This window comes from Coturnix japonica, chromosome 11 (assembly GCF_054131305.1).
Source record: "Coturnix japonica strain WE chromosome 11, WE-NBRP24, whole genome shotgun sequence".
In the NCBI taxonomy this organism is placed as follows: Eukaryota; Metazoa; Chordata; class Aves; order Galliformes; family Phasianidae; genus Coturnix; species Coturnix japonica.
This window is the reverse complement of record NC_140673.1, coordinates 3,322,983-3,446,252: the sequence shown is the minus strand read 5'-3', so window position 1 is coordinate 3,446,252 and position 123,270 is coordinate 3,322,983. Positions and strand designations below refer to the sequence as shown.

The 123,270-nt window shown below is 41.0% G+C and overlaps 3 protein-coding genes and 2 long non-coding RNA genes across 14 annotated transcripts; 3 read left to right on the top strand and 2 right to left on the bottom strand.

Moving 5' to 3' along the window:
* Positions 1-1,766: 1,766 nt before the first annotated feature.
* On the top strand, positions 1,767-4,115 carry LOC146758957 (uncharacterized). The gene has a single exon (XM_085511985.1). The coding sequence runs from the start codon at positions 2,174-2,176 to the stop codon at positions 4,082-4,084; it is 1,911 nt and encodes a 636-aa protein (XP_085368111.1). The 5' UTR covers positions 1,767-2,173; the 3' UTR covers positions 4,085-4,115.
* Positions 4,116-20,752: 16,637 nt separating this feature from the next.
* LOC146758956 (endogenous retrovirus group PABLB member 1 Env polyprotein-like) lies at positions 20,753-21,515 on the bottom strand. The gene has a single exon (XM_085511990.1). It carries the CDS (start codon positions 21,386-21,388, stop codon positions 20,753-20,755), a length of 636 nt encoding a protein of 211 aa, XP_085368116.1. The 5' UTR covers positions 21,389-21,515.
* LOC107317314 (uncharacterized) lies at positions 21,515-115,696 on the bottom strand. Of its 10 annotated transcripts, none has more exons than XR_014932940.1 (14): positions 101,191-110,339; positions 100,955-101,076; positions 67,248-67,322; positions 66,940-67,038; positions 63,966-66,495; positions 57,355-57,551; positions 55,902-56,096; positions 55,507-55,787; positions 53,238-53,424; positions 51,655-51,778; positions 45,456-45,588; positions 40,951-41,032; positions 34,569-38,294; positions 30,193-32,474 (listed from the first exon to the last, which is right to left on the bottom strand). It is a non-coding gene; the product is annotated as an uncharacterized LOC107317314 (long non-coding RNA). The 10 variants fall into 10 exon arrangements; XR_014932938.1 differs by having other exon boundaries at positions 63,966-64,038; XR_014932936.1 differs by lacking the exons at positions 100,955-101,076; positions 101,191-110,339 and adding an exon at positions 70,867-76,694.
* Positions 65,654-77,996, top strand: LOC116653767 (uncharacterized). The gene is made up of 3 exons (XR_004308189.2): positions 65,654-65,766; positions 76,425-76,515; positions 76,694-77,996. It is a non-coding gene; the product is annotated as an uncharacterized LOC116653767 (long non-coding RNA).
* LOC146758955 (uncharacterized) lies at positions 85,001-90,202 on the top strand. Its single transcript, XM_085511988.1, has one exon. It carries the CDS (start codon positions 86,499-86,501, stop codon positions 87,969-87,971), a length of 1,473 nt encoding a protein of 490 aa, XP_085368114.1. The 5' UTR covers positions 85,001-86,498; the 3' UTR covers positions 87,972-90,202.
* Positions 115,697-123,270: the final 7,574 nt, after the last annotated feature.

Sequence of the window (123,270 nt, the reverse complement as noted above, 5' to 3'; positions counted from 1 at the left end):
GTGCAAGCCACTAATGCTGGTAAGATCCCCATGGCTTGGACAGACGCTCGGGAGGGCACCCGAGGCACTGGTGCAGCCTCTACACCACGTTCCCCATCTGCAAAGAAGGGCTCAGAAGGGGAGGCACGTCATGGCAAAGAGCAAACAAGGAGACTCTGTCCCATCTGTGCCTGAAGATGTGGAAAATTCAGCTTCTTCCAAGGCTGCACTTATTCCAAAGAGACAAGATCCCAGAGAAATCACCAGGATGGCCTGTGGATATTCTGCCACGATCCCAGCAATCCGCAGAATTCGTGATGAGGAGAAAAAGGACCAGATGTTGTCCAGATGGAATGTGTCCTGGCCAAACAGCGTGAAAGGGCCAGGGCACTGGAGATCCCAAGCAGCAGATGATGATGCCAACACTTCCGGCACTGCTCAGGGCACGCTTGGCATCTCTACCACAACAGCGAATGCTGAGGGCCAGTTTCTGGTATCTGGTGATTCCCAGACCTCAGACATAAGCGTGCAGGCTGTGCAGCAAGAGCTGGAAGAGCCCACTGAGGGAGAAACTGCAGGACAGTTTCTGGTGATTTGTTGTTGCACAGGTCTTGCCCCATCTGAAGAGGCAGAAACAGCGCGTTCAGCTTCTCTTCTGGACTCAGGCCCAGGGCCTGCAGGGCAACTTGAGTCTGTCTGCCTCAGTCACCAGAGGTGCAAAACACTCAACTTCTCCCAAGACTGCACACTGTCCAGAGGAGGCTAGAGCGCCGACAGCATGTGAGGGAGGGGGAAGAGAACAAACAGCTGTGGCCATGTCTGGGTTCTCCATACAAGCTCTGGGAGAACCACAAACGCTGTGAGATCCCAGAGAGATCTACTGGGAGGCCTATGGATATCTTCCAGTTCACCCAGCAAACTGGGGATCCGTGATGGGGCAAGGAAGGAACAGATGTTGTCCTGCTGGAATGGGTCCAGGGCATACAGAACGAGCAAGCCCAGGCTTCTTAGCCCCAAGCAGCTGATGATGGTGCCAGTGCTGCCAACACTGCTCAGGGCATGCAAGGTATCTCCATCACAACAGCGAGGGCTGATGGCCAGTTTCCTGCCTCTGGTCCTTCCCGTACTCGGTATATTAAGAGTGCACGATGCGCAGGGACAGACCACAGATGACAGACCAAGATGCCAATGCTGCTGGCACAGATCACAGCCAACTGGATGCCAGAGACACTGCACTGACAGCTGCCCTTACCCTGTAGTTTTTACTCTAATAAACTCTATACTTGCAGGCTGTAGAGGAAGAAAGACAATCTCAAGATGCTGCTGAAGCAGTCAGTGTCCCACCAAGCATATCAGATGCTTCATCTGCTGAGGCAAAGACCGTGCCTTCAGCTTCCCCTCTGGTTGCACATCTCAGACCGGAGGAACATTCATCTGCACGTAAAAGAGCGTAAAAGGCCATCAGCACGAGGTGAGAAATATCCATGTGGTCAGTACCAGGTGTGAAATGAAGGCACAGACTCCAGGAGCTACGCTGGAGTGTGCACTGTGAGGAGATGCCTGGTCATATCTACTTTCCATCCAGTTCCATGCACAAAGGTGGACATCCTCTCCATAACACTTGGCTTGCCTTCATGTGAAGGGCATGTCTGACAAGCCAGAAGATAACATGGAACTTGTGGAGTGTTGCTGGCCAGGAACCTACAGAGCTGTGGATTTGCTCTTGCCTCACAGGTTTCTGCAGAGTCCACAGGAGGAGCACAGAACGTCAGGAGATGGCCCAGATATGTCCACAACTGGGTGGAGAGACATCACAGAAAGGAACAACTGAGTTCAACTAGCTGTGGTGGCGGGGAGCATGCAAGGCATTGCCCAGTGCTTGCCCTGTCCCTTGCCTATAGCCATCTGTCCCCGACATGCTGCCACTCACCGCTCGTGGCCCGTCATCAGGACCACGCTGAGTCACAGGCAGCCGGCTGCCAGGCACGTGCGGAGGGCTGTCACAGTGGGCTGTCGTAACCGCCAGGGCTTTGTGACGCGGGCCGGCATCGAACCCGAAGGCCGTTGTGACGCGGGGCTGCCTTGAGGGGTCAGCGTCCCCTGGAGGGAGTGCCGCTCACTCTCAGGACAGCGGCTCCGTGAGGAGGCAGCAGCTCCTGGGTGCTTCCCTGTGCCTCTGTGCGAGGACGCGGAGATGAGCGAGAAGCGCGAGAAGGACGACTCCCAGCCCAACGCAGGGCTGCCACGCGTGCAGGAACGCCGCCAGGTGAGGCAGGCGGAGAGCAGCGGGGCCGGGCTCGGCCGGGCCGCCGGTGGCGACCTGGCCACCTCCATCTCACGCCTCCTTCTCCCCACAGGTGGGCCGCACGGCGCCGCGAGCGGTGCCGCCGGGCAGCCGGAGCCCGGGCTCGTCCCTCCACGGCGTCCATCTGCCGCCGCTGCCCGGCCCGGAGAGCTCGCGGGCCTCCGGGAGCCGCCGCGCACAGGTAGGGAGCCCGAGGGAGGCGAGGCCGAACGTCTTCCCGCGTGGCGCGGGGACCGCCCACATGAGCGCTGCCCTCGGTGCTCCGTGGGGCGGGAGCGGGACGGACCGCGCTCACCTGGTGTTTCTCCTCGGCTTCTCTTGCAGGCGGGCGGGTGGCAGTTCACGCTGTCGGTGACCCGCAGCAGTGCCGGCGGGCAACGGAGACAGCCTCAGCCATCCTTGCTGCCTCACTTAAGGCGGCCAGGGATGCCGGCAGCTGCACCCCGGCGTTCTAATGTCTGTAAGCTGCCTGCTCTGCAAGCAGCAGCCTGCGCACCTGCTGCGCGAGGCAGAGAATGCACCAGCGGCATTAGAAGCGTCAGACTCCCAACACTTCCCCGAAGACCTCAGGTGTCCAGTCGCAACACCGGCTGGACAAACCCTGTGAGCGTGCCCAGGCTTCTCGTGCCCCGAGCGGCAGCAGACGGTGCCAGCGCTGCCGGCACTGCTCAGGGAAGACTGGGCGTATGCTCTGTGACATCCAGGGCTGAGGGACAGATTCCTGCCCCTGGTGGTTCCCGAACCAGGGATGTTGGAGTGCAGGTTGAGCTGCAGGAGCTGGAAGAGGCTGCTGAGAAGGAATCCACGGGACAGTCATCTGGCACCCTGCAGGTTGCATCTCTTGGCCCATCTGATGAGGCACACGCTGTGTGTTCAGCATCTCTCCTGGAGCCTCTGTCTGCATCAGATGTAGATACAGAAGAAGATTCAGAAAGCTCGCATTCTTCTGAGTCTGCATGCTCTGCGGTGGAGGCCAATGCAGCAGCACTCCTCTTGTCGGTGTCTGAGGGAGGAGAAAGAGAAGAACAAGCTGTGGCCATGCCTGAAGCTGTGGGAGTAGCAGGGAATTTCCAGGATCCCATAAAGTTCAACAGGAGGGCCTGTGGGTGCCCTCGTATGATCTCAGGACCCCGAAGAATTCTTGATGAGCAGCTGTTGTCACGCTGGAATATTTCCATGCCAAGGAGTGTGATGAGCACCAGGCAGCAAAGAGTGCAGGCAAGAGGTGATGCTTTCAACACTGCTGGCGCTGCTCAGGGCATGCCGGCCATGCGGCCCACAACATCACAGGCTCATGGCTCTTATCGTGACACTGGTGATTCCCGAGTGTGGGCTGGTAGACTGCCAGTGTTGTGGGAAGAGCCCAGTGAGGACAGCAGCACTTTTGCCAGCACTGCTGAGTCGTCACACGCCAGAGACGCTGCAGAGACAGATGAGGGCGTGCACCTGCCCTCCTGTCTTTGCCAGTCAACACCAGAGGCTGTGGAGGAAGAACTGGAGTGTGACTGTGAGGAAGATGCTGCAGCAGAGGCAGTCAGTGTCACACCCGGCACATCTGATAATTCATCTGGTGAGGTGGAGACCACATCTTCAGCATCATCTGTGGCTGCAGATCCCAGGCCTGAGGAGCAGGTGTCAGCATGTGTGGGAGCAGATGTGGGCCCTCAGCACGAGGTGAGCAAGGCGTGTGTGGTTGGTACCAGGCACGAAATTGAGGCAGAGGCAGGAGAGGTGCCTGGAGCTTTTGCTGTGTCCGAGATGCCTGGTGCTGTCTCCTTTCCAGCCAGCTCAATGCATTAGGGTGGAGAACCCTTCTGTTAGCCCTGCCTTGCCTTCAAGCAAAGGGGCCTGGAAAGGCAATCCCTTCCTTGGTCACCTGGCACCCACAGCAAAACAGGCAGTGACAGACAGGGTTGTGGTTTTCTGCTCTCCACACAGGTTTCTGCAGAGGCCGGAGAACGTGCACAGAGCTCCGTGTGCTTCAGAGATGCACCGGAGGATGGCCCAGGTACGTCCCCAGGCAGAAAGCCATGCCCACCAAGTGGCACGGAGGCCGGCAACGTTCCGTGCCCTGCCACATGCAGTGCAGTCCTCCCAGGGAAATTCCATGGTGGTGGGTGGCAGGCAGGGCCGTGCCTCTGCCTCTTGCCTACAGCTCTCTGTCCCCAACAGGTACCACTGACGCACCACATGCAGCGGCTCGCCGCCGGATGCCAACTGTCATCAGGATGGCGCTTCGGGCTCAGCGCAGAGTTTGCACCTGCAGCTGCATCAGGGGACAGGAAGAGGAAAGGCAGGAGGCTGCAAACACCAGGCAGCTCCCAGAGACAACAGACTAAATCACAGAATCAAAGAATGACCTGGGTTGGAAGGGACCTCAAGGATCATGAAGTTCCAACCCCCCTGCCTGGCAGGGCCACCAACCTTCCACAATTACTACATCAGGTTGCCCAGGGCCCCATCCAACCTGGCCTTGAACACCTCCAAGGACGGGGCATCCACAACCTCCCTGGGCCATCTGTTCCAGGGCCTCACAACGCTCCTAGTAAAGATCTTCCAACATCCAACCTAAATCTACCCTCTTTCAACTTAAATCCATTTCCCCTTGTCCTGTAGTTGTAGAATAGCTCCCAGAGATGAAACACTCAATCCTGTAGATGTAGAAATCTGATTAAACATTATCCCTTAACCCTAACCTGGCTGAGTGCTGTCTGGTCTGTGCACGTTTGGTCTCTGTGCAGCTACTGGGGTCAGAGAATGGAGCAGTGGATCTCCATGTCAGTGATGGCAGCAAGTGCAGACAGCGTGGGCGTGCAAGGCACGGTGATTTCTCGCTTGCCAAGTGTGAGCTGGCTGAGCTGGTGTGTGTGTGAGGTGGCCTGTGATGAAGGGCTTGAGGGTCTCTGAAGCCCTGGTGGGAGAGTGCTGGTGTGTCTGTAACCAGGCACCTGGCTAGAGGAGACCAAGAGTGTCCCAGCTGGATCGGGGCTCCTCAGGCGCCACACTGTGTAGTCTTGGGTATTCCCACAAAGACATCATTCCCCCATATGAGGATGTCATCAGCATACAGACAAACCCGGACACTGTGGTCCAACGTAACCTTCTCCATCCTCCGTGCCTATGCTCTGAGCTCCAGAGTGGGCGAGTGTTTGTACCCCTGGGGTAATCAGCTGAATGTGCATTGCAGTCCCTCCAAATAAGTGCAAATTGACTGTCCTCCGCCTTCCTCAAGGGGACCGTAAAAAACCTGTCTTCGACATCAACAGCAGCCAGAAAGGGGTGAGCATGTTCCTGTAGAGCGGCAATCAATTCTGAAACATTTGGGACAGCTGTTGCTGAAGGGGCAGTGTTGGCATCCAGGTGCCTGTAAGTCTCCCACTTTCCATTAGGCTTCCATACCAGGAGAAGTCCCTCGACATTTTCTGCATATGGTGCCCGCCCTGTCCCTTGCCCATAGCCATCTGTCCCCCAGAGGATCCGCTGCCACACCACGTGCAAGGCTTCTGCAGAGGTGGAGAGGAGCTGCACGGAGCTCCAGGTGCTTCAGAGACACACCGGAGGGTGGCCCAGCTCCGTCCCCAGGAAGAAAGCCATCCCAGTGCTTACCCACCCAGCTCAGGTGGCCCACCAGGTGGCATGGAGGCCGGCAGCACTGCGTGCCCTGCCATATCCAGGCCCACCCTCCTGCGGAAAACCTGAAGTGGTGGGTGGAGGCAGGGCCGTGCCACTGCCCCTTGCCTACAGCTCTCTGTCCCCCACAGTTACCGCTGCCGCACCACACGCAGCGGCTTGCTGCCAGTGGCCTGCTGTCAGCAGGATGAGACTTTAAGCTCTGCACAGGGCATTCACCTGTAGCTGCATCAGGGGACAGCAAGAGGAGAGGCACGAGGCTGTCAGCAGTAGTTTGAGACCGCACAAAATGGAACCAGAAACTTTAACGTTTTTCTTTTTTGATTCTCTCTCTCACCCCCCTGGGAGGTGGGATAGCCAGTAAGAGTAGTTTGCTGTGTAGCTGCCTGACTGGTTAAACCTCAACAACCACGCTTTTAATGTTCACTGCTTCAGTTTCTTGAAGAAAATAAACATCACATATGACCCCACAGTCTTCTGTCTGTGTCTAGGAGAACATTTTTAAAACTAAGGCAGGCTAAAGTAGGACCTTCCTATTGTCATCTATACTGCCGTTCCCCTCCAGAAATAATGTATTTGTGAGGGGAAAAAACAAACAAACAAAACCACAAAAACAAAACAAACATTTCTTCGCTTCTCTCTTTCTTCTTATTTGGAATTTTCCTTTTTTTTTTTTTGTTTCTGAATTAAAATGAAAACTTCAAGAAAGATCAATGCAATTGCACGACTGTGCACTGTTCGCTCAGAGTAGCCTTTTTTTCCCCCAAAAGGATGTCCTGACATTTGCAATCCAACAAAGCTTAACCAGAAATACAGAAACTAGGCAAAGTGCTCCCGGCGGCGGTTTGTTTCTTTTAAAAGCGGAAACAACAGAGGCGGTCTCTAAGCCTCCGCGGTCCGTTTCCGACACGGCACCACACAGGGTTCCTCTCACGGCCGCCATCTTTTCCGGACTGCTCCCTCGCGGGCTTCCCACAGGCTGCAGCTCTGCCAGCACTGCTCCGAAGCGGCTCCGTAGCCCGGGGTCCATCCTGCAGAAACCGCCTCACGGTTTCTCCACAGAGCAGCTCTCTGTGAGGAAGCTCCCCACAGAGCTCCACCACCGCACGCTCCTCTTCAAGAGCGGCAGCCCGCCCAGCCCTCCCGCCTCACTTCGGGCCCCTCTCCACGGCCGCAGCTCGGGCCCGGGGCTGCTCCTGCGGGCACAACGTGGCTGCCGCCTCCTGCGGGCCGCTCCTGTCTGCAAAGGAGATGTGCTTCGTGTGGTGCCCACGGGCTGCAGGGGACAGCCTGCTCCTCCGCGGGCTGCAGGGAGCTGCTGCTCCGTGCGTGGAGCACACCCTGCTTTCCTTCTGCACTCACTTGGGTGACTGCAGGGCAGTGCCTCTCTCACTCCTCACTCCCCTCTCCCAGCCGCTGTCCTTACATCTCCTCACCCAGAATCACAACTGCCATCACTCGTTGGCTGTTTTGTCTCGTGGTGGATCTCTCCTGCAGCTAGACAGAACGCACTTTGTTCTAACATGGGCCATCCGGTAGAGTCCTCTCACAGACTCTAACAGAGGTTGTCCCGGAATCCTATTCTTGCCCATCCCCTCCTCCTTTTGGGGATGACTTTTCCTCAAAAGCTGTGCCCGGGAAGGAGAAAAAGGATCGACCAGCAGGATCTACCTTCTCATCCCCATACCTTTTGCCTGCATCAGTAGGATCCTGGAGGTATCCCTACATTCTTGGCCTTTGCATGGGCTGAACCCTGTGCACTCAAAATCCCTGTGCTGGCAGTGTCCAGCAGTGGAGGACATGCTCATGTACTGACAGAAGTAGGGAGCTTCCAGCACTGCACATCACAGTTTTCACCTGTTAGATGTCTCCTGCTTTCCTCTTCCCTTGAAACAGTGTGAGGTATTTAACTAGACTCTCTTCATATCCTTGTTCATCTTCCCCGATGATCGCCACTTCCTACAGCTTCTTCACGTGATCCCTCTGCACCCTGACCACAGCATACCTCCCTGAGATGAGGCAGCCGCTGCTCCCAGTGAAACCACCCCAGGTACCCTTCAAACAACACCTGGACAACCACATCCTCTCTCGGGATGGTGCTTCTGGGTTAAAATCTACTATGTGCTAAGGGCATGCTGTTTCTCTGGCCCACGGTGGCCACAACGCATGGCACGTCTTCGTGCTATGTTGCTTTCAGTGGAGCTGCTGTACCCCTCCGCCCATGCTGCAAGCACTGCTGAAGGCTGCACACTGCCCTTCCTTGCTGAAATTAGTAAACAGCTGCATCACAGAAGCTGCAAACTTATGGAGATTTGTTCTTCTGAAGAACCTACCCTGAACATATACACTGAATCAGAGAAATATGGCCTTGTAACATTTCTTCCAGTATCTCATGTAAGCTTGCACTGGAACAAAGAGATACAGTTTTTCACAAGTATCTTTATTCAACCTCTCACGCCCCAGTGGTTATTCTGGATGTCAGAGGCTATTTTGCAGACAGCCGTACTACTGGAAATCACTAATCATTCCCAGTCTTACTGGTCATAGCAATAGCTGGGAAGTCAACAACTTCAGGCACTTAAGTCAATTGTAACTTTCTTGCTCAGGTATCTAACCAGTAACATCTTCATAATATTCTGTTCTAAATCGAGTGCCAGTCAGCATGACAATGTCTTACTTCTTGTACCGTTGCTAGAGATCTGTGCAAATCCATCATCTTCACATCACCCACAGTATGTAGACATTCTCTCCTCTTTGTAGGCCAGCTCACAGGATCCTCTCCAAACAGACTACACTAATTCTCAATTAGTGCTGTCTCAGTACCGCAACGTTATTTGCATGATAAAGCTACTTCATGTTTTCCTTCAACACGCTGCCTAATAATTTCATTTAATACTCCCTGTTCTACCAAGATAATCATTTATTCTCTGTTTTTCTTTTTCCGGCATGCAGCACCCCGGCGTGCAGCAGCGTCTCCTTGTGTCTGTAAGCTGCCTGCTCTGCAAGCAGCAGCCTGCGCACCTGCTGCGTGAGGCAGAGAATGGGCCATGGTCATTAGAGGCAGCAGAGTCCCAATACTTCCCCGAAGACCTTCTGCAAACACCATGCGTGTCCAGTCGCAACACCGGCTGGACAAACCCTGTGAGCGTGCCCAGGCTTCTCGTGCCCCGAGCGGCAGCAGTCGGTGCCAGCGCTGCCGGCACTGCTCAGGGAAGACTGGGCATATGCTCTGTGACATCCAGGGCTGAGGGACAGATTTTTGCCCCTGGTGGTTCAGGAACCAGCGATGCTGGAGAGCAGGTTGAGCTGCAGGAGCTAGAAGAGGCTGTTCAGAATGAACCCACAGGCAGTCATCTGGCAACCTATGCAGCGCATCTCTTGCCTCACCTGTTGAGGCAGACACTTCATGTGCAGCTTCTCTGGCTGCAGACCTTGAGCCTGAAGGACACCTCGAGCCCTTGCCCATAACCGGACCTGAAGATGGGGAGAACTCAACTTCTTTCAACACTGAGTGCTCCTCTGCCTCTGATGGTTCCCCAGCCAGGGATGTGTTAGTCCAGGATTTGCAGCAAGAACTGGAAAAGAGCGCTGGGAGAGAAACGGCAGGAGAGTCATCTGGCACCCTGCAGGTTGCATCTCTTGGCCCATCTGATGAGGCACACCCGTGTGTTCAGCGTCTCTTCTGGAGCCTCTGCCTGCATCACATGTAGATACAGGAGATTCAGAAAGCTCCTATTCTTCTGAGGCTGCATGCTCTGCGGTGGAGGCCAATGCAGCAGCACTCCTCTTGTCTGTGTCTGAGGGAGGAGAAAGAGAAGAACCAGCTGTGGCCATGCCTGAAGCTCTGGGAGAAGCTGGGAGTTTCCAGGATCCCATTGAGATCAACAGGAGGGCCTGTGGGTGCCCTCGTATGATCGGAGGACCCCAAAGATTTGTGGATGAGGGCAGAAATGAGCGGACATTGTCACACTGGAATATTTCCTGGCCAAGGAGTGTGATGAGGCCCGGGCAGGAAAGACTGTAGGCAAGATGTGATGGTTCCAAAACTGCTGGTGCTGCTCATGGCATGCCAGCCATCTGGCCCATAACATCATGGGCTCATGGCTTGTTTCTTGACTCTGGTGATTCCCAGATGTTGGCTGGTAGACTGCCAGTGCTGTGGGAAGAGCCCAGTGAGGACAGCAGCGCTTCTGCCAGCACTGCTGAGAGACACAGAGAATATAATGGAGACACAGAGAGAGGATGGTATTTGATGGCTACACTAGATATGTAGCCATTTGTGACAGTGCGTCAGGGCTCTGCTGTACAGAGAAATTCAGAAATATTAAGGGAAGGGAAGGGAAGGGAAGGGAAGGGAAGGGAAGGGAAGGGAAGGGAAGGGAAGGGAAGGGAAGGGAAGGGAAGGGAAGGGAAGGGAAGGGAAGGGAAGGGAAGGGAAGGGAAGGGAAGGGAAGGGAAGGGAAGGGAAGGGAAGGGAAGGGAAGGGAAGGGAAGGGAAGGGAAGGGAAGGGAAGGGAAGGGAAAGGAAAGGAAAGGAAAGGAAAGGAAAGGAAAGGAAAGGAAAGGAAAGGAAAGGAAAGGAAAGGAAAGGAAAGGAAAGGAAAGGAAAGGAAAGGAAAGGAAAGGAAAGGAAAGGAAAGGAAGCGAAAGCAACTGCATGTCTGAAACACTCACATTGTTTGCTGGTTCTGGGGAGGGAAGTAGGGAAGGGAAAGGTCACCTTTTGGCTCTGTCACTTAATCTACTGTGCTAACAAAACTGAGACTCATACATTGTTGCTGGTATGAGTGCCTGTATGTACTGCAGAAGTCCATTTGAGCTTAACCAGTACCCCTAGGTCTCACAATATTTCCTTTTCTTCTCAGACTCTGGTTGCGGCACAGCCTCTTTACTGCAAAGGAAACACAGACAAAGAGACACTAACCAGCCTTACAGCAAGAGGGTATGCAGCCACATGCTTAAACAGGCTGATGTCTCTTCAGAGATAAATCTACCTTGACAGAAAAATCAACGGAGCCTGAGGTTTTACTGATGTTAGGATTCAACTCTAGGAGTTGCTTCTTTATTGAAAAGGTAATCCGGCAGTTAAAACATTCATAAAATAGACTGACTAAGAGTTTCAGTACAGGCTATGTTATCTGAGCTATGGAGAGAGCAAAGGCTAAAAGTAGACAAGGCGAGCTCAGAATTTTAATGAAATGTGCTTGTACAGGTATGTGTGGAGGGGAGTAATTATCTTCATGCCATTTGTGTCATACTTACGTATGATTTTTTGCTTTTGGTCACCTTGTGTTTTGATTCTTAGTTGGAATTTGTTTTTTCAGCTGAGCTATGGGAAGGAACATTTGTTTACAGATTTGGTGAGATGTACTTTTCACAACAAACTTTTCTTTTCCAAAATCATTACTAAAAATCACAATACTGTGAACTGGTTCCTTGCAGAAAGAGAAGAAAAAAAAAAAAAAAAAAAGGTCAGATCAATGAAAATATTACATTTTTCTAAAGGCAGAAACTTCTAACTTAGATATGAGTTCCACACCAGGCTAATCTCATCAGTTAAAGGTGTACAGAGGCAATCTGAAGTGTGGCTAACAGATTGGTAGCTCATTCTTTCTACCTTGGTTTAAAATGAGTGTGATATTGCCTTTTTTCCAGTCGCCACGGACTTCAGTTACCGAGAGTGGCTTAGTGACTACATCATCCTTAGGACTCTGGGGTGCATCTCATCAGGACCTGAAGACTTAACGGATGCTCAGGTTCTTCAGGTGGTTGTGAACCATCAGATCCCACATTTTGCACCTTCCAAACCACCTGCTCGAGGGCTATGTGGATGGCACTCTCCGGTGAAGACTAAGACAAAAATATTGCTGAATACCTCAGCCTTCTCCTTGTCCTTATCACTACCTTGCCTATGTTTCTCACTCGGGACAGTACGCTCTCTTGGACTTCCCTTTTCTGGTTGATGTACCTGTAGAAGCCTTTCTTATTCTCCCTTCCGTCCCTTTCCAATTGGGCCTTGGCCTTCCTGACTCCATCCCTACGCAGCCCAGCAACATTCCGGTACTCCTCCCAGTTTACCAGTCCCTGCTTCCACTGCCTGTGCATTTTCTTCCTACTCTCTAGTTTGACCAGTAGGTCGCAGTTCAGCCATGCTGGTCTCTTGCATTCCTTTCCTGACTTCTCCACTTAGGCATGCAGAGCCTAATCCTAACCCTAACCCTAACCCTAAACTTCTCTTGTGCTCTTGTGCCCTAAACTGCCCGTCTTCTCATTTGCTTCTAGTCATAGGACTGATATGTGCTTTCATGAGCTGAGTATTTTCACAGGTCTAGGAAATTACCTACGTGGTACCTGAACAACTGTAGATACTCTTTATTTCTTCAAAGTGCTGTGTGCATATTATCTCCGTCTTGTTAGCATAGCCAACATGAAAAAGCAGCACTCATCTGCTGGTCAGATAGCAGTATAAGATACCATTTGACTTTCACAGAGGTTTTCCTGTATTGTGTGCTGCAGATATTTAGTCCATGCTCTGGAATATGTTATATCTGGTTATATCAATTGCAGGAGTATGCATACAGGAGATTCAGGAGGTATGTTACTAGCAGAAGGCTAGGCTAAAATCTCCCTTTCTCCTTGCGCAATAACTGAAGGAAGCAGAAGCTGAAGCTGATCACCTGAAGAGCTTTCAAAATGAGGAGAGCTCACACAAGTTTTAAGCAGTTTCTTTACTGATCTCCAATTACATACGGAGTTGGCAGAGGACAATCTAGAGAAGGTAGGAGATTTTTTAGGTCACTGTACTTACTTTTTTGTGCTGCAAATTTTCTTAAATGGTACGAAGGGTACAAAGACACGCATATTTTTGAGTTAAGCATATTAGGTCAGATATGCCCTTGGTGCTTTACAACAGTGGCAGCTTTATAATTGTTTTATTATTACTATCATTATTTTTTAACCAGGGGCCTCATAGCATCCTTCTGCTCCAGGGAGTCAGACTGTTGTGCACACAGTACAGGAGTATGGATTTTTTTCTGACTTTTCCTTTCTAGCTGCACTGGACCTCATCCCAGTCAGCTAAACCTCCAGGAGGTGTGAGCTGTGCTGCACGGAGTGCATTGGGTACCTTTCCCTTTATATTTAAAGGCCTTGCCTTCAAACAGTGACTATGTGTGTGCGTGAGTCCAGCTCAGCATACTGCATGCAACACTGCTTGTGTCCCTGAAATCTGTGTTTTCTTTCTCTCAGCACAACCTTGGCCTTAGATTAGAAGGACAGTCAGAAAGATAAGAGTATCACTTGCTTGAGGAATTCCCTCAGAAAATGTGTTTGGATGAGGAAATATCCAAATGGATTTCTACTGCCTCAATTAATCAGAAAAGTATCATGGATGCCTGTATAATTTGATGCAAAGCTGCCGTAACACGGGGTGATCTGTAAAGGGGTTCATAACCGTGTAAAAGAACAGCTCTTCAACTAGTTTTTGAACTTCAGTAGACTCATTGTTAGGACTCCAGCGTTAGCTGCATCCATGTAAAATTTCACCTCATTGCAAAGCCAACTCTGCAAAACATCCAACTAGAGGCTTTGTTATCTCCTATTTGAAAGCCTCGTTTTGTTGGTACAGATACAACAAAGCTCTTTTTTTTGTATCAATTTTTCCAGCTTTTCCACCTTGCCATAGACACTGTTAGATCATGTGGTTGGAGGGTCACCTCAATGAATACACAGCTTATTCATAGGCTTGCCTTGGACTCCTCTTTCGTGCTACCAAATGTGGCACATCCAACATACACAGTCCTTACACACCTTCCAGGCATTCTGCATGGGAAGGAAAGGGAAACACTGCAGAGGCGTGCTTTGTTTCTTTTGTCATAGAACACCATACTTATTCCATCATTAACTTTCTTTTACTGTACAAACGTGATTTTAAAGTACAACATATGTGCTATATGTGTGGCTTATAAACTCGCATCTCCACTATCTGTGCTACGTGTTTCTATTAAGAGAATAGAATATATTTGCAAACTGCCACACATACCAAAATAGAATAATTGAAATTAATTGATTAATTAAAACATCTTTTTATGCTTGGAATGAAGTGCTCTTGTTTTTTGGCCAGGCTGGCTGACCAGTGTTTCAGCAAGGATTTATGCATTTAAGATTATTGTATGTAAGACTCTAAGTATAAATACACCAGAAACTTGGGATTTTCAGACAGAAGAAATGCGAAAGCTCAAAAGAAATGCAAGCACAAATGGAGGTTAGTCTGTGCACAGAGCTGGCAACATGAAAACAAGGCTTTTTACAGTTACTTCTATCACACCGGAAAAAACGGACAAGGAATAAAAGACACTCATCTGTCACGAATGTTGCCTGAAACACCGAGAAACTACTTCAGGCTGCTTTAAGTAAGGTGGATCCAGATTCCCTGTGATGAAGATGGTGATTGCAGTAGAGTGGATGATGGGGATATTGTACAGCTACGGCAGGGTCAGCTGAGACCGGTCTGAGGTCAGAGGGACGGAGTGGACTATCATTCTTCCAATTCAGGATGAATAATTCAGGATGAGTGTGGAGGATTTCTGACACCATCTCAGTGCAAAGATTGCTTGATGCATTTGTGCAGCACAGCAGAGTGCTGGACAGGATCAAAGAACAGTTAAGGCCCGAAGGGAACTCTGGGTCCTTCCTGCCTAAACCCCCACAAGAAGGGATGCATAGAGCAAGTTGCCCAGGGGAACCACTACAATTAGCGGCCATACTTGAGTGTATATTTCAAACATGTACTAAATAAACATCCAGCATGTAGTTACGAGTAAAGACAGAGAAATCATGATGAGCTGTACAATGCAACATGCAACCGTTTTAACGCTAATTCAGATTTACTCACTAATGTTCAAAAATCAGGACCTGAAATTGAACTTAATGGAAATTACCAATGCAGTGGATTAATTTACAAGTCTGTCCTATCAGAAATGTGTGATTAAGAGCAAAGATAACCCTATAAACTCTTCTAGGAATAAGTGTCATAGATAAATGACATACATAAGTGAAACTCTTGTATGAGCAAGAACAGCTAATGATGTTGTCCTGATGCGTGGTGCACAGACAGCTCCTTTGCTCCTCCCAAAGTGCATCACCAGTGAAAAAATCACTTAAAGTATTGATTTGAGAATGTATAGAAATATAAGATCATTAAGTGTAACATCATTATGCCACTACATATAAAAGTATAATCTGTAAGACAGACACAACTGACAAAGAAACGAGGTTGAAAACAGAGTTATATGAAAGTGAAACGGTTTCTGACTACAGATATAACTATCGGGTAAAAAACTTAATAAACATCTTTGTCTTCCGAATCTCCACTAGATGACCGAGATCCTTGCTCCTCTTAATCCCTTTGATTTATTTCCTTTTTACTAGTGGAGATTCTACAATTCTTTATTCTAAGTAATGAATTCTTTTTTCTTTCTCTCTTTCTTTCTTTTCTGAGTTGCCTTCATTTCTTTTCCTTATGAATTTTGTCAGCTGAACTATTATAGGCAAAGGAGTCACCAAGTTTTGGGGGAGATTCTTTGATCTTTCTAGAAGATTACACAGACTATTCCCAGTAAATTTCATCTCATAAAGAAGAGTTTATTATTTACTTTCAACATAAATTACATTTTAGTTTCAGATAATAATCCTGAGTTAGGAGTAGGGAGAGGTATAAGGACGACGCTGAGTCACAGGCAGCCGGCTGCCAGGCACGTGCGGAGGGCTGTCACAGTGGGCTGTCGTAACCGCCAGGGCTTTGTGACGCGGGCCGGCATCGAACCCGAAGGCCGTTGTGACGCGGGGCTGCCTTGAGGGGTCAGCGTCCCCTGGAGGGAGTGCCGCTCACTCTCAGGACAGCGGCTCCGTGAGGAGGCAGCAGCTCCTGGGTGCTTCCCTGTGCCTCTGTGCGAGGACGCGGAGATGAGCGAGAAGCGCGAGAAGGACGACTCCCAGCCCAACGCAGGGCTGCCACGCGTGCAGGAACGCCGCCAGGTGAGGCAGGCGGAGAGCAGCGGGGCCGGGCTCGGCCGGGCCGCCGGTGGCGACCTGGCCACCTCCATCTCACGCCTCCTTCTCCCCACAGGTGGGCCGCACGGCGCCGCGAGCGGTGCCGCCGGGCAGCCGAAGCCCGGGCTCGTCCCTCCACGGCGTCCATCTGCCGCCGCTGCCCGGCCCGGAGAGCTCGCGGGCCTCCGGGAGCCGCCGCGCACAGGTAGGGAGCCCGAGGGAGGCGAGGCCGAACGTCTTCCCGCGTGGCGCGGGGACCGCCCACATGAGCGCTGCCCTCGGTGCTCCGTGGGGCGGGAGCGGGACGGACCGCGCTCACCTGGTGTTTCTCCTCGGCTTCTCTTGCAGGCGGGCGGGTGGCAGTTCACGCTGTCGGTGACCCGCAGCAGTGCCGGCGGGCAACGGAGACAGCCTCAGCCATCCTTGCTGCCTCACTTAAGGCGGCCAGGGATGCCGGCAGCTGCACCCCGGCGTTCTAATGTCTGTAAGCTGCCTGCTCTGCAAGCAGCAGCCTGCGCACCTGCTGCGCGAGGCAGAGAATGCACCAGCGGCATTAGAAGCGTCAGACTCCCAACACTTCCCCGAAGACCTCAGGTGTCCAGTCGCAACACCGGCTGGACAAACCCTGTGAGCGTGCCCAGGCTTCTCGTGCCCCGAGCGGCAGCAGACGGTGCCAGCGCTGCCAGCACTGCTCAGGGAAGACTGGGCGTATGCTCTGTGACATCCAGGGCTGAGGGACAGATTCCTGCCCCTGGTGGTTCCCGAACCAGGGATGTTGGAGTGCAGGTTGAGCTGCAGGAGCTGGAAGAGGCTGCTGAGAAGGAATCCACGGGACAGTCATCTGGCACCCTGCAGGTTGCATCTCTTGGCCCATCTGATGAGGCACACGCTGTGTGTTCAGCATCTCTCCTGGAGCCTCTGTCTGCATCAGATGTAGATACAGAAGAAGATTCAGAAAGCTCGCATTCTTCTGAGTCTGCATGCTCTGCGGTGGAGGCCAATGCAGCAGCACTCCTCTTGTCGGTGTCTGAGGGAGGAGAAAGAGAAGAACAAGCTGTGGCCATGCCTGAAGCTGTGGGAGTAGCAGGGAATTTCCAGGATCCCATAAAGTTCAACAGGAGGGCCTGTGGGTGCCCTCGTATGATCTCAGGACCCCGAAGAATTCTTGATGAGCAGCTGTTGTCATGCTGGAATATTTCCATGCCAAGGAGTGTGATGAGCACCAGGCAGCAAAGAGTGCAGGCAAGAGGTGATGCTTTCAACACTGCTGGCTCTGCTCAGGGCATGCCGGCCATGCGGCCCACAACATCACAGGCTCATGGCTCTTATCGTGACACTGGTGATTCCCGAATGTGGGCTGGTAGACTGCCAGTGTTGTGGGAAGAGCCCAGTGAGGACAGCAGCACTTTTGCCAGCACTGCTGAGTCGTCACACGCCAGAGACGCTGCAGAGACAGATGAGGGCGTGCACCTGCCCTCCTGTCTTTGCCAGTCAACACCAGAGGCTGTGGAGGAAGAACTGGAGTGTGACTGTGAGGAAGATGCTGCAGCAGAGGCAGTCAGTGTCACACCCGGCACATCTGATAATTCATCTGGTGAGGTGGAGAACACATCTTCAGAATCATCTGTGGCTGCAGATCCCAGGCCTGAGGAGCAGGTGTCAGCATGTGTGGGAGCAGATGTGGGCCCTCAGCACGAGGTGAGCAAGGCGTGTGTGGTTGGTACCAGGCATGAAATTGAGGCAGAGGCAGGAGAGGTGCCTGGAGCTTTTGCTGTGTCCGAGATGCCTGGTGCTGTCTCCTTTCCAGCCAGCTCAACGCATTAGGGTGGAGAACCCTTCTGTTAGCCCTGCCTTGCCTTCAAGCAAAGGGGCCTGGAAAGGCAATCCCTTCCTTGGTCGCCTGGCACCCACAGCAAAACAGGCAGTGACAGACAGGGTTGTGGTTTTCTGCTCTCCACACAGGTTTCTGCAGAGGCCGGAGAACGTGCACAGAGCTCCGTGTGCTTCAGAGATGCACCGGAGGATGGCCCAGGTACGTCCCCAGGCAGAAAGCCATGCCCACCAAGTGGCACGGAGGCCGGCAACGTTCCGTGCCCTGCCACATGCAGTGCAGTCCTCCCAGGGAAATTCCATGGTGGTGGGTGGCAGGCAGGGCCGTGCCTCTGCCCCTTGCCTACAGCTCTCTGTCCCCCACAGGTACCGCTGCCGCACCACACGCAGCGGCTCGCCGCCGGATGCCAGCTGTCATCAGGATGGCGCTTCGGGCTCTGCGCAGAGTTTGTACCTGCAGCTGCATCAGGGGACAGGAAGAGGAAAGGCAGGAGGCTGCAAACACCAGGCAGCTCCCAGAGACAACAGACTAAATCACAGAATCAAAGAATGACCTGGGTTGGAAGGGACCTCAAGGATCATGAAGTTCCAACCCCCCTGCCTGGCAGGGCCACCAACCTTCCACAATTACTACATCAGGTTGCCCAGGGCCCCATCCAACCTGGCCTTGAACACCTCCAAGGACGGGGCATCCACAACCTCCCTGGGCCATCTGTTCCAGGGCCTCACAACGCTCCTAGTAAAGAACTTCCCCCTAACATCCAACCTAAATCTACCCTCTTTCAACTTAAATCCATTTCCCCTTGTCCTGTAGTTGTAGAATAGCTCCCAGAGATGAAACACTCAATCCTGTAGATGTAGAAATCTGATTAAACATTATCCCTTAACCCTAACCTGGCTGAGTGCTGTCTGGTCTGTGCATGTTTGGTCTCTGTGCAGCTACTGGGATCAGAGAATGGAGCAGTGGGTCCCCGTGTCAGTGATGGCAGCAAGTGCAGAGAGCGTGGGCGTGCAAGGCACGGTGATTTCTCGCTTGCCAAGTGTGAGCTGGCTGAGCTGGTGTGTGTGTGAGGTGGCCTGCGATGAAGGGCTTGAGGGTCTCTGAAGCACTGGTGGGAGAGTGCTGGTGTGTCTGTAACCAGGCACCTGGCTAGAGGAGACCAAGAGTGTCCCAGCTGAATCGGGGCTCCTCAGGCGCCACACTGTGTAGTCTTGGGTATTCCCACAAAGACATCTGTCACGGTTTGAAGGAAAAATCCACCTGCGTCCGTGACAGGGGGCCGTGGGCCCCGCAGGGGCCCTTGGCCGAAAGGAAAAAGTTAATTAGGAAAAGAAAACAGCGGCAACGATCTAAGGAGGCACACTTATTTACTAAGTACTATATCGAAATACAGGATAACACAATATAATACAATATAATTGAAGAATAAACTAACGAATCAAGCAAAATAGGAGAGAGAATGAGTCCCGTAACCGAGAGGCCTACTGTGAAATCTAGGCGAAACGGCGAAGGCTGCCACACACTCCCCTGAACGCCGGAACTCGAAAGACGTCAGTCTAGCCTGCGAGCGAGTTAATATAATGTCCAGGTCTCGTGACCCATCGTGTTGTTCTCTGGGAGATGTAGTCTTCTTCTGTAAGTTGCAGATTCAGTAAAATTATTCATGCTTTATATGATGTTATGATGTGGAATACTGAGAGCAAAATTACAAAATTATTAAACCATGACAACATCATTCCCCCATATGAGGATGTCATCAGCATACAGACAAACCCGGACACTGTGGTCCAACGTAACCTTCTCCATCTTCCGTGCCTATGCTCTGAGCTCCAGAGTGGGCGAGTGTTTGTACCCCTGGGGTAATCTGCTGAATGTGCATTGCAGTCCCTCCTAGTAAATGCAAACTGACTGTCCTCTGCCTTCCTCAAGGGGACCATAAAATACCTGTCTTTGACATCAACAGCAGCCAGAAAGGGGTGAGCCTGTTCCTGTAGAGCGGCAATCAATTCTGAAACATTTGGGACAGCTGTTGCTGAAGGGGCAGTGTTGGCATCCAGGTGCCTGTAAGTCTCCCACTTTCCATTAGGCTTTCATACCAGGAGAAGTCCCTCGACATTTTCAGCATACGGTGCCCGTCCTGTCCCTTGCCTATGGCCATCTGTCCCCCACAGGTACCACATCTCTTGCCTCATCTGTTGAGGTAGACACTGTATGTTCAGCTTCTCTTCTGGCTGCAGACCCTGGGCTTGGAGGGCACCTTGAGCCTTTGCCAGAAACTGGACCTGAAGATGGGGAGAACTCAACTTCTTCCAAGGCTGAATGCTTTCCAGAGGAGGCCAATGCGGCGGCACCACTTCTCTGAAGAGCATCTGAGGGAGAACCAACTACCACCATGCCTGAATTCTCCAACCAATCTCTGGGAGTATCACAGAGATTACAAGATCCCAGAGAAGTGTATGGGGAGGCATATGGATGTCCTCCAGTTCACCCAGCAATCCAGAGAATCCGGGATGAGGCAAAGAAGGAACAGATGCTGTCCAGTTGGAACACATCCTGGGCAAATAGCATTCGCGTGCCCAGGCTGCTGAGGCATAGTGAAGATAGTGCCGATGCAGCTGACAGTGGTTTGGCTGTGCTGAGTGTCCTCAATTTGACATCGGGGTGTAGTTCTGAATTGTCCCGTGTTCATCCCTGACTATCCGCGGCTGATAAGAGAACACATGGCAAATGGCATTTTATTCAAGTTTACACATCCTTATATACCCTTGGCACAGAGCCTTCTGGGCAGTAGGCATGGCTTATGACACCCACATGCTTGCGTCACGCATATTAACTAGGGAGGTGGAACCTTTCCCGTAACAACCCGAAACCCCGCTTTTCGCCTAATACACTACATTTCCCCCTCCCTATGGTAAAATACCTGTGACAACCCGATCGCTTTTATTCTTCATGCTTCTTTAGAGCCTCTCATACATCCGTTCTTGCTCACGTCTCTCTTCGAAGATTCCTGTCACCATCCGTCTGATGCATCCTTGGAGGCACTGAATGATACACGGTATGCAGATCAGCAGTGTGAGAAATAGAATGAGCCCTATTACTAGCACCTTTAATAATTGCTTAATCCAAGGTCCAATACCTCCAAATATACTACTCAGCCAGTTCCCAAATGGATCATCCTGGATGCCAGTCTTCTTGGTATGATCTTGCAACCAAGCTAACTGCTTATGCATTGATTCACTATGATCACTCAGGTTAAAACAACACATCCCTTCGACATCTTGACAACCATGCCCTTGAGCCAGAAGCAAGAAATCTATAGCTGCTCTGTTCTGAAGTACAGCATGTCTAATGCCGCTTACGTCTACAAGCAGGTCCGAAAGGAGTTGAGAAGTAACATTAGCCTGTTTTGCAGTCCAACAAGCCAATCTTTCAATTTCCTTCAAAGCATGTGCAGCCGCTACCTCAGGGGCAAGGAACGAAGCAAAGATCCTTGCCGTGGGTCCCCACAATTTAACATCATCGCCACATTCAGAATCCAAGGCGTGAATGCCTCTCTTAGGTCGAGTGTGATTGAGTGCCTTATATACCTCCATAATGTTGGGTGATAAAATAGTTAACCTTCCTAGATAACAGGGTCCCCCTATTGCATTTCTTGGAATCCCTTGCCAAGTGCGATCCCCACAGATAAGGAAAATTCCTGGGGGTAAGGCTTTAGCGGTATTATTATTCCAGACGGAAATTGTATTTATGCCGGAGCCTTTGGGAAAGGAGGCAACGACGCAGCCATTGTACCTGGAATAATTCCCACAATATACCTCTCTAACCGATTCATCCGGTCTGCTAACATTAAAAGTCGTTGCTGGTGGAACTCAGGACCCATTCAATGGATTCAGTGGACTGTATGCCCTTGTTACGTTAGGAGTGAAACCGCAATATTCCCCATCTCCGTTAAAGGTCCGGCTATTCTGGGGATATACAAGAGTAAATGGAGCAGATTGGTCAGTTTTGTGATCCCAATAAGGGCCTTCATGCCCCAGGAATTGCAGCATATCTAGACGTTTCCTTTGTGTGCCAAAAAATAAGCATCAAGGGCTCAGCCACTGCAAACTATTGGTGTCCCAAGTGTCATTCTGCACTGCCTGAGAGTCAAGCAACTCCACACTTCCTTGGGGTCCCCTGGAAGAGTGACATTTAACCTACAGATAATACATGCCATCCTTTTTCCCAAATAATTCATGGTATCATTTCCTAACGCCCTTAAGGTAGATTTCAAGTTCATACAGTCACGGTAACAACGGTGATCCTGGTAATAAGGCGGGCCCTTCCCAAGATATCCCATAAACACCAAGTCATCCCATTCTGGAATCCCAATAAGGCACATTTGAAAGGGTGAGGCAGCTGATTGTAAAGCAAGGCAAAAATGCATATTCCCCATCTGATTAGCCCATGTAACCCAAAGGTTTCCTGGCTGTTTAAGCAGGTGAATGCCCCCCACTGGTGACCACAATAAACACATGAGGTATATAAATGTCAACACAGTAATTCTCGTAGGCAGCAAAGATTCTTTGTCAGGGGATTCACGTCCCTTCTTCTTTGGTATCAACAGGAGCGTCTTCCTGTGCTTCTTTTGTTCTGGGTTCTCCGGTCTCTTAGGGCATCCAATCGGCAAATCCTATGAAGAAACACTCAGCTCTTGTTACTTCCTTAGCCTTCTTGTTTTGTTTAGCCAATTCTGGTTTAACTAGATGCGAGGGTACCCATTGAATATCCCCAGTCTCATTGCTCTTTACTGCTGCAAACCCCCTGCCCCACACTAATACAGTCCATCCTGATTCCCAGGACCCGCTATCACCTTTAACTTTTACTGGTGGGCCCTCCTGAAGGACCCTTGGCACAGAGCCTTCTGGGCAGTAGGCATGGCTTATTACACCCACATGCTTGCGTCACGCGTATTAACTAGGGAGGTGGAACCTTTCCCGTAACAACCCGAAACCCCGCTTTTCACCTAATACACTACATCGGGGACTGGGGCTAGTTCTCTGTCTCTGATGATTCCCCAGCCAGGGATGTGTTAGTCCAGGATTTGCAGCAAGAACTGGAAGAGAGCATTGGGAGAGAAACGGCAGGAGAGTCATCTGGGACCCTGCAGGTTGCATCTCTTGGCCCATCTGATGAGGCACACACTGTGTGTTCAGCATCTCTCCTGGAGCCTCTGTCTGCATCAGATGTAGATACAGAAGAAGATTCAGAAAGCTCGTATTCTTCTGAGGCTGCATGCTCTGCGGTGGAGGCCAATGCAGCAGCACTCCTCTTGTCTGTGTCTGAGGGAGGAGAAAGAGAAGAACCAGCTGTGGCCATGACTGAAGCGCTGGGAGAAGCAGGGAGTTTCCAGGATCCCACTGAGATCAGCAGGAGGGCCTATGGGTGCCCTCGTATGATTGGAGGACCCCGAAGAATTCTTGATGAGCGGATGTTGTCACGCTGGAATATTTCCATGCCAAGGAGTGTGATGAGCACCAGACAGCAAAGAGTGCAGGCAAGAGGTGATGCTTTCAACACTGCTGGCACTGCTCATGGCATGCCGGCCATCCAGCCCACAACATCACGGCTCATGGCTCTTATCGTGACTCTGGTGATTCCCGAATGTGGGCTGGTAGACTGTCAGTTGTGCGGGAAGAGTCTGGTGATGACAGCAGCAGTTCTGCCAGCACTGCTGAGAGCATCTATAGCCATTTGTCCACCACAGGATCCGCTGCTACACCACATGCAAGGTTTCTGCAGAGGTGCAGAGGAGCTGCACGGAGCTAAATCCCCAGGAAGAAAGTCATCTGCGGATATGAGGTGTAGCATCTTCCAGCCTGCCAGAAGCAAGCTCTCACCCAGAGCAGTCACCAGGATCCTCTGAAGAAGACTGGTAACAGCTACAACAGTTGCTGTGGCTCTGTGTGTTGCTCCCTGTCTTAATAATCAGACTTCACGATCTTCCTAAAATACTGTGTTTGTAATGCCTCTGATATGAGTCAGTGTTTAACAAGGGCAAAAAGGGCTGCTTAGTGCAAGATAAATACTCACACAGAAAGTTTAGGCATTTGTTTAGCAAGCTTAATTAAACAGCTCTCCTTGGTGCCTTTTTGAGAATCTCAACACCTTGATAAAGAAATAAGCTGTTTTTCCAGTTATAACTTCCTTTTCTTTGTAAATGGTAAGTAGTTTCAAAGATGAAAAGGCAAATTCTTATATGGTATCTTAATTTAAAAGATATTTTAACATTCTGATAAGCACAGTTATGGAATGCTTCATTTTGTTTGCCTCACTAGTCAATGAACAAACTTAGGGTAATTAGCCAAAGTGATATTTCACAGTCAGTCTTTGCATTTAGATTGTGAATGTGTAAGTTCAACAGGAAAATCTACATACGCTAATGAATAAAATGTCTCTCTACTACATGATACAAAGGAAAGAAAGATACTGTACTAAACTTAGGTTTAGTCATGTAGAATTATGAGAATGGGAAGCATAAACAATAATCAAATGATGTTAAATTAAACTTCCCAGATTGTGCAGTGTTTGATAACATTTTCCTGTGTATCTACTAAAGTTGCTGAACTTTTCTGAACAAACTGGATTAGACTGGACTAAAATGTCTCAGTCCTTTTGACCTTCCAGTTCACAGCACTATGTATGTACAGTGTTTGTATAACTAGGAAGCATAAATTGATCTAAGCCAAGGATGTGACACACAAAAGAATTAAAACAGAAAAATCCCATTCATGCCATGTAAATGGCCTGTTCCTTGATGTCAGCTGACTCTTGATTTCAGGAATAAAGTGTTTGGAAATTAATGTACATGATAAATGGGGAAAATGTACTTAATATTAAAACTAAAAAGCTGTGGTTCAAATAATAAGACACATTAATGGAAGTTTTTGCCATGAGTTTACAGATTACAGACATTTTAAAAAACCTTTTCACATGACATAAGTGAAGTAAACTAAAAAACAAATCTTGAACTGTAAAGTATATGAATACAGCATTCGTGAAGGAAATTCTGCCTTTAAATTACAGCCACTGATATCACAATTACATTGCAATAAAATAATAAAGAACTGCATTAGTAATATGCAGTAATTTAAATCTGTATAAACATAAGATACTTCAGAATTATCAAGGGAACACTTAGATTGATTGGAGCTTCCTTTTTCCCACTGCTGCTTAATTAATTATTTCTATTTCAATTATGGAGTCTCAGTAGGGTGAGTTAAAAGGGGGAAAAATGCAAAAAAATCCCATGACCTTTGCATTTTTAATTTTTCTTGGAATAAATTTTCTTGGAAAATTAATTTAATTTGAGCATAATTAGTTTTATTTTCTTAGCTTAAGCTGTCAGTAGCATTTGGAGCTCACTTGTTTTCATTAGAAAAATACATTTATGAAGGTCATGTATTTGGCACGAGTCCATTCAATTAAAAATAATGCACACAAACTTCTGTTTGTCTTAATGTTGGAATAAAGTAACACGTGACACTTCACCTGTAGAAGACTGGAAGTTCCTCTCTAGCAAGCACTCCGTTATACTAGTCTTTGCTTGTGCTAAAAACTGACTACCCAAAGGACTTTATGATGGTTTGGTCAAATTCAGGTTACCCTAATGTTAAATAGCATCCTTATGAAATGTGAGAGAAAAAAAACAGGAACCTCACAGACTAATGCCTGGATCCAAATGGGATTGGAGACAGAATTTTCAACTTCTGTAGTGGACTTTGGACATTATCACAAGTGGGAAATGCTTCCTACAGTGTTATTACAGGAAAGTTTTAATATTTAATATTTTAAACCAGTGCTTAGAAGAGTATCCATTCAGCAGAATCTAAAGTCTTGAAGAGGGCTGTACACTAAATTAGTAAACAGCTGCATCACAGAAGCTGCAAACGCATGGAGATTTGTTCTTCTGAAGAACCTACACAGAACATATACGCTGAATCAGAGAAATATGGCCTTGTAACATTTCTTCCAGTATTTCTTGTAAGCTTGCACTGGAACAAAGAGATACAGTTTTTCACAAGTATCTTTATTCAACCTCTCACGCCCCAGTGGTTATTCTGGATGTCAGAGGCTATTTTGCAGACAGCCGTACTACTGGAAATCACTAATGATTCCCCGTCTTACTGGTCATAGCAATAGCTGGGAAGTCAACAACTTCAGGCACTTAAGTCAATTATAACTTTCTCGCTCAGGTATCTAACCAGTAACATCTTCATAATATTCTGTTCTAAATCAAGCGCCAGTCAGCATGACAGTGTCTTCTTGTACCATTGCTAGAGATCTGTGCAAATCCATCATCTTCACATCACCCACAGTATGTAGACATTCTCTCCTCTTTGTAGGCCAGCTCACAGGATCCTCTCCAAACAGGCTACACTAATTCTCAATTAGTGCTGTCTCAGTACTGCAACATTATTTGCATGATAAAGGTACTTGTTTTCCTTCAACACGCTGCTTAATAATTTCATTTAATACTCCCTATTCCTTTTCACCCGCTTTTATCCTACTGTATTCCTTCAGAATATTTCTTTTTGAGCTACAGAAGCTAGTTTCTTTCTGTGATATCATATGGATAACATTTAGTCAGCCATTTTCATTTCTCTTTCCTTGTTTTTCTACAGCTTCCCAAAAAGGAAAATCACTTTGTTTAGATTCATGTCTTAGTACAGTGGAATGACTGCATCGATAGGCAGGCAGATGAGCTGGCCCTGGCCCGAGTTTTAGCTCATTGAGTAGACCTTGAAAAACTACTGGATTTCACATGAAAAACCGTGGGCACAGAAAATAACAGAGAGAAAATCTCATAGGAGTTACAGAGAGCACTATTAAAGGATGAATGGATATCAAAGTGTTGCAGGAGCTAGCAGGTGCTGTAGCTGAACCCTACTAAAATTTACCAGAGGTCTGGAGACTCTGGGAACACCTCTGTTGACAGGGAGCAAGTCAGTCTTATTTCCAGCTCAAAGAACACCCAGAAAACTACAGTCCTGTAAGTCTAACCTCAGTGCCTGGAAAAGTTATGGTGAAGATTATGCTCGAGGATACTAAGAAGCAGTTATGGAACAAAATATTTATCATTCATAGTCAGCGTGTGTTCATCAAGGGAAAGTCCTGCCTTAGTAATTTGTTAAGGGAAAAGAAATCAAAGCTCTTCACTGAAAACATACAATTCAATAGACTGAATATAATGACACTGTTTTTATTCCAAAGAACTTTGTAGAGTATCAAACATGCACTCTTTCACAGCTTGTGGAATGTCTGGCTGCTACAGAACATTAAAATCATGAGCTAATAAAATTGTTCTGCAGTGGATCTTGGTGCCGTTGACATTATGAATCATCTGTAAAATCATTATTGCTTAGATTCTAGTTTTGCTGGTGAATAAAGCCCCAAAACAAGGACAAAAAGAATTAAAAACATCTTCAAATGTCACTGCACTGAAATGAGGCATTTTTCAGAATTTCCAAGTATGTATTTTAATTAAGAAGAATGAACACATACTCTTAGGCCACAACATCTATCTGAACTTATTTATTCGTACATGTTAAGAACTTCATAGAGTTGTCATAGAGTTTTATCCCAAATAGTACAATACTTCAAATATTCACAGAAACATCAAAAACCTATGTTAGCAAATCTGTGGAAGCACATTTAAAAGCAGTGCCAAAATGATAAGGATGAACTTCAGAATCCTGACTTTTCAGATGCATCAACTGCTGAGCACACACTAAAGCAGTGCAGTGATACTCTAATATTCCTCCCTACTCAACATAGCGGAGTCTGTTCTGTGATACATTTTCATCAGTAGGAAAACTGATGACACAGGGTTGTGTTTTGTTGTTGTTTGGTTTTGGTGGTGTTCTTTATTGCACAACAGCCACAATGCTAAAATACTACAGTACTGTATCCTTCCTCTCTCCACAATAGCAACCCCCAGAAGAAATGGCTGTTAGGACTGCCTTAAAATATTTCTGCTCTTAAATGTTGAGAGGAAAGTAGAATGTAGTGCTCCTGGGTGCCAAGGATTCCCACACAGCTGTGCTATGACTAGAGCTATGAGCATGTTATCTCCAAAGATTAGTAGAGTGGATTCTGCAGCTTTTAGTTTGGTTTCAGTACACACAATATGAATTCTGTTTCCTAAGTGATATTGCCTTAGCATTATATTACCTGGCCTTCTTTTACAGACAAAGACTATGAAAGAAAAACCAACATCCTGTTATCATTTTCATTGCAAATCAGATCCTTATCCCTAGAAAAGTTGGAGGGGGTTGTGCAGTAATCCATTAAGCACTGAAACTCATTTAATGTTCGTTGCAGGATTCGAAAGTTCTCTTGTAGCCTTGAAACAAGCATAATGCAAACACGGCATTTATTTCATGGCCTGAAATTAGACTCATCTTAGAAAGTTTTGTTAAAAGAAATTATGCATTACTATTTACAATACAGTTGTTAAGATTCCTGGGAATAACAGGTTGTCACTTAACAACGTTTTCCGAAAAGGAAAGGGCTCCAGAGCCCTTCACAAAGCCAAACATCTCTGCAGTTTGTACACATCAGTAGGGAAGGGAAATGAAATCTCTTCAGTTTACACAGAGTGCAGATCAGTTGCCCTGCCATGGCATTCTTTATTGGAAAATTCATATGTTTGTGTATATGGTCTTTATCCTTGCTTATGACCTGTATTATTTACTCACATTTTGGCAACTCTTTTGTCCCTTTTTTATTCTATTGCACAAAGGCCAAGCATTTTACTTGGATTATCAAACAATTTATCTTCAAGTAACACTATATGAGGAATAGATGTTAATCTCAGATAATGTTATTGCAAATACTAGTGCTAGCTAATAAAAGAATGTAATAAAACATGGATATCTGCAAGGAAGAACAATTTAAGTATCATTAAAACTTTTCATTTAAATACAATCCCTTTCATTAGTTTTTATTAGATTTTGAAAATAAGACTTATTGTTGTTATATTCTTACACTATCTAATGAACATAATCCAGACAGCCCAGGAACATATGTTCTTCAAATGGAATGCTTTGACCTTTTCCCTTTGTCCCTGAGCAGGGTCACTGAAACTGGTGCACTTTGTCCTGTTTTGGAGAAAAGCATACAAATTTAATAAACAGATAAATAAATAAATTGAAGCACTTTGACCAGCGCTCAGTCCTATCTGCATTCTACTATGACATCGTTAGCTCTTAAATTCACTGACATAAAACATGCAAACGTCATATGTGACTATTAGTGGGGGAAAAAAAATAGCAATTGCATTCTTTATCTTTGCTTCCATGAGTGCTTCTATATTACATATATTTTTCAGTTAGCGCCACAGAATGTTGTGGTGCAAATATGTTCATGCGTTGTGTGCGTTATCCATCCCTGGCATTGAGCACCTACTGCAGCCACAGAATTCTGGGGAAACTCATGGAATTTGTGCTCCTTTTGCACACCACAGCTAATACCAGCTTGTCATGATCCAGACCTGCTCCATTTTATTTCTGTATTTTTTAATTCATTTATTTTAAATTCATCTTTACTTCATCTTTTTATTTCATCAAAAAGAACAGCTAAAGCAATCAAGAACCCTGAAGGCAGAGAACTATGCGTAAATCACAACTAATTTCTGTTAATAATGGCTGAAAAAAACATTTGGAAACTTTCACATTGATGTTTTTAGACAAGTATGTATCGATACCCAATTTTCTTTGCAGACTGAGCATAAAGGTGATTTTTAAGCAGGAAAACATGTTAAAAATAAATGAAAGCATGCATATTTATGCTTATACATAAAAATAAATAAATGACAAACAATTATAAAGAAATATATAAAAATATAAGGATTTCACTAGATGATGAGCGTGCATCATTTTAATGCTACAATAATATCCTGTAGGCAAGAACCGCTCATCTCACAGCTGTTTCATCTGCTGAGTGGGCAAAATACCAGACAATGAAAAAATAACTACAAAGAAGTACCACAAAAGCCTTAAATAGCAAATAAAAGGCTTTTATTCCGCCTAATTAAAAAAAAAGAAGAAAAAAAGATTCCCCATGTTTCAGCATCTGTTAATGCCCAGTTAATCCAAGATAAGTGAATGCTAACATGCAGACAAAAGAGACCTTCTTGATACCACATTTGTGTCTCACGTTACCATGTGAAACATCTGAAGAATGTTTTTTGGATGGCCAACTACATCTTTCCTAATTACCTGTGCTTATAGGTTTCGATCCATCTGATTAGGACAGGATTTTGTATATCTGAATATATGTCTTGTATTCTTTATTAGTTTGTCTGTTGGGTACACAAACAGAAAATATGGATTTCTGGTCTAGACTATTTGTTTAAAAAAAAAAAAAACAACACCAAAAGTAGAGAGGCAAAACATTGAGGAAGATTGCTCTGTTGCTTTTAGGGGATGTATTCTGACATGCATGAAGTCTCTATAAGAAAGGGTGGTTACTTGCTATTCTCTTTGCATCCACATTCACCGTCACACTGTACAAGTGAATATGAAACCAGAGAAATTCTGGTACTTCTCTTGTGCCCTAAATGCCAAGAGGTACAGCCCATAACCAACTCCTTTTGCAGTATTATAGTAAGTAATTCACTACAAAATGGAGAGAGATTAGCGAGTGAGAGAAAAAAACCAACAGGTTGAATTGTAAATATGCATGTGGGCAGCCTTTCTTAAGAAATGTCACAGTACTGCTTTCATAGTTGAGTCACTGTCAAGGTAAAGCTTGTTAATCTCAGACTCTGCCTATCTGATGCTAAGCTGATGGATCTGTGCAGATGAAAATGTATTTCAGCTTCTCCTCCTTCTTGTTACTGACCTCTGAAATGAAACATTTTCCATGTATATATTCTCCCAGAAGAAGGGAAAAGCACCTGGCGAGTCTTTCCTAAAGGAAAACCCACAAAAATATGAGAATTTATGATCTTAATTGGGGAAGGCATGAGAAGCAGTAACAAAAAGAAAAGGGAAAAAAGATGGACCATGGAGAAAAAAGAACCAGCTCAGTCGTATGGCTGAAGACAGAACCATACAATTCACCCTTCACATTCCACAGAGAGCAGATAAGCGAGCCCCAGTGTATACTCTGGGAGAACATCTCTCTCAGGAGTAGCTACCTGGTCTGTGAATACAAACTGTAGTAGTTCCAGTACAATATTTAAGTATCTCTTATGCAAAAGAACTTTTGTGTTCAGATGTTTCTTTCCTTCATCCATTAACTGAGACGATTTCCTGTACGTGTAGGCAGATATACACATCAGGAAAAAGATATTAATAAGCATGTGATAATTACACTGCACTGTGCATAGCGTTGACAAGCACAAACATTTTAGTGCCCAGCTGTCCTCATCCATAGAAGGCTCGATCAATATTTCAGTTTTATGAAGAGATAAGTGAACTCTTCCAGGCAGAATCTCTTTACTGTACAAGGGCTATAATCAACATGTGCAGAAATGATTGTATGGATCTGGAGTGATAAAACGTTGTGGTTTAACCCAGCAGGTGGCTCAGCACTGCACCTCTGTTCACTCATTCCCCCCAGTTCACAGTGGAATGGGGGAGAGAACTAAAAGTACAACTTGTGGGTTGGGAGAAAACTATTTGAGAAAACAAAAAGCACGTTCCTTCCTCATGTTCGTGTCCCTAGGAATATGCTCCCTGCAAGAGGCAACAATAATGCTGGGAGCCACACAAAATTAAAACTTACAACTGGAAGTGAGAAGGAGAGCAGGAACTGATGTTGTCTATGAGGTTTTCTTTAAATAACACTGTTGGCCACAGGGCAGTGAGCACTGGGGACTGCTTCTCACAGAATCACAGAATCACAGAATTATCAAGGTTGGAAAAGACCTAGAAGATCATCCGGTCCAACCATTACCAATACTTCCCAGCTAAATCATATCCCTTAAAATCATATCCCTCAAACCAGAGGGACCATAAGACAGGCAGGTGCTTTGCTTGATTCATAACAGCAAAAAGACCTTTTCAGTTGGAGTTCAGCTGTAAATATTAGTGATGTACCAATCAGTCATTTGACCCTAAGCAGTTACAACAGCTACTTTGTACGCTATGAGGATTTAACTACACACAAAAAAATATGTCACCACCTGTACCTGTAAATAAATCTGCATCTAAAGATGCCTAGTGCTTGTCTACTACTATGAGGGATACTCCAAAAGTAATGCCTCCTATATGATGATGCTGCCTCACCATGTCAGAAGTGGATGCTGGTGGCATGGCAGCAGAGGTTGAACCTTCCCATCAATATCCTATTACACGTTGTTGCTGTGTGACAGATGGCAGCAGATGGGCAGTCTGGCAGAATGTATTATTAATACAACTAAATCTATATCATACTGTTTTACACAAAGTAAATAACTTTCTTCTACTTAAATTTCTTAAGGAGCTCAGGTACTCAGAACAGTGTCTCCAGACAGTTTGAAAAGACAGCTAAGGGACACTGGCTAACACTCAGATTTTGCTACTCCTTCTCCTGTGGTGCCTGGTGGGCAGTGGGAACAAGAAGGTGGTTCTCACAAGATTCAGTTCAGGTCTATAGTAAGTTCTTCTGTCTTCCTCTGCTTCCAGGATAGCTTGAGCCAGATCTCTGTTCCTGGTGAATGGAAAGAAGATAAGATTACCAGGGGGTCTCACAGAACAGGGATTTATATGAGATGCTTCATTGTGTGAAACTTACAGAGAAAAAAAAGAGGGGGAGAAAGGAAGAACAAGATTGGGAAAAGGAAAAATATTTCAGAAGGCAGGAAATGAAACAATTTCTTATGGAAAACACAAAGGTGTTTCCCAATCCCATTTCTGCCCCCTTTTTTGCAATTAGCAAGGTGCCTTCAAAGTTCAGCCTTATTCAATAGCAGACAGAGGTCGGGATCTGCTCTCATCCTGCAAACCTGCGGGTTTGGTTAGAAGAAGAACAAAGAGGAAATGGAAACATTGCCCAAGGATGGACTGTGAGCAGTCTCATCAAATATGTGTTTAACACCACTAAATGATGCAGCGTATTTCCTTTGCTGAATTATGTTGATTACATTTTGCTGCATGTTTCAAAGGGTTTAAGGTGAAAAAGAGTTGAACAATATAATTTAGATTTAATATACAGCAAAAATGCTTTTTAGAAAAATACTATCAATATATAATATTCTTCACAGCTGGGCTCGCAATGAAACAAAGATGACTTTTGCCAAAGAAAACTCAAAGCACTCAGACCTCATGGACTTTGAGCTACCACCATGGAATGCTTCTGTAATAATGTGGAAATTAAAATACACACAATGAAATGCATGCAAAATACATGCAGTAAAAGCTGTGAAATCTTCCATGCATTCGTGCAGTTGTTTTGTTCATTGCCATTACATTTCTCTATGAGTTTTAGAAGACAGTCTTCAATGAAAACATTTCCAGTGAGACTCGTGTTCATGAAAAGTGTTAACACTGTCATCAAAATAATTATATAAACGATGTGTTTAAAATGAGCTCCAGACTTCAGCCTGGATCATGTTCAGAATATTTTATGCTGTTTCAGGGCTACAGAATGACAGCCGTGAAACAACTGCAAAGCCCCAGAGTAACAGGGAAATGGGCTGAACTGCCCTGCTTGGCACAGGCAGCCTGGCCGCCAACACAGAATGAACATCCAAACTCAATAGGCACACATTTTGTAGGAACGATAAGGAAAAGCCCCAGCGTGCTACCCTAATAAGGCTGTATGTATCAGGGGGAAAAAAACAACAACAGCAAAAGGATAGATTCTGATTCATTTCACTTCATGAACTATTTCTGTACTCCAGAATAAGTTGTAAATACACAGGTTGAAGGAAATCCTAAGTAGCATCTCCTTGACCTTCCTGAAACTTAAGATCTGATTATGTAATTTAAGTGTCTGCGAGAACTACTGACACCTACTATTACGAGCTAAAGATGCAAAGCTGTTATTTTTTCTATTCTTCTAACTACTCCATTGAGTGGCAAGGACTGTATTTTTTTTTAATAATTTTCTGCTGCTGACAGATTGCTTACGGTTTGTTCGTAATTAGCCACTAATGACTCTGTAATCAGTGGCAAAGTTCAAAACTGCAGTAAGGGAGCCTTTTCTGAATGTATTTTTAAATTAATTCACTGTGGTTTGTTTTCAGTGCTAAACTTTGCACAAATGTAGAAAGCAAAGAGCTTCAGCATGCTTCTGAAGTTATAAAGTGTCAAATCACTGCAAGCCAACATTTAAAATGAAGAAATAGTGAAGTTTCTACATATTTATCTAATTTCTAAACACAGAAAATAAATATGAATGCTAATTATAAGCACTACTTAAACCAAACAGACTATTGCACCAGGGTCAGACTGTCACTAGGCTTCTGGAAGGTCTACGTATTCCTGTAGAGGAAAAGCATTCTTAGCTATAGGAGAGCCCTAGTGCTGTGGTATAATTGCTTTAAGAGGTGGGCTTATAACAAGCACTCTGTATGTCTGTGTGGTAAGTTGACCTCGTCTGGTCACTGGATGCCCAGCAAGCCACTCACTCACTCAGTCTCCTCATCAGGACAAGGTGAAAAAACCTACGGGTTGAGACATGGGCAGGGCGATTGCTCATCAGCTATTGCCTGGGAAAAAAAAAGTAAATCTGGGGAAGATTAATTCATTCTCAATTTAAAAGAGGATAGGATAGTAAGAAATATAATAAAACTTAATTCACCTTTCCTTATCCTCCTCCTTCCCAGGTTCAGCAACACTCCTGACTCCTCTACCCCCTTTCTGGTTGCTTAGGGAGAGCAGTCTGAGGTCAGTTCAAAATGCTTCAACTCTCCAGCTCCTTCTTCCTCACGTTGTTCCCCCACTCAAGCATGTGGCAGGTCTCCCTTTGACTCCATGCTAAATGATAATTAGTGTGTATTTTCTGTTCAGTACTTTGATGTAAAACGATAGTAACACACAGCAGTCTCGACAAACTCACAGCAAAATTCTCCATTATTCGCAGTGCTTTTATGCTGTCACTCTACTTTTCACCATCCCCATTCACACAGTACTTGTAAGATGTAACTCTCACTGTGCACTTTTTTCTCCTCCAGAATCCCAAGTCACACTTATCTGTTAACATCACAAATACCAGAAAGTGAATGGAGCATCACATTCTGAAGTTTCATATATATATAATAATAATAATTATTATTATTATTGTTATTGTTATTAATAATTTTGCTTAGGAAACTCTCCAGAGCTGGTATTGCCAGTGGCTGAGAAAACTTAAATTGCTCATGCATCCAAATGAGAATAACAGGGGTAAATATTAAAGGAATCTAAAGGTATTCTTTAGACAGATACCATCATAAATAATCTTAATAAAAATGAATGCACGTTTTGGGGTAAAAAAAAAAAAAAAAAAAAAAGGTGAGAGAAAAAAGACCAGTGTGTTAATAACAAGAATAGCCTTTGGCAAGGACAAGGTGTCTGAAACAACTCCATAACACAAGTAATGCAGTGTTTAATGAACCCTGTATTATTGTGATACATGGAAAATGTACAGCAGTGCTACATGGAGCTTGCTGCTGTCTTGCAGATTTTGCCAGTCTTCTGTTAATAAGGAACCTGAAGACTGAGGAGAAGGACAGCTAAAGAAAATGATCAAAAATGAAGTACACCATTTAAAACAAGTCAATAGTCAAACATCTGCCATCTCACGCTTCAGAGAACTGGTGGCTGACCGGCTTGTTTCCTGTGCTCACATCTAGAAAACACTGTAGAAAATGAAAAAAATGTCAATATTAGAAAGTGGGGTAATGCTGCATCATGCCTCACATGTTGTCACCCAGGAGTGCCAGCACTCAGCAAAGCTGTGGCCAGAGATGTTTTCCTGCTCTCTCCACAGTCTGACTGGCACAGATGACCACCTCCTTTCCACCTTCACACAGAACCACAGATGGCCGCAGCAGCTGAGCAGGACTGCGCTTTGCTCCTGGGTCACATATACCTGCACGGTGGTAATTCACCCCCACACTCACAGGGGTGGGTCTCTAAACCCCTAGAACTGACCCTAATTCTTTCCAGCATCCGTGGCCATATCAGATGGCCATATAAATTAACAAAAAAATTACTTCCTCTAACAAAATCACTTAGATGCAGGAAAAAAAATGAGTCTGTTATGTTCTGTATGAGTATTACAGAATCACACAGAATCACAGAATGACCCGGGTTGGAAAGGACCTCAAGGATCATGTAGTTCCAACCCCCCTGCCTGGCAGGGCCACCAAACATACACCTTTACTAGATCAGGTTGCCCAGAGCCCTGTCCAACCTGGTCTTGAACACCTCCAAGGACGGGGCATCCACAACCTCCCTGGGCAGCCTGTTCCAGGACCTAACCACTCTCCTAGTAAAGAACTTCCCCCTAATATCCAACCTAAATCTTCCTTCTTTTAACTTAAAACCATTTCCCCTAGTCCTGCTATTATCAGCCTTTTCGAAGAGTTTACTCCCCTCCTGGGAGTAAGTTCCCTTCAGGTATTGAAAGGCTGCAATGAGGTCACCCCGCAACCTTCTCTTCTCCAGGCTGAACAAACCCAACTCCCTCAGCCTGTCCTCACAGGGGAGGTGCTCCAGCCCTCTGATCATCTTTGTGGCCCTCCTCTGGACCCTTTCCAAAATCTCCATGTCTTTTTTGTACTGAGGGCTCCACACCTGGACACAGTACTCCAGATGGGGCCTCACAAGAGCAGAGTAGAGAGGGACAATCACCTCCCTATCCTTGCTGACCACCCCTCTCCTGATGGAGTCCAGGATCCCATTTGCTTTCCGGGCTGCCAGAACAGGACCCCTAGGTCTTTCTCTGCCGAGCTGCTCTCAAGGACAACTCCTCCCAGCCTGTACAGGTGCCTGGGGTTCTTCCGGCCCAAGTGCAAAACCTTGCACTTTGCCGTGTTGAACCTCATTAGGTTCACCCGAGCCCAGCTTTCCAGCCTGTCAAGGTCCCTCTGAATGGCATCCGTTCCCTCCACCGTATCGACTGCACCACTCAGCTTGGTGTCATCAGCAAACTTGCTGAGGGTGCACTCCATTCCCTCATCGATGTCATTTTTAAAGATATTAAAGAGCACCGGTCCCAAGAGAGACCCTTGAGGGACACCACTCATTACCGGCCTCCACCTGGACATAGAGCCATTGACCACCACCCTCTGTCTGCAGCCTTTCAACCAATTGCTTATCCATCTAGTTGTCCACCCATCAAATCCACTTCCCTCCAATTTGGAGATGAGGATGTGATGGGGGACCATGTCAAAGGCCTTGCTCAGGTCCAGGTAAATGACATTGGTCGCCTTCCCTTCGTCCACCAACGTTGTCACTCCATCATAGAAGGCCACAAGATTAGTTAAGCATGACCTTCCACTGGTGAAGCCATGCTGTCTGTCTAGGATCACGTGCTCGTTCTTTATGTGATCAAGCATGTGCTGTTTTCCTTTTCATCCATTCTCCAGCCCCAAATCTGAGTACTTCTTTGGTATCCTCCTCCATGTCAGCAAGTCCAGATGATTGAATTTTGCTAGCAAATCTGAGAAAAATACACGTTATACTCCAAATAGCTCTGTATATGATTAATCACATATCCTCATGAAACAGACGTCCTTGTATCCTGGTTACCCTCACTGTTACCAGTGGTCCCTATCACGCCAGGATTCAAGGGCTAAGCCTCCGCGAATCCGGCCTGGTCCAGCTGGGGCCCATTTAACTACACGTTCACACCAATATGGTGAATAGCTAAATGGCATTTTATTATGCGTGTTAGCAGTTTAAATAAGCCACTATCTACTTCGTCTACACCCCTTCTACATATGCATAACCCCTTCTACATATGCATAACCGAGCAGGGGAGGGCCTATCGCATTACATCCTGAGTGTTCGTGCACGCCTAATGCAACACCTCACGTTCCATATATCCTTACACAGTGTATTTGTCTGTGCTGACAACTTTCAGTTCAACAGTAGTATTCTTCCACTGCAGGCTCATCATGTTTAATGCATTACACCTGCTATTCATGAATATTTTATTATGTCATTTTTATGAGTAGTAAGCACTGTAAAGAAAGCCCAGAGGAAACCTGCAGCTGCAAAAATGCAAACTTCCTCTAACTGTTGTGGTTTTATACCTGTAACTCTGTGATAGAGATAATGTCTGGGTTAATCTTTGCATTCGTTCCTAAACCTTTCTGCCTACATTGCCTGCAAGGGTACTGTATCTGCTGGCAATCTTTAGAATAAAGGCCTTCCATTCCTTAAACAGTTATGCTCTTCAGATAAAAACAAAAGGATACAAAACAAAATGAAAGCAGTGTGGCCAGCAGGTTGAGGGAGGTGGTCCTGCTTCTCTGCTCTGCACTGTGAGGCCTCACCTGGAGCACTGCATCCACAGGAGTACAGGAGAGACACGGAGCTGTTGGAGCACAGAAATGATCCCAGGGTTGGAACACCTCCCTGTGAGGATGGGCTGGTGCTGTGTAGCATGGAAAAGAGAAGGCTCTGGCTTTTCGGAATCTAAAGGGGGTGTGTAAGAAGGAAGGGGACTCCATAGCAGGGCTTGTTGTGATAGGATGAGGGGAAAGGGTTTCAATCTAAATGAGGGGAGATTAGATTAGATGTAAGGAAGAAGTTGTATATAATAGAGGTGGTGAGGCACTGGCACAGGTTGCCCAGAGAGGTGGTGGGTGCCCCATCCCTGGAGGCACTCAAGGTCATGCTAGTTGGGCTCTGAGCACTGATGGAGCTGTGAGTGTCCCTGCTGGGGACATACAAAGCCAGGGGGTTGGACCAGACAGAACCTTCCAACTCAGACGGCTCTGTGATTCTCTTCGTTGAAAACACACAGACAGAAGGCACACCCTAACACATCCCTGACCAATGAAATGAGTGCACTGCCACTAAATCTAACAGAGGGATATGACTGAAAGTGGGAGACTTTTGAGGTAAGATTTGCCACTTATTAGAATAGGGGTGTTTTAAAATGTCTGTTACAATTCATTATTACACAACATTCCTCAAGGATGGGGCTTGCAGTTTGCTGCCCAAGGCTTCCTGTCCACTTCATCTAATCCCCGGTCACTATGTGCAGAAATCCCATTTCTACTTCTGAATGAAGTTTTTTTTGCTGTCAGTTTACATGTTCACATAGAATATAAGATTCACTTTATACAGAGGTTTCGTTTTGAGATTTGCATATCAGCAAATTTAGTGTGAAAATATTTTCTTCTACCAGCAAAGGTTAGATTGGAAAGATCCATGACACCATCAAATCAGAAGATTTGTTCAGAGAGAGCCTGGGTGTGCAGCGATTTTGCAATATTTACATATTTAAATTAGACTTAAAAAAATGATCCACAACATTCATCATCTCAACTTGCAAATATGGAAATAAACTTGAACACAGAAGCAAACCTCTTCTGCCTTTAAGGAGTTTTACATTTGCATCCCTAATATTCCACATATTTCTAGCAGAAAATCAAACCCCCATATCTGTACATTAAAAAGTGGAAATATAAATAAAAATAAATGTATGCATATATGTGTCTGTTTATATATGCATTAGTTAGAAACAGTTTTAACGACCTTCAGCAAGACAGTTTTTACACAGATATTTAAAGAGAGATGCAAAATGTGCCAGCATAAACATAATGCCGAGCTGCTTCACAGTTAATACTTGCATATAAATAATTGGATGGCTCTGAAACAGCATTTTCTTGGTACTTTTTAAGTGCAGTAATGTGTCCAGTAACATTAGACTCTGAAAATGGATCATGACAAACTAACTCAGATTTGGTCTCATTTCATGGCAAGTCTTCTCACCGTAATAACAGGATGATACTTCTGAGGGGGAAACCCATTAGAAATTTGAAACATGGTTTGAAAAGAACATAAACTTCCCCCCTATTGCACCCCCTTCGTCCTCATAAACAAAACAAATCAGAACAAACACACAAACTAGATAGATCAGCAATCTATACTTGTTGACATAAGTGAAAAAGATTGTTTTCCCTTCCTTCCATGAAGGTTATACCAGTTCATGCTAATCAAAACGACAGCATTTTAAACTCTGGCTTCTGCCAATATTTTATATCATTATGTAAACTCACTTGGTTGCTAGAAGCCCCCATTCTGCCACTGTGCTGACCCAGACTCTCAACCCTGAAGATACCTATGAACCTAGAAGAACTTAGATGCTGCATGTCACACTGCTTCTTGCTGAAAATACAACCCTAAAAAGAAAGTACTGAAAACTGAGGATAACCATCTTGTGTTTACATGGCACTGTAGGGAATCAGTCATCTAAACTATTAGACCCTCTGGCACAGAGTACAAGAGACGCTGCTAATTAACAGTAGTCGGATATTAATCACACTGTTCCCCTCTTCGTTCACTCCAATAAGTGCTTGAACTACAAGTGCTCTTCTTGGTTTGAGAAGAGCAGCTGCCTCTGCTTCTATGTATTCAATTAGGCAGATGTGAGAAGGACTTTGCAGTTCATGTATTAGTGTGAAAAATGGTCCTGTTATTACCATCTCTATCTTCAGACTGATGCTTTGTGAAAGTTGTCTGTCTGTCCTGGCACTACAACTAGAGCGTTCAACCACTCCCAAGCACAGCACGCTATAAATTAATTACATTTAAACATAAGTAATGTATATAAGAAGAAAAAAACATAAAATCAGGACTAGCTCTTAGCTGATCATTCAAGTGTATTAGGATTATGATAGGCAAGCCTTTAAAGAGGTTACCTCAATAGAGTGAAAACTCTAATTGAATGCTAGACAGGGAGGGAAGGTAGAAGAAAATAAAATATGTGAAGGATTGAAGCTAAGCATTGTGTGTATCTTAAGCTTTATCACAGACTTGTGTGCCCCGGTGGCGCAAGTGGTAGGAATGCTGTGTTGCAACACTGGAGGCCTTGAGTTCGAATCCCCCCTGTGGCGCAAGTGGTAGAAGTGCCGCTCTGCTACACAGGAGGCTCGAATCCCGGGGGGTTGGACTCGATGATCACTAAGGTCCCTTCCAACCCGCACGAGACTATGATACTATGATACTATGATATGACTCACAAAACTGCTGAGGTTGGAAGTCACCTCTGGAAATGATCCAGCCCAAACGCCTGCTCAGGAAGGGTCAGCAAGAGCACGTTGCCTAGGAGTGCAAAAATAAAGATATATTTTGTAAGATTAAATCATGTTATATGTAAATGAAAATTTCCTGCGTTTGTGTTTATGATGTCCATTCCTTCTTGTCCTGTCATTGGACAGCACTGAGGAGAATTTCTACTTCTGTCTCATCCATGAGGAGAAACTTCCAGTTCCTGAAGTTGGTTCTAAATGTGCCAGTGGGTAGACAGACCATTGGTTTCACCTTGCAAGGCCACTTCCGTGTTCATATGCCTCATGAAACAGATTGTAGCATTAGGGACAGTACTCAAGACCGGTTTTCCCTACTGCTGACATGCAGCAAATGATTGCTAGTCCACAGGAATGCCACTCAGCAGGTAAGGACTGGAACTGATGAATGGCCAATTAATTACAGCTAATAATCAGAATAAAAAGCACCTCCCAGATTACGTAGTTAATAAATTTTACATGTTATGTTACTGATCTCATTAAACTCAATAAGAGACAACTGTCTATGAAAATAGCAACTTTCAAATGTGTCATCTCCTTTCTTAGGATTAAGTTATTGTCTTAGTTTGTACGCAATGACTGCATGGGATGATTTGTTTAAGCTTCCCCTGCATAGACATATTACTGCTATGTGCTGTGTGCTCTTAATCCTAGAAGTGAGCATTATATAAGCTGGAAACTGACAGCAGCCACGAGCTTACTCCAGATAAGCAAATGGCAGAGCTGGAAATTAGTGAGTATGTGGCACGTGTCCATGACAACTCAACATGTGCTGCCACAGCACCACTGTGCTGAAGACAAACAGAAGGAAGTACACTAAGTCTTTCATAATCACAATGTAAAAATTGAATTCATGGTGCTTAAAATTTATCATATTCTTACTCATTCTTTCTTAGTTCCCTTCTCCTTCCTTTGTTTCGAAGGAACACAACTTTTTACTCTGTGTTTCTAGTTGGTGTATCAAAAGGAACTTTGTTTTGTTTTGTTTGACAAGTCTTCCCAATTCACTACAAAGTCTGTTAACATAAATCATGATGTTCTTTAACAAGGGAATCTATTTGATCTCTTGGCATGCTTTTTTCCCCCTTTTTTTCTAATCCACTTCCAGAGTAAAACAAGAATATTTCTCAGTTAAGAGTTTGGTACCTTCAAGATTTCCACCGGCACAGATCTACCTCTCAATTACTGATGCCAGTTAATATGTCCATTGAAGAATTCTTTGACCCTTCAAGAAAAGGACTCTGAAAGCTTTACCTGCTGCCACACAGAAGTGGAAAAGAAGAAGAAAAAAAAAAAGAACTGCGTGTGAAGCCACAAAAGTGATAAATACACTGCTGGTTTTCAAGGAAAGAAACTATTTCTTGTGATTTGAATATTAGGTTAACAATCAGTGGGAGCTAGGAGTGGTGGAGCACTGGTGAGTTAACTGCCTAGCAGTTCACAAGGAAGATCACAAACAGCAGGCCAACAGTTCTGCTCAGACCAGCACACTCATCTCAGCAATGGTTCTGTCACACTGTATAGGGCGGCCCCCAGCAACTGCTGGAGCAACCCCATCCACAAAACTGGAGGCCTTGACCAAGATAAAGGTCCAGAAGTAAGACAGTTCAGGGAGCCTCGTGCTTCAGGAATCACCTTGGATCTCCCTCCCTCTGCAACAAATTTTCTTCTAACTTGTATGAGATGTGCAGTTGTCCAGGGGCAGTCTTCCTGTGAGAAAGAGCTGCAAGAGCAGGACAGGAGATTGCACATCAGATCAAGCGGATATTCTTTGAAACCCTGCAGCCTAGTGATGTCAAACCTCCAGCTGAAGTGATGAGACAGGAATCATATTACAAAGTGGATTCCGACACAGCAAAGGCCAGAAGCCTGTGAGTTCTGGCACCAAAAGGAAGGCTATCGTTCCACCTGAAGGCTTGCAAGTGTGGGATAGCTTCACTGTCCTCACAGCTGAAACTGGGACAGCTGCTGAATGAAGCATCTCTGATAGCTGAATCTGAACCACTCAGGGGCACCAGGAGGAAGCAGCAAGTGGGCAAACTGGCAAGGAGAACTTTCAACTAGGAGCCTGAAAGTCAGCATAACTGGTTGTCACTCTAATGTGCCTATGCACTAATACATGCAGCACAAGGAGCAAACAGGAGGAATTAGTAGTCTGTGTGCAGTTATAGGGCTACAGTCTCTGGCATAATGGAGGAGTTGTGGAATAACTCACATTCCTGAAGCTCTGCAATGGATGCAGGCACATGGGCAAAGGGGTGCTACGCTCTCACCAAGAAGATGAGGGAATGAATGGAGCTCTTCCTTTGTATCAAGTAATGAGCCAGTGGAGATTATGGATCAGAATTTGTGAGCAGACATCAAGGGCAATGTTGTGGTAACTGTCTGCTACAGACTGCCTGAATGGGAAGATGTAGATGAGACCTTTGTTGGAGGAGAGGAGGCTTTGTATTTGTAGGAATTCCAATGGGAATCTTGTGAAATTCACCTGAATGAACCTGAGAGAAATACTAAAGTCCTGCCCCAAGAAAGAATAAAGCTACGCACCAGTGCATCCTAGGGACCACAAGACTAGAAGGTAGCAGCTAACAAGGACTTTCAGGTCCCAGTGGGCAGCAAGCAATGTGCCCGATGACCAAGAGCTTCTTGAGTTGCTTTAGGCAGAGCAGTGCCAGCAGGTAGAGGGACGCTCTCTTTCCCTTCTACACCACTGGTGAGTGCACATCTGGAGTGCTGTGTTCAGTGTTGGGCAAGACAGACGTGGTCTACTGGACGGAGTCCAGCAAAGGAGTTTATCTGATGCTGCTTTGAGGAAAAGGGATTGAATGAAATGAGGACCCTTCCAACATCAACTGCTCTACGGTTCTCTGACTTCAGAATGATCTCCTCTTGTCAAAGTAACTTCTTATGTGAAAAAAATAAATGGAGTGTGCAGAATTTTTATGGAAGTAGTAGCACCATCCACTTTCCTGTAAAGAGCCATAAAATGCTTGGTAGTGACTCTTGCATACATAAAGAATATGAGTTTTGAATATTTTGAGGAAAGCACCTGTGAGCATTCAGTGTTTCCATTAATATTAGTTCTTCAAAATTTGGTTAGTGGAAAGAATTACAAGGAAATAAACGTCAATGTGAATTTAAAAGTATGAGCACATTGACAACAGATGTTCTTTCAAGGTTGAGAGCTCCTGGCCCACAAATCATTAAATCAATGAAACCTTTAAGTGAAATTTAGGAATGACATCAGTTAAGCAGTGTCTACACCTGCAAAATATATTTCACATCCATCTCGTTAACTGTAAGACATCTATCACTGCTGAACCTTCTTGCCAACAAATTACAATAAAGCTAACTAAATCTTCCACCTTACACTACTGGTTCTCTTTCCACAGTTTCTGTTACTTATCTTAAGAATGTGTGAGACTGGGGTCTCATCTCAATCATTGTGGCAGAAAAATCTATATATTCTAATTCCAAATACTTTAAAATCCTTGAAGTCTATCAGTTCTTGAGTCCTTCCTTCCTTCCTTCCTTCCTTCCTTCCTTCCTTCCTTCCTTCCTTCCTTCCTTCCTTCCTTCCTTCCTTCCTTCCTTCCTTCCTTCCTTCCTTCCTTCCTTCCTTCCTTCCTTCCTTCCTTCCTTCCTTCCTTCCTTCCTTCCTTCCTTCCTTCCTTCCTTCCTTCCTTCCTTCCTTCCTTCCTTCCTTCCTTTTCCTTCTTTTCTTTCTTTTCTTCCAGATGGTGCTCAGAGCTAATAGGATAAATAATATTCAAACAATAATATTTAAAACTTCTGCAAACATATCACCCATGAATTTTTATTTCTGCATTTGCTTTCCAACTTATGTCAGCATAGTAAAAAGCAGAGACTAAGGCAAATCACAGAGTAAATTTATGAACAAGCTCATCGACTACTTTTGTAACAAAAGTCCTTCAGTGATTCATGGCTGCAAAGTACCAGCAAGGAAAAAAGTAAAAGTTAATTCTTAATTGCTGGTAAATTTAAGGAATAATTGTGAATTGGTAAAGAGGCTGCAATCATCTACAGATCTGTCTTTTTCTTTCTAGTATAAAATGCAAACAACTTGTCATGATAATTCACTTTGATGGTATTCACCATTTCCACAATGTATCTTTTAATAAAATATTGTTAAATTCAGCAGGAATGTTCAAATATTAAAATATGTCACAGAAAGATCTTCTACTGATACTTTTTACTTTATATTTTCAAGACAGAGAAACAAACAGAACAGACAGCAATTGTCCATCACCATGCTTTAAAATACTGATTTATGCTCTGCAGAAATGGGGGTAGGTTCACCTTGGCCAGCTGCAAGACCCCTATCCAGCCTTTCTCTGACTGTGCCTCCTCAAAAGAATAGGGGCTAAAAACGAGATTAAGAAGCTCACAAGTCAAGATAAAGCCAAGCAGTTGCTTACCATTTTTTGAAAGAAGAAAAGCAGACACCATGTTACACAGATCCTGAGGTGTACACATGAAAGGGAGCAGTAGAAAATGCTGAAAATGGCTTCAGGTCCAACACACCATATTTCTTTTGGTTATTATCTTTGCCTTAGATAAGAAGTAAAACCAAAAACAAACACAAGCAAAACAAGCAGAAATATTTAATGTTATATTCTACTGCTTCATTGATGATATTTTTAATGTACATCGAAGACACTAGAGACAGCAGTACTATAGAAGATAAATGAATATATTACATGTACTTGAATATATTCTATGTACTTGAAGATACTGCTGTGCAAGGTACTGAAGCCCCTAACGACAGTAATGAACACAGCAATGCAAACTGAACAATGTTTTCACAGTTCTCATTTCAGATCCAGAGTAAACCATTAATTTCTCTATACTTGAGACTGTTCAATGCTTTAAGCTTTATTCAGCTCAATCACAATGACTACTATTTTAATGAGGGTCAAAATCTCATTTCTCAAGGAGTATTAAATGATGCCTTTCATGATGGTCGATAGAACAACATCAGGAATGAGACAGAAAGAAGTGTAAAAACATGATGTATGAAAAGCCTGTCTTTTTTTGTGTTAGAGTTTTTATACCATGTCATAAGAATGTCACAGGAATTATGAGTTTATAACAAAGGCTAATAGTTCAGCACATTTCTGTGCACAACATCAAGGTATTTTCAAGAAAGCGTGGCTTTGAGAGAATGCCCCATTTTACTTCTAAATAAGTTGAGGAAAAGATAAACCAACAAAGAAATAAAAACAAAAAATAGGACACAAAAACACGCCACAACCCTGCAATGCGTTTAATGTACTGCAAACAGAAATTGTCCTTTGAGCTTTCTTATATTTAATATTTAAGCACAGCTTAGTTTGAATTGTTGGTTTTTTTTTTTCCCTTCCTTTATTTAGATTTTAATCACGGTGTAGAACCTGAAGGATGAACTAAAGATCTTCTCATATGAAAACAGAAACAGAAGTGACTTCCTATTTACCAAGGATAGCTAGTTTGTTATCTAAGAGTGAATATAAACATATTTTGCTATTATGGCTAACATAAAGAGACAATTTAAAAGTATAATAGCAGCTGCCCACAGAAATTGAACATGACACAGCAGGTTTTCATGTGAAGTAAATTTCTTTTCTGTAGCTTAGCTTGTGTATTTTCCTACTGAATTAAAGACACAAAGAGAAATATATTGAATATCAGTGGCAGGCATATTTCATCCCTGTGTTTCTGGATTAGATACCGACAATGAAAAGTACAAGACCGAGATATCAGGATACCAGGATCTCAGTTTCAGATGAAAATGCCATTAATATAATCTATTGTGAGACATTAAGAGTTTTCAGCATTAAAAACAAGTAAGAAAGCAAGTAAATAAATAAATGTCTGCTCCATGAAAAGTCTGTTTTGTGTAAGGATTTTTGATGTTGGTGCTACTTTGGTTTCAGCTTGTTTTTAATAATAAAAATAGGAAGTTAAAATAAGTTACATTATAAAAAATCTCCTTCAGTTTCCAGTTCTTTAATTTTACACCAGTAATGGAAACATAATGACTACCAGAATAGTTTATATGGAAGAAACATGCAAGGATGTCTGGATGCTTTCCCATGCAATCTACTGTAAGCGTTCTGCTTTAGCAGAGGGATAGGACTTGAAAAGCGAACAAACAACCTCTTCCAAAAACACCTCTTAGGTAATGTTACCTTCACCTTAAGATACGAAATTTAGTTTTAAATGTCCTTCAGAGGAAATAAGATTAGCATTCATTTAAGTAACCTCATTAGGTATATAATGTGATTACTTGCTCTGCTTCCACAAGCTAAGAAATTATGTCTGTCTTTTAAATATGCTGTATGAGATTTTGGTCGCAAAGCAAGTAGGAAGCAAAATGTAGATCTATCAACTACATAAATCTCGCTCTTGTACTATGGAGAAAAGAGAATCTGTAAATATCTTGATGTCAAAAGCAATTCAATTCACATAATTTTACCCTTTATTTATATTATTTATTAGCAAACCAACAGTGAAATTAATCTATGTATTTAAACAGATATTGATTTAGCAGATGTTTTCAGAAATAAAGAATGGATCAGAAAACAAATCCTAAACTAGAAGTACAACGGGAAAAACAAAATCAGTGTGTAACTCAGTTACTTACATACAAAATCCCCCCTATTTCTCACATTGGGGTATATGTCTTACTGAAGGGATCTTAATTCCAACTTGGAGAGTACTACTACAGTACAGTACTGCGGATGTGAATACAAAAGGTGTGAAAATTATTGATGCAGCAGCATTTTTTAAATGTGTGTTTGTTTTGGAAGTGTGAGCTTTGAATAGACTGACTTCAAAATGTAGGTGAGTTCTGTGAAATTAAAAAGCAACTTAGAAGTCTTATCTCTTAAAATACTATGCTCCAGCATAGTCAGAGGTTCAGTGTCATAATCAATGGCCTTTTATTTCATGAAGAACTTCTGTGCATATATATATATATATTTTTCTTCCAGAAAACTGCTTCTGTGTTTTAATACACATGAGAATGTTCTTGAGAAAACAAACAAGCATCAAGAGATTCCCACTAACCTAAAATGACCAGGCTGGGGAAAAGCAGACAGTTCAGCTCAGCAGCAAACTTCACCGTGTGTTTCTGTGAAGTGCATTAATCAGTACCTCATCCCTGTTTTTCAGTTCTGCTTTTCATAGCTCATGTGCTGCCTTTTATTTTTTTTAATCCATCTGTGTTCTTTTTTTCTTTGTTTGTTCATTTTATTTTTTTATGCATCTCTAGATAATAAAGAAGTGTGGATGGCAGGAGGGTGAACATCTTTTTTTTAGACTACACGGCTACGGCTGCTGCTCCCGGTTAACTACAGCACGCGGGCAGTTCATGAGAGATGTAAAGTTCAGGAGCCGTTGGTTAATTACAAGCTATTGCCTTTTTCCTTAGCTTTGAGGAACATTATTGAGAATCACAGCAGGTGGAATCCACAGAGGCCAGACTGCTAACAAGACCCCTCTGAGCTGGAAGACACCACTGCTGATATCTGGAACTGGAAGCACGGTTTTAAAAAGCAGAGAAATATCCCATTCAAACACTGAAGCATTAGGGACAATTACTTAATATTAGCTTCTAATGGTATCTACTGCAGTAATATCGGCTTGTTTTGAGCTTAATTCTACTAGCACAGTATTGCTAGTGAAGAATATCTAAGAATTTTTGTTAAGTGTTTCAGTAAAAATACCATTGCCTCTGCTAGGAAGGCCTCAGGTCTTCTATTAACTATGCTATCTGTGCTTGTCTCCTGTCCTGCTCTGTCAGGCTTGTTACCAACGTGCTGTATGAAACAGCTTGTTATCATGTCTCTTGTTACAGGGCTCAGCTTCACTGTGGGATAACAGCAAATGCCTTAAGAATATGGGCATAGGCTCAAAACAGAAGCCTGGAACTGTAAACCGGTTAGTTACTGAGTTGCATTAAGGATATGCAGCCTCAAGAAGTGGAAAAAAGTTGACTTTTAGCAAAATAAAAGAAGCAGCTAAAAGAAAAACAAAGCAAATCAAACATCAAATTAAAAACAAAACAAAACAAAAAAGCAGCACAGTAGGGCACCTGCCATGGACAAGGAAAATAACACTTCATCCCTGTGCAGTACAGAACTGGGGGAGCAGAAGTCAAGGGTTAAGAACTGTTCAAAGCCTGAATCATCTTGTGAAGGAGGTCATCTCAAACTGATAGAAAAGCGAGGAAAGAAGATGTTTGATTCAGTTTTGAATTCCGTCATCAAAGAGCCCAACTTCAGCAACTAGAACCACCCTGAACTGCAGCAGCCCTCGGTCAAGAAAAGCACAGCATCAGTCTTCATGTTCTCTTAACTAAGTGAGGAAAAGCTCCCTGTCTCCTCTGAATACACACTGATGAAAATGTGTAATGACAAAGAACTGAAGTCTTATTTTTCAGTTTAGATCTACTTTGATTTCTTTCTGAATATCCTCATCACAACAATCTCTAATTACCTAGTAGGTACATTTTATCTCTAAGCATAAGTATGTCCATATAAAACTTGTTTCAACAAATGAATGGATATGTTATATACAAATTTAGCTTTTAAACCTGGAGATAAATTTAATGTTCAACAGATTAGATCTCTTAAATTTTCATTTATCCCACGCCTTAATGTTGTGACATCATTTTGGCTAGAAAAGTCCCTGGAGATGACAAAATCCAACTGACTGCCAAGCTCCTGGTGTTACACTCAAGGTTCATGAACAGAACGTGTTGCTTTGCTGGGACAATTGTGAGATAGATTCTCTTCACACTGTCCCCCACACTTTCACATCACTTTAGGCTGTGAGAATTCTTCCCCAGACAAAGGCAGTTCAAAGTTTTGGCTACCAAGTCCATCAGTAACAATGCTCTTTTTCTACTTTGTTAGCTGGATACCACCCTTGTTGAATCACAGAATCATAGAATTGCTCAGGTTGGAACAGATCATAAAGATCATCGGGTCCAACCACAACTCAGCCATCCTACCCTAACTACTCAAGCAGAGTTTCTGGATCATTCTCAACAACTGTTTGTTGCACTGTGGGAGTTTCTGCTCCCTGTAAGAGAGATGATCCCCAAACACCAGCTGAAAAAGTGCAAAATGCTCTGAACAGCTCTCAGTTGAAGATAATATATTCTCTAATCTAGAAGAATATTCCTGAAAAATCTTCTTATCTGCACTGACAAAAGGGGAAGTCTCCAAAAGTCTCCCCCAACAACAGAGTCAACAGAAGTCAGCTCCTGAGAAACTGTTTCTTGAAACTCGGAAGTCTAGAAAGCAGTGGTAATAGATGCTTTATCTCTGATGGCAGCCAATCTTTGCTCTGCCTGCTACGAGATACAAAAGAGTTTTCTTAACTCAGCCAGAAGGAATAGCCACAAATACGGTTATTACATCCCATAGGAACTCTGTGAGGCCATTTTAACCTGTGTCAAGTATGCAGGCCATTCTTGCCTGTACTTCCAGTCCAAAAAGTTTGTATTTGTAGAAAGGAAAGGGTTCAGATAATCTGAACTTAAGCCAATGGAAAAAACAAGAATTAATGAATGAATCCTTTTAACAGGCTTTGAAACTGATCATGAAAATCCAAACTTCTCATATAAAACATCTGATGAGATTTTATTAAATATTAAAAACAACTCAACTTAGATTTAACTTACTTTAACTGTGTGTGGGATAGTAAATACATGTATATATATATATCTATGAGTTTATTCAGCTGTTGCAATTTATTAATTACCCATCATATTTGTTAGCAATGTGTTCAGGAAGATCTGTATTCACTACATTAAAACTTGTCATGAAACAATCATGTTAATCATCATTTTCTATCTGTGGTGCGCTGGTTTCTTTGAAAGGTTAACAGACATTTTACTACTTGTAAAATATCTGTATATATAAATAGAATATGACTGATTTGATTTCCAGCATAACTACAATTACAGAAATACACACTGGCATATATCTCAGTGTCTCGGTTTGTCGGGATACAGACAGCATTTCCTGCATCCCTCTCTCCCCACGAACCTGCAATTACACAGACCTGTCACCCCTACCTAAATCATTTCACACTGCAGTAAGAAAACAAACAGCCAAACTCTTACAAGTCCTTCACTCCTCTCACTGTAGAGAATTAATAAAATAACCTATAATTAAGAATCATTTGTCCTCTGCTTCTTGCATATACAAGGACTTTGTTTTCACTTCATCCTCCTCCCATGACCTACAATCTTCTTTCTAAACATAATTGTCAGAAATCTAATAATACCCAAGCAGATGGAGCATCTGTAATATCTGAAATTCACCCTACAGTTATGTTAAGTGACAGTTTCACCTGGGTGAAAATAAAACAGCTTCACACCATCTGATTCTGGCTAATGTGACAGCCCTCACTTGAAAGTGAATTAACATGAGGTTTGTTACATCACAGGAATCAAAATTAGAGCCTAGAGAAAAGCTAATGGTAATTTGATTCCATATCTTACAGGTGCAAAACAAAAAGGATTTTTCATTTCTTTTATATAAAACGGAAGTTACCTTGCAGTGAAACTGGATTTCAGAGTTGAGTGAAGAGCCAGAATTCTGGCCCAATTAATGCACTCACCTGGTAATGCGTAAGTCACTACAAAACAGAACAGGGAACAGATACAGCAGAGGAAAGGAATTTGATGTTGCTTCCATAATACTCAGTTTTTATATCCTCTGATTACCACAGTAACTGTATGCACCTGCAATAGAAAAAGACAGCAAGTGAAATGACAACATCCTCCAGCTTACGTTACCGAGACAACCAAAATGATAAAGTTAATCAAACTAAAAAATGGAAATAGCAAAACCTGTGAAAACAAAACCAAATAAAATAAAACTGAAGAGATGCTTCTGACCAGAAAAAAACAAATGTACATAAAAAAACTGTTGTGAAAACAGATTTCATTTAATATGAAACCCGGCCACCTATGATTTCCAAGGACACCAATGTGATTTCCTTTGAAATTCAGTAGCTACTCTGATCTGGTACCATCAAAAATCTCATCCTTATTCTGCACGACAAATGGTGTTGGGTTTTGTTTTTTGAGATTATTTCAGCTTTTTCTTGTATCGGATTTGCAAATACCATCTGTGCAGATACACATTTTTAATATTGATAAGCTATCTAAAAGGAAAGCAATACAAAAAGAAGACTGAAAAGAAATGGGCACTTCTTTAGATTTTTTTCCTGTTTTATATGACGAAGTTAATATTATCTCCCCCAGAACAGAAGTTCAGTACATTATGTTTTCAAATTAAAAGCCCTTCTATTGAAAAGTCTCCTCATCAACCACATTTTGGTTGCCATCTTGTCTGTTCCCACTCCTGGTAAGATACTGGAAACAGATCCTATCTCACTGCACTGTCAGAGACTGATCCAGACAAGAAAACAAGTGGATGTGCTCCTCTTCATGTGAAATCAGAAAAACACCTGCTATTACATTCACTCTGAGTGATAAGGAACCAAATAAATAAGCAGAAGTTAAACTAGGACCATTTTTAGTGCTGATCTTCAAATATACTTCCTGTACTTTAGTTTATAAAGAAAAATGAATCAGTTTCATGGCTTTAAAGTGGAAATAACCAACTTGTCAAATTGCAAGAACTATATATTAAGCCTGAAGAACTGACCATGCTGAGGTACGAATATAACAGTGATGCTCTCCTCAGATGCTGAGAGAAGCAGTCTACAATATTTTCTGTGGAAATAATCTCTTAGAGGAAAAAGGTTTTTTATGTGTGTATTTTATGGTGATTTCTGTTTCCTGATTCACAGTCATTCTTTTTTTTTTTTTTTTTTTTTTTGTGCAAGAACAACAAAAAATTGTAGTGCTCAATTATGGCTTATGTTTGCACTGTTAGAAATCAATCTATTCTTACCCAACTTCTAGTATAGCTGATAACTTTGTAATACATATGTAGGTTGCTCTGGAAGTAATGTCTCCCATTTATTTCCATGGAAACTACACTAGATATAAAGACCAGAATGACTCCATTTGATAAATTCTCAGCTAGTAAACACTATTTTCCAGCACAGTCACCACCAGCAGCCATGCTTTTTCACCAGTGACAAACAAGACCCCGCGTGCTGCAATCTGTAGTTTTAATAAGCGTCAGTCTGAGTGACCCGCTGTTGTTGCCACAGCTGCTGAAACGCACCTCTCACCAGCTCACTGTGTTCACATCCCCTGCTTGGTCTCCACAGACATTCAGCAAATGTTGATGATGTTGATGAATGCCAATGAGCACCATTTTCTTCTGAATGAAGGAACTTGGTTCCACACCTTTGCTTCATGTGCACTTTGACACCAAGTGCCATACTGTCAGGCTGCCCAACTGCTGCCATCTGTCACATAGCAACAAAACATAATGGAATATTGGTGGGAAGGTTCAGACTTTGCTGCCATAGCACCAACATCTGCCTCCAAAGTCATAAAACAGGAGGCACTACATTTGGACCAGCTCTAGTATATAAGACTATTAATATTTTAGACAGCTTAATTTCCTATGTGTATTCATCGCCATTCTGTGAAGTTCCACTGGTTAATATTCCTGTATTCTGTGAGATTCTCTGATTAATTCCATTGCCTGTGACCACTGCACGCCAACAGTCCTTTTAAAAAATCCAATTGTCTCTCTCCTAATTTCACTGGAAGTCACACCTCCCGTGGGACACACTCATTCAGTTATATTTGTATGTCCTGGTCCTCCTTGGGTCACTCTTTTTAACTAACTGCAACTACTTAGATTTTGCCTAATTTAATGAGACACACATTTCTGTAGAACAAGTGGATTAATAAACATCAGTTTTCACCACTGCAGTCGGAGAATGGTCGGTGCTATTTTACACAGCACCATAGCATATTGCCTCTCCATTCAAGAGGAAAATGACATACACAGTTGTTGTGCTATTCATTTTCTTCAGAGTAATGCTGCTTTCCTCTGAGAAGAAAGATCTATCCCTTCTCACATCATGCAGTCTCATGAGAAGGCTCACTGTTGGAAAGAAGGCTCACTGTTGGAAATGATTTACACTGAGGAATAAAGAAGTATATTACTGACCAATATGTATTTTTTGCAGATGACACTAATGATCTAAACCAAATTCAAGGTAGCCTTCATGTAGTACTGCATAACTGTAGATGAGATGAGATGCACAGAACATACTCAAGGAGATCTTAGAGAATTTCTGACAGAAATAATAACATGAATTAATTCCTATATATGTTTTTCCGTCTGGCTGTAGCAAAAGAATATGACTTTAGCAAGCTTTTACCTACGAAATTGTGGACAGGAATAGAGAACAAAGTATCAGTTGAGTGGGGAGAAAACAGAAGCCTCTAAGGAGGCTCTATCCTACGTGTAGTACAACCATCTTGTCTATGAACAAAAGCATTAACTTCTTCTTTACAGCTGCAACAGTTTAAGTCTTCTTGTGACCCTGCCGTCCCATGGATGTAAGCAGTTATACCTTAACATCCCACCAATCATTCGCATCACTGATAAAAGAGACCCTTTTAGCTGACAAATCACTGAAAGTAAAAACGATCATGCTTCAAAGATACGTCCTGGAAAACATCATTATTTTGTAGTGCTCCTCAGAGCAGTGCTGTATGAAGAAGAAGTGAAACAAAAAGTCACTGCAATGAAACACCAAAAAATGAAAGAATGAACAGAAACTCAAATGGAACATCTGGTAAAACACAACCATATTATCTTATACCAGATGAGAATAATCAACAGGACTTTACATCTCTTGTAACCTAATGGCAACAGCAAGTATGCATTATGTTATACCGATCGATGGTAATTTTATTAGAGTTCACATCACCCCAAAATTTGATTAAGTTCTTCCAAATATATTAAAAAAATATCAGGCATATTTCTGATGAAGTTACACAGACAATCTGATCCTATGGTAATTTTCTGCTCTTGGATATCTGAGGAGACACGACTGTTAGACTGAAAGGGCTCTTGGTAAGTACTGAAAGAGGAATGCAAATAGGAGTGGACTGAACCTGGACAGTTATTCTAAGCAGCCCACAGGGATGCACCACCCCATATGGCATCATGTGAAAAAACTATAAAGCTTACAGGAGTTGCTGTGAGGGGTAGCCACTGCTCAGGGACTGGCTAGGCACTGCTCAGCAGGAGATGAGCAATTGCTTGTGCATCACTTGTGAGTATATAAAATTATCCTTACTATTATTTTTTTCTTCATTTCCTTGTTAGTAACCCATAAGTTCTATTTTTTCCCCCTGATTCTTACCCTCTTCCCACCGAGAGGTGCTTTTACTGCCTGCTGGGTTAAATCCCAATGTCCAGTTATCTTGGGCAAAAGAGAATGAACCGTTGCCACTGACACCCAATACACCAGTCACAGTATTTACTACTATTTGTTCCAATGTTTGATTTTCCTGCTACTTACTTTTTTTCTTGCAGGGAGCAAGGGCAAAAGTGGATGCACTCTTCCAGTTTAGTGCCAATGCCAGTGTTCATACAGCCCCAAGTACTGTTGATTTTCCCTGCTGCTGGAGCACACCACAACCACATGTTTAGTCAGTATCTGCCAGGAGCCCTCAGGCCCTTTTCAGCGAACTTCCCAGCCAGTCAATCATCAGCTTGTTTCAGATTTCATGAGATACCTCTTGGCTCATTCCTACATCCTGGTCCTTGCTTCATGTGCCAGAAGCAAGCTGTGTTCATAGACTGCCCAGCAGACCGAGGCAAGGACAAGTAGGTTGTACTTAGATCATTACATTACATTACATTACATTACATTACATTAGATCACTCCTCTGTTCTTTTCTGAGACAGGTGTACCTTTCTCTAGACATCTTGGAGCTTCATTCTCTGTACCATCAGAGCAATCTTTCTTGCAGTGCTCGGATGCAGCCCATCTGGCCTCAGAGACTTGTGTGGGCTCCTGAAAAGATCTCAGCCTGCACAGATCCTCCTCCACTGCTGGTAGCTCCTCTGCTTCTCAACTTTTTCTCGAGGCATGTACGTGTGCGAGACCTTGTTAGAGAGGTCAAAAGCATTTATTGCTTCTGCCGTCTTTGTCAGAGAAAACATGCAGTGACTAAACTATTGAAAAAAACCCAGATGTTAATATCTCTTTACAAGGAAATATTTTCTTATCACAACACTATGAGATGCCTTTCGGGCTGTTAGGGAGATGCAAACAACATCCATCAAACTTGATTCCTTTTTCATCTTTGGGGGAGCAGCACGGGTTGCTCTTTTCTGTTCAGCATCTGTAGAATTGCTATTTGTTATTTCTTGATTAAAAATAGGGCAAGAATTAAAAAAAAAAATAAATCTTTTTTTCTTTTAGGTTTTATTAACTGTTGAAACAGTCCCCCTACTGAGATCTGGGAGCAGTTCAAGCTTCACTGCAGTTTATTAGTCTTAGTAATGCTCACCTACATAGCTAGGGACTGCATTTTTTTTTTCAGTATTAAAATCAATGGCTAAAAGTCTAATACTTCGTTGTCATTGAGAACTTTGGGGGAAAAAGAAAGAAAAAACAACAAAAATATTTTTTAGAATTAAAGACTTAAGAATCAGTTATGTTTGATGTCCAATATTGGAAGTACCGAATTCTTGTGGATAACTTGGTGAAATATAATAGCTTGAGTTTCAGGGGAAATCAGCCTAAACTTTTTGCTTTGCTTTGTTTTGAATAGCTACCAATTTATGATTGACTGTTACCAAGTTTTGTGTCTCAGTTTAGTCAGCTGAACACAATGAATGGGGTAACTCAGCATGATGCATTATTAGGGCAACACTGAACATTCTAGGGACAGACTTAGAAACATTTTGCTTCCCCATTTGTAAGACAGAAAGTAGACAAACTCATTTAGGATGTTACCAGTTACCCTTCAGAGCACTGCTGGCAACAACCAGCATCGTTCTGCTTCCTACATCAGACAGCAAACTTTTCTATAGAGCCATAAAAAGAAATGACTGCCCTCCAAATATTACTGACATTAACACAATGAAAGCCTCGCTGCTCTTGAACTAAGTTTTCCTTCAGTGCGTCTTTGCTGTCAGTCACACCCCCAGAAGCAGTGTAGCTCAAAGCTCAGCCATTTGGGAATGTCGCTCTTCAGTCTCCATGGAAAGAAGGTGAATGACATGTTTGAGCAGCTGTCGCTGTAATACTAATGATGACTTAATGTATTTTGCCTTTGATAAGATTCCTATAAGCATTCTGAAGAGTAAAAGAAAATTTGCAAAAGCAAATACAGTTTTCTTTCTAGCTTTTAATTACCTTGCAGCTGTGTCCTCTTTCGGAGGCACACCAGACTTCCATTTCTGACTGTAAGAAATTCCAGTACATTTCATCTCTGTTCTGCTTACAGCCACAGTTCACGTTAAACTGGTCCCTGAAAAAAGGCATTTTACAGTATCTGAGGCACTAAAAAAGTTGACTTTTCTTCACCAACACCTCAGCACACTTTAAGGTCTCTGTGAAAAAGTGAGAGGAACATTTAACTTCAGAAATGCTTTCAACTAATTGATGATAGAAAAAAGAAGTTGAAGTCTCAGTTAGCAACAGTGAAGCAACATGATCCAGATGTCATTGAGTGTGAAATTCATCCTAAAATTAACTTCTAACTTCCTCTCACAGTATCTTTACCAGGATGTTGACACCAGATGTGGGGAACTTCACTGAGATTACATCTGCTTTATCCTCTAAGCACTGAACAGATCTCAGTTTTAGCTTTTGGCTCAGCTAAAGCAATGCAGTATTGCCCTTCGCAGGAATGTAGCAGGCAAAGCAGATGTTTCATTCGGTTTAGGTGTCTGCCTTTCATTGCTGTCCCCTCCAAAAAGAAAAAACTCAGCGTGCCAACCAACACAAACAACAACAATAAAAAAAAAAGCACCATTCAATATAGTAAACCACCACCCCATTTCTAAAGATAAAATTCTTATTTTCTTTGAAACCATCCTATTACTGCCCATGGAGCAGCACCAGCTAATAAAGAGCACAGTGGGGTTTTTAAAGGAATTGGGTTTATTAGATGTCACGTTATTCTGTAGCTGCTTAGTGAGTAATAAATATGATATACTCATGCAAGACTTACCAAATGATCACATGGAGTTGAGTATGTGACAGTGAGTGAAAGGCAGCCATAGCACAAGTAAACGAGGACAGGCATGCAACATGCCTGTTAGGTTAGTAAGCAACTAACCTAGAACAACATATGCAGGATTAACTGTAGTTCAGTTACCTGTATTAAAGTGACCCCCAGGAACAACTGAGAGAGACACGATATTAGAATCAAAAGAAATGACCATATGTGGCTGTTGGAAAGCCTATTTAGATAGTGAGAAATGAGCATCTAGTTTATTACAATAACTGTGCTTTGCTAATAGATTTTCCTGCTAGGATTTTGCTTATGCTAAGCCACCCTTATTGCAGAGGAAGAATTTTTGTATTCCCTGATTTGATAACAGTTATTATGTAAAGGATAATAAAACAGTGTAAGTCTATTGAATAATACAGAGTATAAATCAGCTCCTAGTATTTTTTATGTATTCCTCTGTATTTCCTATATATTCTTATATTTTTACTACTCCTATAAAGCAAATTGTCTATCAGTAAGGATGCATTTAAATCCTTGAGTTTTCGTATTGTGACCAATGGAAAAGCAAAATACAGGAAAACAAGAGTGAAATTAAGACCATGAATATCTCTTTTTTCTTTTTTTCTTTTCTTTTTTCTTTTTTTTTTTTTAGTGCGTTATTATTCTAATGATTTTACTATGTCCAATTTAATAATCATTCACACAGTTCACAAAATTGTTTGTCATCAGCCAGTACTTAGCATCTCTAATTTATGAGTTCATAATCACATGACAAGGCTGTGTTGGGGAATATAAAACATGCTTGTCCTTAAATGTAAAGGCATTTACTGAGCAATGTACTGACGTTATGATTTCAGCTGGGTCAGAGCTGATTTTCTTTATAGTGTGTGGTGTGCTGCTGTGTTTTGTCTCCAGGAGAAAGAACCAATGTCAATAACACACTGATGTTTTAGTTGTTGCTGCTCAGAGTTTTTCAGCTTCTCATCCTGTCCTGTCTGCTGAAGGGGCGCCAGGAGTTGGGAGTGGACAGAATCAGGATAGCTATTCTATGCTGGCCACAGGGATATTACACCCCATATGGCAATGTCAGCACTCATCGTATGAGCATCTGCATCAGGCACCCTAACCTGGTGCCCCGTGCAACCCCTAGTGCCAGTTCTGTCTACCAAAAGTAATCTCAAAGGGCTCCCTTCCCATGATAGTTACAAGATACTAGCATCTCATCAGAAATTAACCTTTGCACACTTCATATAGAGTTTTTCTGACATTCCTGCTCCCAGACAGCTTTAACTGTAATGCTGTCACACCATCCTGTTGGCTACACCAGACCATCGCTCCATCACAAATAAACACTGCTTAGCAGTGACAAGTTTAAATTCTCCTTCAGATGAAGCTGTTTTATCCCAAGTTTTTTCCCCTTTCATTCTGCTTGCTTCAGCACGAGTCCTGCTGCCACCAGGTTTTGTTTACATCTGACTCTGTATTAAATCAGTGGAATACATTATTTTGCTTTCTTCTTTTTTTTGTTTTCCTGGTATAGTTTTCTACTAGATTAGAAATTTAAATTAGTTTACTAAGAATTTGTGAGTACTACAGACAGGGAAATAGAAACTTGTTATGTTACATGTACAAATCCTGTTACGAGCAAAAGGGAACATATCCATGTGTGTGATCTGTCCTCAACCACAGGCACCTGTGACACGGTGAGGGTGCTCCAGGGCTTGGCAGCTCAGCAGTAAGCTGCCTCATCTCAGTTCAGATCATTGGTGCCTTTCTTCTTCTTTCCTACAGGAGATCACTCAGTAGTTATAACTAAATAAGGATTGTCTGTTCTACAGATAGGCTTTAGCTTTCTGTTGTTACCTATTAATTTTTCCCTTGCAATAGAAGTTCTCCCAGCCCACTCCAGTGTAAAGTCAAATAATCTATGCTTAGCCATTGCTCATGGTAATGTCTGCTGATGTCTTTGGATTGAGAGAAACTAGGGATAAGGGTATAGTACACAACAACTAAAAGACAACTTTGGACTTTATGCAAACCTAAAACTCTATAGCATTTAAGGACCAAAGTCATGGTTCTGTTAAAGGCTACGACTGTATATGGCTGAATTATTAGCCAGATAAAAGTGTAGGGAAGACACATGCTCTGAGCTGATGGATGGCACACGTACATGTATGGGTATATAACAAAAAATTTATACCTCACAAAGCAGATGTACAAGTTAATTCCTGCATGTTTACAAGAATTCTACAATATAAAATCCTACCATAGCAGCAGGAGTTCCTTTAAATACACATTCTAAAAGGCATGCATGGTTAATTTTAGGGATAAGCATTAAACCTCCTTCTGGAAGCAGAATTAGTAATTACTAGGAAATAGCGAAGAGTCTGAGATTCTTTTTATCATTCCATCCAAAATCCATTAACAGCTTAAGCTTTTCAAAATTCAAAGTAATGCAAATAGTTCAATAAGAAATGAAGTCTGCATGCATTAAACAGAACTGCATCTGCTTTCTACAAATCTTAATGAATAGACTCAAGAATAAAAAAGAAAAAAAAAAGAAAAGGGACAGGAGAGGGAGAAGAAAGGGAGAGGAGAGTAAGAGTGAAGGCCTGAATGGCCACGTATTTCCTCCGGTGAAGTCCCTGGTGCTGGAAGAAAGGCAATGTTGTACCCATTTTAGAGAAATGCATTTTAGAAAGGCTGATCCTGGGAACTACCAACCTGTCAGCCTCACCTTGTTGTCAGGGAAGATCATGGAGCAGATCTCCCTGGGAGCTCTGCTAAGGTTCACATAAGAGAAATGGGGGATATGGGAGAACCAGCATGGCTTCGCCAAAGGCTGGTCCTGCCCGATAACACAGCTGTGTCGGTGGATATGAGAAGAAAGACTGACGTAATCTACCTGGCACATGAAATCATGGGCTTTGCCATTCAAAGTTGATGTTTTTAAGATTTTTCATGGCCTAGCTTATTTGCTCTGAGATCCCTGCAAGCACTATTCCTACAGGAATAAAGGAAATTATCACAGACAAGTCAAACTGTAGAAAAGAAAATGCAAAGAAAAATGTAATTTTAAGTGAGGAATCTTAAAAATTCAAATAATCTGTGTGCTTTTGCTCACAGCCATATAGTGAAAGTCCTTAAAATGAAAGAAACACTTCAGTTATAATACAGATAGAACATGTGGACATTCCAAATTGGATTTTTTTTAATGTACTTTGAAGATACAAAGAAAATCACCCATTCCAAACATCTACATGAACTTTTGAAGTTACAACGATGTAATAAGTTCATGTACAAATGCAGTTATTTCTAAAATAAAAGAGCAGTAGTGGCTGCTGGAGGAAGCACTGTTCTCAGCACTATTACCTCCTGCATTTACTCAACAGAAAGCTCTATCAACATGCATAATTAAATCACTTAAATCACAGTCAATGAAATAACAGACTACGTACAGAATAAGGTATTTCTTTTGCCTAGCTTGTACACATAGCATGATATACTACTGTTTACAATTATTTATAACTAACACGTACCAATAACAAGCATTTATCCCATGTAGAATTGACTTGTAAACATAACTACGGGGCTGCATGTGATGCTCCAGGCCTAAAAACGATGTCATCAATGGTTATTTACTGCTCTACCAAAGGAATGCAACCCCTGGAACTGAGAAAAACCAGTTTTAAATGTGACAAGGAGAAGAATGGACATGTATCCATGGTATGTAAAGCACGGGATTTAGAGTAGATTTGGATATAAGGTGAATCTGTAGATCCATGGAGGAGGAACTAGGTAGAGCTTGTTAGAAAACATACCAAAATCCATGACTTGTCAGAACCTTCTGTCTTCCTCCTGACAGACTAAGCCATCAGCCTTGGGACACAGCGAGGTAGTGAGCAGATGAGCCCATATAGTACCAAGAACAATTAATTAAGAGCATTCATATAAACCAAGAGTTAATTCTCTCCCACCTTATTACCCAACAGTCCTACAGCAAAATATAAGTTAGATCAGGTCTTTTATGTTGCAAAAAGCAGAAGGATCCATGATCTTGCAGGCCCTGTTCATGTCTTTCTATGTCATAAAAGCATTGCACACACGTTTTGTGAGGGACATGTACTTTCCATGATTCAGTGATTTTCCTTCATGACATGCATTCTCCCTAATGTTCGGTGGAGACTGGAGACAGGATTGGTGAATTTCTTTAGCAGGATATCTGGTCATTCTGGCCAAAATATTGAGAAAAATTCATACAGAATTTTACTTTGATAATGAAATAATTTGTTATACTTTTATTTTCTTTCTTCCTCTCACAGTTAAGCTGTGTGTATGTTTTACTTCATTTCTGGTTCACTACAGCTGCTGAGGAAAAGAAGCACTGACAGTACACACCAAACAGGAACCCAAATTTTCAGTACACTTGCATAGAGGTAGTCAGGAGCAGTTCCAGCTTAGAGGGCAGCCAATACATTTCCTTCTAAATAAACTATATGAATATGGTAAAATGGAATAGAATAGAGTACAATAGAACATCTTAGCTACCTACAAAGGTTGTCAAGTCCATCTACCCAACCACTTCAGGACTAACCAAAAGTAAAGACGACCTAATGGCTTGTAAACACTGACAAACAATGGGGCATCATCAGCTTCTCAGGAAGCCTCTTCCAGTATCCCATCCCCCTCACAGTAAAGAATTATTTTCCCTATATTCAGTCTGAACCTCCTCTGGTGCAGCTCTGTGCCCTTGTGCCTGTCTTAATGAAAGTGGTATGAGTAAAACCCACCAGCCTTCTGATAGCCGACTGACAAAAAGCAACAGCTGGAAAATGTTTGAAGAAGAGCAACAGGTTCTGTACCTAGAAAAGAAGTCTGTATTCTTCAACTTTAGTAACCTTAACTGGTATCAGATGAAAGGTTTTGGATGTTGCAAAGCACTTAATCCATAAAAGTGAACCTGGATTAAAGGATGAGTAATTGTATGTCAACTTGAAAAGATTTTGAGCTCTTATTGTGGATTATGTCTAATGGTTTATCAAAAAGTGATCAAACTTATCAAAACAATAGCTGGCTGGTCTTCAGGTTACACTTACACTTACTGCCAGGAAGATGCCGGGAGTTTCCATTATGATTGTCTGATTCTTTTAAAGATACAAATAGAACTGGTTACCAGCCCAACTGGAAATCTTGTCATTCCATCTGCCAATCTGTGGACCTGCTTTCCACACATTCCTTTACCTATTTTTCATCGACTGATCAGAAACATGGAAATAATTTCTCTGTATCTATTTGCTTTTCTCACTGAAGACTAGTAGTGAAAGGCAATGTAGTGTAGGTAGTAAGCATTTCCCAGTCACTGTTGCATTAGATTCTACTTTTCAAATGAAAGGAGTGCCCCCTACCAGGCATTTGTCCTCTCAGTTTCTGAAGTGTTTGTAGAAACTCTTACTGCCCCTTGACCTTTAGCCACCACTAATCCTTTTCATACAGCTGACCCAGAAGGCTGACAGCTCATCAGAGATTTACTTTTTCCTTAACTTGTTAAGCTATGAAGAATATAGCATGTCAATCAGTAAAAAACAATGTGCTATCAGCTATCATTTACCTATTTGTCTCAAAATCATCACACTCAAAAACCACATTCCATGTTCACTGAAAGCCATGTTCCAATGTTTTGATGTTTGGTGGTGTGTTTTTTTTTTTTTTAAGGAAAGAAAGGTGGTTTATGAGACTGAATGCTTTTTAAAGTGTAAGAAAAGGAAAGGTGGTAACTTGTAATACAGACCTGAATATACAGTATGATAGCTATCACCAGGCTGAATCAGCTCCACTGAAGTCAAATGGTGCAGCATGTGCAACTGCAATGAAATAAAATCAATACTGGGTACAAGATTATAGGTAGAATTTGGGGACTTTTAAATTTCCTGTACCATATGTACTCCCGTTTTGCTTGTGAGAATGTATGAAAGCAATTAACACCATTCTGTAATCTATTTAGAGCAAGTTTATCGCACAGATAACTTCCAAATTCTAACCCACTTCTTCTTTCAAGGTTTCTTTTATTTATGCAACTCAGATTCAAATAAATCTCTAATTTGTATTAATAAAAATATATGCATTAAAGAAAATCCCGCAAGCTTACAAACACCTTTATTTTTAGCTCTCAAAGGGATTAGGCATACTTAATTGTAATATAATGTATATTTATGCTTAAAACTTGGCACTTTGTGAGCCATCTGACCATACAGTTACTATACTGTGCATCTATCAGTTATACAGTTGTTTTAGAATGTACTTCTAGGGAAGCTAATTTTCTGTTCTTTTCATATTTCTCATATAAATGCATATATATTTACAGAGAGTACAGCAATAAGATGACAAAAATAATAAAATACAGTCATTTCAATACAATTTAAGAACTTTATGACTTTTATATTTTCACAGAGTTTTATGTGGAAATTTCAGGTTTATTCACTCAAAAAAGCCCCTTTGGACACTTAGGACAGCTTGACATTTGTATGTAAATGATGGTATACTAATAAGATCACCTGAAGCTGATAACTGATAAAAAGGTATAACAACAAGAAAAAATTTGTAATTTCATGAAAAAAATCAGCACAGTAACAAAATCTATGTGAAATAATGGATGTATACAACTTTGAGTACACAAAGTGTTCTCAGAAAAGCAGCAATGAACAAAAATAGCAGAAGACTGCTTAAATAGAATAAAACAGCCCCTGGTGTAGATTGCACTGCTGTAATTTTATGACTGCTCTGATCATCAGTGTTTCAACAGAAAAACAAAAAAAAAAACAACCAAAAGCATTCTTACCAAAGCCTTGGTGCATCACGTGCTTCAAAAATCAGCTCATGTCCACAGTCCTTACTTACTTATTATCAAAAGTATAAAAAGAAGGTGAAGTATAGGAAAGAATACAGATAGAATGGGGTGAAGGAAATGTACTGAAACATTACTCAACATCTCAGACACCCTTGAAGAAAATCATAAGCTTGCAAACTTAAGGCAAATTTTTTTAATTATTATTTTTTTTTTCATCTTACCACTGTACTGAATCCTTAGATTTTGATGATGTTGGTGGTAGACTTTTTGGGGGAGAGACGTCATACAGTAATTTTATTTGCTTTCCTTCCCATGTATTTACATACACAACTCTTACATGCATCTTTTCTTTCTAAGTTAACAGCTGAAGTTGAACTATGACTGTCATACATGGCTCACTAGAAACCACCTACTGAGACAGAGACAGAGACAGAGACAGAGACAGAGACAGAGACAGAGACAGAGACAGAGACAGAGACAGAGACAGAGACAGAGACAGACAGAGACAGAGACAGAGACAGAGACAGAGACAGAGACAGAGACAGAGACAGAGACAGAGACAGAGACAGAGACAGAGACAGTCAGTCTCCCATCCAACCCATTAGTGTCTTATGGAGGAGCAGAGAGAATATCTTTCTTCCTGATCCTTAGATCATTCACACCAAAGACCTTTTCAACACCAAGATCTGTTTTATTAACTGCTTCAACATGTGATGGCCTGAAGAATTACTCAGAGACTTACTTGGTAAGACACATAAAATGCCAATTGCCTATTTTTTCACCAACAGACAGTGGCTCAGGAAAGATACAAGAAGTAGCAGTGTCTATATTATACATCACAGACAGTAATTCTTGCATATAGATGTTTTCTGTGAGCGTGCATGTGCATGGGTATGAGTGTGTTAGTGTGTGTGTATAAATTGAACAATATATAATGCCCGCAATTTCACTAGGCTTTGGTAATGATGAAAACCTCAGTTCCTCTCAAGTTACCATAGCAACACAGCATTGCACTGAGATATGAGTGGTCTTGCCTTGATATGATTTTGATCAGCTCTGTTACCAATTAATATTAAATTGGAAGTCAATAATAAATGCAAATACCTCTCTAAGCAGCAACTGAAAATGTTAACAGGATGATCAGCAGAAAATATTAAGCAATTTAGTCATTAGCAACTTTCAGTAGAATACAGTGTAATATACCAAGCTACTGGTTTTTATTCAAAAGACATTGTAAGATAGCTTCCAGAAGGGTATTTCAGTGCAGAACCAGTCATACCTTCATTCATAGTCTTCTCTTCTGCATTTTAAGGCCTTAAATACTGGCTTTTAATTAGACATCACTTAACACATCCCGTGTCTAAAGGACCCAGAGACAAGAAGTGACATGTTGACATAAAATACCCCCTACACATATCATCTCATGTATGCAAAGTTTAATTACAAGCTGGTTTATGTAAGAAATCGCAGCAACCTACAGTTGGAGAAGAAAGGTCAGTTACAATGAAAATAATGGAGAATTTATGTAACAAATATGTTGTGCTTGATGGCATGATCTGCCATTTTCTTTATAATTGTTTTAGCAAATGCATAGGAAAAATAATGTAACCTTGTAGAAAAGTGCTTTCATGACTTTGAAACAAGAATGTTGAAGTCAGTGAAACTCACACAAACTAGCACAGCAGTTTTTCAGAGTGGAAGGTAGCTTGCCATATAAGATTCACAGCTAAGTAGTCACTTAATAAGGACCACATGAAAGCATGTAGTTGTTACTAGAGTTTTCCTAAACATATATTATTTTCCTTTTGGAAATTCTGGCTGAAGATGATTTTGCACGCATGCTACTCTTCTGAATGCAAAACTGCAAGGTACATCATGCACACACGCAAGCATAAAATACAGCCATACACCTACTTACACCCACAGCTCTTTTTCGTAGTGTGATTGGTGGCTCCAAAGGATATAAAAACAATAATCTCAATTTGGCCATACAGTTCAGACATATGCAAGGAGTTCTCTGCATGAAAACAAGAGAAACAAAATTGTAACTTAGACTGGCGTCCATTAGTTTTGAATATGTTTCTACCATCATTTGAATACTTTTTCTACCATCAGAACGTTACTTTAACCTCTGAAGTTTAAAACTTTTTTTTTTTTTTCATAAACTGATCTGTTATAACATATTCTCTTAAGCTAAAACATTTCTTTTAAGTTATAAAGACTCACCAGTCATCACAGATAATGGGAAAAAGACAGTGCCTTCTGTAAAGATCCATACGCTCGCTGTGTTTAAGTCAACCTCTAAAATATTAAGACAAAAAACACACTCACAAAAATCCCAATAAACAGTTCTGAGTTGACTTTTTACATCTGAGACAACCTACTGATGAAAAACTTCATTCTATGTCATTCCTTGTCTCCAGGCGGACATTTTAAAGTTGTCTCACATCAAATGAAGCTTCTGCATTAGTTTTATTAACTTCTTGCTGTATACTTTATCAAGAAATATGAAACTCAAATAGCTATGTAAATTAATTAATCTCAAAAAGCAATCAGCATAAAATCTAGGGACTGTAAATGATTCCAAATGAATTAGATGCAACACAGCATTTAACTTTCAAGAATGCATTCATTTATTTGTGTTACATGGCAATGCTTACAAGACAAATGCAAATATTTAGACCTTAATCCTGCAACCAGCATAAAAGAATTTTCCTCACTGCTACATAGAAACCACAAGACGAGTTTCTAAGGAACAAATTTAAAGCAACCCACAGTTAGGGAGAGGTTTCTGAATACTCTACTGCTGTTTAGATATTTCAGTGTGCCCTAGATTTTAATAATACTTGAAAAGAGGATGGCTAAAATGAGGACTTCTTAGGCAGGTTTTGAGAAATAATAATACTGCTCAAAGCTCTTTCAAAAATGTGGCCTGGTCTCTCTTCCCAGTCAACACAGCTGCAGTAAACTAGGTAACCGTAGATGACTCCTGTATAACAGAAATCCTAACTCTATTTTTCTCCTTCTCATAAAGGGAAAGTCAAATTCAGAAAGACTGAGAATCATGTTAAAAAAAAGGAAAATAATGTCTAAACTGATCAGCAACTGCACAGAAGAAGTATGCCTCCATACATGCTATTGATAAATAAAGCAGTAATAGCAGACTTGTAAGTTAAGCACGTGATTCTTCTTTCAATTTGGCTTTCAAGTTAAACTGTGTTCAATTAGAAATGATAAAAACCCTTGAAAGTTACACAGACATAATTCCCTACACAATCAAAGAATCACAAAACTAGAATACAAGAACAGCCAACCCTGTCTTCAAGAAGAGCAAGGACGATCAGGGGGTTTGCAGGTCCATCAGCCTCAGCTCAAGAGGGAAAAAAAGGTCATACAGTAATAAATCCTGGAAACCATTTCCAGTCACTTGAAAGGAAAGAGAGAGGCTGGGAGTAGACTGGTTGGGTTTATGAGGAATAACCACGCCTGTCCAAACTGACTGCTGTGTCCAAAAAGGTGTCTTTATCCAAAGCCAAGTGGATAAAGGAAGAGCAGTACGTATCATTTGTCATGACTTTAGTAATGCTTCAGATAACTGTCTCAGATAACATCCACATAGACAACTGGGGAAGCACACATTTGAGAACTAGTGAGGTAAACTGAAACCTGGCTTAACTGCTAGACTCAAGGGGTTATGATCAGCAGTACAAAGTCTAGCTGCAATCCAATCACTGGTTATCTACTCCAGTAGTTCTGTTAGGATCTTACAGGCAATAATAGGTTTTCAATGCACTGAGCACTTCACAAGGACCTGCATACAAAGAATCTGCCATTTGGCCCCAAAGCCCCTCTATTAAAGCACAGATGAGACCATGTCTGGAGTGCTGTGTCCACTTCTGTGTCACCCAGTGACAAAGGGGCATGGAATTAAAGGAGCAAGACTGTGAAGAGAGCAGAGAATCTAAGATATGAGAGCCTGAGAGGGATGGTACTAGTCAGCCTGGAGAAGAGTATGTTTTTATCAATTTCTTTGAAATACAACTGGGAGAATAAACAAAAAACATCAAAATGATGCCAGAGCTCAGTTCTTTGCTTAGTGAATGTTAGTCTGCATGTGGAACATAAAACCCCACACACTTCTATCAGGATAAGTAAAGACTTTAACAGGATCTCATTTTTCAAGATCCAGGTTGACTCTCCTCTGTACTCCAAAAATATCTGACATCTTATTGAAAATATATTTTTAGAAACCTTTCTAACTTCCATAGCATATCTTCATGATTTTGAGTCTCCTATCATTCCTACCCTTATTTTGTGTAAACATATGTGATGTTATTTTTTCCTTGCACTTTCTACTAGTTTACATTCAAGAGAATCATTTTTTTTTTTTTTCTTAATCTGGAATACCTTTGAGCAAACAGCAATAATGCTATTATTAAAACTGATAAAACAACTGTATTATGAAAACAAAGCAATGGTTAAATCAACAGCTGCTGTCTCTTAAAAAGTTCAACTAGTCAGATCTACCTTTTCAACTAGCAAGATAATTAAGAATTTTTATGTTTGGTTTTTAGAAATAAATTAGAATGGGCAGCAAATACAACCAAGGAAATACAAGGATCTGTTCTTTTAATAGTTCTTATTTAAATACTGAATAGAAAATAGAAAAGCACTGAAGAAAAATAATAGAAGGAGTAGGAGTAGGAGTAGGAGTAACAGGAAAGGGGGGGAGAGGAGAAAGAGGGAGGAAAGAAGCAAAAGAATAACCATACCTAAAATTATAATAAAAAACATTCAGGTTTTGTTCCTATGTGTCATTTATATATTCGTTTAACTCTTGCATATCTTCTCTGGGATAGTTTCCAGCACACAACTTTATGTCAATCAGTTTTCCTTGAAGCCAAAATTGTAATGCATTATGATTTCCTCCTTTTATGTTCCTTACAAGAACTTTTTTCCCCTACACTTATTATACCAAACTGAGTGCAGAACTTTATGTGCCAGCAACATTTTATCTCCAAGATGTACAGTTTACATTTACATTTTGTAAAGGATGCTTGGTTTCTAAGATGTGTAAGATGCTGTCTTTTTAAAATAAATCACATATTTCTTCTTGCTCCAGCATGGGTCTTCTACCTGGGTAGCTGCTCTTCAGGATAAACTTGATCCAGCACACGTTTTGCTCCAGTGCCCTGAGCACCTCCCCGACTCCTATTTCTTCTGACCTTGACATTTACAGACTGTATTTCATTATTTCTTCCCTTACTCCTTCCTGATTCTGCAGCATCTTTCCGCTTAAGTATGCTTTCCCTGAGGGCCAGCCCTGGAGCTTTCCTGCTACTTCTGTCATCAACATCTAATATCGTAAAATTAGAATTAGAATTAATTAGAATTAGAATTAGAATAATTAGAATAGTTGAGTTAGAAGGGATCTATAAACATCATCAATTCCAACATTCCTGATCACTTTGGGGCTAATGAAAAGTTAAAGCATACAATTAAAGGTATTATCCAAACTCCTCTTGAACACTGACAGGCATGGGGCATCAAACACCCTCCTAAAGAGACTGTTCCATTCTTTGATCACCCTCACAGTAAAGAACATTTTTCCAGATATACAATCTGAACCTCCCCTGGCACAGCTCTGTGCCACCCTGTGTTATATCGCTGCATACCAGGCAGAAGACCAGCACGTCCCTCCTTAGGAAGTTGCAGAGATCAATGAGTGCACCTCTCAGCCTCATTTCCACCAAACCAGACAGCCCAAATGTATTCCATGCATTACACGCCTTCCAGCCCTGCCACCAGCTTTGCTGTCCCCTCTGGATGCTTTCAAGTATCTTACCATCCTTTTTATGTTGTGGAGACCAGAACTGCATTCAGTATTCAAGGTGCTAAATACAGCAGGAGAATCTCTTCTTTGACTGGCTGGCTGTGCTGTGTTTAATGCACTCCAAGATGCAGTTTTCTCTCCTGGCTGCCATGGCACACTGCTGGCTCATGCTGAGCTGCTGCCTCCAGCTCCCCAAGGTACCTTTCTGCTGATCTGCTCTCATCTTCCTATCTGTACCTGTGTCCTCATCCTAATCAAATTACAGCCTTTTATTTAAGACTCGTGTGTTTCTTAAGAAAGCAACTACCCAAAGAATTAGCAATATAGATGGCAACAGATAGAAGGCTTTATCCAGAATGAAGTTTAGAGGCTTGGGAGGGCATCTAAGGGAATAAATTTAGATTATTTCTACCTGGCAGAGCCATTTTTGACTTTGAAAAAGGCTCAGTGCTCTGAAGATCTGATTCAATAATTATAGAGATTTTTTCTTCTCCATCAGTTTTTGCATTAGTAGCAAAGTAATTTTTCTTAGAACAAATAAATAGGGGAACTACACCGCACTGTGTTCCATTTTTGGCCCCTCACTACAAGAAAGACACTGAGGACCTGGAAAATGTTGATAGAACAGTAACAAAGCTTTGAAGGGTCTGGAGAACAAGTCTTATGGGAATGGCTGGGGAAACTGGGACTGTTCAGTATGGAGGAAAGGAGCACGGGGGAGAGCTTATCGCTCTGTAAACCTCCCTGAAAGGAGGCTGTGGTGAGGTGGAGGTCGGCCTTCACTCCTGAGTAACTAACAATAGGATGAAAGGTAATGGCTTTACCTCGAACCAGGGAAGGGTCAGGTTGGATATCAGGAAAAAATTCTTCTCAGAGTGACAGTGCAGTAGAACAAGCTGCCTAGGGAAGTGGTGGAGTCACCATCCCTGGAGGTGTTCAAGAGACGGGTAGATGTGGCACTGAATTACGTGGTTTAGTGGGCATGGTGGGGTCAGTGGTTATGCTAGATGATCTCAGTGGTCTTCTCTAATCCTAATGATTCTATCAATCTATGATTCTAAATATTGAAAATGACAGAACTTCTGGGACTTATAAGCACTGCAACTTGTGCCTTCCATTCACACTTTTCTTCTGCTTGATAGAGAAGTATTAGGCTTTTATAAGATTTATAGTCAATACTGTTCTAAAAGAAGACAAATTGCAAGCTTTATATCCATTAGGTTTTGTCCACATTAGTAAGATCAATTGATACACTGTCCCTCAAATCACCTGAAATTTACCCTGCATCCACATGCAGAACCCTTTCACAAGATTGATGGGGAGCCAAGACTGGCTAGTTATGTTGACAGCTTTTGATGGTAAAGCCCTAACTGACTGGAATTCAATCCTTAAGGTGAAAATCTGCCTTAGAGCTGTGTAGGCATAAACAAAGATTTTGAACAGAATAAATTTTAATATATGAATTAAAACAAGTCCAGTGTCTATTAGGATATTTCAAAACAATTAGGAACAGCAACTATAAAGTCATTCTTAATGTATTCAAGGCAACTGGGTGGTGTGAAGGACAGAACTGTTTTTCTTATTTGTCTCAAAGCTTGCTACGTGAATGATAAGACTCTGATTGGCAACTGCTAACTATCCAGGAGAGTGAATTATGGGTGTCATCGTGACACAGCACCTCTGCCCATGATTGCAAGCAGGACAGGCAGTCTTTCTCAGGGGTACAGCTTGGAGGAGCTGACCACTGCGAAAGGTGATAATACTTGTGCCTGGCAACAAAGGCACCACTCCCTTCTGGCTTATCTGTTGGGCCAGGTATGTCACACCAAACTAAGGAGAAAAACAACCTCACAGAAATGGGGGATAAAAGGCCCTCGCTAAACTGGGGACTTTGGAGACAAACTCCCAAAGACACCTTTGACGGAGAATTCCCTGAGGGGAAAATCTTGTGGGAAGAACCCTGGGACCGGCTTGCTGCGGAGCTTCCTGGCTGTCTCCCATCCCCTGCGGTGATCAGACGAGTTCCTGAGATCCACGGACCTACTGTGTACCTCGCTGGACCCACGGTGGTGACTATCTCTTTCGCTCTCTGCAAAGACTCCTTGCTTACATTTCCTACTTTTCCTATCACCTACCTTCCCTTCCCCATCTCCCCCCAAAAAACCAACAACAACAAAAAAACGGCTAGGACTTTAATAAACTGGTTGGACCAACATTTGAACTGTTGCTTCTTAATCTCACGCCGGGTATATACACACATCAAAGAACCTTGCCTCCCTCCTGTAAATTGGAGCGAGACAGGCTTACACACATATAAATTTCAAGGGTATCAAACAGATTGTAATCAATCTATCTGGGTTTACAGCAAACTAATAATTATGCTAAACTGTACTGTAACCAGTGAAGAAGTACTTCATAACATGGATGCCATATCAGTGCTTACAGTAGAATTAGGAATGTGACCTCCAAAACTGCAAAAAATAAAATAGCAGGCACAGAAGTTGACTTACTAAGGAAAAGTAGAGCATGTGGGAGTGCAACAGACCTAAATATTCTGCCCAAGAGAAGAAAAATGTCTGACAAAAACAAAATGATGTGAGGAACAACTAAGACCCTCCTTTCGCACAGTTGGGGAGAAGCACAAAAACACCACAGATGTGAGGGAAAAAAAAAGAATCAAGGAAGAGTCGTAACAATTTTAACTTCTCTCATCAAGGATCTCTCAAGATTAAGCACTTGGATCTCTGTGACCAAGACACAATGAAGCTCCCTCAAACACAAAAGTAGCTGAAGAGCATCATACCAGTGCTAACTTTGCCTATTGGGCAAAACAGATACATATGCTCTCCTAAAAATATCATCCCAGTCTCCATCACAAAATTTAGGAGACAAATGATGCCTTTGCAAATATCTTGTGACCTTTAAGCGCTTTTCTTTCTGAGGTGTCTATGCAATATTATGTTACATTTTCATCTCCCACAGTGTCCTGTGGCAAGAGATGCCACAGGCCTTTTGCAAAGACACTTTTCTTTAGTGCTGAACTGGTGATTTTATTTTGTGTCCCTCAGTGGTTGCACTGGGAGAAATGGGGAATGATTCCTTTCACCTGCAGTTATGTCAGGAGACATTACAGTCAAGTTCTTTCTGGATTACTGGTAGCTATTCCTTGACTGTGTCATTTGTGTGCTCTTTCACAGAAAAATTCAAGTCCTATCTGCTATTTTTAATAAGGCACACCTGTAGAATATGCCATTTAGACAATGCAGTCAGTCCTACAGATTGTCAAATAAAGTGATAAATGCTAAAAGATAACTGAATATGTCGGTGTGATCTTTTGCCATTTAGCAGTTTAATTAATTCAGGCTCAAGTCATTGAATTGTCAATATAACTAGCAAGTGAAAGACGAAGAAAAAGATATAAATTGCCAGAAAGAAGACAGCGTGCACGGTAAGACAAAACATTTCCTTTGTTTAGATACTTACTTAAAGGGTTTTATCCAATAATTATTGGCATAGATAGATTTGAAATGGACTGAAATGTAATTGGTTGTGTTCCATGATTTTTGTGGAAGAATCAAAAAATCATTGAGATTGGAAAAGACCATAAGATCATCCATTCCAACCATCAACCCACCCCCACCATGCCCACTAAACCAGGTCACTCAGTGCCACATCTACCCTCTTATTGAACACCAAGAAACAAACAAAAAAAGCAAAGAAATGCAATATGGAGCATATTACATCAGCACCAGGATTTTCCAAGAAAACAGTAGTTCAACCTTCACCTTGCTCTCAGGCAAGTAAGTGGGAGATGAGACTGGTAGAAACACACTTCCCACGCAGATAAAAGACAATTAGAGAAGATTAAAGCCCTGAGATAGGTCTGCAAGATGGGATTCCACCCCAAACCTCCCCACAAGAAAAGCTTTTGTTGAATAACAAAAGCCAGCTGATGCTCAGGAACTACAGCTTTGGTTTGGAAACTGGTTATCAACTACACTCAGTGCATGAAGTTGTTCGGCACACCTTTGTGTGTCACCAGGAAAACCTGAAACAATGGTCTGAAGAAATCCCAGCCTACTGCTCTGACATCAGCTATGCCGATGTTATCAGCTACACTTGTAATGCCGATATACATAGAAGGCAGTAGTTAGTCCTTTAAGTACAACTGCAAATGCCACTTTTGAAAAAGAGACTTTTTCTTGTCATTCAAGAAACAGTGGATAAAAAAAGATCATTTCTTTGAAACAACTGCTTGCAATATCATGCAAAAATTTGTTTCCACCTCCTGTTCTTCTCCACAAAGGAAAAAATACATGTGTATGCAGACAAATGGAGAATCACTTTAGAGATGTCAACAAATTCCTGGCAAAATCTGACACATAAATGTTAAGTGCTGATAGAAAAAGGCAAGGATGCTGTTTACATATTATTTGTTTCTATGAAAGCTGAATATATTTTAAATGAGAAAAAATAAGAAAATGTTCATTTCCATGAGAAAATCTTAACAATGAAATTCATTTGGCCAGATGGCTTTATCATATATATTTCTCCTAAATATCCTTGCATACTACAGGAATCACCAGAACTTCAGCATCTTGCTTATCTCCAGATGTAAAACAAAACTACATAGGTTGCTCTGAAAGTAATGCTTCCTATTTAATTCCATGGAAACTACAAGAGAAGCAAAGAGCACAATAACACTATTGATAGGGCAAATTCTCAGCTACAAAACAGTCACCACCATCAGCCAATTTATGTGGATGTGCTGCTTGATACACTCTTAATTTCATGGTGCAGCAGCTGTACATGGCCGGGCAGAATGTGGCTTGTTTTTCCCGTTGCTGTCACCACTGCTGAAATGCATTACCCACCACTTCACTGTGCTGACATCCCACTGTTTGGAATCCAAAAACGTTCAGCAGACAGCAATGAATACTGGTGGGAAAGGTTCATCCTCTACCAACATAGTACCAGCATCTGCCTCTGGCATCATGGGCCAACACAGTAAAACAGGTAATATTACTTTCAGAGCAGCCCATGTAGAAAATATGAAAACGTGTGCTGGCTTATTTACTAACTCACGTATTTACTTATTTATTTTGAAGTAGTGTGCGTTACTTGCACGAAATATGCTTTTCAATAAGGTAGTGTGTCACTGCCTAGTGTGACTGTTTTATAACTAATCATTGGGAGAGTGTAGTTCAGCATGTTGTTTAGCATCACTTCCACATACACATTCCGTGACATGCTGCTAAACTCAAGTTTGTAAATTGTACATTTTAAATTGATGTTGGCATTGGAAAAGCACTTGATGAGTTTAAATTTGACATATAAAATGAAATGTGTGAAAAGAAATAGGTAGAAAATTAATTTAACCATACTTTGAGTAAGGTCTGCAAACGACTGCTTTGCAAGACATATAAATCCAGTATGATGTTTATAGAATGCTTTAACCTCATAGCAGCCAGTACCCTCTTTTAAATGACAGGATTTTGTCAATGGATGACTGAGTATGGAATGTAACATTCACAGCCTTGCAGGTCATATAACTGAATATTGTCTTTCAGAGAGGTATGTCACTGAATTCCTCCATGCAGAAACAATGGCACCCACTGACATTCCTCATTTCTGAAGGTCTTTGGAGACCAAAGAGTGGAGGTGAGCACAGGGAGGTGAAACACTGTGAATCTGGTGAAGAACATTAAGAGCACAGCATGCAGGCTCTTGTTCATTGCTGGTGAAGATGAATAATTAATGGTGGTGACTTTGTTGGTGTTGATTAGCTGATAATTTGCTCTATCAAACAGTGTTGATATGCTCTTTCTATCTGTTGTAGTTTCTGCAGAAATGAATAGGAGGAATTGCTTTTGGAGTGACCTGCATACCTTGCAAAATCTTGCCAGTAGCTCCTCATTCAAAACAACAGCTGTAAATCATATGAAGACTTGCAACAGCGATAATATTACTTGAAAGAGATAAATAAATGAAATGGAAAGCAGCTAAAAGCTCTCTTCTTTGTCAGCCTGGCTGATTAGACTGCACTGCAAGAAAATGATACTTTGCTCCAATTAGTCATTGATAGAGACTGAACAACTAAAAATGCAAAAATAAAACCAAAAAACAAAAAAAGCCAGCCCCAGCAGCAACTAATTCACTTAGAACAAGAAAGAAAAGAAAAAGAAAAAAAAAGCACACATTGAGAGCAGATCAAGGGCAAGTAATTGAAGTAATGGAAAAAGCATGTGTTGGGTACAAGAATAAGGAGTACGGGCTTTGATCAAATAAATATTGTGACAATTTCTCATGAAGGAAATGAAATAAGCTGGCTCACATCAAGCTGAATATGACATTATTAAAAGTTCATGTTTTAATTATTTTAATTGCCTAAAGTGTGGCATGTCACTCGGAAGTAAAGTGGCATTTTGATTTTGAAAGTATCTTTAAAATTATGTTTCAAACAATGCTGCTTGTCAGATTCAGCCCCAAACAGGAAATCCCTCTTCAGAAAGTACACTGTACAGAAAAAGCACAAATGCTACGTTTGTCATTTTGTACAAACCACCACAGTAAACTTGGTTATTTGCACCATATGTAACGTCTCCTTTAAAAAAAACTTTGTTTTAATATGTCCAGGCTTCATTACTTTCAGCTAAGATAGAGCAATTGCACGCTTCCCACACCCAGTGAGCTTTCTTACCACTGTCAGCTATCATTTCATCTCTCAGACTACAGGACAGAGTGTCAGTTGACTTAGACTTCTTTATCCAGGTGCTGTTTTGTTATCCGTGCCTTAATGAAGATCTTACTCTTTTCCAGTATTCTCATATAAACTGAGCACAATCCACTCTATGCCATCACAACACCCAGCGTTGCTGCCCACAAATTGCCATTCGCTTTTTTAGTTTTGTTTCTCCTCTTTAACATTATCTATACTTCCCTTTAGATCTTGACTTGCCTTTCCTCTTGTTTTATGTACACTGTAAAATCTCGTTATGAATGTTTGTTAAGTAATATCTGGGAGACGTTGTAACAAAAAATAATAAGCTACCTTAAAATTTGTAGGAAATACTCCCATTTATCAGAGGTACTCAATTAAGCATGTCTGCATTATTAAAGGAAATAAACAGAACTATCAAAAAGGAGTTATCAGTGTCCTGACTTCTAGCACACATCACTACCTGCTTCTGATAACTACACAAAAACACACATAACCGGTCAAATAAAACAAGCACATGCTACCCCTTACTGTCAAAGATAAATATATTTTTGGACCTAATAGACTGAGGCTGGAAAAGTTAAAGTCCACCTGTAGTTCAGTTTGGAAGGGGGTGAGAAAAAAAAGATTCCAAAATTGTATTGAGGTAAAAGGAAGATTAGAAAAAATGCGGGCCACTGCAGGCAAAGAACCTGGTGACACGTAACATGGAAGAATATTCAAAACCTTCTTCACCTTGGTTTTAACTGGTAAGAACTGCATTTGGAAAATTCAGGTCCCGAAGATTAACCTGATGTGGAAGAGGATTAGGTTTGGGAATGGCTAAACACACCTGACATTTAAATCCAAAGAATTTAGAGGGGTACCCACAAGTGCTAAAGCAGTCAGCCAGCATCACTGCAACTCCACTCTGGACTCAAAGCTTGTGATCATTAAGAAATATTCCTGAGGACTGAAAGAAAGGAAATGTGACTTACATACTTAAGAAAGTCAAGAACTGTCAGGGGATCTATAGGCTGGTTCACTTTGCTGGGCAGGGCAAAAATCAGATGCATGAAGGACAAGAAGTAGACGGGAAGTAGCTGGCATGGATTTGTTAAGGAAAAATCATAGGTGGCCAACCTGGCACACTTCTACAATGAAATGATTAACTCCACAGATGAGGGGATAGCGGTGTGTTTTATCTTGACTTCAGTAAGGACTCTTCCCTAACATACACTGATAAATAAATGGATGGAATATGGGTTATCTAAAGGGGCACAGAGTTTTACCGAAAGCTGGCTGAACTGCCAGGTTCAGAGAGCTGTGAGCAGCAGCACAAAGACCATTTGAGGGCGAGTTACTAACAACACATTCCAAGGTTAATGCTGTTAATACAATACAAAGGGAAAAGTCCCTGTACTCTAGCACTTTGCTGTGTTGTTCTTGATTGCCAAAGCATTAAAGCCTAAACACCCTAGATACACACTTGCTAATTACTCCTTGACACCTAGAAGAGGCAATTTCCTTTTCACTTTCACCTTTTCTCACTTAGAACTAGGAACCTTGCTTCAATCCCACCACTTAACAATAGCTGTCGGTTAGCTTTCCCGATCTCCAGCAGTGTCCCGAGGATGGCAGGTTTGACAGGTCATCTGGACAGCAGCTCTCATTGTCAGCACACAGCAAACCCCGTGAGAGAGCTCAAGATGATAAGAGCAGTCCATCTTTTAGCAGGCACTAAAAGTAATAGTATGAATAAAATTCAGATGATTAGTTGCATTAGACTCATATTCTATTGACTTTAAACTGCTTAATTTTTATGGAAACTGCTGCAAAGTAAAAGAATGGAAGGCAAGCAGTTTAACAGGCCAGCATCTCAGATTGCCCTGCCACTTTTTCCCAAGGCAGTGCAATGAGAACAGTGAACAGATCAGGAAATTAGCTAAAGGAAGAACAGGGAACAGCTTTCCTTTGATACTGCAGCATTTTTCCTCCTGTGTAAATTGCAGTTTTTTTTAAGAGTCAGACACTTTGTCTACATAACTATTTGTAAGCTACAGTTTTAAGACTCCAAGCTCTTCAAATCTGCTAAATTTATCAGTAAAAGTTGTAAAGATGTCTCCTCCCTCACTTTCCGCACCTTCGGCCTTTCTCCTTAAGTTGTTTTGCAGCTTCCCACCATTAATGCCCGTTAAAAACATCCCTTCAGCTTCTTTCTCCTTTAAGATTTACATTTAGGTTGTCTCCCTTCTTTCTTGATCATTTATCAAGTTCTGGCTGAAGTGCTGCACTGTGCTTAAGCAGCTCATTCCTGGCCCATCCATCAGAGACCTGAGGACTCCAGTCTTCATTGTGTCTCTTACCTATAGCTTGCCAGAGTTTGTTTGTGCTTAATTAGCTACCTTCCTGGTCTTCTGCATTTGTCTTTTATGTTGAAAACCATTAAGGAGATATCCTTGGAAACAAAACACCTTGCTGCCCACTCAGAGCCTGAATCTCCTTCCTCCATGCATACAATTAATCACAACTGAATGTGTTAATTTCAAGAGAGTTGTTTCCCTTCCTACCTCAAATCGGGATCACCTATTCCTCCTTGTGTCCTCCTGTGTCTTTGACAAAGGTCCAAACTGTAATAATTTTAAACTACTGTTCCATTTCTAGCTTCTACTTCAGAGATATCTATATATTCTGTAGCTCATTCCCTGACACGTTATCAATATTTATGCCCCTGTATGCGAATCAACAGTAAAAAAATGATTTAATTTTTATTTTTTCAAACATTTGTTCACAGAGAAATAATAATTCAGCACATTTAGTATGTGTTTAAAAACAAGTTAGAATAGTGTTTATAAAGCTTAGAAGCAAAAGGTATGGACAAATTGTAGCATTCCACATAATACAGATGTACTTTCAGGTTAGCAGCTCATAGAAAATTCCAGGAAATGAATTTTAACAGGATTGTGCTCCCCATAATTTGTGTAAACACGTAATGTTATTTCATAAATGTCCACAGCAAGGTGTAATTAAAGTATGATGAAGTACAGCAAAATATTAGGCAGAATTTCCATAAGGTTTGTTTGTCTTTAAATAGCTGTTCACTGTGTTGACTTCAGCTGTGGCAGCTGTGCAGGTGAGAGGAAGGCAAGGGCAAAAATGGGGAAATGAAAAGCAAAGCAAAATAAACTTTTCACGTACCATTAAAAATTGAACATCCCTGCCAGGAAGAAATCATTATTTTCTTTAAACTGATGCTGATTCACGTTTAAAAAAAAAAATGTTTTATTAACTTGGTAAACTTTATACAAGGCTTTCAAAATGCAAACAAAACTGTCCTTTGGGAAATGCACTCGGCTGGCCTGGGGCTAAGACAGACTGCTTTATAATGCCAAAAGGTGGCACAAGGGTGAACTTCTTAGTGATTCGTGATGCGCTGCATAATGGTGTCATACCTACCACCATAATTTTAATGATAATTTATTGTTACTGAGAAGGGGAAAAGGAGGTCAGATGCGTACATCGCTCCGGTGAGCATGTGCTGTTACTTGCTCTCTCTCTCTGTTTTTGCAGAGGTGATGGAGAGGAAAAATAAAGCATAATGCATTCTCAAGGTTGCCAGGAGCAACTAATGTTTCCAAATTGGTATTCATGTTTTATTACATCTTAAATTTCAGCACCTTAAAAACAATAAAGGAAATTGCGTTTTCACAAAGAATCTTCCTTCAGGGAACGTACTTCAAGTTTACTGTCTTCTTTTTTTCTGATGTCTTTATACATGTACCACAAACTCCTTGTTTCAGAAGGAGCACATATTTACACCCACATTATATATATGTGCAAAGATAAGCTTTCCTAAGAGCTTACAGCTCTTAGACCTCTGAAACATTACACATAGGGTCCTGATAAGCCTTTTACAGAAGCCATATTTGTATGTTGTATTGTTCCCTGTCATCTACATACTTGTCATGACATGAAATATGTGCTCAATTCAGGGACAACTGAGTCACAAGAGAGGATTTCAGCTCTTAATTCTCTGATCACCTTTACATTTTGAGAATCAAATGCTTCAACTTGGCACGTTTTTTTAACATCTTTGCCTGTAATCTGCATTCTCACAGAGACACAAACAAATGCCTTCAACAGAACAACAGCCAAACCAAGAGTTGGAAAAACATCAATCTGGCATTGTTATTAAATGGCTACACAAGTGATTTTAAAGAAAAAACTCAATTGTTCCTATACAAACCCTATCAAATAAAAATACTATATGGCACTTTTTATATCCTAATTTGTTCATACTGTGAATGTAACTCACTCACTGATATGAAGAATGTCTTGAATAGACTGAGTAGGAAAGAAATAGAAATGGGTGGCGGCAGAAAAAGTAATAATATCTTTGAAGTGGAGAATTCCTTATTGTTCAAGGAGGCTGATGCAATGTACATCAACCACATTTAGCTATTCATAAAAAATACACTTATCAGAAAACTTTTATACATTATGAACATCACAGTAATACTTCACACAGCTACTGAATAGAAGGAAAGGTTTCTTCAGACAAAGTCTATAAAAACCCCTATTTTTTCCTAGTACTATATTTGTGGAAATAAGAAAAGTTAAACTGGGAGGAAAACAGAGTCATTCAGCAGACAAGGATTAGGGTGGGAAAGATAATTTGTGTTTCCAGAGGAAACAGAAGGCCCAATTACTTGAAAAATAGGGATTATTTTTTAGAATTAGGTGGGCACTCAACCATACAAGACACCCTTGTCCAAAGAGACAACAGCACATATTTGTGAGTCCTTGTAAAAGAACAAATATGTATGCCAATGTGTTGCATATGTATGTCTTAACAGTTCAAATGGAGAACCAGAACTCTGAAAGAGTGTGCTTGCAGAGTGGGTTTGCTTGTCAAATTGCCCAGTACACATATATGGAATAAAGGAATGCCACTTTTTGAACACCACACTGGATTTAGAGAGGCTAATGGTATTCCTGCTTTCACTAGGCAAAGCATTGTCAAACAAGTCAGAAGAAAGTTGGTCCTTGCAGTCTGCTCAGAGTTGGTGAAGCCACACCTGGAGAACTGTATTCAGTTCTGGACCCCTCAGTACATGAGAGACAAGGAAATACTGGAAAGAGTCCAACAGAGGCCCACCAAGTTGATGAAAGACTGGAGCACATCTCCTGTGCAGAATGTCTGAGGGAGCTGTTACTGTTCAGCCTGGAGGAGGGTCAGGGCTCTTATCAATATGTAGAAATACGTGTGGGGAGGGTGCAAAAGAGACAGAAACAGGCTCTCTCCTCCTGCCTGCTGCCAGGACAAGAGGCAATGGGCACAAATTGTCTAAATATCAGCAACATTATGTTGCTCTACACAAAAATATTTTCAGTGAGATATTACAGAAATAGAATGAAAAGATGCAAAATTTAAGTGCCAAAAAGGCTGATGTAGATTATTTCTGCCAAACTCATTATTGTGAATTAAGACTAACTCCATTATCTCTGAGTTGCTGCAGAACTGTTGACCTTGACTGGCTGCCTGGTGTTCACCATGCTGTTCTCTCAGTCCCCCCAGCTCAGCAAAAACAGCAGGGAGAAAATATGAAGAACTCATGGAGTTAAGGGGGACCACTTACAAATTGCTGTTATAGGCAAAATAGACTCAAATTAGGAAAGGTACATTTAATTTATTGACAGCTAAAAATAGAGCTGAATCGAGAGGGGAAAAAATACACAAAAAAATAAAAATCACCTTTCCTCTTCCCTTGTTCTCCAGTTTTAACTTCAGTCCTTTATTCTGGATTCCTTCTTGTCCTCTCTGGTTAGTGCCAATGAGAGGGGAATTGAAGCAGTTAGTCTGCAAGGTTTTCCCTCTGCCACTCCTTCATCCTCATGTGATTCTCATGTGGAGTCCCTCAAATGCGATACAGTTCTTCCTGAATTGCACTGTGGGCCCCCCACAGGCTGCATTTCCTTCCAATTTCATTATTCCAATTGCACTGCTACTTCCAGTGGGAATGTTTTGTCTTCTGGTCTGTCTGAAGACCACTTTATGACCTTCTTCTGTCCACTCTATTAAGGACTTATGTAGAAGTGTTATTTATTCTTGACTTTTACGTAATTTCCTATGAAAATTCATTGATTTGGAATTGGCAAAAATTCAAGAGAAAGACTAAAACCTCTTAGAATTTAGGAAGTTGCATGAGGAAGGAATGAATACTGCTCTGTTATCCATGAAAATGATCTCTGAGATCACCTAAAAGCTAGTGATCATCTCTCAATAATAAAAATGCATAAAGATTCTAGAGAACACTAGCTTTTTAGGAAATCTGAATGAGTCTGCTGACGGTGCATCTTTTTTTTTTGCATTATTTGACAAATGTCTATAAGGCAAAATCAAAGGGTGAAGAATGTAAATCACAAGACTGTAGATACAATGAATTGCAGAATGGTTTGAGTTGGAAGAGACCTTAAAGGTCATTGGGCACTAAGCCCCTGCTGTGGGGCTCAGGCTGCCCAGGGGTCCATCCAACCTGCAGGGATGGGGCACCCACAGCTCTCTGGGCAGTCTTTGCCAGGGCTTCACAGCCCTATGACTAAAGGATTTCCTAACATCTAACCTAAATATTCCCTCTTTTAGTTAAAATCTATTCCCCCTTGTCCTATCACTATTAGATCTTGTAAAAAGTCACTACATCCTTATACGCTCCCTACAAGTGCTAGAAGGTTGCAATGATGTCACCCCACAGCCTCCTCTTTCTCCAAGCCCACTTCCCTCAACCCTTCCTCACAGGAGAGCTGCTCCAGCCCTCTGATCATCTTTGTGGCCCTTCTCTGGACCCTCTCCAAGAGCTCCAAGTCCTTCCTGTACTGGAGGCCCCAGACCACCATGCAGTGCTTCAGATTGGTCTTAACAAGGGAAGAGTAGAGTGGGACAATCCCCCTTGTCCTACCATCATTCCTTTTCTGATACAGACCAGGATGCACTTGGAATAGTTAAGATCAGAGTAGAATCAGAATAGTAAATATTGCAGTAGTATACAGATGCCTGTGAATTCAGAATTTTTGCCAGAGAATTGGTTTTACATTACCAACATTTTCTATTTGAATTTTTCCTATCAGTACCATTCAATTTACATTAAATACCCTTGTGTGACATCTCCAGACTTGTTAAGGACACAGGTTTTGCTCAATACAAATCCTTCCTTTATCTTAGTGTTTTTTTTCAGATACTTTTTATTGTGTCCCATCTCTTCATTTGTGTTTTTTTCTCCATAACTCTGGTCTATTGTTCTTCCTTTTGCACCTAAGTATCTGTTCCCTCCACTGTTTCCTCTCTCTGAATTTCCATTCCTGTTTCAAGACCCCCAACACAGCTGTCAGTGTCCCACTTGGGTAGAAGTCATGTTTTGTGTAGCGTGCAATACACTGAAAAGTGATGAATTGGACTCTGATCGCTAAATCTGCCTGTGAAAGACAGAACTGGTTTTCTTTTGTTGTCTCAAAGCTTGCTTCATGAGGCCTTTCTGATGATAAGACTGGCGACTGCTAACTATCTAGGAGGGTGAATGGTGGGTGTTGTTGTGTCACAGTACCTCTGCTTATGATTGCAAAGATAAGCAGAAGCCGGATGAGCACTCTTTCTCAGGGGTGGTGCTCGAAGGAGTGGACCACTGCAGAAGGCGATAACGCTTGTGTCCGGCAACGGAGACCCCCCTCTTCCTTCCTTGCTGGCCCATCTGTGGCCAGGAATGTCACAAAAGCTGGTTGTAAATCATCTTTCGAGAAGTGTTTTGCCTGTTTGTTTGGAAGTTTGGTATTTCCCCCAAAAATGCTGAGCTGCAATTCTCAGACTTCGAAGAGGAAAAATTCCCACCGAAATGGGGGATAAAAGGCCCTCGCTAAACTGGGGACTTTGGAGACAAACTCCCAAAGACACCTTTGACGGAGAATTCCCTGAGGGGGAAACTTCGTCGGAAGAACCCCCGGGACCGGCTTGCTGCGGAGCTCCCTGGCTGTCTCCCACCCCCCGCGGTGATCAGACGAGTTCCTGAGATCATCGGACCTACTGTGTACCTCGCTGGATCCACGGTGATGACTATATCTCTTTTGCTATCTGCAAAGACTCCTTGCTTACATTTCCTACTTTCCCTATCGCCTACCTTCCCTTCCCCGTCTCCCTAAAAAAACACCTAGGTCTTTAATAAACTGGTTGGACCAACATTTGAACCGTTGCTTCTTAATCTCACGCCGGGTATACACATATCAAAGAACCTTGCCTCCCTCCTACAAATTGGAGCGAGACATTTTTATTGGCGTAGTCGGCAGGATGCCCGCCGTGAGAGTGTTGTCCTTCCCAAAACTCCAAAATTTTTCTGTATGTACCCCCTGGAGTTGCAAGGACCGATAATTTTGGTAACTTAGATGTGAGCACCTCTCCAGGAAGACCGCTCCATATTCTGAAACTTTACTGCTTATGTGTTTACCTCTCGGGGACGTATGAATTAATTTTGACTATTTGCTCTTGTTTTATACGTGTGTGCCTCCTCGGGAAGACTATTTCGCATTTTTGTGGTTTAAGTAACTTGTAACGTATTTTGGAATTTGAAAGTTTTGTGTGTGCGCCTCTTGGGGAAGTGAGGAAGTAATTTTTTGACGTTTGTGCTTCTCCAAGAAGTTTATTCCTTTCTGAGAAACCTAGAAGTGTTTTGAAACTTGTGTGGCTTTAAGCTTGAAGTTTTCCTGGCCTGACAGGGTAGCCAGGAGCGATTTAGGTGTTTACACTTTCTTTGTAAGTGTTGATTGGGCTTCTTTGTCTTTTGTGAAAGGGAGGAATGATTGTAGCATTTGCATTTGTTTGATAGGTGCGTGTCTCCCTGGGGAAGGGTAAGGAGTTAAGTGTACCTTTTCTTCCCTTAGTGTGTATCTTTTAGGGTATTGAGAAATGAGTGAAATTATTGCCACTATGAAAAGTGAAAATGTGCTATTTGACCTTTTAGAAAAGCATGGTGCTCGGCCCTCTTTATCAGGGGTGGATTGGGCACGACAAAACTGGTATAACTTGCAGAGTGTTTCCGACCGCATTCGTGTTTTACAATATGAGGCTCATACTCGAGCCGGGAAAGGAAAATCGTTTATTTGTGCGGTACTCGGTGCTGCTTTAAAAGCTGCCGTGGAGTTCCGAGATGAAAAGCATTCGGCAGAAACCCAAACCATACAAGCATTGCAGGAATCAGTTAAAGTAATGCAAGAATTGGTAAAAATTCTGCAAAATCAAATAGTGAACCTTGAGGAACAATTACAAAGAGAGCAACATAATACAGTTTTGTTGCAAATGGCTTTTAAGGAACTATTAACATATAAGAATACTAGCAATACTGCTGTCCATAATTTGCCTCAAGAAAAAACTTTTCCTCAGAAGGAACTACAAGGAATAAAGGAAGGGCTTGGCAGATTAGAGGACTCGCCAGCCCAATTGCGTCCTTTGATAAAAACTGAATATACATTTGATAACAGTGAGGATCTGGATCCTCAAATGAACGTTAAAGAAATTCCTTTTTCTGCCACTGAATTAGCAAAACTGAAAAAGGATTTTAGCCGCTCTCCAAAGGAGTCAGAGACGGAATATGTGTGGAGGGTTAGTGTCACTGGTGGAGACCAAATACTGTTAACTGAAAAGGAAGCTGAAGGTTATTGGGGGCCTGGAGTATTTTTAACTACTGGTAACAACCGTGCTCCTTGGTCCCTAACACAAAGGGCTGCCTATTGGGCAGGTGGTCTTAACCCTTTAGAAAGGGGAGACCCTCTTGCTATTAATGGGACAGTCGATCAATTGGTTGAAAGTGTTCAAAAAGCTGCTTGTCTGCAAATGATGTATGATAGAAAGCTGCAGACACATCATGGATCACCTATGATGATGCCTGTGGATCCTGAAAGGATGACTCCTTTAATCAGGGGGCTTCCAGAATCACTGAAACCTATAGGTATACAACTACAAGGAAAGATACAAGCTATGCCTCAGGGAGAAAGAACCCTAGCAGCATTAGAAGGAACTGGCACCTCAGGCCATTTGCAGTCGGGATATAAAGTATGGACATGGGGGGAGGTTGCCCAAGAGTTGATTAATTATGAAAGGAAATATGGGCCTGTGGCTTCTTCCAGTATATCTGAGCCAGAGGAAGTAAGGCTTGCAGCAACCATCCTTGCTCCTAGGCCACCTAGCCCAAAACTCTGTGGAACTGGAAGGGTCTCATTGCCAGTAAGAACAGGTAGGCGAAATATTGATCATAAACGTAATCGTCTCTGGACACTGGGCTGGCAAAAGGGTGTTCCACGAGACCTGATGAATGGATTACCCACAGTCCGGTTAGAGAAATTAGTTAACTTGTGGCCAGAACAAAAGCTCAAGGAAAGCTGATGCTTTCTCCCCCTCCCCCAGATGAGTGGGAGGGGGGGGGGGGGGGGGGGGAAGGCAGTGAAGGGTGGATGTTTGTTAACACCTTCTGTCCCAGTGCCTCCCCACTCCTGCCAATTGCCCCTGTGAGTCACGATCCAGTTGCTGATAAGCTAGGGAAACACTTATCTCTCTGGCCAGCTTGTGTGGACTGACTCAGCTAACATGAGGCGTTTCCCTTACCTTAATGAAATCCCTTAAAAAATATCCTTAGAAGGCTAAGGACACCCCGAAAAAGGAATGTAAAATATACTCCTCGATGGATTGTTCTCTCATTTTTTTTTTTAATTGTATTAACAAAGCCCCAAAAGGGCAAGTTGTTGTTTTGTTTTATTTTACAGAAGATCCCCGTGGGACCTTCACTGAACAGAATGACTGATAGCTGACTTTAACCATTTGTGTTTTGTGACAGAAAAGTTGAAGATGTGATTGTGCTAGAATTCTGAATTTACCTCTCTTATTACATATTTTGGTTGCAATAGTATTATGCTTTTGTTTGTTGTTGTGGGTTGTGATTGATATCAGTCCTTGGATCTCTTAAAACTTCACAGTTTGGTTCAGAGTTTTTCCAGGTCATTCTGGATTTCTGGTACTTTCTGCACAGTGATAACCATTCCTTCTGATCCCTTCTTTTACCCCTTTTTTGTCAAACTGATTATGGTTTGCATGTAACTCCTCCATAGTGTTTCCAAATTCCTGACAAATTGGGAAATGAGCCAAGGAACCCATCTAATATCTGTTAGATGTGGTCACAAAAAACAAATCTACTATAAAGCACTTTGCACTGATGTTTTTCAGTGTCACATCAGTCCAGGAGTTCCATACAAAACATGGTTGTTGAAGAGATGTGTATGTTTCTGGAATTATCCCTCTTATGGTTTATACTATGGGGTATCCTACACACACACTGTCCTGTGAAAAGTTCAGTAGTCTATAACAGTATTTTAACTTCCCAAACTAGCATTTATATCTCTCAGCAATTGAACTGCTTTGGAAATGCTCAAGTGGAAAGCAGCTGACACAAATACCCCTATTTATTTGTTTTACTTGTTTATTTGATACTATTAGTTATTGTAACTGTCTTTGTGATTGTTAAATGTTTATGGTATATATAAGCATGGATTGCTAAAGGAAAGTTATATGGTATTAAGGGTGTTAATTTCTATTTTAAAGAGATCTGATATAGTGGTTTCTTTGGTGGTTTGCTAAAATACATGCCTGTATACTGAATGTAATTATGACCTTACGAGTAACCTTATGTTTAATGTGTTATCAATCAAGGTTTTGATTGAATGATGATTATGTTAACATTTAATTCCCCCATATCACCCATCCCTCTTTTTCCTTATGCTTACTTTTTTTTTTTTTTTTTTCTTTCCTCACCACCGTGAATGGTCATTTGCGCATCAGTTTCAAGCAACCTTTGAGCCACGGGGTGGTGTGAAAGACAGAACTGGTTTTCTTTTGTTGTCTCAAAGCTTGCTTCATGAGGCCTTTCTGATGATAAGACTGGCGACTGCTAACTATCTAGGAGGGTGAATGGTGGGTGTTGTTGTGTCACAGTACCTCTGCTTATGATTGCAAAGATAAGCAGAAGCCGGATGAGCACTCTTTCTCAGGGGTGGTGCTCGAAGGAGTGGACCACTGCAGAAGGCGATTAACGCTTGTGTCCGGCAACGGAGACCCCCCTCTTCCTTCCTTGCTGGCCCATCTGTGGCCAGGAATGTCACAAAAGCTGGTTGTAAATCATCTTTCGAGAAGTGTTTTGCCTGTTTGTTTGGAAGTTTGGTATTTCCCCCAAAAATGCTGAGCTGCAATTCTCAGACTTCGAAGAGGAAAAATTCCCACCGAAATGGGGGATAAAAGGCCCTCGCTAAACTGGGGACTTTGGAGACAAACTCCCAAAGACACCTTTGACGGAGAATTCCCTGAGGGGGAAACTTCGTCGGAAGAACCCCCGGGACCGGCTTGCTGCGGAGCTCCCTGGCTGTCTCCCACCCCCCGCGGTGATCAGACGAGTTCCTGAGATCATCGGACCTACTGTGTACCTCGCTGGATCCACGGTGATGACTATATCTCTTTTGCTATCTGCAAAGACTCCTTGCTTACATTTCCTACTTTCCCTATCGCCTACCTTCCCTTCCCCGTCTCCCTAAAAAAACACCTAGGTCTTTAATAAACTGGTTGGACCAACATTTGAACCGTTGCTTCTTAATCTCACGCCGGGTATACACATATCAAAGAACCTTGCCTCCCTCCTACAAATTGGAGCGAGACACTGCCCAACCAGGAACTAACAACCAAATGAGTGGTCACAGAATGAAAGAGATTTTAAAACATAACATGGGGGTGTAGTTGTATCCCTTCCCTCAGAAGCCTTCTGACTCTTTGCTACATGTCAGATTTTATCTTCTAATGTTAATGTCTCGGTTGTCCTAAGACCTGTAAGGCTCAGAGTAAGCATGAACTTTCCTTGTGGCTGTAAGCAGTTATCAAACCTCTCGTCATTTGCTTTCTGAAAAGTAGGAACTGTGTCCCCTTCCATCCTTCAGCTTGTTGTTGTCTCTCAGTCATTTATACAGGCAGTTCTTTGAGATAATTCTTATGCCTTTTCCTCTTCTAAAAATAAATACATAAATGATTCAAAATGAGTTGCTGGTATCTACACAATCCATTTACAATCCATTTACTCACATATTTTTTTTTGCCTAAGCTCTGTTAAAAAGTCTAACTCCTAAAAGTGAATGATTATTACATCACAACCTGAAAAAACCATGATAAAATAAAAATGTTATTTAACCCAGATAATTTAAAATAAAAAACATTTTATTTCTCAAATTATTCACGAGGGGTAGACAAATGTTTCAATTCAATCGAAGCAGTGTTATCAATCCATCAGGGAACACTCAGACTCACATGATCAGGCAGTATTCTGTTCTGCATACCCAGGAGAAAGAAGGCAGTAAAGATCGCACAAACTAGTTTTAGTTTTAAAGCAAACTGTATCTTAGTAAGATACAAACTTGTGGAGTCTTCTTCACTTACTTCATAACAAAGTAACTGTCTTCACAGAAGACTGTAAAAATCTCTCTCTTTGAGGAGACTGGAGATGTGGTCTGATTCAAATGCCTTTGTTCCTTGTCTAAGGTGTGGGTTTTAACTGACCCAGATGCTCAGGGCACTACTTGGGTGTGTGCTCTGTGTGTCTCACGGGACAGGAAAATTATAACAGAACTCACTACCCGACTTCAACACTCATCTCATCTAATAATGCGCCTAAAACTGTATGATCCTGAGAGCTGTCATTTCTTGGGCTGATTACTTCACTCCTAAAATTTTGCTGTCACTTTGTATCGTTTTGCAATAGCAAACATTGCCAATGCCTTCACCTAGAATGGATGGACTGACTAGCAAATTAACTTTTTTTCCCCACTCTTCATTGACTTTTATGAATCTACCAAATATCAGAAATGACAATATAAAACTTTCAGGCCTGTGTCTACACTGAAATACTAGATACACACGTAACCACACACTTCTGCACAGATTTCAGCAACAAATGCCGAAACCTCAGCTATTCTAAACATGTGGGTCCCAAAGACAACTCCGAAACTCCAGGGTAATACTGCAATTTGTTATTTCTATTTGGATAAATCCTTACAGTACTTAAGGAAACACAATTAGATTTTACTGTCAACTTGGCAAGCCATTGCCACTTTGGGGAGCACAATCATGTGATTGCCAGGCTCTTTAAACCTAAGGCAAAGGAGTTTAAGGTGTGACACAAAAGGCAAATGGTTCCTTAGTGATAGAGATGTCTGACTTCTTAATGCTGTTGTTCTGCTTTCTGAAAACGCACAGGTCTCTTAAAGGAATACTGTACTACTTGAGGAAGGTTTTCAGAATATATACCTTAATCTGTTTCCATATTTCACTATTTATAGAAAAACTGCTTAACATATAATGAAGGATTTTTGTTTTTTCCTCTGAATGTTACAGCGGTAAACAGACAGCAGGTGTAAATTAGTATCACCAAAGTGAGCAGAACTATGCCAATATGTTACCACTTGGAACTTCTCATCTGAATTCTGAGTAACTGAATTCAACAAAGGAATTAAATCTGCTTAACTCCACAACTCCTGCCCAGTGTTCCTCAACCCAGACTTGCCATGAAAATTGTACAGAGGAAAACTTAGCTTACGAGCTATCAGTCCAAGGTCTTTCCAGAAATATACTGCTGCCTTGGATCTCACAGCAGCAACTGCAGTGTGGAATTCTGCAACAGGCATCATTTTTACCAGGTAAGAGATTAACAAGTCGTTTAGATTTAGCCCCACAGAAACTGTGGTCATGGAAAAAAACAGACCTATGACCATGTTCAGACCTTCCAGTTAATCTACTTCACAGATATTTTAACAGCTGGAATTTGGAACAAAAGTGGCATATGTTCCTTAATCACTCTTTCTAATGATAGCATTTGTCCTCATAGTTCATTCTAGGGAATGTTTATCAGACTAGTGACAAAAAACAGTTAAACTTTTATAACAGATAGGGCAGAAAATTGGAATAAAGAAGCAGCAGCTCTATGATCACTTCAACGTCTTCTGTGAAAATTTACTAAGTTTCTCTCTTGGTTTCTCGATACAAATTTCAGTCCTCTACCTATTATTTCTGACTGTATGTCCTATGTCCACCCAGTGAGACATAAATAATCCAAGCAATTCGAACATGATGATTATGACACATACCACTTTGCAGTAATACTTCAGTTTCCGTCCACCTCCATACAGTCCGCTTTGAAATTAACATAAAGATGAAAGAAATACCCAGTTTACGGAGTAAAATTCAGTGAGTTTTAAAACAATCAGATCATCATTACACAGAATTTCCTGATGCAGCAGACCAAACTAACTGAAAGGAGAGCAGCAGGTAACTCACAGTTATGACTGCAGCGCCTTCTTTCAGAAAAGTAACTTTGAAGTGTAAATATGTCATCTAAAGAAAGATTACAAAGCATAGCTCTCTTATTCTGAAATGCTACACCAAGTGTTAAACCACAATTAAATATTAAGAACACTGATATTGTCAAGAAGTCAGTGTGGTCTTGTAAAGATGGCATATTCAAGACAGTTATTCCTGAAAGCTTTTACAAGGCGCTTCCTGAGAAAGGGAATTACCTTTAACAACCCAGTTCTGAACAAGGTTATCAGCAGCATTTGAGGAACTTCTGTTGTTTCTATGGACCCCCTTTCAGGCAAAACGCAAAGCAGATGCACTGATGGTAGCAGTAGCACTTAAATACCCCTTGGAGGAGTTAGCTTATTAACCTTGTGTCCTGGCTGAATCCCAGTTTCAACAATTACAGATTTGTTGTCTGAAATTCTCTCTGAAGATTTAATGTGCTGCATGATAAATAACTTCCTGACATTAGCTACCCTTTTTACTGAGAGGTCTTCACCATCAATTCTGTTTCACACTAGGGATGAAAATCATCTCCTTTTTCAGAAAGCACAACATATCAGAAGAACGTTAACTTCATGTATAAAGTAATCATAAAGAATGAAAAAGTTTACTATTTACTAGCAATAAAATAGAAACAAGCATTTTATCAAAATACTGAAGTTTGAACTAAAAAATGCCATAACCACTGCATCTGGAATGGACTGCCAAGGGAGGTGGTGGAGTGAACAACCTGGGGGTGTTCAAGGAATGACTGGATGTTGTGTTGAGGGACATGGTTTAGTGGGAGCTATTGGTAATAGGTGAACGGTTGGACTGGATGATCTTTTAGGTCTTTTCCAACCTTGGTGATTCTATGATTCTAAGATTTCTAAAATCATATCTGTCTTATTCTTACATCTCAGAAGAGTAAAACCCAGCAGAGCCAGAAAAGAAGCTTGGCAATAAGTAGTTGGCTCACTTGCATTAGAAGGACCACAGTTACTATTTTTTCCTTCTCTGCAGCTACCATGTTTTCTTTAATATAGTCAAGAGAAAAGAGAGAGAAGAGGCAGGAGCAGCTGTGTCTCAGTAGAATGAACCACGGAGTTATTTGAAAGAACATACTGGCACATTCTTATTTATGAAATTTCCATTTACTTAACTGTTTCATTTAAGGAACAGATTCGTGTTATGTGAATGTCATATTTGATTAAGCACTCCGCTCTGAGTTTATTTCTAATTCCCCTCTGCACTAAATTAAATAGTGCACAAGGTTATAACTTTGATTTCTCAGTTTCAAGAAAATTACCCAAACAGCGTCTGGCCTCCTGAACAAATAAGTGCACACCAGCAGATGATTACAGATTAATGATATATTCTTCACAACTGTGGAGCCTTCTATTAAAATTTAGTCCAGTAAAAATGTTTGATATTTCATTAAAAATACAAGAATATTTAATGTATTCTTTGAAATACTCTTAGCATGCATTGTACTTTTCAGTACCTCTTACTAGACATCCTAAGGATACTTAAAACTTAGCAACAACAACAAACACGTCTCTATTCTGGGTTACAGACTTGCTTATTGTTAAGCATGGGCTGATCTTTCTAGTGCAGCATGAAGTGATGGCAAATCAAACATCCCACAAGGTAGTAGACACTAAAATATTAAAGCTGGCTTATTTGGGGTTACTACTTTTTTTAGCTTAACTTTGGCTTGTACTAAATCAAAATGCTTTTAAAAGCATTGGGGTTTTTTTGTTTTGTTTTGTTTTTGTTGTTTTTTAAGAAGGCAAAAGCATTAACAAAGTATCCATTATAAATCCATCATGAGTAATTAAAAAAAAAAAAAAGAAAGAAAAGAATAACTGATCAAATCAACCTTCATTTAAAGGTAGAAGTAGTAAAGACACACATGTCCTGTCTGTCTCTGGCAGACACAACTATTGTCTTGTTGGTCTTGGTCCATACCTACTAGGTAACACTTCTAGGAAACAAACTAATCTTTGTGATTATTGAAGTACATGACAGACCATGGAATTCTACTCTTTAGTTCCTCCATTAAATTTTAGCTGTAAATTCTTTCCAGAACAGATACTTTTTTCTTGGGTTCTTTCTCCCCTATCACTGCTTCTAATAAACTCATCAGTTGATGAGTCCACTGTCCCTCACACCTTTTCAAGTCTTAATCTACCTGTCTTAATCTTCTATATATTGCTTATTATATTTCATCTAAGAGATTTTATCATCTCTCACCAGATACCTCCTTCTCATGTACACAAATTAGTTAACCAATTTGTTTTGACTCGTATAAGCTAGACTTTCATAGTTATATACTACATTTCCTAGAATGACTGTTTTTGGACCATATTTCAGCTTCATCCTTGAACTGCAAACAGTAGAGTTACATACCTTTAACTTCATGTACCTGTAAGCATATGTGGAATTATAATCTCAGTCTCACTTTTACTATTATATTATTGCTTATGTTATTGCTGTATTATTTGCTATTGTATTATTATTGCTATTAATAGAATTACAGAATCATTTAGGCTAGAAAAGACCATCCAGGACCATGAAGTCCAACAGTCAATCTAACCAACCAAGTCCTATCACTAAACCACATCTGTTAGTGTCATATCCACAGGTCTCACAATACCTTCAGGGATAGCAACAACATCACTTTCCAGGGAAATCTGGTCTAATTGCTTGATCACTCTCTCAATGAAGAAATTCTTCCTGATGTCCAGTCTAAATGTTCCCTGGTAAAACCTGAAGGCACAACCATGTGTCCTACCTCTCATTATCTGAGAAAAGAGATTGATACCTTCCTCACTGCAACCTCCTTTCAGGTAACCACAGAAAGTGATGAGATCTCCCCTTAACCTCACCTTCTCAAAACTAAACAAACCCAATTCCTGCAGAATCTCTTCATAATTCCTTCTTCCTGGTCTTTCACCAGCTTTGTTGCTCTTCTCTGCACACACTCAAGCAACTCAATATCCTTTTTGTAGTGGGAAGCCCAAAACAGAAGATAATATTCCAAGTGCCTACAGTCTATCTGGTCTGATCTCTTTGCTAAAGTCTTGGCCTTGAAGCTTATATTCCACCAATTACACACCACAGTTTGTACTGATATGTCACTGCCTCTACATTACAAAGCACTCTCCCTTTTCCTATCATCTTCACTCCCAAACATGATCTACACTATTTCCTCTCATCTTATGCTACATCTGACAGCCTGACAATATCCCTCCAGCCTCTGCTTTAGCAGAAAGATCACCATCATCACTTTCCTAAACACTGCTAAGAAGATCATTTGTGTCTACTGCTGAAATGAGATGCTTGAATTGTATTATTTTTAGTAGCCTAGTCTTTTGATAGTTTGTAATATAAAGGAATCATGGTGGTAGCTTTGCTAAAACGTGTCTGAGAACTCCTGTAGTGAACTGTCAATACAAAATACTCTAAGCACTCCTGAGCATAATACTGTCTTCATCACAAGCAATTTTCTACCTGAATACTTACTGAATATGAAATGCATATCAAAATCTTACGTAATGGAAGTAAAGAAGTTCTTTTTTCCTACTTGACATTGGATTACGATATGATTGAGACAGCTGTGAAACTCACCTAAAGAGTAAGTTAATACAATTTGCATATATTATTTTAAAGTGGTGCCCTCTTGCAAATATACATCCAATTTCCAGCTGATCTGAGAACAGTCTATTTTACACATACACAGGTATGAGGAATTTTGCCTGTCAATCTCTCAGTATTGTAAATCACCAGCAAGCTAAGTTTACAATAAAGGCAAGCTTTACATTAAAAGGTTTTATAATAGAATCCTATCAATTTTCCTAAGTTTTCTTCAGCACAACATACAGCTTGAATATGGCCTAATTTCCTGCATTTTCTGTGTGTACATGGAGCTGCACACATGGACATATCTATTACAAGTGGTAAGCATTATTATACTTCTGATAAAACATTAGATGTTTCCTTAGTGGAACAATCTAACCTAAAACATGTACAGGTTTGTGGGCTGCCATCACTTCTACTAAATGAACTACCTTCTTTGCTGCTTTCTAGATCACATTACTTTGAGACAAAGTATCGCAACAGTGAGATTAACACTGTTAACTGAGAGGCAGTATGCATGGCAAGTAGGAAATTCAAGCAAATAAAACAGAGATCCACCAAGTTTCACAGAAATATTTTAGAGCCTTTCTGATTTCTGAGGGGGGGGGGGGGGAGGGGGGGGGGGAAGAAAAAAAAGAAAAAAAAAAAGAAAGTAAAAATTAAAGCTTATCTCTAAGAAATGAAGATTTCTTTCAATAGTTCTGCTTTTATTCTTTTTTTCCCAAATCAATATAGCACCTATTTCAGAGGCATCACATTTCTGCAATACTGCCAGTATTTGAGATCTTATACCAAAGAGTCAGTATAAAAAAAAAACCAACTAAAACAGCAGCTAAACCCATTAAAAACATCATGCAAAATCGTTATTTTTCAACTTACATACTGATTCTGAAATAGCTTTGCACATGAATATTAGCAAAATTACTTGGGACCTCCAGCTCTTCACCTCCGTATTTAATTTATCTTCTACAATATCCATCTCAAATCATTTATGATGCTTTGCAGGATATTTACAACTAATTTAATTCTTGCCATCGTAATCTGGATCAAGAATATTTCTTTGTACTCTAAAAATAGGAGTTTGTAATCAGTATTACTTTTTTACATGAAAAAAAAAACAAAAACACCCCAAAACCTGACAACCTTGTAATGTGAGGTTCTTATTTAGCAATACTGCCCTCCAACTGGTTGCTCTTCCAGTAGTTTTATTAATTATCTTCCCACTCTGCTTCTTGAAGAGAGCTTATTCTTCCAAGATTCCTGTTGTGATCCCAGAGTGGCAATGTCTTGGTGTGTCAATGGCACGTGTCAAGGAATGTCAGTGATTTCTGACTGCACTCACTGTTTTATGCTGGTTAATAAACAGCTCCTTACTTTCATGTCTGAAACTCTCCCCCTCTTCTTTTCCATGGTTATTTAATACTTTTCAGTGTGCGTTCAATGTACAAATAATGTACCTTTCACTGGAATGTATGTTCTGTATCAAATTGCATAGTACAAAATCCTTCTGCATTGCATGCTAACACTTTTTTTCAGTTATCCCAGTTCTCATTTTGACATATCCCATGCTGTTTACACTATAAGGTACGTGGGACAAGTAAACTGTCCTCATAATACACTTGTGTAAAGAACACATTGATTATGTTGGAAACTAACGCTGAACATTTTGACTCTTACTGCACAAACACCTCATTCACTGTTTCATTTACTAGTTATACTGAGGAACTCAACACAAATCATGTTCTAAGTTGAAAATTGAGATGAAGTCTGCTGTGAAAGAATATAAAATGTGTCTCAAATTCAGTGACTATATAACATATATAGGCAAGCTGCTGAAGTATCTGTCTCTAACTCTCCTTGCTATCATTATCATTATCATTATATCTCAGTATTACTGAAGCAGTAGAAGGTCTGAAGTTGAAGAACAAATGTGTTGAAGTTAAAATCTTGTGTATAGATGAAAGTGAAAGTCTGTTTATATTACTACTATAATTGAAATCTAGCAGGAATTAGTGTAAAGAAAGAAGGAGGGACAGAGGGAGAGAGGAAGGAAGGAAAAAAGGAAAGACAAAAAAAAAAAAGAGGGAAGAGAAAGAGAATGAAGGAAAATAAAAATAACGAAAGCGTACGGGAAAAGGAAAATGGAAAAGAGGAAAAGGGGAAAAAAAATAAGGGAAATGGAAAGAGAGAATGGAAGAAAAAGGGAAAGAAAAAGCCTGACAAAGTTCTGACAAAGTTCAGTCTGCAGACCTGGGAAAATCAGTAAAGTAGCTGTGACTTGTTGCTACCAGTGTCAATACTACTGACTGGTACAGAGGGTACAAATACAGCTGGGAAAAAAAGACAGAAGGGATGAGCGAGTTAAGGAACATTGCCTGATCTGTACTTGAAAAGAGCTGACAGCTTACTAATTAGAACGGCTTTAAAAAAACTCAGTCTCACTCAGTAGGTGACCTGTACCTATTAAACATTTCTCTGTTGATTTGACAGTCAGCCATAATAATTAAGCCATGATTATACAGAGCTATTTTCAACACTTTATTTTCCACAATTGCATAAGACTTCATAAGGGCTGAGAAAAATAAAGACCACCACTGAATCAACCTGAACACCTGAGCAAGCTGAACAAATAGCTCTGTATATGAACAAGCTCCAATACTTCTGACTGAGTAATCCCTGTCGTGTCTGCAATCTGAAACTCAAGTAGTAGGAAGAGGCATTGATTTTTGATAAAGGATTTGGAGCAAATCACATGCACGTATATGTTCACTGTGAATACTGTTTCAGGATTTAGCAAGTACATCTTATTGAACAGATATCGAGTACCGGAGGAGAAACCCAGAAATATCACAGAAAGAATACACTTTTATTATTACAAGCAACATGAATACCCACCGGTAGTGATACATGTATGCAAAAAACGACCTTTAAGAAAATAAGATATGAGTAGCCTGACAGTCTACTTGTAAGTTATGTGAACAATATATTGTTCAGTGCCAGGGAGTTTCACACAAATCATGCTACTGATGCTGTTTCTGTTTGCAGTGCTATGTATGTCAGCTTTACACCCTAGCATCATTTAGGTTTATTTTGCTCTGTCTGGCTTTCCTTAGATGCTGTACATTATATGGAGACATTTGCACTACCATTGCTAAGCAACTCCTCAGTGGACCAGAAGGTCCCCTCTCAATGTACCACAGCTGTGCCATGTTGCCACTGCCTCTGGTTATTTTACCCATGCTAGTCTCAATTTCATCATCTCTGGGCCCCAGATGAGAGACTTTATTCCCCTCAAGTATTCGTTTTCTGAAACAGCAGTCTTAATAATACCATTAAACTACGTGGTGCATCACCACGGACATCTACAAACTATTCCACATGTGAAGTAGTCACAATGAAACATTTCAGAGAGTGGGGTCAACTCTTGGAAAATCAAATAATGCCACATGCACTGTCCCCCAGAAACTACCATGCATTTCTAATTCAAGGTACTTTCTTTTGACTTTCCTTGCAGTAAAAGCCTGAGATTAAAACACTTGCTTTATTTCAGTACACTTGTTTAGTTTCACGGGCTAACAACAAATATGATCCCTGCTGCTTTCAAGGACACTTTATTATTTTGACAGTTCTCAATCAGCATCTCACATCAACAGGAGCAAAGCTGTAGGACAGGCATGCCCATCCCCCATTTGACAGTCATGCTTTACTCGTGCCATTGCTTTTGGCAGTATGCACATTTGTGAACAACTAATAACACTCAGTGTGGCCCAAGCAAGCCAAAAGGTTGGACACCCATGCCCTAATAGCTCTATGTGTGGCTCAGAAAACTGCTTCAACTCAGACACAAGAGACTGCAACCCACTGCTGAGCAATTCCATGTCAAAGGCAAATCAAAATACATACAACATTAATGACCTGAGTCTCTGACTTCAGCTTCCTCAACAGTAAGATTTCATTATCATGAAGTTTGTACAATACATATATACATATGTATATATAAATATATTTTGCTTTAGCTTCTACATATCCAAACTGAACATTTAAAAAAGGTACCATTCCTCACACTGTCCACAGCACTATTTAAAACTGGCTGATGCACTACTAATCTTGAGAGGTTTGTACAAAGTAGGATGCACTACCTGAAAATTATAATCATTCAATCAAATTCAACTACTTGTAAATAATTTCAGTGAAAAAAAAGAAAATATTATTCTAAATTAGGCTTGACTTGGAGACAGGAACTAAATCCTTTGAAATATAAAACACAAAAGTGCACAGAAAAGATGTAGTACAACATTGTTGGCTAATGTGTTTTTGAATAGCACTGCTTGTACATACACAGAGAATCTACCTTGTATTCTTACCTTCTACATTATTCTCCATCTTGAGAACAGAAATGAAACATCTTAAGGACAGTCACTTTTCTAAGTCCAGTATTAGAGCAGAATACAGAGCAAAGGAGTTGGAGGAAGAAATGTTGTTGTCACTGAAACAACCAAGAAGCCAAGAAAATCCTGCTGAAATATGAGGAGTGTACAAGGCAGCCCACACACCCAACAGACCCAAAATCACTGGACTAACCTGTGCTGTGCATCCTCACCTGTTGCTTTAGGAAAAACAGCAGTGCATTAACCAGACATCATCACGCTGTCTCAGGAAATCAGATGAGGTTGGTTTAAAAGAGATGCTGTTTCTTTGTATGTTCCAATTGTCTACAGCTGTTCATCTGTCATAAAACAGAAGTAACACTGATTGTTGTAATGTGAGACATCATCCCCAAGAGTCCATTTTAGCACTGAGAGAATCAAGATGGAGTTGTCAAGATTTTTTAAAATTAATTTTTGTAATAACAATTGTAAATACGGCTGTCATATAAAAATAGCACTGAAGTACTTTTTCTTCCCTGTTTTAATCTACAAATTACTAAAGGTGGCTCCAGTCTTTTAGGTGCTTTCATTCAGCAGAAAACATGGATCAAAGTCACCTTTTTGTCTTAGGGGCTACAACAGCAAAGCAAGAAATATCTGTAAGGAGAGAACTGCTTCATCTTCCAATGTGCTGTAAGAGACACAAATCTGGTGCTGACATTATTGATTTTTAAGCCCAAAAACTTGGGAAAAAAAATCAGGTTAATTATTTTTAGAAATGTCCAACTTTCAAACAACAAAAATTGTGATGAAATATGCTGTAAATGGGAAAAATAAAAATAAAGAATGCTGTAAATGGAGAGTGAGTGATCATCCCAAACTGTGTGTCATGTTGAACATATCATAGGGGAAAGAGTATCACATTTCAGAGTTATGTCAGTAATCTAATATCACTACCTGTTTGTCAAGAGCAATCCTTGTAAAGTAGCATTTTATACCATAATAAGAGCACGACAGGTTTCAGGTGCAGCAGAGAGCCACTGCTTACTCTCCCAGACATGTATTACTGAGGAAATAAATAAACAAACATACAAAATATTCTGAATTTGAATTTCAATAATTTGAATTTCAAAATCAATAACCATAGCAGATAAGTGCTGGACAGACATAAAATGATTTTCAACTAGGAAAAGCAGTGACATTTAGGAAGCAAAAATCAGATTGAGCTGCTCAAAGATATGGAGGATGTCTTAGAATCATAGAATAACGGATTAATTAAGGTTGGAAAAGACCACTAAGATCATCTAGTCCAACCATCAATGCCAGCTGGAGTGACATGCAAAATGTTCAAACAGCAAGTCCAATCACTAGATGGCAGAATCTTCTAAACAGTTAAGCATGATCTGCTATTTAAGCACCTTTGGGAGAAAACCGGTGCATTCTTTTGTAAGAGAAGAGCAGTTAGTTGTTCTATCTTCACTTGTACAGTAGATCATACAAAGTTTGTTACTCAATCCAGTCACAACTATCTATTTTTTCTATATATCTATAAACTATATATCTATAGTTTTTCCCAGTTATCCCTTCCATAGGAAAACAAAAACAAAAACAAAAAACAAACAAACAACAACAACAAAAAAAAAACCACAAAAAACAACCAAAACAATCTTTTAAAAGTTTTATGTTATACAAATTATTTTAAGCATAAAGTTACAGTAGTAATTCTGGCTCACATTTTCAAATGTGTCACCAGAGGTTTGCTTCACAAATATTATGTCCTTAAGAGTCTGTTTGGTAACATTTGACATAGCAGCTAACAGTACTCATAAAACCCTGAAACGAGGAATAAGGGAATCTTATTCAGGAGGGGAGAATGAGTTTTTACATGGGTAGGCAGTGACAGGACAATGAGGAATGGTTTTTAAACTGAGAGAGGAGGTATTTAGATTTTAGGGGAAAAATTTTCACTCAGAGGCTGGTAAGGGGCTGGAACAGATTGCCCAGAGAATGTGCAGATGCCCCATCCTCTGTTCAAGGCCAGACTGGATGGGGCTCTGGGCAATCTGATCTGGTGTCTATTTCAGTTTCCCCAATCCCAGCTGAAGACACTCAGCAGAGTGAGTGTTTAGTCTTCTATTGGAATGAAAGATAATGCTTTGGCTATTTTGGAGATGAAAATATAAATGAATTTATGAATTGTATACAGAACTATATCATATCATTTTAAGGAGATGAAGTACAAGGCAGAATATATACACTCAAAACCATTCGACAAAGTTCAAACAGAAGCAAAAGCAGAGGACATGAATTTGACATTAGGGGAGGGTGCTGACACTGAAGAATACCAACACCCACAACAAAGAAGAGAAGATGGAGGTAAAGCTGCTAGTGAAAAACTGACTGCTGCAGAATTCTCAGCTGAGCTCTCTCTTGTACAGTCAAGTATTGCCTAATGCAGTGGAAAATCTATGGACCTCATTAATTCATATTTTAATAAATGATGCAGTGGTGTTTACAATACAATGAGTATTTTTAGATCGTAGCTGCAGCATTTATCAACATGCTGAAAAATGTGGCACTCAAGCCTTCTGCATCTCATTTAAGTTACAACCTTTCTAAGCAGTTGACTAACCATTCAAGAAGAGCTAACATGGTTGAAACAATGGCATTTACAAACATTTGTGGATAAAAGTAATTGCTTTAAGCTAGTTTGTTACACGCTAGAATTTTCCTGTTTGACTGCAGAGAATCTATACATACAACTTGGGATACTAAAGACAAAGTTGCCTATTACATTTCTGTTTATCTAAAAGCTCAGTACAACTAAAAGAGGTCAGTTTCTTCCCTTCAATAATTCTTGCCAAAATGTCAGCTATATATATTAAAAGATATGTTCTCTTTCTTACCTGGCAAAATTAAATGATTATTTTAGCAAACTGAGTCAGACCCAAGCAAAAGTAAAAAACAGAAGTTGCAGCCAAAAGACTAAAGGGAAGGTGAAAGGACTATCTATTCTGGAGTGGGATTTCACTACTTCAGCTCAAGTGCATTTTCACTGAGAAATCTTTATTACATAAGTCACTTAAAGGGACTCCAGACTCCCATTACACATACGCTCATGAATCTGCAGATCATGAATCTCTGCATTCAGTGCTACCTCTTGCAGACTTTCTTGGGGACTCAAGTAACTATAAATCTAGTATTATTATATTTGCGTATGTTTTGTAATATTCATTTGCAAGTTTAGATCAAACAGTTCAACTTCTGCTTTTATAACACATCTATGAAATATCAGATGCAGTATTTGTTTATTGACAGATAAGGAAGTGGTATAGACTGATTTCATCTTCCAATCACTAATAAAGTATCCCAGATTCATGAGCTTAACATAGGAGTTTGAGGAAAAGAGCTACCAACAGCAAATGAAGGTTGCTTGAAACAGGCAGTACCTGAGATAACTTGACTCATACAAGGCCATGGAATCAAGTAGGCTGCATTTAGGGCTATAGAGAGAGCTGGGAGTTGTCCTTACAAGAAAACGCATTACCATCTTCAATAGGTTGTGGAGATTTTGAGTTTGATTTTACCAATGTCTTGTACAGTCTCGTATAATATCTTCTAAATCAAATCAGGACATTATCCACCTGGATGGGTGGACAGGTATGTGCACTGTGTGACTATGTGTATATAAATGTATACGTACATATTCACTTATGTCAACACATAAATATACATGAATATAAGTTAAGAAATCGCAGAACATCGTGGTAAATTCAGAAAACCAAGCGTTCAGCCAGACTTAAACTTCTAAAAATCATTTATTAGCAACATACTTTGATTAATGACTATTTCTTATACTACCAATTAACAGTACTTAAAATTATTAATCAACATCATTATGTATAGAAAACTACTCCTCTTAAACACAGTCTAAATTAGGTGTGAGTACATAGTGCCACACAGATAACATCATGTAGATTATGTTGATGGTTTGCAGTTCTTGGTGGTCTTAGTGTCTGAGATCAGGGTGAGAGCATGAGAGCTCTTTGACAGGAATCAGAATTACAGCATGCTATTCTGCTTCTTTTCTTTCCTTGATTCCTGCTGTTTTTTATCTTACTTGGCTTTATGCCTCCCAAAAGGGGGGACTCAATTGCTCCTGATACTACTTATTTTGTATTTGCTTTAAACATTTCAACTTTTGGTATACTGAAAAGGATGTCCTGTGTATTTGTAGTCTCTTGTGCTTATCTTGCTCTTTATTTTACAACTAGCTGTTTTCTCACTGCCTCTTGTGTACCTAAAATACGCATGCATCCTTGCTGTTCACATCTCTCACCTAAGTATATGAAGTGTGCATACCCTGTGCCTTGCTATGCCCTAATATTTACAAACTACACTCATGTTACTTTTTATACTGTTTCAGTATACTAATATTTTGCATTGAGGTAAAATAGTATTAATTATATCCTGCTTTATGCACTTCTATTTTACATGTGGCCTCTTCTTTGCTACAGGTAACATCGTGTTCAAAAATTCTTGGCATAGAAGCCTATCAGAGGAGAGTAATTTCACCTTATTCTGAAAAGTGAACACTCACAAAATATTCTTAGATAAATAGCACTTGATGCTATCTCGTACCTCTCTGGCTTGGCTGATACTCATCTGCTGCAGTAGAGGGACAGCAAAATGAAATTGAGCAGATATACTCTGAACTGCAGCAGTGGATAGATTTACTTACAATATTTATCGTAAGGGGAAATTCTAATTGCATGAACAGAGATAATTGGATAATACTGCACAGTATCATAGATGTTATATAATTCCAGATAATATAATGCTCCAGTTCTGCTACCTCTGATGAATGAAATATTGTCACACGTCATTATTTTTACAGTCAGTTTTCAAATCTGGTCTTTTATTCCTAAGCTATCAAACCCTAAGTTTTATGATCACATGGAAAACTCATTTCTCTAAAAATAAAAATGTCCAATGGTTATAGTTCTTATGCCCAAACACAAAAGAAAACAACAAGATCTCCAAATCTCTCTAAGTCTTATTTTGGAATTCCTGGAACTTGAAAGTGTGCTGGGTGTCCATCTGTTGTGAGGCACTCTGTCACTTCATTTTTGAATCCCAACAAATGCAAATGCAAGAGGGGAAGGATTCATCAGCTTAAAGGCTTTTCCTCTGTTAACCATGCTCTACTTTGGATATTTTTTCACTTAATACTTATGAGAAATACATGTCTTATGGATTTACTCAGCGTGATAAGCAATGAGTGAAATACATTGTGCAATACCTCAGTTCTTCAGGGGTTACCTTAATGAATATCTTATGTGAATACAAGGTGTTGTCTTCCAGTAGGAATTAGATACAAAGGATAAATAAAACTTTATAATGCTTTTTTGAACAGCAAGGTACCAACACTACACAGATCAGTAAAGCCATGTGGATTCATATGGATTACAGGGTAAAGCTTAGCAAAAAGCACCAGGCCAATAAGTAAAAGAGCAGTAACAGATGAATTTGCTGATTTAACCATTTCCTTAGTCATGACTTCTGTAGCACATTTGCAGACCGGAGTACAATAGAAAATTGCTTCATGTGGAAGCTGGGCCACCAGTCCCAGATTTGTAACTGTCAGAGCAAGCATCCTCTTATCCTGAATCCACCTGGACAGTCTGACATGAATATGAAGTGTGCATAAACTACAGACTAGATGTCTTCACTTCAGAATTGCTGTCAGTGTGCTATATACATCCTCTGCTGACAATAAATTTTACATTTCTCATAATATACCAGTGGGCATATACTTCAGAAATGTCTTTGTATAAATAGAGCAAAGATTTCCAAGAACATAAAATGTCAAAATTTAACTCAAAAACCTTAAGTCATAAGAAAGACAAATAAATCCTTATAAAAAAATGACAGATCTTCCTCTAAACAGCACTATTTGAATAAGATCTAAATATCTCCTGCCATAAAAAGTTTATGTATTAATTTCAAACTAAACTTATTTAAAAAAAATAGTGTTTAAGTATTTAATGTTTTAAAGTTTTAAGCTGGTATTTTTCATTTATCCCACTAAAAAAAGAGACATCTGGATACGACAAAGCAGAAAGCAGAAATATGAGAAATAAAAGCTACAGCAAAAAGAAATACAGGTTTCCATCCACCAACAAACAGAAGTGAAATATGACATCATTATGTCAATTACTCAATTATGGTTGCAGACTAAACACAGCACTTCCTTATTTAGTTTTGAAAAAGCATGTAAGGAGATTTGGACATCGAGTCTGAAGGTGATGTATGTACAATCAGAAGTAACATATTGGTCAATAACATCAAAAGTCAGAGTAGGAAGGACTACTAGGAGAAAAAACTGGAGTGAGGTAAGAAGGTAAGCTGAAGATACTTGAATATATCTGATATCCTTTCTTTTCAGCTGAGATCTGAGAATTTCACTGAAGTTAATGTGAAAAGTAGAACGTGAATCCATGTACAACATTGCACTGGTCACCAGGTATAGATATTGCAGATCCCCACTGAATCCCTACATTGCCAAAAAAAGAAATGAGATTTAAAGGTTAGTGAGATCTTCAAACAGAACTTATTTTCTTCCCATAACAAAACAAAAAGGAAGAAAAGCAACAATAAAAGTGGTCTCCTAAAATACCAAAATTAAATAATTGAGAAATCCCCAGTAGTGGAAACAAAAAAAAAAAAAAAAAATGTCAGTTTTGCAACACTGTTACAGCACTGCAGAAATCTGCCCTATTTGTCAAAAAATGCTTCTACAAAAGCTCAGAAAGTGTTTAGCACACTGATAAAGCAGCTACAAACAAGTGACAAATTACAGCTGCCCAAGCCCTGAGAGATACACACGCAGTTTGTTGCACTTTGACAATTGCTTCTGTGGCCAGTCAGTTTGTTATAAGGGGCTCTGAAAAGTGTTTTTACAGGGGAAAGGAAAGACATTAACAACACCAGTGCTGCAAGGCTGCAGAAACAGCCCTGCTACCTACAGAGGTGACCATACAAGCAGAAGAAATATACTGTGAGAGACTCTGAAGGCATCATCCCCACTAAACCATGTCCCATAGTACAGCATCTAAACATGTTTTGAACACAAAGGAGGGAAGCCACCACTATGCTGAGAAACAGCCTCCTTCCCTCCCATTTCTTCAAGGCTATGATCTCTGCAGGACCTTTCAACCTGTCACCACAGTCACGCATGGTTTCCACAGTGCCCTGACAGCTCAAGCCCCAGACTTTGGTTCAGACTTCTGATGGTAACACGTAGATATCCTTAACTTAATCAAAGGCAACCTAGAAACCCAAAGAACCTGGAGAAAACACATACTGAGAGAACTGAGAGAAAGAAAATTAGATAGATGGGAGTGGAGTTTCCAGTGATGTTCTGGGAGAACTGGGAAAACGGGCTCTGTCACCTGCAGGTTATTAACCACCTTTAAAAAGACATACTCCAGGTAAATGTTTGGAGGAAGCTAACAAGTCTATTCAGAAAGCTCACTGACACAACAATGTCATAATATACTGAGGCTGTTACTCTCTTCAGGCATAAAAATAGGTTACAGTTCCCACCATGGCAGCCAAAAAGACATTCAGATGAGAATCCACACTGTCAAAATAGATGAGTATGTAGCATAAGGAAGATCATACTCTCCACATCGAGCAGAAAATGTAAACAGACTCTAACAAAAGCAAGAAGGGATAAGATGGAGTGCAATTATCAGCATTTTTCAGATAAGTAAAAAGATTTACGTGAATATTCACAGCTCGTGTTCTCAAAAGGGAAGACACAGTTTTCAGTAATCCCAACATGATCAATTCCTGTTAAAAACACGTGACATTTTTATAAATACATGCTTAAATAGATGAACATTTTAAATTGTGTTTTCTGAAATGGGGGTTGCACCAGCCTAGGTGCAAGACCTTGCACTTGGATTCATTAAACCTCATGAGGTTCACCTGGGCCCACTGTTCAGCCTTTATAGGTCCCTCTGGAATCCCATCCCTCTGGTGTGTCGACTGCACCCCATGGCATAGCATCATCACCAAACTTGCTTGTGTGCACTCAACCACTCTGTCAGTCTCACTAAATTAAAGACTATCAGCCCCAGCACCACCACCTGGGAGACACCACTCATCACCAATGTCCATTCAAATACTGAGCCACTGACAACCCCTCTCTGGTCTCAATAATGCTCTCCATAAGTGTTCAGCAAGTGGAGATGAACATCAATGAATGCCACTTTTTCCACATGGAGTGTAGAAAGTTGTGTTCAATGACACATCTTTGCTTCACATGCAATTCCATGTGAAACACCATTTTATCAGACTGCCCCTTCCATGCAATTTGTCCCACAGCAACAAAATGTAACAGAATACTGGGGGGAAGGTTCAGCTTCTAATGCCATCCCACCAACATCCGCCTCTGATGTTATGGGCCATCACCATAAAATAGGAGGCATTACTTTTGGAGCAGTATCTGGGTGTTTGTGTATATAAAAAGTGATCACATCATATACATATATCTGAGTATATGTATACTCTCAACTTATTTGTAGTTGTATCTTACTGTACGAGGGTCATTGAGGTACTTCTGGTCTAAAGACAGCAAGGTCTTCAGCAGAACATCAGCCCCAGGCAGTCCTACTACCACACAGACTACGGCCATCATAAATAACAATGCTAGCACAAGAAAGTGGCTTCATACAGGAGCATGGGGAGACCATCTGAATCATCACCACACTCTGTTTCATGTTCATATGATTAAGCAGTATGTTTATTTTCCTTTCTGTCTTGCATTTGTACCTAGAGTAAACAAAGTAGTGAAAAATATGTAACAGACATCCTTATTCTAGTTAGAAACTAAAGGGCCAGATAATTCATTATAAATAGTAGGGTCAAAGATGCTGAGCACTGTATTCATGAAACCCATTCAGTTCATGTAAGTAAGAAGCCAAGGGTTTCCTTACCATAATATTCCCAACCCCCACAATAACCTACCCAAATTAAAATTACAAAAAGAAAGTAAAACAAAACCAAGACAGTATGTCTACACACAATGGTTTCTCCAAAAGTAATGCCTCCTATTTTATGATGATGGCCCGTAACATCAGAGGCAGATGTTGATGGGATGGCAGTTGAGGTTGAACCTTCATGCCTCTATTCCATTCCGTGATAAACGGCAGCAGAAGAGCACTCTGACAGAACGGTTTTTGACATGGAAGTGCATATGAAGCAAAGGTCTGTTACTGACAAGTTGTATTTGAAATTATTATTTTGCTAGAATTATCCTAACGTCAGAATATATGGTTAAGCTCTTTACCCCATATTTTGTTGGACGTATAAATACCAAGTTCATGCCTGCTACAGGTTTCCACAAATTAAGTTACGAGTCCCACTTGTCTCGCTCCAATTTGTAGGAGGGAGGCAAGGTTCTTTGATATGTGTATATACCCGGCGTGAGATTAAGAAGCAACGGTTCAAATGTTGGTCCAACCAGTTTATTAAAGTCCTAGCCGTTTTTAGGGAGATGGGGAAGGGAAGGTAGGCGATAGGGAAAGTAGGAAATATAAGCAAGGAGTCTTTGCAGAGAGCAAAAGAGATATAGTCACCACCGTGGGTCCAGCGAGGTACACAATAGGTCCGATGATCTCAGGAACTCGTCTGATCACCGCGGGGGATGGGAGACAGCCAGGGAGCTCCGCAGCAAGCCGGTCCCGGGGGTTCTTCCGACAAAGTTTTCCCCTCAGGGAATTCTCCGTCAAAGGTGTCTTTGGGAGTTTGTCTCCAAAGTCCCCAGTTTAGTGAGGGCCTTTTATCCCCCATTTCGGTGGGAATTTTCCTCTTCGAAGTCTGAGAATTGCAGCTCAGCATTTTTGGGGGAAATACCAAACTTCTGAACAAACAGGCAAACACTTCTCAAAAGATGATTTACAACCAGCCTTTGTGACATTCCTGGCCACAGATGAGCCAGCAAGGAAGGAAGAGGGGGTCTCTGTTGCCGGACACAAGCGTTATCGCCTTCTGCAGTGGTCCACTCCTTCGAGCAGCACCCCTGAGAAAGAATGCTCATTCTGCTTCTGCTTATCTTTGCAATCATAAGCAGAGGTACTGTGACACAACAACACCCACCATTCACCCTCCTAGATAGTTAGCAGTCGCCAGTCTTATCATCAGAAAGGCCTCATGAAGCAAGCTTTGAGACAACAAAAGAAAACCAGTTCTGTCTTTCACACCACCCCGTGGCTCAAAGGTTGCTTGAAACTGATGCGCAAATGACCATTCACGGTGGTGAGGAAATAAAAAAAAAAGTAAGCATAAGGGAAAAGAGGGATAGGTGATATGGGGGAATTAAATGTTAACATAATCATCATCATTCAATCAAAACCTTGATTGATAACACATAAGGTTACTTGTAAGGTCATAATTATTTTCCATCAATATATATTCACTCATAACAAACTACTATATTAGATCTCTTTAAAATAGAAATTAACAACCTTAATACCATATAACTTTCCTTTAGCAATCCATACTAATATATACCATAAACATTTAACAATCACAAAGACAGTGACAATAACCAATAGTATCAAATAAACATGTAAAACAAATAAATAGGGGTATTTGTGTCAGCTGCTGTCCGCTTGAGCATTTCCAAAGCAGTTCAATTGCTGAGAGATATAAATGCTAGTTTGGGAAGTTAAAGTACTGTTATAGACTACTGAACTTTTCACAGGACAGTATGTGGGATACCCCACAGTATAAACCATAAGAGGGATAATCCCAGAAACATACACATCTCTTATCAAAACTTAGACATTTTCCAACAACCACGTTTTGTATGGAACTCCTGAACTTATGTGACACTGCAAAACATCAGTGCAAAGGGTTTAAAAATAGATTTCATTTTTGACCACATCTAACAGATATTAGATAGGTCCCTTGGCTTATTTCCCAATTTGTTAGGAATTTGGAAACACTATGGAGGAGTTACATGCAAATCATAATCAGTTTGACAAAAAGGGGTAAAAGAAGGGATCAGAAGGAATGCTGATCACTGTGCAGAAAGTACCAGAAAGTCAGGATGACCTGAAAAAAAAAACTCTGAACCAAATTGTGAAGTTTTAACAGATCCAAGGACTGATATCAATCACAACCCACAACAACAAACAAAAGCATAATACTATTGCAACCAAAATATGTAATAAGAGAGGTAAATTCAGAATTCTAGCACAATCACATCTTCAACTTTTCTGTCACAAAACACAAATGGTTAAAGTCAGCTATCAGTCATTCTGTTCAGTGAAGGTCCCACGGGGATCTTCTGAAAAATAAAACAACAACTTGCCCTTTTGGGGCTTTGTTAATGCAATTAAAAAATTAGAGAACAATCCATCGAGGAGTATATTTTACATTCCTTTTTCAGGGTGTCCTTAGCCTTCTAAGGATATTTGTTAAGGGATTTCATTAAGGTTAGGGAAACGCCTCATGTTAGCTGAGTCAGTCCACACAAGCTGGCCAGAGAGATAAGTGTTTCCCTAGCTTATCAGCAACTGGATCGTGACTCACAGGGGCAATTGGCAGGAGTGGAGAGGCCTTGGGACAGAAGGTGTTAAATCGAGGATCTCCTTTTGTTGTGAGCTTTCTAATAAACATCCACCCTTCACTGCCTTCCCCCCCCCCCCCCACCTCCCACTCATCTGGGGGAGGGGGCGAAAGCATCAGCTTTCCTTGAGCTTTTGTTCTGGCCACAAATTAACTAATTTCTCTAACCTGACTGTGGGTAATCCATTCATCAGGTCTCGTGGAACACCCTTTTGCCAGACCAGTGTCCAGAGACGATTACGTTTATGATCTATATTTCGCCTACCTGTTCTTACTGGCAATGAGACCCTTCCAGTTCCACTGAGCTTTGGACTAGGTGACCTAGGAGCAAGGGTGGTTGCTGCGAGCCTTACTTCCTCTGGTTCAGATAGACTGGAAGAAGCCACAGGCCCATATTTCCTTTCATAATTAATCAACTCTTGGGCAACCTCCCCCCATGTCCATACTTTATATCCTGACTGCAAATGGCCTGAGGTGCCAGTTCCTTCTAATGCTGCCAGGGTTCTTTCTCCCTGAGGCATAGCTTGTATCTTTCCTTGTAGTTGTATACCTATAGGTTTCAGTGATTCTGGAAGCCCCCTGATTAAAGGAGTCATCCGTTCAGGATCAACAGGCATCATCATAGGTGATCCATGATGTGTCTGCAGCTTTCTATCATACATCATTTGCAGACAAGCAGCTTTTTGAACACTTTCAACCAATTGATCGACTGTCCCATTAATAGCAAGAGGGTCTCCCCTTTCTAAAGGGTTAAGACCACCTGCCCAATAGGCAGCCCTTTGTGTTAGGGACCAGGGAGCACGGTTATTACCAGTAGTCAAAAATACACCTGGCCCCCAATAACCCTCAGCCTCCTTTTCGGTTAACATAATTTGGTCTCCACCAGTTAAGCTGACTCTCCATACATATTCTGTTTCCGATTCCTTTGGAGAGCGGCTAAAATCTTTTTTCAGTTTTGCTAATTCAGTGGCAGAAAAGGGAATTTCTTTAACATTCATTTGAGGGTCCAGATCCTCACAGTTATCAAATGTATATTCAGTTTTTATCAAAGGACGCAATTGGGCTGGCGAGTCCTCTAATTTGCCAAGCCCTTCCTTTATTCCTTGTAGTTCCTTCTGAGGAAAAGTTTTTTCTTGAGGCAAATTATGGACAGCAGTATTGCTAGTATTCTTATATGTTAATAGTTCCTTAAAAGCCATTTGCAACAAAACTGTATTATGTTGCTCTCTTTGTAATTGTTCCTCAAGGTTCACTATTTGATTTTGCAGAGTTTTTACCAATTCTTGCATTACTTTAACTGATTCCTGTAATGCTTGTATGGTTTGGGTTTCTGCCGAATGCTTTTCATCTCGGAACTCCACGGCAGCTTTTAAAGCAGCACCGAGTACCGCACAAATAAACGATTTTCCTTTCCCGGCTCGAGTATGAGCCTGATATTGTAAAACACGAATGCGGTCGGAAACACTCTGCAAGTTATACCAGTTTTGTCGTGCCCAATCCACCCCTGATAAAGAGGGCCGAGCACCATGCTTTTCTAAAAGGTCAAATAGCACATCTTCACTTTTCATAGTGGCAACAATTTCACTCATTTCTCAATACCCTAAAAGATACACACTAAGGGAAGAAAAGGTACACTTAAATCCTTACCCTTCCCCAGGGAAGCACACACCTATCAAACAAATGCAAATGCTACAATCATTCCTCCCTTTCACAAAAGACCAAGAAGCCCAATCAACACTTACAAAGAAAGTGTAAACACCTAAATCGCTCCTGGCTACCCTGTCAGGCCAGAAAAACTTCAAGCTTAAAGCCACACAAGTTACAAAACACTTCTAGGTTTCTCAGAAAGGAATAAACTTCTTGGAAAAGCACAAACGTCAAAAAATTACTTCCTCACTTCCCCAAGAGGCGCACACACAAAACTTTCAAATTCCAAAATACGTTACAAGTTACTTAAACCACAAAATGCGAAATAGTCTTCCCGAGGAGGCATACACGTATAAAACAAGAGCAAATAGTCAAAATTAATTCATACGTCCCCGAGAGGTAAACACATAAGCAGTAAAGTTTCAGAATATGGAGCACACCATATATTTAGCACACCACTGTGCTAATTCTCTCATTTCACTGTCAAACTTGAACTGTACAATTGCCTATACAATATATAAATATATGCAGTGCTACCTTGAAGCATATCACTATATCAAAGCTAATGTATAATTAAAACATAACTCACTCTTAAATTCTTTCCCAGAAATAAAAGTCATGTCATGCATTGTTTTTTCCTGAAAGTAACAAAACCATTATACTCACATTACTGCACTGTGATAGGTTGCAGAGCAAACTGCTTGCTCTATTTTCACTTCAGTTTTGCAGTACTCTTTAGAAAAAAAATGCCATAGACTGAAGAAGTTTCATAGTTTCGTGCGGGTTGGAAGGGACCTTAGAGATCATCGAGTCCAGCCCCCGGGATTCGAGCCTCTGTGTAGCAGAGCGGCACTTCTACCACTTGCGCCACAGGGGGGATTCGAACTCCGGGCCCCAGTGTTGCAAGGCGGCGTCTTTAACCACTGCGCCACCGGGGCACACTTTGTTCTGTGTTTATTTCCAATAATGGTAATATAAATATCTTGAGGAATTTTTGCAAGTCTTGTCTAGCAGCGTAGTACTCCTTGGAGTTTAAATGCATATGCCAGATTTTTCCCAGTTTGGAATTAATTTCAAATAGATAAATACAGTACTTAGAAAAAGTTATATTCTTTTTTTCCCCTGCTTTAGGCAGTCATTGTACCCGAATTAAGCACTAAGACAAGAATGTGATAGCTTGCATTTTCATGTACAGAAGTCTTCCACCATTTACTACCTAGTGTGGATTTTTTTGGTATTTCATTACTTACATTAACCCACCAGATTAAAGTCAAACCTGTAAGACATCTTCCCTGAAAACAGAAAAAGGTACATTTTTTCCATTATCTCACATGAAGTTCAACTAGGGTATTGAATGCTGAGTGTTTTATCTTTCAGTTTGAAACTGTAGTTTAATACCATGGGTTATCAGTAGTGTTCTGCTTATTCACTAGTAAAATTACATACTGGATTTTGGTTTTCTGATGCTATCACTTTTTAGCACAGTTGGATGAGATAACTAGGAAACAAAAGAACAGTGCCTCAAGCCTGTGGTTCTCTCTTTTCATTATGTTGCTAGGAAAACAAGTAAGTGTTGAAAAACAGTTCTAATTTTGTGTACAACTCATTCTGACATGAACAAAAAATTGCAGCAATCCCTTCAAAATCCTGAGAAGCATCCTGATAGTGATTGATACATTATCCCTCTACCACACTGCAGGTAAATTAAAACTCACCACATCGTAAGCTTTCACAGTGCTGGTAATTTTGGAGTCAAGTTCACTACAAAGTTCAAGTTTTATTTGTTTCTTAATATTTTATTTATTAGTAAGTTTTCTATTATGCTTCTCATCTTTCACTATCCACTCTGTTTAAAAAACAAACATCTGTTTCTTGAAACACAGATCTTTGAACCATCTTCTGGCTGCCATGCACTTAGAAGTGCCAGTTGTTCACCTTTCTTGCTGAAAATGGCCTCTTCGGCCTGAACATGTACGAGCTTCCAAAAGCCAAATGTAGACCTTTCTGATACTAATGTCCTTGAACATATTTTTAAAATACAGAGTGTCTACTTTGGTGCAAAGCAAGAACTTAAAAACTATCAGGTAAAATATGGCTTAAATGGCTTAAGTGCTGTAAGATGCAAAAAACTCCTTCTACATTTATGCATCTATTTTAAAGAAAACAATAAGTTGCTCTGCCAGAGTGCATATTTAAGCCTAATGAAAACCATGCGGACCACGGGCTTTAGCTTGTCATAAAATATAAAACTGAGGAGGGAAACATTAGTTTGAACATCAGTTTCTCCAGGTCAGAAATACTTTGACTGAAGCTCCCCCATCAAACACTGCATCAGTATTTGAATTCATCCAAGGAAATAAAACATGCCAATTTCAAAACTGACTGTGTGAAAGACATTCTGGCTCTCTTAAAGCAGTACAAGTGCAGAAGAGCCAAACTGGGAGACTGAAAAAAACAAACCAACACAGCAGTGTGTTATATGCATGTGAAGAACTGACAGGCATTAAAAAAAACAATCATTCTATGATTATCTCTCTTGTTGGTATCTGTTTACAGTGTCAGACATTTTGAGTCATTCTGTTTGCATCACAGAAGCTACCTGGGATTGGCACAAACAGATACAAGTTTAACAACAACAACACTAAATTTGAGTATGAAGACTACAGAGGAACAGGATTTTCTATCTTTGTTGAGCCAATTGCACACAATGCAATGAGTTACTTCACTCATTTATAGTTAATAACATTTAAGTAAAATAACCAAGTAATCTGCTGGTGGATACTCTTTTTTCCTTCATGCTAAGAGGCAAGAGGATATAGGCAGAACAAATTTCCAAACTCAGAAAAGCAGCCCTGAAAATCTCCTTGTATATACACAACACAGTCGCCTCCTGGGTAATCTCAAGACTTCCCAGTGTGTCTCTGCATAAGGGAGACAACAGGCTGATTTGAAGCAATCAGCACCTTTGAGATAATAAACTAACTTCAGACAAAGCAACTGATTGAATTCCTGCCACCTTCAGATCAAACCTGTTGAAGGAATGTTCCAGGACCATCCCTGACAGGAATTCAAGGAAGCCCCAAAGACCCAAAGATTCTGCTGCCAGATTCTGCACAGCAGGGGCTGACAGACAAAGTTCATATCCTTATGTGTATATATACATACGTATATGTGTATATGGGTTGAGGCAGTGGTCTAGCAATTCCCATACACTTCATCTTCCAAGAAATATGATACTGAAAGTATTTAGGATGACTTTTGTTCTGATTTCAGCTGAGACATTATTAACTGATGTTTGGTTGTTGCTAAGTGATGGGTGCACACCTGGTGTGGAGCTGGGCCAATCCATTTTCCTTTTCTGCCTTACAAAAGAGTTTTTACCTCACAAGTTCTATTTTGTACCCAGTTCTCTTCCTCTTCCCACTTGGGGAGGAGTGAGCTAACAGCTGTGTGCTGCTGAGCTGCCTGATGGGTTAAGCCACTACAACTGGGCAATTTATTACATGTTATTTCATCCAGTATCACAGGTAACTGTAGCGGATTCTCATATACAGCCTTATTAGAAACTTGGGTACGTTTTATAAGTCAGAGCATGACTCATTCTTTTGAAATTAAAAAAGACTTTTATGGACTGTTTTCACATAAAAGGAAGAAAGTGTTATTTTTCCCCATCTAATATTATATCTGAAATTAACTTCCTCCAGGCAGCCCAGTATTTGGGCTTCTTCCTTAGCAGACTACTTAAAACTCAGGATAGAATGTAATAATGATCTGTTACTTATTAGAAGGGAATGAAAAAAATTCACAAATACAAATTAATAGGCTTTAGTGTTAAATTTCAAATGAAACTAGAAATTCTTAAAGGTATACCCAGAGACTGATACACCTGTGTCAACAGAATCATAACATTCTGTTATGAATGTTATGAATATATGAAAATTCCCTGTTTCAGCACATTGGTTGCAAAGATACTTGGGGGAACTTCTCCTTCTCTCTTTTTCTAAGGCAGTTTGGGTTGATACAGTGATAGAAACCATGGCTGTTTTTCTATGCAGGTCACCACAAAAGTAATGTTTCCATGGAATCCACAATAGGTAAGAATAGCACAATAACAGTATTTGACTGAGCAAATCCTCAGCTACAATACATTCTTTTACCACACAGTCACCATCATTAGCTATGCATTTTTTGGCAGTGATGAACAAGAGCCTGCATGCCATTTTTGTAAAAAGCCTGTACCAGCAGAGGTGACCCACTCTCACCATTGCTGAAATGCACCACCCACTGTCTCACTGGGCTTGCTTCCACTGGTTGGTCTCCATCCGCATTCAGTAAGCACTGATAAATGGCAAGAAGTTTCAACCTCTACTGTCGCATTACTGACATCTGCCTCTAATGTCATGGTGCAACATTATAAAATAGGAGGCATTACCTTCAGAGCTGTCATCTTAATTTCAGCTGCCCATAGTGACACAGGGAAACAGAAGCTTACTTTCCTATCTCTCCCTATCATTTTATAATCTCCCACAAGTCATGCAGAAAACTGTGACATGAGTCAAACTTTAGAAGATACTGCTGAAAACACAGGGAGGCAACCATTCCCAACAGTTATTGATCCAAAGAAGCATACTGTCACAGTATGGTTCTTATTTTTTAAAGCTGTGTGTTGGAGTCTGAAAGTAATGTGGGATTTAAGCATAACAAGCATGAAGTAGCCACTTCTTTTAAAATAGCAAGGCAAAGTAAAAGGCTGTGAAGCTGTTGACAACATGCCATATTTGGGTCATATGCTCTCTGCATTTGTCTGTGATAAGTGGAGCAAAGTCAAAATTGCCTTTCTCCAGATAGTATGGTCGCAATTGGTTGGCTGCTTTTGTTTGGTAATCAGAAAATGATTAAATTGCATCTCTAGTCAACTTCAGTTTAGACCAATAGCAATGTAACCAGGAGAGGTCTTCTGTTTGGAGAGCATGGGGCCTATGCCAATTTCATGCAGAACAGCAGTTTTTCTTCAGTTCTCTCCCGGTATTCTGGACAGAACTGCTGGATCCCAACAATACAGCGCTGTGCCTGTTGAAATATCAACTCCCAGAGAAAGCAAAAGAACATCCACCTTCTTTAATCTGCTGAATCCTATGCATGTTTGCTTGTGATTCATTGCTCATTCTTCTCAGAGGCCAAGACATGAATTTTTGTTTTTGTAGGTATGTGGTTTCTTTCTTTTTTTTTTTTTTTTTTTTTTTTTCCAATTTCTTTTTGTTTGTTTGTTTTGGGGTGTGGTTTTTTTTTTGTTTTTGTTTTTTGTTGGTTTTTTTTTGCTTTTTGTTTGATTGATTTGTTTTTGCCTTAGCAGAACATTATTTAAAATGGTGAAAAAACATACTCTGCTTTTCTCTGAAATACTATTCTCCACCTTGTTTATGACTTCAATTTTATCAGTTTTTCCTACTGAAATACATATGGAAAAAAAGGATTAAAAGAAAACATTCATCTCTAAGAAGGGAATGAGAGGTTCAGCCAAATAAAGACTGCTTACCCTTTCCTAGCTCCCCTGGCAAGTTAGGAATCCAGTCTTTTCAGAAGGACACATTTTCCTTTTCCTTAGAGTGCCGTAGAGGCACTGGACAGACCCTATACCTGGAATCTCATGGGACTGTGATCCTACAAAGAGCTCTGCCTATGGAGCTGCTTCTCTCCAGATCTAAGTCTTATCACCATCTTCTTACAGCAGCTTCTAACACTCGTTCAATTCAGGCCATAGTAGCATATCTTTATGATGTACCTTCCAATGCATGGAGTCAACATTCTTCATCCAGAAAAAGTCAGCTGGAATTGACCTTCAAAGACCACCTAGTCCAAAAGATATTAATTTGTTTTCACGTGTATGTAAACATTACCAAAAATGACATAGCATTTAAATTTCATTTGAAATCATTAAAGGATGGCTAAATGCAGAACAGACACTTTCAGTAGTCCCTCCCCATATCTTAAGGTTCAGGCTTTTTTTTTTTGAACAGTACATAATTCAATTTCTGTACTTCAGATAGAGTGAGGACAAGCTGCTGAACCTCAGGCATCAAATGAATTACTGATTTAATAATTACTCCTTAGACACTCATAATTCTTCAGTGCTGCATTTTCAACGTACTGTGAACTACCTATCTCATAAAAAATGGTTCACGATGTTGATTGCACTTAATATCTGACTTCACACTTCCTACAGAAAATTAATTAAATCTATAATGGTTTCTCCCAGGGAAACACTTTTGCACAGAAAACATATCCTAATGGTAGCATAATGGAAAATTTATTGAGTAATTTTGCATCAGTAAACAAAAACAGTGGACTGAAAATTATTCATGTACACAAGACTAAGATGAGGCAAAGGACATCCAAATTGATCTAAATTTACAAATGTTTTCCAGATAAGAACACAAAAGAATAACACATTTGAAAGCTTAAATTGGGCAGCTTTTCTCTTCTATCTTTATCTGTAGCAACTTCGAGAATCTGATTATCAGGATAAGGAATTCAAACCAAACACAAATAAAGGACATACATAAAATATCTTTCCCTCAAAGTGCATGATGGCACCAACTCACCCAAAAGAAAACTATACATTAGGCATGGAGTTATAGGAAATAATACATGGTGCTGTCAAATTAAAACAAGTAAAGAAAGCATTAGGATATAATAGAATCATAGAATGGCTTGGGTTGGAATGGACTTTAAAAGACCATCCAGTTTCAACTCCATGCAAACCACATATAAATGTATTTGGATTACCATCACTCTAAGAGGGTGTCTTCAGAGAGTCTTAGAATAATTAATTTAGCTAGACACCTTCAGAATACATTTCATATTAAATGTCAGAGGAAAACCTCATGTTTCTGTTAACATATGTGCATAGACATTCATAACATCACCTCCAATCTGTTGGTGTGCATGACAGGCTGACCTTCAAACTCAGTTTGCTGTTCCTTAGTAAATATATATATTTTTGTAAGCTTGGAAACAATTTCCTTTTTTCATTTCAAGGGACCAAAGATCCAGCACAACAAAATTTTCGCATGGAATGTGCTATATGGAAAAAAAATGGACATAAACCCCAAAAAAACAATGGATGCTGAAGTCTGACATTCTTTCTCTACTCGCTCTCCAGATGTAACTCCATGTGGATTTTGACATACCTAATTCCATGGCACCTGCAGTGAGCAAGACCTTCTTTATATCTGTGCAGCATAGGCTGCTCCTTAATTTGAGGAATCAGTTTAGATGCCATGGAGGATTTATACTCAGTACTAGGCCTAAATGAAATAGAGTCCTTTCCCTTCTCTTTCTGAACCGTACTACCCAGCCACAGCTTTCTCTGTCTCTCTGGCCAGTTCAAATCCACCAGGAGCTGACCAGTTATGCAAATCAGATGGACTATTTTCATGGCTCTTATCACTACTGAGCATCTTTTGTTTGTTGAGACTGTCAAATCATTCAACTTTCCAACACTTTTAATGATGTTATAGTGAAGTTACCAGAAGAAGGTTACACAATGCTAGCGTGGTTTCTGCAATTTCTGGCTGGAGTCTTCTATTCATTTTGAAGTTCCCCTCTCTTCACATGGACAGAGCTCTCAAGAAGCTGCCAGTCATCCAATAAACCTGAGTCAGAAGTAAACGATATGTCTGGGTTTATTTACTACTTAATTTATCTTTTCCTGTTACTTTTGTAGTGAGATTTTCTTCTGAGGTAAATAAGCACTGGAAGTGAGCTGAGAAAATAAGACTTCAAATAGATGTAGATGAAACATAAAAAAAGGAGACAAATTGCAGTGACATCCAGGTGAAAGATAACATTTCTTCCTGAGGCAGCAGGACAGCTTCCTTGACTACACTGACCATACACCATTACCTGCTGCTCTGTATTTGCAGAGATGTTCACAGAATTTAAAACAAGAAAACAAACACACACACACACACACACACAAAAGCCAAAAAACCCCAACAACTCGGGGAAGTGTAAATTACACTTAAATTAAAGAATCTTTTCATCATTTTCAGACTTATGTAAAAGACCATGTCTTTATAACTATCGGTTACTTTCCTTTATGATTAGCATCTCGTTGTCAAAGCTCATGGAAACTCAAAAGATGTGCATTCATCTGACTACAGAACTGAGCTCTCTTTGGACACACTTAACTAAACGTACATTTTACTTTAAATAATAACACTTTGGATGATGTATTTTTCCAATCTACTTCAGTGCGGAATTTTACAACACAAAACATAAAGACTGTGGATCTATCTGTGAATTAAAATATTTTAGAATATCACAGAATATTTCTGATAATGCTATTGGGACTGCCAATTGAAAATGTTTTATGCCTGAGTTTGGTGGCATTGTGCTTTCTTCCATGTCAAAAAGCCAGCCTATACAGACACCACTCTGTGAGGACGGTGATCTCACTGGGATAGTAATTAAATCTGATACCTAGAGGAGCTCCTAGGGCTTGAAGCCACCTAGATTATAACCTCCAGTGCAAACAGGGTATGTGAATTTACTGGTCTTCTTGGGTGCATTTAATACTCCTGTGGCCAATGGTTACCCAAGTAAGAACTTTAAATAGATCTCATTCGATTCTTCCTTTACAGGTTGCCCCAGAAGTAGATGTTTAATAATTGCCATGCAACACTGAGAATATATCCTCAAATAATCTGTAGGCAGTTACCCAGCAATTTATTAACAACAAAGAGAATGACCAGTAACATACTGTAATATTAGCTGCATATGTTTTTATAAATTAACACAGGCAAGTCATACTTAGAAATTACAGAATCACAGAATCACCCAGGTTGGAAGGGACCTCAAGGATCATGTAGTTCCAACCCCCCTGCCTAGCAGGGCCACCAAATCACCAAGCTTGATGATCTCTAGAGGTCCCTTCCAACCCCTACAATTCTGTGATTCTGTGATAAAAGTCCAACCTTACGTTTTTTAGAAAAGGAGGGAATCGGCAGATATTTCTACTA

What these genes read in the sequence shown, in the direction of transcription:
- LOC146758956 (XM_085511990.1), bottom strand. Translation starts at nt 21,388, where the DNA reads ATGGAGGTATATAAGGCACTCAATCACACTCGACCTAAGAGAGGCATT.
- LOC146758955 (XM_085511988.1), top strand. Translation starts at nt 86,499, where the DNA reads ATGAGTGAAATTATTGCCACTATGAAAAGTGAAAATGTGCTATTTGAC.
- LOC146758957 (XM_085511985.1), top strand. Translation starts at nt 2,174, where the DNA reads ATGAGCGAGAAGCGCGAGAAGGACGACTCCCAGCCCAACGCAGGGCTG.